We start from the raw sequence: 125,384 nt of genomic DNA on the forward strand, positions 1-125,384 counted from the left end.
CCTGTTGAATTTGATATGTTAATTCAACTATCTCTTCAAGAGACATACCTGACATAGATGATGATTCTTGAGACTCATACTGCTGAAAATTCATTGGCCCTGTTGTATAATCATAACTGGAGTTATCCCACCATCCTTGATCATACCCGTTTGGATTAGCGTTATACCACGTTTGAGACCAGGGTGAAAAATCTCCATAATTATTGAATGGGACACTCAGATTATCTTGATATTCGGGGCACATACCGGTTGAATGATCCCTGGCATAACAAATTTCACAGGTTGCAGCAGCCATTCTTTTTTTAATAGAGTTTATTGCCTCTAAGTATGCAAACTTAGAAAAACAATCAATCTCATTGCCTTCCCCGAAAACAAAATCCAGTATATCACCAAAATACGGAGTGTTAGAAGCCATAAACTATATAATAAAAAATAAGAGAAATAAATTAAAAATGAAAACAAGGTGAACTCAAAAAGAAACAAATTAATCTGACACCAGTCCCCGGCAACGGCGCCAAAAATTGACAGGTGCCGAACCTGTGCAATAATAAATATCTGCTCAAACAAAATATAATTTCTGTATATAGCGGTAAACAGGGTCGAATCCACAGGGATTGGGGAAAATTTAATTTCTTCTCAAGTTTCAGATATGGGGGGTTTTTGAAAATGAGAGTAACTAAATTAATTGGAATGAATTAAAATAAAATAAAATAACTACAACTCAAATAACTAATTATCACAATAAAAATAATAATGAACGAACTCTAGCCAAGAGACAACTTCGGAGATGGTTCACTTAATTCGATCACAGATGCAAGGATTATTCCAATTACAATCTGATAAATTAGTTATAGTTGTCATACACGCGATAAACAACCAACTCTTCCTCAATTTGTCGATAGCCAAGGTACGACCGTTGACTATTTCTCTAATCAGGAAATAACCCTAGGTACGACCATAGAAGTTCAATTCCCTAATTGCATGAATAATTAGAAGAGCCTAATTCTAACCAATCAACACGCTACGAGGGTCTCTTTAAGTTAGCCTGTCTATCTCCCTGACACAAACCCAATCATGCCAGTTGCCACCAGTTTAGGATAATTAAACAATTACGGATTTAACTACCCTAATTGGCTTCAGGTTATTGAATTAATCTAGAATCCGGGCCCTGGATAATCGAATAACAAAACAACCATATGAACATAAAGCAGAAGATAGACAAATACCAGTGAATAATGGAAATAAATAAAAACTAATTCGATCTCACAAATTTAGTAGAACCAAATCCTCCGTTGTTCTTGACTAGACAAACTTAGCCACGCCTCATGAGAAAATCTTCAAGTAATTTCATTGAGGTCCAGGCCATCAAAAGAGCCAAGAAAGAAAAAGAAAACTAAAACTATGCTAAAAACTAAGCTAAAACTCGCCCTTCAGCCTTTCTTACTATTGTCCTTATATAGCCAAAAGGATACATGACACAAGGCTTTCCTTTATCCCGTGGTCCCCGCACGAATTGAGAGTCCAATTCCAATTTTACAAGCCTTATACGTTTCTTTCTCATTTTAAAGTCCAAAAGGAATGATGACTCCAAATGCTCTTATCCCGTGGTCCCCGCCGAGATTGAGAGTCAAACAAACTCATAAGAAAAGCCTGCCGAATTACTCCTTGTTTCCTAATGTTCCTAGGACTCCTTGTACCAGCCTTCTCTTCATCAGCTCAAAAGGGAAGCCGTTTGTTTGATCTCTTGTGGGACACGTTGAGGGAGCTTCGCAGGAGACTCCCACTTGTGAAGTAATTTGCTTCAAAAAGTCCCTGCTTTTTGTAGTTTTCTGCTCCATTCCCTGGAATTAAGTCCAGATACCAAATATAAGTAAATATCAACAATTAACACAATATTTGATACGAACAAAAGGGGAAATTAATAATAAAATTGCAAACAAATAATGCCCTATCAGTCCGATTATAAACACTTGAAAAGTATTTACGCGAATTCCTTTCAATTATTCACCTCTAAAGAGGCAACTTATTCTTGATGTTGGTGAAAACAATCGAAAGAGCCAAGAAGTAATTTGCGGTTCAAATGGAGTCGCATGTCTTACGTGATTGGCTTGAACCATGAGTGCGAATCTACTCACAATCTAGTTCGAGCAAGTTAAGGTGCGGTCTAATTTATGGATTTTGTACCTTTGGCTTTTTGTGTTTGATTCATTTTTTTAAAAAGGGAAAGAAAATGATAGGCAGAGAAAGGGAATGATAGGTCAAAAGTGGACAAAAATGGAGGAAATAAAATCTCTCTTTCATTGATTTACTTTTACTGGTTAAATAACGTACGTAATTCTTTCATTTATTTTGTTTGTTTTTCCTTTTTACATGATTGAAATCACTCTCTATTTTTCTTTTTTCTCGTTAAGAAGATGAAAATCTGATTAGTAACTTTAAGAATCACTTCTAGAAATCTTTAGGCATCACACCTAAAATTAGAATGTATCACACAATTCCAAAAAAAGACATTGAGTCTGCAAAAAAAATTTATTAATGATAAATTTATTAACGAATATATATATATATATATGCATATCTAAAATATATAAAAGGGGGAACGTCCATTTGCTACAGTCCATCCATGGGCCGGTTTCGGTGGTAATTCTCATGAGTTCGTGGGTTATTTTGGTCTTTCCACCGTATATGCCTTGCAATAGGTTGTTGCTTGTTTTCTCCATAAAAGGGGGAACGCCCATTTGCTACAGTCCATCCATGGGCCAGTTTCGGTAATAATTCTCATGAGTTCGTGGGGTATTTTGGTCTTTCCACCGCATATGCCTTGCAATAGGTTGTTGCTTGTTTTCTCCTTCTATTGCTTCTGTTATTACAATCACAGATCAGAAATCAGAAATCGGAAATTATATATTATAATTATAATGGCCAACAAAGATATTGCACTTTAATGACCCTGTACCGTGCAGTCTTCAATGTTTCCATCTTCCCAACTTTCTGCTCCATCCATGCAATCCACATATATAAAAATGGAATCTATTTACTCTATTGCCCTTGTCTAATGTTAAGTTGACTATTTCTCTTGTAATATTTATCTTTATAATATAACTGTAGTGTGCGTATATAGGTCTTTGCCCTTATGATACATTTGTGCACGTGTGTATTTCACGTACCCTCCCCTCAACTGTTTAACTTTGTACAACAATCTGAATTGGTGATTCCTTGCGCACTCTTTCATGTTGCTCATTAATTACTGATAGTGACGGTCTATCAAGTAGTCATTTTTAGTCACTTATATTTATCCTTTTTCACCCCACTATATACGTTTTCTCCACTTTTTATTACCAATTATCCGGTAATTTTCCTATCCCACAGTTGTCATCATGCCCTTTGAATTTTTTCCTCTCATGCTTTTTTCCTCCCGTTTATACATGTTTACTTCCACGTGTTCTTTTTTTACCACTCCTGTTTGCACTTCGTTTCTTTTTCCTTCTCTGAAAGCCACCCAGTCAGTAGCCGTCTCTGTGTTCCTTGCTGTTCATCTTCGTTTTTGCTCCTCCACTCACCATGACTTCCATCTTGGTGCTGTTCTTTTGTTCTTTACTATATGTTTTATAGTTCCGCTAGATGTTTATCTTCATCATCTTACCCATGGTTCCAGCAAAGAATATTCTATCTATTGCATATTTGTCTAGGTGTTAGCCATTTACTTCTGCCTTTTGCATATCATCTTTTTTTTCCTTATAATTCTTTGTATTTTTTGCTCAGGTCATCGAACAACAACGTTTTGCTAACTGTTAAAAGTCAGTAAGAGAAACCAATTTCTTTCCATTACTTTTTGCTGATCACTCAAAGTTGCGAAGCCGAACCAGTTCTTTGCGCCGGTAACTGGTATGCACACGACTCTTACCCATAACTCTTCCATGATACGTTTGCTTTTTCTGCCCAGTTCCGTTCTTAAGAATCATGCGAACGTCTTTTACTTATTATTTTTTTGCTATGCATGTAATCATTATCTAATGTATATAATGTTTTGGTAACTTACACGTGAAAACGATATAATCATCCTTCTGTTTCATATTTTTTATTATCCAGTTATAGCAACTATTATTTTTATTCATTTTATAGCTTTCCTATAGTTTGTTTGTGACCATGCCGCGAAAATGAAAATATACTTCGTATGAAGAAATGTGTCTACACAAGAATCATCGTCGTAGGGAAGCTAAGGCGTCTATGCTTGACCCAATGGTTCACACTAAAAATCCAGCTAAACTTGAAAGCAACAATATTGTATCCTCGACTCCAGTATCTCTACTTTCTGAGAATCAACTGTCTGATGCTTCAGAAAACATAAGCCTATCGCTTCCTATGCTATCCGAACATGTCCTCAAAACATCTGACATACCTTCAGCAAGTAAGACACTTCGTTTAGTCGTCCATATATACTCCATCTAACAAAGCATTCAGTACACCAATTTTCTTTAAAAAATATATATTGATGTCTTGTCTAAGAATCTTTGTCCATCAATAATGCAGCCTGTTCATCTTCTAACAACCATGTCTGCTGTGATGTTATAAATGGACCGACTAATGGAGGTATTTATACCTTTATCACTGCTATAACTTCTCCCACTATTGAATATTTGTTTCGTGCAAATTTTCCTAAATACATTCGTCCATCTTTTACATTTTACATCCAGTTCAACAACAAATAGTCTTTCCTAGCTCTCAAATGACCAGCAACATGCCAAAACAAAATGCTGGTATATATGAAAACTCTATCTATTGCCTAAGATACTCAATAAATGTATCTATATCTACAACATGTAATTGAACAGTCTCCCATTCTTAGGTCATCAGCAAAAGGTCAAAAAAAAAAACAATGGATTGATAGGATTCCTACTCAACCCTCTGTTTTACCTGTTGTCCAAGATTGTGTTTTTTGTGGTGCTAAACGTTTCTACCATGAGCCACCTGGTTTTTGCTGTGCTTCCGGTGAAATTCGATTAGTTGAGACAGAGATGCCAGCTCAGTTAGCAAAACTGTACACTGCTAATACTCCTGAAGCAATCGAATTTCACCAATGTATTAGAAGCTATAACAATATGTTCGCATTCACGTCTCTGGGAGTTCATTCTGATAAAGAGTTGAATAAGAGAGACAGAGGAATCTATGCATTCAGAGTACAGTGCCAAATGTACCATTTTCTCAATCCCCTGGTTCCAATGGACGGCCACAAACCATCAAATGTATAGTTATACTATTTTGATACTGAGCATGAAATTGCGAATCAGATGGCCATTTCTAATAAATTTCAAGAAACTATTCTAGAATAGCTGCAGCAAATTCTGGATCACAATCCATACGCAGCATTTTTTCGCAGTTTAAGAAGCTTTGAAGACATTTATAACCATAAAGTTTTCTTAAACTTGCACCCTTCTCTAGACCAGTGTGTGTATAATACTCCAACAGTCTCTCAAGTGGCTGCCATATGGACAGAAAATGACCTTAATATAGAAGATTCCTCTCAGCATATACAGGTCTATCCAAGGAGTGGTAGACCACAAATCATTAAACACTATTTTGGATGTTATGACACGTTACAGTATCCCTTAATTTTTGCAAGAGGTGAGACTGGATGGCATGAAGGTATACAAAGAATTTTTAAAAATCAACAGTCTGTACAAGATTCCATGACATGTCAGGGCCATGATATCCATATAGGCCATTATTCTTCTGCAGAGGAAATAATTTCAGCTGAGAATGCAGGTAATTAATAAAATATGATATGTCTTATGTATAGTCCTTACTACTATCTTTTTCTCATCCACATAGTCTATCATACCTTTTGCCAACTTCATTGTCTTGCACCAATTTTGCAGAAAAAAAGGAGCACTGTCTCTTGTCGTGACTACTATTGCTACAAGTTTCAAATGCGCCAAATTGACAAATCCTTAATACTGCACTGTGGGAGACTCTTCCAGCAATTCTGTATCGATACATATGTCAAGATAGAATTAGCAAGCTGGGTTTTAATCGAAATAGGCAACGACAGATCAGAACAGATGTTTACTAAGGAATTTTAGACAGCATTTCAAATGGAGAAACCTCTATATCAAACGTTGGTAAACGAATATATTTGCCTGCTTCTTTTATTGGAGGTCCTCGAGATATGAAACTAAGATACATGGATGCCATGACGCTGGTTCAAAAGTATGGAAAACCTGACATATTCTTAACAATGACCTGTAATCCAGCTTGGCCTGAGATCAAGAAGCATCTGTCTGATGGCGAAGAAGCACACAACAGACCTGATGTAACATCAAGAGTATTTCGTGCCAAACTAGAGATGCTCAAAAATGATATTATCAAAAAAGGGCTTTTTGGCAAAGTAGCAGATACATGTATGTTATAGAATTCCAGAAAAGAGGCCTCCCACACGCACATTTTTTGATAATCCTTGCAAATAGATGCAAATTAAACTCACCTGAAGCTTATGATCGAGTTACATCTACAGAATTACCGGATCCAGATCCTTTCCCTTACCTCCATTCTGTTATGGTTGCTCATATATTGCATGGACCATGTGGAACAGCTAATAAAAACAGCCCATGTATGAAGCAAAATGGAAAATGCAGATTTGCCTATCCAAAGGAGTTTGCTGAATTCACGAGACATAATAAGGATTCGTATCCTCTTTACATGCGCCGTCATGATGGAAACACTGTCACAGCTCGTCACTTCCAGATTGACAATCGTTGGGTTGTTCCCTACAATCCATACTTACTTGCCAAGTATGATTACCACAACAATGTTGAAGTTTGTTCCACAATTGAAGCTGTTAAATATATTTACAAATATATCTACAAAGGACACTCAAAGATCCTGTATCAGCTCAATGCAGCAGAGAATGATGGAGCAATTGACGAAATAAAAAACTTTCAATCTGGACGTTGGATATGTGCACCAGAAGCAACATGGCGAATATTTGTTTTCGACCTCAGTAACTTGAATCCATCTGTCATGGCACTACAGATACATTTAGAAGGAGAACAGTCAATGGTTTTCAATGAGGATGATATTCTGGAGAGACTTGCAGTGGATGAACGAATGTCACGAACTATGCTAACAGAATTTTTTCGGATGAACAGTTTAGATGCACGTGCACAAGCCTTAAAATGTCTTTATAAAGAATTTTCTCAGCATTTTGTATGGAATGCAACTCACAAAATATGGGAACCGAGACAAAAAAGAAGCACAATTGGAAGACTAACTGCAGTGCATCCAACTCAAGGTAAAAAGTACTACTTACGGATGTTACTAATGCATGTCAAATGGCCTATGTCTTATGAAAGTCTAAAACACATTGGTTCAAGAACAGCTTCAACTTTCAGAGAAGCTGCAGAAATTCTAGGCTTATTAAAGACTGATGATAGGGCAGAACAATGTTTACTTGAAGCTGTATCATTCCAGATGCCTTCTACTCTCCGTCACTTGTTCGCTCTCATTATGGTCCATGTACTACCTCCTAATCCAATGTTGCTATGGCAGAAATTTGAACCATACCTGTCTGAAAATATTTCTAGAGACAAGTCTTTATCACCTGAGCAGACAAAACTAAAAGTTCTCCAGCTTATTGACTCTCACCTGCAATATATGGGCAAACATCTTGCTGATTTCAACATAGCTGTCCCTGACACTGATGCCTTTTCCATTCAAAGAGACACACAAGAAATAGGGGCCGAGCTCGACATCAAAGTTTTTGCTGAAGACATAGCATCAGTTGCTCTTCTTAATGATCATCAACAATCTGCTTATAATAAAATCATCAATAGAATTGACAACAACATAGCAGGAGCTTTTTTTATAGATGGGTCAGGAGGAACAGGCAAAACATTCTTATCAAAGACTTTATTAACAACTGTGAGGTCTAAAGGCCAAATTGCATTAGCCACAGCATCATGCGGCGTTGCTGCTTCCATTCTTCCAGGAAGACGTACAGCTCACTCTCGATTTAAGATTCCAATTCATGAGGACAATGACAGTGGCTGTAATGTTAACAAACAAAGTAGCAGTGCAAGATTGATCAAGCAAGCCAAACTCATCATCTGGGACGAAGCAACAATGGCCAAAAAATATGCTATTGAGTGCTTTGAGAAGCTACTAAGGGATATAATGAACTCAGATACAGTATTTGGTGGCAAGGTTATCGTATTTGGTGGTGACTTCCGCCAGACATTACCTATTGTCATCAAAGGGTACAAAGAAGATTACATTTCTGCCAGCTTGGTAAAATCTTATGTTTGAAACCATCTTGAAAAACTCCGCCTGGTTGAAAACATGCATGCACATTTAGATAAACCATTTTCAGATTTTCTTTTGAGTCTTGGTAATGGAACTTTGCCTTGCTTTGATGACTCCAGAATAACATTGCGACACTATCTTACAATACCTTTTGTTGATGATCAATCTTCACTTTCTGTTCTAATCACCAGTGTCTTTCCTGACCTCATAGCATTTGGTACACACTCATTGCATATACTTAACAGAGCTATACTAACTACTAAAAATGAATTTGTGCACGAGATAAACAACCTCCTGATCACAAAGTTTCCTGGTACAGAACACAAATATGTAAGTTATGATGAAACTATAGACCAATCCAAACAAGCAGAACACAAGGACTTTTTACATTCATTAGAACCTCCAAGCCTGCCACCACATGAACTCATTCTAAAAGTCAATAGTCCTATTGTATTACTTAGAAACTTGAACCCAAAAGAAGGTTTATGTTACGGAACACGACTAATTTGTCTTGGTTTTGCTCCCAATGTTATCCATGCACTCATTGCTGTCAGAAATCATATTGAAAAACAAGTCTTTATCCCAAAAATCTCATTACAATGTTCTGACAGTAACATTTACATAGTACCCTTCAAGAAAACACAACTTTCAGTTAGACTTTGTTTTGCCATGACTATTAATAAAGCACAAGGACAAACACTCGACTTCGTCGGCTTGTACTTAAAGGAGCCAGTATTTGGTCATGGTCAGTTGTATGTTGCTTTATCTAGAGCTAAAACAGCAAATGATGTTAGAGTTTTAGTTAAGCCCTCTCCAGATGAGCAGACTGACATAGTTTCTACAAGAAATATAGTATACAATGAAGTCCTATCAATTGCTGGTGTTATCTAAGCACTGTCTCTCTTTAGCTTCTATCATTAACATCTAACTTCAGCTTTATTCACTTGCTCCTTATAATACACAAATATGATTATCCTCTCTTAAATTATGTGTTTTATATTAACATTTTAGATCCCATTTCATTCACAGTAGCATTTTCTTTTCTCAATAATATTGTTACTGCCACGCTCTTCCTTGTAGTCATGGATAGCAGATGTATTTTAATAATAGACTTCCAGGAGAAACAGCGCCAATGGTTTGCCAAACTTTATGTAATAGAGGTGACAAGAATCTTTGACCCAACTCCAAGAACAAAGGCATACCGATGGCTCTTATTTGCAGATGATCAGGTACATATATATCTATAACATATACAATAAACCAATACTTAACTTTCCTATAACTTATACAACAACATTATGTTCCATTATCTATCTATAATCCTGTAACCTACAATTTATATTTCACAGAATGACACGGTTCAGGGCATCATTTATCAACAATACCTGGCTTTCATTGGCGAAATATTCAAGCACCAGGCATCATACTACTTCGGTGGTGCATATATTAGCAAAATTCAAGATTCCCGCCACCAAATGGGTACAACACCTCTTCAGCTAACCTTTGACAAAAGGTCCTTCATACAACCAGTTGCAAGTCCTTTACCAATGTCATTGCCAATGTATTTTTCACTCACTTCATTCTGGGACCTAGACCAATATCAAGGCAAAGATAACCAAAGACTCAGTACACAACACACTCCTCCTTAAATTTATTTTATATAAATCATTAGTTTATGTCATGTTTCCACTTTTATTAATACTAACCATTCAACAGATATCATGTGTATTGTCATTCAAGCATTACCTCAAAGAATGATTGGTGGAGCCAAGCCATCAGTTATCCAAGAGTTCATTGTTGTCAATGAAGAGTAAGCAAAACGAGATTTTGTACACTTTATCTTACCTATTCATCAATAGCAAATGATTTAAACTTTCATTGTATTTCTCTAACTTTCATAGACAGCATCCACTTATCCTCACACTCTGGGAACCTTTTGTTGATAATGAAGGAGCTCAACTTCTTCAAATTGCACATACCTACCCAATTGTTGTCATTCTCAGACCTATAGTAACCACCTTTTATGGTATATTTTGTAGAACAGAACCATTTCTATCTATATTACAAAGCCTACAAACCAAAAATTCTAACACAGCTTTGATATTGTTACAGGTATCTCTCTGAGGACCAAAGGAAGTACAAATATACTCCTTGATCCTTCATTTCCACAGATCACTTGGCAGGATGGTATGCACGCTTTCACATTCAAACTTGCTTCTCTATTACTTACATTTCTATATAACCATGACTCAATAATACAAATCAGTAAATACACTGCTATTATTACCACTGCTTGCTACAGGATTGAAGAAAACAAGAACTACATTGACAATATAAAAGCACAAAAACTATACGAAAAAGCAAACCAAAAGATCAAGCCACCGCCTGAAAAAGATATTTGACAGATCTCACAAATTCTTGGTGCATACATTCTGGTAAGCTAATACACTAACTTAACTCCAGACATCAAGTTTGCTTTATATTTAAATGGTACCATTATAGATATGTATCAAACTCATTTTAAATTATATATGACCAGCCAAAAGATTTCTGGATAAAAGGAACAATCCAGATTACAAATTCTCGGCAACACTTCTATATTGCTAGCTGTGCCGACTGTGGTTGCACCACCAATGCACCTATGGAATTTGAATTCTCATGCCACAATTGTAACAAGAGTCAAACAAAACCTATCCCCAAGTAAGTCATTATCCCATTCATAGCAAAAAAGACCTCTTATTTATCATATTAACATATATATATATATATATCTACATCTATATATACATATATCTATCTATCCGTCTAAAAATGTTTCTGTAAACACACAAATCTACAATTATCCATTTTCATATATTAACATATCATTTTCCTATTATACATCTCCGTCTACATTAGTATATTACTTCTCATCCCTAACACACTCGAAAATTCTCTTACATAGGGCCAGACTATTTGTCCAAATATCTGATGATTCAGCTCATTTGGATGCATTTGTCCAAAACAATTACGCTGAGAACATAATTGGGCTCACAGCAAGACAAATCTATGACCAAATATCATCTGTGAGAATCACTAAGTTACACAAGCAAATTTTTACAGTACTTCAGAAATATATACAATAATCCAAAAAACTCTCTTTTCTTATTCTCCTCAACAGGGACAAGCAATTCCAATTCAAATAATCAATGATAGACTTTTTTCAGAACCTGTCTACTGCCAAATAAGGACCAGCTCCAACCGTTCCACTCCACAGGGATTGCCAAGCTTCTTCCTCTCCTCATATGCTGCTGTCTCCCAACAACCTCTCGCTGCAATTGAAGCTAACCCACATGAAGAATCATCCATCGGCATTGTCACAAGTCCATCCATCACATATTTGACATCTGAAAAACAATCTGCTTAAACTCCAAGCAACAAGACAGAACCAACACCAACTTCAGAGCTGAGAGATTCTGAAATCACTACCACAGACACCACATGCACACCAACATCTTCTGCTAAACGCAAGCTACAACTGGAACCTAAAAAAGATAGCAAACAGCCAAAACAAGGTTAACAATGTAATGCCATCTAAAAAATAGCTCTTTTGAACCAACGTTGCATAATCTCTGTTAATACCTTTAGACCATATCTTTTGGTACAATCTGTTCCAGCTCTTTTGTATCTCTAACTGCAACTTTTCTAAGCATCGTTAAGAATCTAATGTCGTATAAAAATGACTCCTTTAAACCAACAGTGCACAATCTCTGTTAATACCACAGCATATCTTTTGGTACAATATGTTCTAGATTTCTTCACCTCTCTGCCTACAAGTTCTGCGAACATATATAGATCCATGACCTATTATACCAACAGCTCTGTCTATTCACCTATTATAGGTGAATACATATCTGAATTTTGTAGTTATTCAAGTATAATGACAGTGGTACCAAGGATATATTCTTTCTACGTTGGTGTTTTTTAATATCAAAGCTGTATATTCAGCTTTTGCAGTGGCAAGAAATACAATAGTGTGGCTTGGTTTGATATCATGTTCCTCGGTAAAGACATTCCAGTTGTCTGTGATATATTTCCCTTCTATGGTCATTGAAATTGTTTTGCAGCCTGTAGTGAGCTTAAGAACTGGTGTCCGTTCTGGATTTATTCCTTGTCTCAAGAGTTTGGGGATTTTTTGCAAAAAAATTGGGAAATAGTCTTAATGTATATGATGTGTTTTATGTTGTGAAAGATTCTATATTATGAATGTAGTAAAAAATGGCAAAGTTACCAATTGAAGTCTGTCGTTGGTGGAGTATACATGGTAAAAAGCTATGTTTTTTGTCAATATTTTGGTGAAAGTTTGGGCTTAATGATGAGAAATAGGTTCTATGTAGTGCTCGACGTTCAGCTGGGTCTGAAATGGATGGATGGATAAAATTGTTAGCAAACATTTAATTATGAAAACAGTTCATAGTTTTATAGACAAAGATGGTCTTACCTCCGTTCACAGGAGATGGATTCGTGTTTGTTGTTGAGAAAGGAGTTGTCCATGGTAAATAATCTTGGAATTGGTGTTCATTAAATATTATTGTGTCAAAAATGTTTTGTCTATCAAATAAAAATAAAATTAGATAATAGTTTTGTATATTATTATCCATTAGATATGCTTTCCACCCAACTGTAAAATCTCATCCCTGTAGTTGGATTTGCCATTCCCTATGTCCATGCTTCAGAAATATTGTTGTTTGAATTTGTTGTTGACTGGCGTTAAAGAACGACGTTGGAATTTTCTGTAAATATCATAAAGTCATATACTTATGTCAAACATTTCTCACAAAAAAAATTATGAATATGGGTTGAATGAGTACCGTATTCAACGTGCTGTTCTGCCGTATTACAAAGCATAATTTTAGAGCTGGGTCTTGAATCTGATGTCTTGTCGACGAAGCGGTATCTGTGGATGATCAGGTTTTCAGTAAGTATAATAGAATTTTTTCTATTTAGTGTAGTCTTATATATAGATTGTTATTGAAAGAGTAAGAACTTAGACAAGAACATACCTGATAGAATGGCGTCCATACTACCGTAGGAAAACTTTGATGAACGAACAATGTAAGGGTTAAAGCTCGTTTTATAGTTGTACTTCCTCATTTTTTTGGCATATTTGTTTTCAATATTTTTGAATAGTAAAATGACCTTCTCATCAATATTTTAGTTGTTCTCTTTGGGAATTTGTTCATATATATTTGATATTTTGTCTATTGAATATTTTTATTGTTATTTCTTTGATTTTTGTCACTATATTACAAATGATGCAATCATCAACGGTACATATGGCACATAATGCACAGCTACATATAATTGCTTTTTTCTGCTTAGAAATGAAATAATTGAGTTACTGGTGTGATGTTTTGTTTGATATGGTACTTAGTCATTGGTCACGTGAATATCTATCATGTTGTTTTTGAATATATATACACTATTTCTTCTTTATCTTTTCTATTAGGTATACCATGTTTTTGTTTCTTGCTTCTTGTCTCTACATATTCGTTCTTATCTATATATTACCTGGGTATATATATAATGTTTAATTTATTTCTTGATTTTTGTTGATTTAATTATACACTTACTGAGCAATTATCGACTAAATGATTACAAATTTACTAATTAAATTGTTTAATGGTCAATTACTAACAAAAAATAGTTTGATAGCCAAAATATAATCTGATCAATAGTTTAGTGGCCACTAAGATTTTGTACCTTAATATTTATTTATTTGTAAATAACTAACGATCAATATGTACAGTGATTTAATAGTATGGTCTTTGATTGATTTCTTGCAGCTTTCTGTAAGCCATTTGTTTTCATCCTTTGTTTGTTAAACACCCCCAACACATAACAAAATTTACCACTCCCAACAGCCCCATCACACAATAAAATCCAACACCCCCAACACAGGCTAGCGCAGGGCCCAAAAACTAGTGTGTGTGTGTGTGTATATATATATATATATACATGCATAGAATCAGAAACTTTGGAAACCCGGGCCCCTTTTCTTGTGGATAAAACATAAAGGACCATTATATGCCACTTATTAGAGACAAAAACTGCACTGCATTTCGCCCATACTGCATTGGTTCTTAGAAAAGTTACTTCTGTGACCTGTTTTAACTCTTCCTCTCAACTTTAGGTTAGGGTCCTCTAATATAAAAATGAGGGAAGGGGTTGTGGCAGCTTCGAAATTCTCAAATATGTGGGCAGTAGTAATGGAATGACAATATTTCAAAAGAAAGAAATCAATGTCAATCAGCATCATACATCATAAAGTAGCATCACTATTTATAGAAATACATATAATAATTCACAAGCCAACGAGACCCGCGAGAGGAATTGTTTATGCCATCATGAACCACGACCAAAACAAGAGCGTCACACAAAAATCTTTAAAATAAACCCAAAAAAAATTTTGGCAAAAATCTACAGAATTTTGCCCTCCCAATCTAAAATCTTGCTAAAAACAGACGTTAAGAAGGGTCTGTTTGTTTTTGATGGAAAACATCTTCCGAGAAAGTAATTGCCTTAATTTCCAGGGTTTGGTTCCATTTTAACCCGGGGGAAGTCACTTCCCTTGTAAAATATATATTTTACTTCGGCGGATGTAAAACGACTTCAATCATAAGCTTATTGAAGTTATTTTCCAGCCACCACCCCCTCTCTTTGGCCCTTGTTTGCTACCTCTATCTTGTCCCCAGCACATTACGCATTAGTTGTCTCCTCCACAGCTCTATTCAACCCGCATTCTTCTTCCCTTGCACATTAGCCTGCATCATCATGAGCCAAAGTCATGGAAGACTAGTGCAAAGGAATTAGGTCTATAGAAACAACGTGGATTGGACAAAAAGAGAAGATTTCTAGTAGAAAAGAGAGAATACAACTCTAAAACTTTTACAAACGGGTACAGATGTTTTCAAATTGATTATACATGAGAGAGCTTGACAGTTTCGCTGATCAAATAGAATTTCCATCTTTTGCTTTGACAATAGGAATCAATGATGAAATCTATTAGGTCTTTATGAACAAATTTTGGCTATAAAACTATTCTTGTAACACCTGCTTTTTATGTTCTTGCTATTATTTACCTTGGATCACATTTCATTTGACGGTGGAAATGGTGTTTGAGGTGGTGGAAGAGGTTTTTGTGGTGGTTGTGATGCATTGATAGCAGGCACTGAAGAGTAGTGTAGTGGTCATATATTGTAATGGCTATATTACTACTGAAAATTTATTTTCAAAACAGTGACCAAACACAAGAAAATTAGGAGAAAAACAAAATATTTTCTGAAAATGACTTCTACTGAAATTATTTTCCCAAAGAAAACCTTTTTATGTCGAATCAAACAGACCCGAATTTGTTTTCCTGTCTAATCGGCATAAAAGCTGCCCGTTTTACTTGTTGAAGGGCAGAACCAATGATGGAGCCAAGGGGGGCAGAGGGGGGCCACGGCCCCCCATAAGTTTTGAAAATTTTAATTCATAAGATGTAAATATATCTATAAGACAAAGTTGGCCCCCCCTAATTTTTTACAATTTTAGTTTATATTATGAGAGTTTATATATATATATATATATATATATATCTGTGTGTGTGTGTATATGAATTAGCCAACTTTGATTTAATTTTTTCTTCAAAAAAGTTATTTATTTTTTTATTGTGCTAATTATTTAACATTCAAAAAATTAAACATATAATTTGATAATTCATAGTAAATTAGCCCAATTTGATATATTATAATAAAAGACTCAATTCATAATTATCAATGGGTTAAAACAAAAATAATTACTTTATTGGTTCATATACAAATATACAACTTAGCCTAATTGATAAAAAATTTAAAATTAGTGATCTATACTCTTGTTGACCCATATACAAATGTACAAATAATTACTTGAAGCCTTTGTGAAGACAAGAAATTGAGTGATCTATCCTGTTGTCGACAGATTGATTATATTTGTTCTCACTCTTCCTATATCAACTGCAACTATAGAACGGACATTTTCAATTATGAATATAATCAAAACGAAGATCCAAAACAAGATAAAAGATAATTTCTTGAATGATTATCTACCAATGTACATAAAAAAAAGAATTTGTTCAAAAATTTAGTATTGATTCAATTATAGACGAATTTAGTTCTATGAAAGAACGTAAAACTCAATTTACTTTTAAAAAAAGAGGTTGAAATTCAAGGTATGCTAACATAATTTTTATCTTTTATTAATTGAAAATAGTTATATTCATATTGCACAGTTATATTTTTGTTTTTGCACAAGTGACATATTGGAGCATTTTCTCATAATGTACAATTTGGGTAGTTTGTGATCTTATAAGATATTTAATCAAAGGTTATTTCTTATCCTAATTTTTGTTATGACTATGCTGCATATTTATGAAATAGACATACTTTTATAATTAAAATTAATATTTGATATATTAAGATGTTATATATTTAAATAGATAAAAATTATTTTGAATATAACATATTAAGATAATTTTGTTCAGAAAAATTTGCCGCCCCCCCCCCAAGGAAAAAATATTGGCTCCGTTCTATAGTCTATAGAATGGACATTTTCAATTATGAAGATAATCAAAACAAAACTCCAAAACAAGATAAAGGATAATTTCTTGAATGATTGCCTAACAATGTACATAAAAAAAAGGAAGTTGTTTGAAAATTTAACATTGATTCAGTTATACATGAATTTAGTTCTATAAAAGAACGTAAATCTCAATTTATTTTTAATAAAAGAGGATGAAATTTCAAGGTATGCTAACATAACTTTTATCTTTTTTTAATTGAAAATAGTTATATTTATATTGCATAGTTATATATTTGTTTTTCCACAAGTGACATATTGGAGCATCTTCTCATAATGTGCTACTTAGGTGGTTTGTGATATTATAAGATATTTAATCAAAGGTTATTTCTTGTCTTAATTTTAGTTATGACTATGTTACATATTTATGAAATAGACATACCTTTATAATTAAAATTAATATTTGATATTTTAAGATGTCATATATTTAAATAAATGAAAATTATTTTAAACATAACATATTAAGGTAATTTTGTGCGAAAAATTTTCGGCCCCCCTAAGGAAAAAATCCTGGCTCCGTCACTGGGTAGAACGAAAATGTCAGGTTTAATTCTTTCTCCATTATGGGGGAAAAGTAAAAGAAAGAATGCAAGGGACATTAATTCTATCAAAATTTTGTAAAAAAATTACTAATTAAAAGAGATCAAGTTAAATCTGTCCCTAGATCTATGTACAAGAAGCTTACCTCAGCATTATATATTAGATTAATTTTTTCAATATTGATAGTATAAATACATTATTTTACCAGTTGTTTAGATGCATGACACTTCATTGCTTCTAAATTGAAATCTTACTTTATATAACACAATGTATAAAAAAATATGCATATCGTCGACGTAGGAAAAATTAATTCGCAATTATAATGTTTGCTGCCAAATTTCCAATGATGCTAAACGAGTAATGATAACAATTAAGCTTCTCTAAACTTAAAGTCCCAGATGGCAAAACTTTTTAGTAACTATTCAAGTTTTTATTAGATTATGTAAAACTGGCTAGAATAATCCTAACGTATGCAACTACAAGGAAATAGCACAAAGTCACCAATAAAGGTATTTAGCCTCGTTTCCAGCTTGCCACAAGTATCCCTTTCCAACGGACAACTTTGTCCCCAACACCCGCAACAATCTTCAACAAAATACAACCTTTTCCGCAACTTTCCACGCATAAGTGGTCAATGCTAATCTTCCAATCTGATCTGCCCCACAAAATTATGTTCGACTTTCTTCTGAGCTCTATTGTTTCACCAATGCCAATTCTGCATACCATTTGCAAGAACCTCACCAGAAACTTCTTGCCAAGATGCCTTGGTAACAAACTGAGTGAGGAAACTTCTTACCAGTTTGGCACTTGAGTTTTTTGTCAAGTTTGTCTGCTACAAGTTTTTAAAAACTTTAGTTACAGTAATCTCAAAAAAATTGTCAAAATTTTTAAACTATACACTTGAAAATATTCAAAAACTAGTTTTGTACCCATTCGTTGAACGGGAATCGTCGAAAAATAATAAACTTTAGTCAATTTATAAAAATATCGATATAAAATACATATTTAATGTATAATCTATTATAACTTGTCTTAAGTATATTACTATGTGCGCATTATAATGTAAAGTATTCTTATAATATAAATTTGAACATCTAATTTAGTGGATAATAATTCAAAAATAGAAAAAAAACATTCAACAATACCATAACATTCAAAAAACTTGAAAATAAATAAATAGTGCAGTAAATAGTATCAAATAATATTCTACTATTCAAAAACTTGTTTTTATTTTTTTCTGTTTGAACATTCTCCTCGATTTGTCAGTGCAAATCAGCATTTATTTATTTTCTATTATCACTGCATGATAGCAAAGTAGGATAACTAAGTATAAAAAAAATAAATGATTTATCGCATTCAAGTTTGTATATAACAATACGTAAAGATTATAATTAAGTAAATGGTCAGAGTCTTTTAATTAACTAATGAATTTGCAGATGTATCTAATAGAGATATTTATGTCTCTTGTATTTATATCGCATTGCTTTCCAGTGCCTTTTGTTTTTGGTTGTTTTTCTTGAAGGCAAATTAACAAATATCGTAGTATATGATCACAAAAATCAATTAACAAACATGTTAGAAAAAATCCTACAAAAATAATGATGAAAGTACTTGTTTAAATCATATGTCTTCATATAAAACAAATAGAAAATAAAACAAAAAAAAAACAAAATTCAAGATATGTTACTAAACTCTTACAATTGAACATGAATTTGATGCTTAAAATCAATATATTAGAGGCTATATGTAGTGTAGACATAGGAAATAAGAATTGATAAGAATACAACGAGATATTGATAAGAACATTAAAAGTATATTTATCTTAATTTAAGTTACTTAAAGTACGTAACTTTAGGTAGGAAATAAGAATCCTATAATATTAAAAATTCTTATAAAAAATAAAACCATAATCGTCCAAATAACTTTGGATAGGAAATAAGACCTTATGTGACCTGTACTATATATGTATATAAACCTGTACGTAATAAATTTACAAATGCATTATCAAGATAGATTTTACCGACCTTAAAAGACCACCTCTACTATATCGAGTCCTTTAAGTGCATGGACTTCTATGATGTGGGTCCACACACGAAATACTCCCCACCATCTCAGCAGAGATGTATTGTGATTAAGGAATTATTAGTAGAAATATATTAAAAAAAAGACGGGCAGAGGACACTACGGACAGAGACCTTTCTCTTGGATTGGAGGACACTACGGACGGAGAATCGAGTAGGGGCCTTCGGGGTGCAAAACTTCAACAAATATCTAATGTTTTATCTCATCTTTCTTTAGCTATGATAATGGGATTTTATTTCTTTGGTTGATGACACTCCATTTTCTTTATGGACTTTTTTAGAATTTTTCAATCAGATGAAGTGCCATTTCTCTTTGTACATCAATTATGCATGGGGACTGTGAGTCTTGTAAAAACTTTCTCGGGCTAACTTTCTTTAATTTTCATGTCTAGATTGTCTATATGTTGTTCTATATATGGGTAGATTATCTTAAAATAAAAAGAATCTATGATGAAGCTATTAAAAAAAAAGAATAGGACACTATAAAAAAATATATTATCATTTATTCCTATATATCTAATAGAGGAGATTTATGTCTCTTTTATTTATATCGCATTACTTTCCAGTTCCTTTTTTGGGTAGGAAATAAGAATCATAGAATATTAAGAATTTTTATAGGAAATAAGAATTGATATATATCCAAACAAAAAAAGAGCAAGTCACGTAGGAAACTACTTGCCGTCTCGTTAAGTCACATAGGAAAGACAAAATATAAAGGGATAAGTATGAGGATACAACTTTATTATATATATATATATATATATATATGATTTACACACTTCAAAAATTTTTTAAAAACCTTTTACATTAAGTTACAGTAACACCCAAAAAACTACTTGTCAAATGGGGCCACAATCAAACTAATTAAACTCGCTACCAGAATTCACCCAAGGAATTAAGCCAAGGCTTAAGAGTAAAGAGCAAGAAAATTTTATTCTTCTCAAGGAAGCCAAAAGCCGCACTTGTGTATCGAGATGAAAATCGACTTTGAAAATTACAGAGAGATCAGATTAAAAGATGAAAATGAACTTTCAAGGTAGCTTTGGAATAGGGCTGCAAACGAGCCGAATCAAGTCAAGTTTTGACCTTTTCGAGTCGAGTCTTGACTTAATTTCATCGAACTCGAACTCGAGCTCGAGTTCAAGCTCGAAAAAAATAAAAAATAATTATTTTATTTTTTAATTAATAAATAAAATAATATTTTTTCTTAATAAATAATAAAATATTAAGGATATTTATGTAATTTTACTATTAAAAAAATTTAAAAAATATATATATATATATATATATATATATATATATATATACTCGAGCTCACGAGCCTAACGAGTTTAATGTTTTGAACTCAAACTCGAGGTCGACTTTGGCTCGACCAACTCGAGCTCGACTCGAGCTTGAATCAAGCCACTCGCGAGCGTTTGCACCCCTACTTTGGAACTACCCTCCAGCAGTAGGCGTTTTCTAGGCACTAATATCATAATTTAGATGATGAAATTAAAGTGGCTTTATTCCTTGACCAAAAGTACATATATTAGTGAATACTCCGTATAGCTATTGGATATTTCAGAGAAGTTGAACCATTACAAGTTGAGGAAATTAGCTATAACTTGGTATATGGAGGTGAGAATTGAGAACCGTTTGTTGCACATGGAAATCATACCATAAAATTCCCAAACCATATAAAAATCTCACCCTAGCTCCTTCCGCATCAAAGTTGTTTAAAAAAAGAGTTGGTTATGATGGTGCTAATCAGCTTTGCCTTGGAATTTATTTTAAGTTTGGAACTAAACTAATTGACCCCCCAAAGTGAGATGCGCATAGCATAATTTATAAGCCTATAGTATGTTATCATACTCTTTAGTAAAGCTCAAATGTTTAGATGAAGTTTCATCGCGTTTAATTTCACCGTTTGATTTTCTTCTTCCTGTGGTACAAATGCAGCATGCATTAGAGGCCAAGTTATTTTCTGCTCATCATCCTTGAGGTACCAAGTTTAGTTACATATTTTTCGCACATGATGATTGAAGTTGAACTTTTTTAGTGTATCATCTCTTTATTCTAATGGGAACAGGAAAAGGATGAGGTACGAGCGACGAGAGTTGAATTCTCAAAGCAATTAAAGTTGAACTGTGAAAAGAAAAATAAGGTACTGGTAGTCCAGGGCATTTTCAGATCAATGGGCCCTAGGAATGAAGAATAATCATTATTAAAGAAAACATATACAACGAGCACCATATATTATGCAAAATTAGTACATATTGAGCCAACGAGCCCCACGAGAGGCATTATTACCAATAACGTCACTCCAAAAGAAAATGAAATAAGATAAAATATAGGGATTTTGCACTCGCAAACTGCAGTCTTAATACATAATGTTTATTGGGATCTTTTACTTAAGACTAAGCGGCATGCTTGCCTTGTTGGAGGACAGATCGAAGAGTATCGACCAGTTCTTTTGTTGTCAGGTTGACTTCTTTCTCCGCCTGGAAAAGATTACCACGAGGGATCATTAAATAGTAGAAAAATCTATAAGAAGAAAATTGATTAAAAAGATATCGAACTTTAAATTCGTTCCTAGACCTATATATAAGAAGCTCACCTCTGCGATAATTGTAATGTCAAGAGCAAAATTCCCAAATGGGGAAACACAAGTATTCAGTACAGCAAGATTGAGCTTGTCTATCTGAGAGAGAATTTTGATGAGCACCCCTTTATAATTTTTGCAATGTATTCTTAGAAGAACATTCTTGTCGCACACTTTAGCTTCAAATTCAGGCAGTGGCTGCTCATTCGGGCCAGCCACCTCATCTGAAGATCCTTCATCTTCAAGTAAGAGTTGTGATCTCTTCACAAGCACCACAGACTCCATGGTTTGCCTAGCAGCTTTCTCCTCCAGTGTCTTTACTCTCTCCTGAAGATGTTTTAGGTACTCGATGGCATCTCCAAGAATAGAACTTTTATCCATCTGCACCATTATAAGTTCTTCTCAGAAAAAACTTTGTCACGATTTTGATGTGTAAGTTATGTAGTGAAATGTCTATGCATGTGCGAAGTAAAGTCAGTGCGGTTATCATTGTCCGCTATCTATAATGTTTTCTTGATTCGGTAAAGAGCAGAGTGTCAAGTAGAAAGCTAAATATAGGCACGTATTTGGCATATGAATGAAGTTGTAGTCAAATAAAATTTCATGGGGATGCTATTGTGGTAACCGTAATTAGGCTGCATGAACGTGACAATGGCATGAAAAATAACTCTCTCTCAAACCTTAGTTATGGATGAGAAAATAGATGGTACTGCTCACCTTCTTGAGGCCAGGAACTATGGCGGAAAGAGCCATGAATCTCTGGCTGAGCTGCTCGCGTCGCTTTCTTTCTGCTATTATGTGATCATAGGTTTGTGATGGTGGCCTAACACGACCACCAGGTTTCTTTGCTTTTGTTTGGACGGTAGTTTTAGCAGCCTCATCAAGTTTTGCAAATGAACCATGGGATGTCAAAACCTCAGACACTGCATCATCCTCAGGGTTCAAGGTTCCTAGAGTCACTTGATGAGGATTTATTTCTGGCATATTTGGATTCCCAAAAGTGAGAATCATTGGAGAAGAAGAAGCTTGACCAAAATTTGGCATGTTGTGGATGTTCGACGAGTCGTAGCCATTATTAGTCTTGTGCTGTTTGGCTGGGGTTTCGAAACCAACAGGATGAGCTTCCATCACTGAAGGTTCACACAATGCAGGAGTGGAGTTGCAGCTTGGAAAGATATTGGAGAAAGACGGATTCCCTTCTGGAAAAGAAGAGTTTTGGAAGTCGTCGGCAGGCGCAGCAGATAATTCATCGTTCAAGAAGTCCATGATATTAAAGTCATCATTGGACAATGGATCCTCCATTCCCTGTTAATAATAAGATAAGGCAGCATGTCATGTAAGAATCGTTTATTCAATAAATGAAAGCTTCTTCCTCTGATGTGATCTATACTTTGCGAAAGCCACAACTAGAAATAAAATAAAAGGAAAAGCAAATGCAACAGAATTAAACAGAAGACTCTGCAGTTCATTTAACTGACAATCGATTCCGATGGTTTTCATAAATTTTGTTTTCACATGTTTTTGCCTAGTAATGGTCAAGTTAAGCTTGGCTTGTCTTAGTTCAAACAAAAAAGAAGATAAGCCAAAATATTGTGTCAGGTCTCTTTCAGCAAAATTTGGTTTGCCTTTCTGAGAATCCGTTGGGTTGGAATCTAGTATAACCATTTTAAGCTTGACCAAAGAATCTATACGCTACACAACGAATAAAGCAATTTGCCATCTAACATCCACTCTATATTTCTAAGTTGAAATTAAAGCTATGCCATTATGCCAAAATCATACAATATCTTATATTTTTGGGGACAGCTGCCCTTTTCCTGCACCCTGAAGGTCCATCTCTGCATGTATTTATCTATTTGTCGTGTAGTCTCTTTGCTCTTGGATTCAATATTCTCCCTCAGTCATACTATGACCTTTCTACTACACTTCACCATTCGTAGTAAACACGAACAGAAATGACGACGAAAGAAAGAGGAGGAGATATAGTAAATATCTTCACAGGACTGATAATGGAGAAAGAAATATTACCCGAATTCCGCCATATATGTGTTATTCAAACTAGGAAAAAAGTGCAAGCCATTACTACCTAAACTGGTCGATGTCCAACATGAAAACTTATCAAAGATCAAGAAAGGGAAGACATCAATAGTATTACTTCGCATGAATGAAATCTGTTACCAGTTGAGAAAACCACGAGCTCGCTGAATTATCCATCAACAAAGACTACTTGAAAAGATGTCAAATTTCTGCAAAATGGCCATTTACAGAAAACAAAAGGGCAGAACATTTAGACAAGAGCAAACCCCAACCTAAGATAAAGAAATGTTGTCAGAAAAAAGAGCTCCTAGCAAGATGAGGGAACCTCACCTCTTTCAAGTTTCAACACTCCTGCTGCTAAGGGCTTCTTAATCAAGAAAAGAAGTTTTTGGCATCTTATATAGAGGTGGTAAGTAAAGAACAATTATTGGAAGAAGGCATAAAACCGGAGTTTTATATAAGCGCTTCAAAAACAGCCCTTCGCGCTCAAATATAAGGTTGGAGCCTCCTTCAGTGGAGTGCAGAGGGTAAAGAATGGAGCGGAAACGCATAACTCCTGCGTCGTAAACAAATTGAACCCTTAAGGAACAGTTCGGATTTGCAGCCATCGAACAAGTGTTGACAACCGCATCTGTCAATATTTTATATCAATTATGTATTTATTATTTTATTATATAGATATTATATGTATATTAGTGTAAATTTAATATTGAAATTGAAGAATTAAATAAATTTTTGAACTCTCAAATCGAGTTCTCACCCATCAGAGTTTTAAATCGAATCGAACTCGAGTTTAGATTTTGAACTCGTATAGGATTCAAGTTCAAATTCAAATTCGAATCCAAAATTTTAAATTGAACTCAAACTATGAAAAGTTCCATTCAATTCTATTCATTTACAGTCCTGACACCAACCAATATATGAGCTACGTACAATATATGCATGTCACCTATGATTGATTTTAGGGGGTAGTCCGCCCATGTGCTAACTTTGCACCATTGACGAGATAAATTATTTGCTCGATATTGGGTTGGTAGTGGAAGAACTATTCAAGGGATAGATGTTTAAAACTTTAAAATTCTGGGGTGTTGGGACTTCTGTGAGTCGTCTGACCAGCCATGCAAGATATATGACCGTCCAGCTATCTCATTTTAGCTAGTAAGATTATTTAGAGTTTGCATAAACAAGTTGGTAAGATACTTGCATTAACCCCATGCTTCACAAGTATTGAGTTCTTATCCACAGGACCACCTAGCAATGCAACTTTCTTGGATTTGCAGTATTTGTTTGTGCCTAATTCATATAAGCTTCTTTCGGCAATTCCTCAAACAGGGGAGTGCATCTTCTCTCCCGCACCATATTCCCGACAACCCCTTACTAACTGTGCAAAAACTATGAATTATAGTCAGGGACCAGCATAATGTTGCACTTTGAAGCTGGCTTACTTGGGAAGGGTTTATGAACTGGAATCTCAATTTAATGTTGACTTTTTGAAAGAAAAAAAAAAAAGTGAAGTTTGATCTCATAAGTTAATTAAAACAAAGGAAACAAATTTTTTATTAACAAGTCCTCCAAATTATTCAATTAGAGACTTAGTGTTTAGACTTTCCTTTCTTTCTTTCTTTTTTGAAGTTTTTCGCTTATGTTACCAAGCATCTATGTATGCCATGTGATTATTCAACACCCCAAATGAAAAAAGGGCAACTGTGGTTAATCGATTCAAGTATGAAGATATGCGGATATGCAATTTTCTGTGAAAAGTCAGAAAGGAATTAAAAAGAAATGTTTTGTTTCGCACTTAGCTGCAGTTGGGACATAGCCTTTAAAGTTAATCAAGGAAAAACACCACACCTACCTTATTATCGATGCACAACCGCATCAATGGATTTGCTGCCTTAGATGGGAAAATTTTATTAAGGATTTACCCATAACTTTGTTTTCTTCGTTTTGCTTTCGAAGTTTTTGATTTCTGTTACCAAGTAATGATTAACCGGCTCAAGTAAGGAGAAAATGCAGACATGGAAAGGCAAATATAGGGGACTTTTTTTTTTGACACAGATTCAGGTGGGATCCTAATTTACTCAATAATTGAAGCAAAAACATAACAGGCATTATCATTAGAATTAATATCCTTATTATTGATACCCAACTAGCCAATTAATTCATCAACAGATTTGCTCTCCAATAGATTAAGATATGCTCTTCTTGTCGTGTCTTGACTCCAAACATAAATTCTACCTACTTCTCCAATTTAGATGAGTTTTTTTTTTTTTTTTGACCATTTGATTAGGTGATAAAGAGGCTACATACGTAATTCATTTCACTGATACAGTATTTAAAGATAGTTTTCCAATATGAACGGAGTGATCATATCATGCAATCCGGTTTTAAGTACACAAACGTCCATGCATGAGAATCCAGTACCAGTTTTCTTTTCTAGATAAACCTGTTTTTGAGAAAAATATGGTCGTTTTGATGAGTTTAACTTGATGGTACCATCATCTTGATTCTAGATCACAAGTTTGTAAGATTACTGGGGAGGAGGGACTAAATCAATACTCCCACGGACCTGGATTTACGTTTTCCATGCATTATTAACTTGTTTAACCGACATTATAGTACATATTATGTAAAGCGAGAACCAAACTCTCCCGTCAATAACTAGTTTCTTGATTATCTCCCAATGTATTTCCAACTTCATTTTTCCATTCGTTTTCTTGTTCCCTTTTCTTTGCATTTCATCATCTTCCCTTTTGTCCCCTTTTCGGATCTCTGTTTTCCTCAGTATCGCATTATGGGCAAAATGAAGAGGCAGCCTGCAGTTTGGGGTGCACATAAAATCAAACTTCCGTGATATATAGAAGCATAAGTGGAGTATATAGTATACAATAAATTTGCAAAGGTTTCAAATTCCTGCGTGCTTGCTATCGTGTCAGAAAAGCAACCACAAAACTTGATTCATTGGAGCCATGGTATGGTACTTCAAATCTAATCTCATGTCCCTGCCACAATGAAACTGTTGAAAGACCACAGAAATGCTAGCTGCCAAGTGCCAACCCTTATTTAGGTATTGACTTATGAAACGCTTGCCAATTTCTGCCATTTCTTGAATTTGAAGGAAAGTTCTTGGAAAAGCACTCTAGGACGGAACTTGCTCAATCACACTTGCCTAGAATGCTCTTCCCATTAGGCCACGACAATTCAACAAAGAAAATAAAAATGACAATCAAATTTGGAAAATGGATTCTGAATTCTATCTTGTTTGTATTTTTCTGGTAACACTAGTAATAAGGAGCCTTTCGAGCCAAAGAAAAGGTTATTTTAAAAGTCTAAATAGGATGGCGCCTGGGTCTTGAAGAATAAATCTCTATATCTGCAGCGGCCGTAGATTTTTCTTTCTTTTTTTTTTTTAAACCAGAATAGACACTATCGGTTGCTTTCACACTTTATAGGTCAAGTCTTCTCTCTTACTCATGAATCATGATGAATATCTTAGGGTATATTTGATAAAATTAAAGTCTGGAAATTGAAATTTGAAATCTAAAATATGAAATCTGAATCCATTAAATTATTGAATTGTTAAATATTAAGTCAAATATATTTGAGTGTATATCACATTCAATGATACACATTCAGATAAGTGAGTAGTTTATCACTTATTTTTTAGAAAAAATTTTATCTAGAAAATTCTGTATCACTTAATTAATTCAAATGTTCAATTTTTTATTATCAAACGTTTCTGAACATATTAAAAATCTGAATTCATTAAATTTAAATGTTATCAAACAGGGCCTTAATAACGTTTTCAACAAGCCACAAATGTACAAAATCACTAATTTTAGTGCTTATTTTTTCTTTATCAGAGAGACAAATAAGGAATTTTTTTTATTTACCACTTTCAATCTTATATTGACACATTTTCTGCGGTAATGATCATTACCATTTAGATTAAGGCTTATATAACGTGTCTTTAGATTGGAATGGATTTCAAACTGCGCCTAGTGTAGTCTTCTCTCTTTATTGGATCGCTTTTGGAAAAATTAGACTTGAATTGTCGAAGATGCTTTTCAAAAAAAAAAAAAAAATCTCCGAGATGGAAACAACTCTTGTAGAAAAACTTGTGAGGAGGTTACATCGCAAAGGCCATTATCACATTATCTTCTCACCATGACTTGACTTGCACTTAATATGCCTTCAAGATTATTCCAAAATCGGGACGCACAAGGCTTCGCGAGTTCCCTCCTTTCTTTTACTTCAACTTCTCTGCTTTTCCTCCTCTTTTCATAAGACCTTCCTTTTACTTCAACTTCTCTGCTTTTCCTCCTCTTTTCATAAGACCTTCCTTTTCAAGGGTCCCATATATTTCATTTTATTTTATTTTTTTTAATAAAATCTCTCCTAAGTTTCTTAGCTAGAGTTCTCTCTAAAGTTTCCTAATAAGAAATTTCTATTTCTCTTTGAGTTGATAGTGAGAATTTTCAATTTTTTTCTTCTTTTATTGTTAGATTCAAATTTATTTTAGATTTGACTTTTTTGGGTTTTCGACCTCTCTCGATAGGCTTCATTATCATTATTGGAGTTGAAAACTGTCGATTAGTAGATTTGGCGATTGCAACATATAAAGAAGAAAGCTCTCAACATGTCTCATCATCATTATTAGAGTTGAATCCTTTGATTAGCAAATTTGATGATTGCAATGTGCACAGAAGGGAGCTGCAATGATTTATCTTATTAGAGAACAATTTAAAATTTTTTACATTTTTCAAATCTATTGCATCCGTTAAATTGCAGATGCAATCCAGTATATGTTTAATATGCCATTAAAGCAACGATATAAATGAAATCATGCTGGACAATTTCCAGCAATTCGTCAATGAAATTTGGTCTTTATCAAAAAAAAAAAAAAAAAAAAAAAAGAGATTCCTAATACATGATAGAGGAGAGAAATCGTTGTGACTAATATAGGGCAATGTGGTACAGGAAAACGATAACTTGTTTCCTACTGATAATGACTTTAAATTCAAGAATGGTCAATTCAGTCAAACCATGTGCATGGAAAGGCAGTCTGCAGTCTGCACTCTCAACCAAAAAAAAAAAAAAAAAAAAGGTTCATAAATTATCAAGGACTAGAAGTGTGGTTATACTTTACATCGCAGAGACTTGAGGTCATAAAGTGGCTTTGTTTGTATTGCATTTTTTAGAATTTTTTGTAAAAAAATTACTGTAGTTATTTGATATATGTGAGAAAAAAACATAATAGAGAAATGTGATCATGAAAAATGACGCAATTTTCCGGTGGAAAATGGCTGTCCAAATGGGGCTTTCTAGAAGTTTTGGAAGTTACAAGTATTAAACTCTCTCAATCGGTATGTTTGATCGCACAAGGCTTAAAAATTTATGTATCTAAATAATAGAGGTGGAGAATCCTAAAATTTAAGAATAAAGAGATAGAATATATAGCAATAGATTTGAGAGAATTGGTCTGACCTCCATATTGGTTTGCCCTACTTGTTAGTACATGCTTACGATGGTGATAAAGAAGCCGGTCTTTATGCTTGCGTCCAATTAAGTGTGCGCCAGCCAGATTCTGAATACGAAACTTCTCGGATTTGTAAAGTATACCTTTGGGTGCACTGAAGAAAAATATAAAACTCTACCGATTAGTACTTTTCACCGCTTGATATTTTAAAATGATTTTTCTAACAGATGCCCACCGGACATTTGTTAATACACTTATACTTTTTCTATTTAATTTTACCTACTCTCTCCTGTATTTTTTTGGGGATGTTTTTGTTAGATGAAATTTTTAATAACTGACTACACTAACTCTAAAAATAATAATAATATTTTCAAAATACGCACCTCAAAACACTTTAAAATTACACACTCATTCCTCTCCTCTATCACCACCTCCTAACCATTTCCACTTTCATCGCTATCGCCGCAGGCCAATCCACCGCCACCGAAACCATCAGATACTCATGTCCACTTCTTTCTTTTTTTTTTCCTTTCTCTATAAAAATTTTTTTTTCAAATTTTACAATAAAATTTTATACAAGCACCTAAAAAACACATCATCTAAATGGCCTTTAATTCTTGGTGCAAATCATCTATGCCCGGATTCTAAAACACTTCCTTGAGCTTCGATGCATGGAAACAATCACGTCCGGCCAGTATGTAATCACTAGTAACGCCATATAAAGCGTGCGTGACAAATTCCTTGTTTCTTAATAGAGAAACGGATCCATCTGCCCTGTGGCGCTCCTCGTGTGGTCGTTATAAGCATCTGACCTTCCGAAACTTTTCTTGTTTCTATTCCCAGCCAGGGAGCCTCCTGCATCCAGCCACTAGCAGCGAGTAGCGACTTTCCGCACATAATCGTCTCCGAGTTTCAATGATGAAAACGATAAGATCTGGGGAGAATTTCAGAAACTTCCCTCGAGGGTTTCTAATAATTTCACTTAGCAATCTTTAGATTTTTAATATTACACTTATCTTTTATTGACCCTATAAAATGATCATAATAACCTTAATATATTAATGTTTTTTATGCAATTAAAAAATAGGCTTCTAATCTTGTGCATAGGAATGCACCGCACAATTAAACATTTAATGGAAACAAAAACAAGATTCACTCATAGAATAATTAATTATGTCATAACATAATTCTAACATATTAAAAATTAATTTTAACTTTGTTTGAAGGATCTGAAGATAAATAAAAGAGGATGTAAGCTAAAGGTTTGGATTGCTAAAAAAGGACAAGGCATGTGTTGGTACTTTAACATTTGAGGGATAGGATGTTACATTAATACAGTTGGTGAAATTCTTTGAGCTTAGCAGTACTGTTTTTTTTTCTTTTGTAACTTAGATTGATCTTTTAGAATTTAGGACAGTTGATGAAATTCTTTGAGCTTAGCAGTACTGTTTTTTTTTTTCTTTTGTAACTTAGATTGATCGTTTAGAATTTAGGGACTGGTGGTGGTGGTGGTAGTGGTCATGGTGATAATGGTACTAATTTGAGATGAAGGTTTAAAATAATAGAGATGATGGTTGAAAGTGGGTTTGAGATTTTATGCATAGTTCATATCTTTTTTGAAGAATTTTATAAGAAGGTAAAATGAACTTAAAAAAATTCATGAGGGCATTTTGGGTTATTCATTTAAAATTTTGATCATTGAATAGTTTTTGTTACCAAAATAATAAACTTAAGAGAGGTATACATAATTTTTGGAACTTTAAAAGAACTAAGGCTTTGTTTGAAACTTAAGAGAGGTATTTTAATCACTTTTTTATCTTACATATATCAAATTGTTATAATATATTTTTCTATAAAAATTCTTAAAAATAGCATTTCAAATAGGGCTTAAGTGAAATTGTTAAAAACCTCAAGGTTTCCGAAAGTATCCCTAAGATTTGTTTGTATTCATTTTTTCAACAAGAACCTACCACTCCATTCCCTCACGATCATGAAATTCCTTGCACGTAATCTTATACATTACGTCAGGCGAAAGAGTTGCAATCAAAATCATATCGTACTTTTTGTGTCAGAGAAGTAATAATTACGTTTACGTTGAAAGGGGTTTGATTTGTCTAAGTTAAATTATTTGAATTTCGTGCAAAGAGGAACTTACTCTATTGAGCTCCTCATTTTTTTTTTGTTTTGTCAAAAAAAGGACCTAGTCCCACTTCAAACTCCAACCCTTTTTTAGATTGTTAGATTCTTTTCTCATTTTTGTTACAGAGTCGAACTCTGGTGGATGTTCTAACTAGAAACTACACCACCTTACTCTATTAAGCTCCTCGCTATTGCTTTTCTCTCTAATTATATAAATTTTTTCTAATCAAATACTTGGACAATCGTATTGCTTAATTGATTTTCGATATATTACTTAATTGATTTTCGACATTCTAGTAAATCAATCAAATTCCGGTATTTACAGTTTTTGTATCCAATTTACTTTTGTAGGAGCTTTAGATTAGACAAAATATTTATATTCATTCTTTAAAAAGCCATTAGCAACAAAATCATATAAACCTTTCTGTCTAATAACCCAAAATGCACTCGTGAAATTATGGAATTCATTTTACTTTCTTATAAAATTCTTTAAAAAATATGAAACATGCACAAAATCTCATATTTTCACATTTCAAACCTCATCTCTACTATTTAAACCTTTCATATTTTCACATTTCAAATTAGTACCATTATCACCATGGTCACTGCCACCATCAGCCTCTAAATTTTAAAACCTCAATTTAAGTTAAAAAGAAAAAAAATATATCAGCACTGTTAATTTCAAAAAATTTCACCAATTGCATTAATATAGCATCATGCCTCGCAAATATTGGAGTACCAACACCAACTCCGTTCTTATTAAACCTACAGCTTACATCTTTTTTTATTCATTTCCGAATCCTCCAAGCAAAACTAAATTTAATTTGTAATATATTAAAATTGTATCCAACACATAATTGATTATTCCATGAGTGAATCTTGTTTTTGTTTACATTAAATTTCTAATTTTGTGATGCATTCATATGTATAAGATTAGGAGCGAATCGTTTAATTGCATGAAAAATATTAAAATATTAAGATTATTATGATCATTTTATAAGATTAAGGGAGATAGTAATATTAAAAATCTCAAAAGCACTAGATAAATTTGTTAGAAACCTCAAGGGAGGTTTCTGAAATTATCTCCCGAGTTATCGTACCATTGAGAAATCCACCTGCATAGTGAACCGCTTTTGTTGTCAGGTACGCCTTCAAGACTTGGTACTTCGTTCCTTATTTGAACATATTGAGCTGGATATATATGGTCGATTGCTAGATAAAGCAATTCTGCAACATTATCATCAACAAGCAGCTAATTCTTCTTTCTCTGCTTTTTTTTCCCTTTAAGAGATCATGGGATTCTATTTTCATTGAATGTGCTTACTAAGTCAATCCAAACAAGTATATGATTTTTTTTAATCTCATACCCCTTCCTGCATTCTTCTCACCTCCAAATATTATGTTTAGAATTCAAACCATAAACTGCCATATTTAGAAAGCGCACCCTACATCCCTTGTATCCTTCTCCCCTTCAACTGCCGTGTTTAGAAAGGACTCAGCCGCTCGAGAACAAGCATATAATATTTTTCTAGTGTAAATGAGAAAATTCGAATTCAAAATCTTGCGTTTACACTTCTTCTCCGGTACTATCCAACCCACCGCACAACTATATGGTGCTGATTGTTGCGTCTATGTAATTATTTTTGTGGGGAAATGTATTTGATCTCTTTTAATTATTGGATCTGCCGGTTTGGTTACTAAAAGTTGGTAGATTGGAGTTTTTGCAATGGGCCAATCATCATTATAGTCAAAAGTTATAAACTAATTAAATTTCGCCATTTCACGTTGTCTAATCGATAAACTAAAAATAAAATTAAGGGCAAATTTTACTTTATCCCTTGTGGTTTAACATTTTTTATATAATCCCCTTATAGTTTCAAAAGCTATATATAACCACCTTATAATTTGGATTAAAGTGTCAAAGTGACAAGAATGACCATTCATAACGGAACCATCTAAAATGTCAAAAATACCCTTATGTAAAGTTAAAAATTATTTATTAACCAAGGGGGTTATGTGTATATTTTGAAAATCATAAGGGATTATATGATAAAATATTAAACTATAAGAGGGTTATATGGTAAAATATAAAAATTATACAGGGTTAATGTGTCATGTATTTATAAAAATAATTTCGATATTTTTAGAAGTTCAAACCATGAGGGGGTTATGTATAGCTTTTGAAACCATAGGGAATTATGTAAAAAATACTAAATCACAGGGGGTAAAATGTAATTTGCCCTAAAATTAACTTAAAAATCCAAAGATTGACAAACTTGAAAACCATTTATTAGAACTTCAAACCAAAAAAAAAAAAAAAAATCAGCTAGGCCTTTGAACACCCCTCCCTAATTTTTGTGTTGCACTGGCTTCATCTCAAATTTTAGGGATAATTTCAGAAACCTCCCCTGAGGTTTCTGACATTTACACTGACCTCCCCTGTAGTTTGAACAATTACACTGACCTCCCCTGAGGTTACTAATCCTTTACAAATTCAGTCCAAATGATTAAAATATTATTTTAGAGAGTGAAATTAGAATTTTGTACCTGATTTGTCCTTTGTGCCACATGTTCAATGAATGGCAAAGTAGTACAAATTAATTAATAATTAATAAACTTTAACGAGCGTAGTTTATAGGCAAATACGTATTGCCTATTTAAAGGACCAGCTCTTTACATGTATTTTACTTTCAAACATTTACTTTATCACAAATATTTATTCTCAAATACAGATTTGTATTTACTCTCAAATATTTAATTTTTGTTAAACACAAAACCTACCAGTTTTTCTTCCGTAGAAATATTAATATAACACTTTTTCAATTTTAGTTATAAATATTTATGTATTTAACATAAATTAAATGATTCAGGATAAAATATCCATAAAGAGCCAATACTTTACTCATGTAATGGATGAAAGTCATAAAAAATTAATAGTTTATAAGGCCATTTATTTTTTAAAAAATATTTAATTTATATTAAATAGATAACCTACTGATTTTTTTTTGCAAGAATATTACTTTAACACTTTTTAATTTTTAATTACAAATGTTAATATATTTATCATAAATTAAATATTTGAAAACAAAATATCTGTAAAGAGCCGATACTTTAAATAGGATATGCGTATTTGCCTATAAACTACACTATTTAAAATAAGGAGTATAGTTTATTGATTTAAGTTAAGGAGTGTAGTTTATTGATTTAAGTAAGGAGTGTAGTTTATAGGCAAACACGCATAACTTATTTAAAATACCGGCTCTTTACAGGTATTTTATTTTTAAATATTTAATTTATAATAAATATATCAATATTTGTAATTAAAAATTAAAAGGTGTTACAATAATATTCTTGTAAAAAGAAAATCGATAGGTTATCTATTTAATATAAATTAAAATTAAAAAAAAGAAATGGCCTATAAAATGTTAATTTTTTATGGCTTTCATCTATTACATGAGTAAAGTATTAGCTCTTTATGAGTATTTTATTCTGAATCATTTAATTTATGTTAAATACATAAATATTTATAATTGAAATTGAAAAAATGTTATATTAATATTTCTACGGAAGAAAAACTAGTAGGTTTTGTATTTAACAAAAATTAAATATTTGAGAGTAAATACAAATCTGTATTTGAGAATAAATATTTATGATAAAGTAAATGTTTGAAAATAAAATTCATGTAAAGAGCTGGTACTTTAAATAGGCAATACGTATTTGCCTATAAACTACGCTCGTTAAAATTTATTAATTGTTAATTAATTTGTAATACTTTGCCATTCATTGGACATGTGGCACAAAGGACAAATCAGGTACAAAATTCTAATTTCACTCTCTAAAATAATATTTTAATCATTTAGACTGAATTTGTAAAGGATTAGTAACCTCAGGGGAGGTCAGTGTAATTGTTCAAACCACAGGGGAGGTAAGTATAAATGTCAGAAACCTCAGGGGAGCCTCAGGGGAGGTTTCTGAAATTATCCCCAAATTTTATAAGAAATGGCTTGTTGGAACTTGGAACTCTCCTTCCCAAAGTTGGCTTTATGTCCACTCTCAAGTACAATTCCTACCCACATCAAAAAAGGAAAAGTACATGATGGACTGGTCAATCCTATAATCATCTGTTCAGTGCTTTGTAGTTGTGGTCCTTAAATCTGAAAGGCTTTGCAGATTGGAATATAACAGGTTAGCAAGGAGACCCTTCCAGCAGGCATTTTAGAATGCCCCCATAGAACTTGGGGTGTCTTTGAATAAGGATTTTTTTTTCTTTCTTTTAATCCCTTAAAAGTAATACTGCTTATTATGAAAATTTTCTTTCTTTCTCACCATAGATCGGAAGTTTGAAACCCTACCCTTGCAGAGGGAGGATGTGTAGTACGACACTCTTCTGATCAAGACGATCTCTTTCTTCTAACCCCTCATACAACTTCCTTCCTATTAGATTAGAATAAAATAGATTATACATGTTACGGTATAAAAGAAAAGATATACATACAGTTCGAGATCATCATCCAATAATTGTGGATCGGTACATGTAGGATATTGATCAATTTGTTATAGCTTGATATCATCATTCAATAATTGTGGATCGGTGCACATAGGCTACTGATCAATTTATTGTAAATGTTAATGATTACCTCCTTAATAATAATGAAGTCTTTTTTTTTTTTGGTCAACCAATAATTTCTAGACTACTCCACTTATGAAGATTGAAGTATCGTTAGATCAGACGGATTTACTACACATTTATTTGAATTTGAAGAAATCATATATTACTGAAAAATAATGAGACCCCGCAAAGAGAATTAAAGGGACCGTTAGTTAACAATAACGAAGTATCATTCTTGTTTTTATCGACAAAAAAGTTCATTTCTCGATCAATTAATAAGTGACTCTGGACCGAAACTTTAAAGGCACAGAAAGGTTCATTTGGTCGATCAATTAAGTGAATGTGGACCGAAACTTTAAAGGCAAGTTGGACGTGTCATGTATTGCTTCCAGAATCAATAGATGAGGTTCTGCAGTTGATGCCGAATCACTGTTGGTCGGAATGACCAAATACCTGGCGGATTTCGAGCAACCCGTGGAATCTAAAGAAACTATTGGTCAGTTTTCCGAAACAACATGTATGATAAGATAAAGCCCACTAGATGATTTGGAGTATCAAAGCACTACGGACGACTTTTGGTTCGGTAACTCGTTGAAAAGTAGTGCACCAATGAAGTTTTTAACAAAAATATTTATTAAATATTTATTGGATAATGTGTAATTTAAAATTTTTTTAAATATATTTCTGTTTGGATTATTTAGTTTTTTAAAAACTATAAAAATTTTTAAAAAGTACTCTAAAAAGTAGTGTAATTTTTTTTTATGTTTAAAAAATATCCCAAAATATATTTTAAAAACTCTATTACTCTTAAATATCCCAAAATATACTTTAAAAACTCTGCTACAGTAAAAAATTTTTTTAAAAACACCCCAAAAAAATAATTAATCCAAACGGACCGATTATAGGATAAAATGATTAAATCTAATATTTTATTTTAAAAATTCAAAAGCTATTATAAAAACACTAAATTTGAGCTTGTGTTAAAAGTGCTTTTAGTTTTAGCACCAAAACTTCAACTTCTAATTTTATGGAGCGACGTTCACCAAAGGTATCAAAAGTACTTTTAGCATTAAAAAGTACTCTTTTATAATAAAAAAAAACACCACAATCTCATATGAGACCTAAATTTGAAATTGATCAGTTTATTTTACCCTTCCTTTTCAGTGTTTCTTCCCTCGGCAGGAAAAAGAAAAAGAATAATAATGCAAAACCTTCATGCCCTCTTGTAGGATTGTAAACGTGGTACCCCAGAGTGGAAGTAAGTTTTTGTCCAGTTCTTTTCCGTCCGACAACGTGACAATGCGAGACTATTTTTTGTCATTCTTAGCCGTAGGGCCGTCAATCTTGAATCTTTGTTGGACAGTTCACAGCCTCGCGCCTTTTTTCTTCACAAGCTATATAGCTCCTTGCAAGCTAATTGTACGTGTTTTTTGTTTTTTTAACCCAATCCGCAACTGAAAAATCTTTGAAACTTTTGCAATTTGCAGTCTCAATCAACTTTTTCCCCCGACAATGGATATGCTTCTCTCGTCAAAGGATATGTTTGTCCAACGTGTTTTGACGAGGTAGTTCTTCTTATTTTCTAGCTAGGTAACAAAAAATCCAGGAAGAAAAGAGGCTAACCAATTCCAATATCAATGCAAGTCACCTAACCTACCCTAACGGCAGCTAATAGTGGTTCATATGAATTAGTAATAGGAGCGAATTAGTAATAGTGGTTCATATTAACGAATTAGTAATAGTGGTTCATATTAATAGTGGTTCATATGAATTAGTAATAGGAGCGAATTAGTAATAGTGCTTTTAAATATATTAATTAGAGACATAGTTTAATAATTGCTTATTGTATTGGATAATGTGTAATTTGAAAATTTTTAAAAGTGTTTACCTCTTTATTTGGTTCATAATACAGGATAAAATGATTAAATTTGATACTTTATTTTTTAAATCATAAAAGTTATTCTAAAAGCATCAAATTTGAGTTTTTGCTAAAAGTGCTTTTAACACTAAAAGCTCTGCTCATAAATTTATGGGATGATATTCACCAAACACTTTAAAAGTATTTTTAGCACCTAAAAGTGCTTTTTTTTTTTTTTTTTTTATCAAAAGTACCGCAATCCCAAACGAGGCCTAAGATATTAGCACTTTTGAAAAAAAAATCTCCAAAACTTCTTAAACTTCATCAAATGCAAAAGAAAGGAAAGAGTGTCTGAGATTTCTGGAGGAGTGCTAATATGATTTCGCTAAACTTGATAGGTAACTCCCCTCGTTTTTATTTAACTGCAATGAGTTATTAATTAGGAAAAGTTAAATTGTGAATCGACTACTAGAATCTCAAATCAAATTATATTAAGGCCTAATTTCAAGGATTTTGAAGAGGAAGAACGAAGTCGTGTAAAGCTAAGTCAGAAGGGAAAATCAAAGATGGAGTTAATAAGTTTTCTTTACAAATAAATCGGTTGATTAAATTTAGTTAAGTTGTCATTATAATCAACTTATTTACCCTTTTGTGTACTAAAATTTTATTTGACTTTTTTAAAAGCTTTTGTTTAGCTTTATCTAGCTAGCATTTCCTCCACATTTCTTCAAAAACTTGGAGAAACAATTACGTGGCCCCTTTATTTTCCCCCTAGCCTCCCATTTCACTTCTTTATTCCTTCTCTTTCTTTCCATCCGACAGGAAGGTCAAAATTCCTCCAAATTAAAAAAAGAAAAGTAGAAACGGCCCAATGGGTTTAAAAAAAACTTTAGGCCCAAAGAATTGTTCTAGCAGTAGCACATATTGGGTATGGGAAATAACACAAAATCTCGTCTCAAAAACCTTTGAATTTTACCCATTCCATCAACCTAGAGCCTAATATTTGCAAACAGGCTTAAGTCCAGCATATATAATGGGCCGTCCATTTCCCAGTTCGGCATTACCCAATACAAATTTCACTATCCTTTTTCTTTTTCCAATGAAATTTCCCGAGCACGCCTGTATTTTCCAACTGAAGCAAAAATGGCGAGCATCTTGCAAGTGCCAGTTACGTCGTCGTTTCCCTGCTTCTCGTCTTCATCATCGTCCCTAAAACGACGTATCCTCAGCAGAACAGTCTCCGCAACCAGTAGTGCTAAAATTCCAGTACCTCCAATAAACCCTAAGGACCCTTTTCTATCGAAGCTTGCTTCGGTTGCCGCCTCGTCGCCGGAAGTACTCCTCAATCGGCCTCCGAACTCCGACACGCCGCCGTATTTGGATATATTCGACTCGCCGAAGCTCATGGCCACCCCCGCCACGGTCCGAGCTATTTTTCTTCATCACTGGACTTTCTGTTTTTAATTTTGCAATGCAATTGAAGATAAAGTATTGCTAATTATTAAGTATATTATGATTGTTTCCTATACATATATACATATATATATCTATATATATATATATGTGTGTGTGTGTGTGTGTGTCAGTTTTCCACAAGATAACAGTTTTTCCAGAAAATATATATATATATATATATATATATATATATATATATATATCTGGAAAAACTGTTACCTATATATATTTTTTAAATTTTGAAGAGAATTGGTGCAACGTTTTTCAGGTGGAGAGGTCTGTTTCATATAATGAACACCGGCCGAGGCGGCCACCGCCAGACTTGCCATCGTTGTTGCTGCATGGTAGGATAGTGTACATTGGGATGCCGGTAAAGAGCCCTAAATCTTTAACTACTTTACTGCCAATATTTGATAAAATATGGCTTCAGCGATCAGCAATGCAGTAAAGTTGTTGCTTTTGTCTGTTAAACGCTGGTGGGCTCCTGCCTGGTGGTTTAGTTATCATATGTTGCTTAAAAAAATACTCAAAAGTGAAGGAAATGCTTAGGTTTGTGCTAATGGATTGGAATTTGCTGCGACACTTTTTTGGTGAATGTGACATTCTTGAAAACCTTAATATGGTCAAATATAACAAATTGGAGAGTTGGCGACTCAATGTAGGCCTACACAGTGGTGATTTAAATGCAGTTTGGATCTTTATGGGAAGACAATTTGTTTACCTGCGTTGTTTTGTTGATATCAAACAACAAGATAAGGTGATAGCAAAAAATAAATAAATAAATAAAAGCATCAGTGTTACAAAGGCCAACACACAAAACTGTATTGAATAGATATTGCTACAAATATTCATACTTCTTAGGTTGAAGAAGATGATGGCAGAAGTGAAGTTGTGTATCAGCTACAAAATTCAAAAGCTTTTGAAAGTGGTCAGGAGCAAACTTGAGTTTCTGAGGATTTTGATAAACAAGTGTATGGGTTTTCAATGTCAACTATCCATGAATTTGATTGCATTCATGGAAAATTTTAATCTAGCTGGCTAAATTTGTATAGGATGGATAACGTATTGTGGTAGAAGGGGTTTTTTGGTTGTCGTGACCTTGGTATCAGGGAACAGAAGGTGTGTGTGATGTGCTGATTTTGATTTCCAAGTTGTGTTTTCTAGTGTTAGAAGATCTCTCTTTTTATAGCATATCAGTTCTGGATCAAACTTTGACTTCCAAAGTTTTGTTGGTAAACTCGATCTTTTGAAGCCAATGCGGTAAATTGTTTGAAGGTGGCTTGGCTTATAGCTGGTACCTGGGAAGATGTTTTTCTAGCTTCTTGATTTCATAAGCGAAGGGGCTGCCTTGATTCAAGAATGGGATCGAGAGGGCAGCCTGCACCTTATGCCTTTCTGGCACATTTCAATGGCATTGGTATGATAATTGTTTTAAAGGACAGGATTAAACAGCATAAAGTACCAGCCTTTTCAGATTGCTTAACGTTATCCGATATAATTTTAGGCTATAATTTCCTGCTGTTGGGTAAAATTTCTTACTGCCAATAGGAATTTCTGGCAACTTTTTCCATGTCTTTTTGAGGAGAGAAGTGGATAGACATTTGCGTAAGAATGCAGGAGGCAAAATAGGTGTATTTTCGAAGTAAAATCAAGGATAGGTTGCACCTCATTTTCAAACAGACTAGTCTTTGAAATTTACTTACATAGGAGCACATCTTGTGGTTAATGCTTGGTAGATCATTTCATTCTCGACAGTTAAGTAGTTCATGAATGAGAGGACAATAGATGCCATCACATGGAAAGGAATTTAGTTGCTTTCCAGTTCCATAAACTTCTTGTACTATGCCAGTATTGTAATGGCAAGGGAAATAGACTATCAAAGGCATTCATACATATATAGGATGCTGTTTGTTGGTCATCCACAAAATTCATAAATTAAAAGCACAAGCTCACTTTCTGCTCTTTCTGAACATAAAAACTAATAGATCGATTGTCTGGGATGCTACCTGTGGCCATGTGGTACTTTCATTCTTGTAAACTAACTCGTTTTGGTAAGTTTTTGGTATTATTGCCTTGCTGCATGAATTATTCCCCAAAGACTTGTCTAGTGCTGATTTGTTTTACCAGTTATGTTGTATGATGTGATAATCAAACCTGTTTCTTTTACCAGTTGGTGCCAGCGGTCACTGAGCTTGTAGTTGCAGAATTAATGTATTTACAGTGGATGGATCCAAAAGAGCCAATTTTTCTGTACATAAATTCTACTGGAACTACTCGTGATGATGGTGAAACGGTGAGCCTTTGTGTTGCAGATTAGTTCTCTTTGAGTACTTAGCTGTTGTTGCGGAACTTGCTGTTAGTTGGCTGTCTTGTAATGTTATTCATACATGCATCTTAACCTCAAATGCAGTTAGTTGTTTGTCAAGTTTGATCTTGAGTGCAAATTGGGCCTTCTGAAAAAGGTGAAAAGCTACAAGGAAATTACAGATGCAATATACTGAAAGAGATGCCTAGAAATTAAAAAAAATAAAACACATAGGAGTTTAGACATGTTTAAATAACCAGTTGTAGATTGAGATGAGATTTGAAGACAAAGTGGACCAGTAATGGACCGAGAACTTACAATGCAATTGAAGAATTGACTACACAGAAAGCAAGAATGCAAGTTATGTTGCTGAATGGATAGTAAGAGATATACTTCTCGTTAATAACCTGAATATGGTTTGTTACTAATTGCCATCCTGTGTGCGTCTGTCTTGTCCTTGGAAACTTTTTGGCACTTTCTATTTATTGCTAAATGTATGCCTTGGGTGCTGTCTGCGAACTTACTTTTATACCAGTCAACACTGTAGGGACCAGTTTTCTCAAGGGTTAGTCTTTTTATATTAATCTCTTTACTTACATACTGATTTTTGCGTACTTCTCTGAGTCTAGTATACTATTAATTTTCAATTAAGCTATTTTTATGAAACCTTCTGTGTCTTAGGTCGGCATGGAAACGGAGGGTTTTGCAATCTATGATGCATTGATGCAGTTGAAGAATGAGGTGAGCTTCTCCTATAGGTTATATTTTATGTTAATAAAGATGTGACATCTGGCATTTTATTGGAGCATTTAGGCTAATTTAATGTCTATCCTTCTTAGAATTTAAATTTTATAGCTTGCATAAAGTAGATGAGAGTTAAATTCATTAGCCAAACCTTGCATGTTGTTGACTTTTCAATCTATCTAGATTGAAACAGTAAGCCTAGTCCAGTTTTTAAAAAGCAGTTTAGTTATGTTGTCAGATACGAATTAGGTGAAAAATCTTTTCCCTGTTCAAGCTTAATGAGGCTATGACTAGATTATGCCTATTGTTGACTTCTGATATCTTTGTTTCGTCCTTGGTCAAGTTTTTTTCTGTGCATGAATGGAGAGGTATCTGTATTGGATAACAAATTGAGATATGGTGTCTCTATCCAGTGCTGCTAAAATACACGTTTGCTTAATATTTCTCCAATTATAATACAATGCGCAGCTTTGGATTGAATGAAGTCATTCTGTGGATTTTGATTGAATAACTAAACATACTGAGTGATCTACATTGAGGCAATTTCCTCAAATGGTTACTGTTGCTACTGGAGAGTAGTATTGAATGCTTTGACAGTTTCTTGTTATTTTCTATCCTCTTATTATAATGTGAAATTCAGATACATACTGTGGCTGTTGGAGCTGCTATAGGTCAGGCATGTCTCTTGCTTGCTGCAGGAACCAAGGGGAAAAGGTTTATGATGCCGCATGCAAAAGGTATGCTGCGTTAATCAAATCTGGTTTCATGTGCAATATTTCATGTCCTCTGACTCGATGCATTTAGAAATTTGACATGAATTTTGGTTTCTGCTCCAGCTATGATTCAGCAGCCTCGTGCGCCATCATCTGGGTTAATGCCAGCCAGTGATGTTTTTATACGTGCAAAGGAGGTTAGTTCAAGCTTTTGGTGGCATTTTTTGCTTTAAATCCTGCTGAGATAGATTTTATGGTGGATACTCATGTGAAGTAGCTTGAGGGTTCCTTGAAATGAGTATGAACAGATGTACAGCTTGAAAAATGAGGACTGTCCTCATGCATTATCATGGTTTAGAGTTTCACTTTGTCATCTACCCGGTAAAAAGCTACTCAATGCAAATTTGTGCCTAATCCTCGCATCATCTTCTTATAGGAGCTTATTTCATCTTCTTCTCAAACATGACAAGCTAAGCACTTGTTGTTTGGTGCTATTAGAATTCTGGCACACTATTAACATTTAGGGAATGTTTGTCCTAACTTTATTTTTATTGCAGGTAATAATTAACAGAGACACCCTTGTTGAACTTTTAGCTAAGCATACTGGAAATGTGAGTATCCAACATCAGATTTATCTCTCTCCGGCTTTGATTTAGTAGCAAGCAGTTCATGCAGATTAATTGTTGAAATCTTATATTAACAGTCAATAGAGGCAGTTGCTGATGTGATGAGAAGGCCATTTTACATGGACTCAACCAGAGCTAAAGAATTTGGCGTCATTGACAAGGTCATTTGTTGATCTGAGTCACCCCTACGATTTTATATTCTTGGGATTCAGACTCATTTGATTTTTATACAATTTGATATGGGGAAAACCTTGAATTACGCTAGTATTAATCAACAGCAACTTGTGGTTCAGATACTCTGGCGTGGTCAGGAACAAATTATGGCAGATGTTGCCGCTCCAGAGGACTGGGACAAGAATGCTGGAATTAAAGCCTTTGATGCAATTTAACATTTTCTCCAGGTAATTACATGCAGTATAAATTTTTCTCTTAAATACAGGAGTATTGGAATACTGAACTTGATTAGAGGCTCTGGTGACTGGAGCTTGCAGCTCCTTTGATTCATGCGGGTGCTGCAACATCCTTTGTTGACCATAAAGTTGAAAACGTTCGTCTTAATTCTGGCTTGAATTTCAAATGGACTTTATCCATCATTGATATAGATGAATACAAATCATTTAGAGAAAGCAAAAACTTTCAAATGAACTTTAAGATGATTTGACAGAGTTTAATGCACATTTAGGATTGTGGTGGGTTATCAAAAAGCACTTCGCTTAGTAGAGTGTTGAGTAGAAGTACTTATTAAGTGCTCGATTGTATTGTTTCGGTGCATAAGTGCTGCTTGTATTTGGTTTGTATCTATCTCTTTATTCAATTAGGAGTTTATGATCAAATGCCCAGATTTTTTGTTTTCTTAAGCACAAAAGTTATTCTAAATATACCCATGTTGAACTTCTGCTGAAAGTGTTTTTCAGACCAAAAACTCTACTTCTAAATTTATGAAATAACACTTACCAAGCACTTGAAGGCTTAGTTTGGGAGTTTCGGATAGAGAAGAAAAGAAGGGAAAACTGAAGTTATAAGAGAAGAGGAGAGAAGAGAAGAGAAGGGATTATTATGTTGTTTGGGAGTTTTGAGAATTAATGGAATGATTATGGATATGAAAGTCATTAAATATTTGTTCAAGACTTTTTTAAGGATAAAATAGGCATTTCAAAAAAATTTGAGAAGCATCCTCAAAGTTTCTCTCATTTTCCTTCAAATTTGGGAGGAAAAGTTTTGCCTACTGTTCATCTTTCTGAATCCTCCCATTTCCTTTCTTTTCTTTCTTACTAAAAACTAACAAACAAAGGAAAACTATAAATTTTCTCTTCTTTCCCTTTCTTTTCTGTCCAAATCCTCAACTGCTAAATGAAGCGTAAAAGTGCTTCTACCGCCCAAAAGCAGTTTAAGCAAAAGCACTGCAATCCCAGCAAGCTCTGAATGCTGCAGTCATTTTATGGGAAATTACAACGCCCTTGGGCAGAATTTTATGGTCCTTTAATCTTTCCCTTCTATCCCTTAGTGATAATAGTGGTTCACATTTTAAATGCTTAATACAATTTTAGGGTCCAAAATACTTATTTCACTGTCCAACGGTGAAATTAGTTATAGATCCTATATCTTTGAGCTGTCTATTTAACTGCGCTACCCCACTAGTCATCTTTTTACATTAGTATTCTGATGTCAAGCAAATTCAAGATGTTTTATCTTCAACGTAGAGAGTTAATGTGGGAGTTTTTGAAGTGTACATTGTTAAGGAATCTAAATTCACAAGTTCCATGTATCCAGTGCCCGCACCACCAACCCACCCCCCCACCCCCTGTAAAAAAAAAAATCTCTTCCAAAACCAAAAAAATCATACATGCTGCACATTGTGCATGGCAGTGTTGATCCTCTGTATAGGTCAAATGAATTATGATTGCTTTTGTTTAGGATTGGTGATTTGAGAGAACCTGTTGTCTGGCTGAAAGCACATCTATTCCACTAGCGAGATGAAAAGCTTGTGTCACCTGAAGGATTTAAATCGGACGAAGGAACTGTCTGCTGAAAGCAAGGATTCAAAGCGAATGCGTTAGCTGGTTCAAGTTTGTTCGCGTACACAAATTTCAAGTATTAGTGGATAGTGGATCATGGGTAAATTTAACAGTATCATACGTTTCTGAGGCTTACAGTAATGTTTTTAGCCTATGGATAACAGTATAGACTTCCCAAGCTCTACAGGCTTTTGGCTGAAATGTACCGCTGATTTTTCTTATCAACTTTTGTGTATCATAAAATGTCATAATCTCACATTAGGTTGCTGCTTTATCTAGTGTAATTCATTATTGATACTTGTACACAAGCTTGCCTTGAACTTTACCCTTTGTTGGCTGCAAAAGTATGAATTTGTGCAGAGGAATTGCAATTCTTTTGTCCAAAATCCTCAGTTGTTCAAGCAACAAACACTTTGTCCTCAGACAGAATGGCCCCTATTCATGGCTTCCGATTTCATTTATGATGGAAGGAAATGTGATTCTACTTTTCACCTTCAAATTCTGGGTACTCTATTGCACATTGCTGGGGGAACCGCATTTTGAAATAGCAGAAATTAAAATTAGAGCCTTCAAGTGCATAAGCCAGAAGGGATTGGATGATTAGATTAACAGCACCAAGTATCTAGTTTCTATTTATATTTCTTCATTAAAACTTTGGATTAATCTTCAATACATAGATAGTATATGCACTTTCATTATTAGATACATAATACATAATTCAAATTTTACATATGTATTGTATGTTATAGTATATACATTGTCGATTTATTCAAAAGTTCAACTCTTATTATTAAAAGCAAATAATTAGCCGATGACTTAAATTGATTTAGGGAAAACAAAGTGAAAATCTAGAACAGTGAAATGAGAACCTGCTCATGTAATCTTTGTACTGATTTTTAAGCAATGATCTATTGATCGAGATATAGACTGTTGAATAAAAACAATTTCTGACCGGATTTTTTTTTTGATTCATCTGACCGGATTTATTTATTGACTATAAAAACAAAACTACTGGGATAAATTGAATATAGATTTTTTGAATATCAAATCCCATCATGAGAAGACCTTGATGAAGCATTAATGATCATATCCGTTTTCCCGAGTCAAAATATGAATAGCGCTACAAATTTCGGCCACCATTACCACCACCGTCACGCCGCCTTCATCATAGGAGGAGCGAGCTGTGCCGCGGCCGCGTTGCGTTGAACGGTTGAAGAATGACACGGACACGGCTAACAGCTTCCCGTCACTCTTATCATCTTTGATGATGGGCAAGCCGCCATTTCTGTCGATTAAATTCGCCGTGGTTCTCTCCTTTTCTCTGGCCGCCACCGCCTCGTCCACGTCACTCTTCTTCCCCAGACCCAAGCCCCAAAAGCATTCTACCGTCTCTATACCCAAAGCCAACACCAAAGACTTGCTGGCTCTTCTGGGCTCTCCCCAACAGGCTGCTTCTGTCAATGCCGAAGAAGCTCAGAAACTGAAATCTTGTTTCAAGTTCCTAGTACCGTTTTCGCCTCCCGCTAGACCCGGCATTAACGACCCTTTTCGACGTTCGCTCAATTTTCGTAAATCTTTGAGCAGTGATCATAGCGGAAGAGGAGTGAGAGACTGGGAACGCGATAATGAGCTAATATGGTGGCCGCCAGCCCCGGTTATGGAGCTTGCTCGTCTTGCTGTTGACTCTGGTGGCGATCCCGGTGCTATTCATAGAGCTCTTGATCCTACTCCTATCAAGGTGAAGTTTTTAACCTCCGATTTCTTTTCTGAAGGTTTTTTCCCTCTTTTATTTGTCTGAAATGCGTATTATCACCCATGTAAATTAGCAATATGTTTTCAGAGTCTAGTTTTTAGCTAAATAAAGCTGCTTTCAATTAGTAATAATGGAAGAGCATTAGAATTAGTAAAATTGTTGAAAACAGAGTATCTTTCATGGTTGTTTGCTACGACATTGATATTTTATTAATTTGAAATTACAAATGATATTGTTAGTTATATTCTGTAGTGCCAGAATAGGGAAAGCCATTTCTTAAAAATTCTTTTAAAGAGGATTTCTTGGAAATTGATTTCTTCTTTCTGCGTTCTCTCTTCCTTTTCTTCTCAAAGTATTATCGGTTCTCTTTCCACTCCTCACTCTCCTTCTCCATCAATTTACAATACGCGTGCAACTTTCAAGTGATTATCTCCGTAATATATCCCTCTGCCTTTGAATTGTTGTAACATCCGAATATGGTGCCGAACAAATTATTGTTTGGACCAGTTGATGAGGAGACCTGGGTATGTTACAAAAGCAACAATTTTTATGTACATTTGGGGGAAGTTCTCTCCTGGAAGCTTCGGATGCCACTTGGACGCAACTCCTGCACCCAAATGCAGGGGTTCATGTATTTTACATTGCCTCCTTGCATTTTAGTGCAGTTATTGTCCATCCAGGCTGAAGTCACATTGCGGAATTTGCTGCATGGATATACAAGAACAAAAATGTTGCCTGAGTTACACCATAAACACATTATTCCAATGCCAATGCATTCAAACCATCAATTGGCCCCCCTAATTTGTGGTTGGGGCTTGGATTTGGGAACATAGTGGTAGGTTCCCAGATGCCTTGGATGCAATTGCATCCCTAGTTCTTGAACTAGCCAATCAAAGTTAAAATTATGTGGTTTTCTACAGAGTTAAGTTCTTCGAGGATCAGTTTTTGGTAAGAGACCAAACAAGAAAAATCCATTGAATTTGGTTTCAAAATTACGTCCTGTCTCAGCTCTGTAATGTGTCCCTTATTGGGTCTGAATGTAAGCATTATTGTTTGGCTTTGAGCATAATTGGTGGATGCAATGTCTTACTTATTCCAACTTACAGGTACCAGATGTTGAAGGATCAAAAGAAGATAAATGTGAGCTCACAAGAACTCCTTATGGTTGGCGCTTTATAAATGAGGTAATAATTTGTTTATTAGGGGATGGGAAAGTATTTCGCAACACATTGCCATAACTTCAATTTGTTTTGCATTAAAAGCCCAAGTAATGGTTAGGTTACCATTTGCAATTTGGGAGGTTAATTGTTCAATAAACAGAGATAGGAATTTCTCTGCTCAAAGAGGCAAGGCTTGGCAGGCCCTGCATCTTAGAGAAACAGAATGGGAAAGTATTGTTATCTTGAGTTTGTATTGTCATGTTTTTGTCTTGTTCTCTTGATTGATTTTTTTTGTTTAATTTCCATTATGTAGGAGTTGAATTCATACCTAAAATTTTTATTTGAAATGATTGTTGCTCGGGGTCCGAACGTAGGACTGAATGTCTCATTAAACCGCTATGACTTCTTTCACGGCCACCTTTTTATTGCTGTGGACTCTGGAAGACTTGGGATTTTGTAAGTTAACAAACATCTACTTTTGAGTCAACTTCAGCCAGGCCATTTACAACTAAAATTGTTTTGACAATTTCTTACAATGGAAAGAAACATTATGTGAAAAAGTTTTCATTGTGATACAAGATGAAATTTCTACTGATGGTAAGCTAAATGGTTTGTAGACTCGTTTTCTTATCTCAGAGAAAGGTCAAACGGTGATCCACTGAGAATTTTCTTACTGTTTATAAAATGATGAGTGATAATCATGTACAATAATTAGATGAATTCTTTAGGTTGTTTCTTAACACAACACTAGTTCATTGTCTATTTTGGAAAGTAAATCTCATAAAGTCACAAGGTGCTTATGATATTGGTGCTCATCATTTTTAAAGGTTCCATGCCAAAGAATACCCTGCCTACGAGAAAGAGGTGTTTCCTTACAACATGGGTTATTGCCAGATTGGTAAGTTGATCTGGAGTAATGTCATACATACTTAGAAAATGCATTTTCTTTGTTTTCTGTTATTTCCAGTTCTGTGAGATTATTTTTCTTTCTTGATAGATTTGATTTGAAAGAATATTCTGCATAATTTTAGTTAGTTATCTTGTAACAATCTCCAATTTTCTTGGATGGAATGCTTAATAAGTGCTAATATGGAATGTGGACCATGACAAACAATATGGTAAACAGTTTTGGAATCCAAAAAGCATCTAATGGTTCTACCAGGTCCCTTTCTAGGTGGACAGTTCTGCCCCCGTCTGAATATGAAACTTTTTTCCCAATCAGACTTGGATATGCAATTTGGAACCCAAGGGCTTAGTTGGTTTCCTCCATGAGTAACTGAATTATGAAAAAATGAATTGCGAAAGCAAAATAATTGTCTGTTATATCACCTTTCATTGTTTGCGACTACTTACTAAATCGACATTGCAAAATTGCAATTGCTTGTATCAAATTGAACTCATGGCTCAAAGAAATTGTGAAAGTACCATCTTCTGCAGTTTTTTTCTACAATAATTGTCTTTGGTTATTATTGTCAGGTTCTAATGTTACTTATGACGATTCAATGAATTTGCGTAACATCCTGTGGCTAGCCCCTTTGCCAAGTAATTCCACAAAAACGTGGTTGGCGCCTGGTATTTCTTCTCATTTTACCTTAGTGGACAAAGTTTAACGTTGTATCAACAGTTTCTGCTTCAAGTTCAAAAGTTATATGCTGGTATGCTTGTCCTGTTTTTGCTGCTTCAATTATTAGATCTTCCAGCTGTGGGGTGCTTATGATTTTGCATTCCCTAAAACTGGTTTCCATGTATGTGACTGGATGAGACATATAATGTAGTGTATGTTTGATTGCATTTCGAAATATTTGACTTTCATAGACTGGTTTTGTCAACTTTGAAAGAAGTTAGCATATGAAGCCTAGAGAAAGCTACATATGGGTTAAGTTTTCAAAGCTGTTATGTAAGCTGTAAGATTCAAACCACCTCAAGTTGAAAGGAAAACTACCGTCTGCTTTCTTTCATTTCTTCCCTTCTTTTCTATCACTAAATTTGGTGGAGCTTTCAACAAATGCACTTTGATAGTCGAGTGACCAATGACTGCAAACGAAATCTTACATCAAAGAGTGACATTGTCATCTCAACATTCATAAGAGAGAAAACTCGTTTCCAAGGTGGACATATAAGGACCACCATAAAACAAAAAGAATGGAGACAATAATTGCTGGGCTTATTACATACAACTGGCTTATATTGCTCTTTGACTGGAGCATGGCCTTCACCCCTACTGCTTTCCCTAACTAGTGAGATATTTCTCTGAATTTGGTTTTCTTATTTTCGAGTACCAGGAACAAAATCTCATCAAAATGTATATGGCATTATATAGCAAAGTCACCAGTTTTCTTATTTTTCTTTTCAAGTACCAGGAACAAAATCTTATAAAAAAGGACATGGCATTGTATAGCAAAGTCGCTAGTTTATGTGTTGGACATTTTCTTGAATCCTTACATAAAATAGTTTTTCGAGTTCCGATGGACGATCATTGACTATTACATTTTATCCGAAAGTTTTACTAATATTTTGCTTGGTTGCTATTCCCAGGAGTCCTTGTGGTATTAGATGCCCATCCAGAAGGAATCATTTATCAGGACCTCATTCCTGAATATGTTAAGTTTGCAAGGACTCTATATGAAGGTTCTAACTCCTTTTTCTAGACTTATTAAACCTCATTGTTTAGAAGAGTTAATAAGAAGTCTAATGTGATTAATATTTGTCTGTCAGAGGATTTTGGGGAAGTTGTAGTTGATGTTAACTACCTAAATGTGGGAGCTGAAGTGCCAAAATATCAACTCTTCATGTGCTGACACCTTCTGAAGGTAGAAAGCTCCTTTCCTTGGTGTCATGTCAAATTTGTTGGCAGAGAACTGATGAATCGTTGTGTGCATTTGTAAATGTGACTGATCTTCATGCTATATCTCCATCTTCCACCGCAGTATTAAATTCTGCATACCAAAGAAAATGATCAAGCTTCCTGTTTGCAAGTTCAATTGCTTCAGAATGTGATGGACTAGCAACCTCCCACCCCATTTCACTGGATGACTATCTACGCATATCTTTCTGTTGTTTCTGATAATGAAACAAAATTATACGCCTTCCATGCGTCCAGATCATGGCTGGTGAATGTGTTACTGTCCTTCAAAGTCTCTGTCATTTATGATGAGGGTGCAGCAAGCGTTTCTTGCCTCTTCTTGTTAAAATGAGAACAAATCCAAATCCATTGATGATTAGTTCTCTCTCATTGGACATTGCATGAAAGAATAGGCGTACTTGAATCCAATTGTTCATGTCTGATGTCTCCATAACAGTTCCACTTTTTCTGGATGGTGTATTTTGAACGTCTGTAGTGTGAATTGTACAATTTAAAGTGCAAAGTTTTTCTCTTCTCCCTCCCTTGAAACTTCAGTATGATGCATCTCTTTACCTAGAGTGCATTTCTAATCCAGAGAATTGGTTACCGGTTTAAGCAATGCAAGTATAATACATTAATACAGTATCCTTGTCTTTGTTTTCTGCGTGAAGTATGAAGTAAGATAATCCCAATATGCCATGCATGAAAAGCAATCCAACAATTATCTGAACCCTTAATCAGTTGCATTAAATTTGGTTGGATTGAAACGCGTTAAGTGTGTTAAGAGTCCCAGATTTATGCCAACAAGTTCAACAGAAAAGATCAAAGGAAGAGATGTTTTTGGCTGTTGAGCGGGTATGTTGAATGCATGAAATGATGACAGTGACTTCAACTGTGTACTGTGATTTGAGCGTTTAAATCATGCATGGCGCGTATCAAATTACCCAGAATCATTCGGTTAATTACTCTGATTACTGTTGAAAAAAGAATAAATCGGGACAATATTGTTCTGACATCGGACAGGTATCAAACTATGATGGTCGCCTGTTGGGCTGATTAAACCTTGCAACAAAGAAATATCTACTTGTATATAAGAAAGAAAGAAGGTTTAATGCTTTTCTTTACTTTTGCCAAGTGGCTTCTCAATTATTTGACAAGTAAGGCCAAATATTTCTTGCAAAGTATTGAAGCCTTCTCTTAATATTTCTTTCAAATTGATCGAAGCCTTCTCTTTATTTTGGCATTAGTGCTTTTCTTTTCTTTAGCCATGTGGAAAAGTCAAATATTCCTTCCAAATTGTACAAAACCTGTCCTTTCTTTTGGCATTGAACTCTTTCTTTCTCAAATTGCCGATGAAGCCTTTTCTTCCTTTCTCTCTACCAGACAGCTATTTTGACCAGACGGCTATTCTGATCAAAAATTCGGCGCACCTATTCTAAGCAAATCCAATTCCAAACGGCTATTCTACCAAAACCCAATCGGAAACGTTGGGATTTTTATGTGATTTGGGAGATGGGTTTTGTGAGTTCCTTCTTTCAGAAATTGCCGTTGAAGCCAGTAGGTCAACTGCCACTCCAGACACCTGATTTCATGTTGCAGAAATTGCTACTCACTCACATGGTGTTTGTACTTCAAAGGAGGAAAATTAGGAGCAGGTGAACTGTTTTGCCTACACTTGCCGTAGTTTCCTCTTTCTCTAATATCAAATTAACCCATTTCATGTTGCAAGAATTGATTTCATGTTAACCCATTTCTCTTTCTATTGATTTCATGTTGCAAGAATTGTGGGGCAGTCACATGATAATTATACTTCAAATGAGGGAAATTGGGAACTTTTTGTTAGATTAGGTATGACATTCTATTCTCATTAGTTTTCCATTCAGCCTTACGATTATGATGAGAAATATCTTTTCAGATGTGATTTTTCCCTTGTTCCAGTTATGATAAAAAAAAATAGGTTTCCTATTCATTTAGCCTGTAAATTTTCCAGTGAATTATGAAATCAAAAAATAAAATAGAGGTATTTATCAGTGCATGGTGCTGGCTCCTCTGTCTTATGAACTGCAAGAAGAAGTGTCTTGATCTTTACACCTTCTTTGGAGTCTCTTTGGTGAGAAAAAGTCTTTCCCTTTTTTTTGTGAAATTTTTCCCGTATGAGTAATACACGAATTAATAAATTCTAATATACACATATGCTTCAATTGATAGGTTCTTTCTGCTATGATTCATATCATCAGTCAAGGAATCCTTTAATTTGAAGGTCAGCTTGTTGTCTTTCTTGAATCTATGAGCAGTTTTTCTTCATTTATTTGACTATATTTTCAAAAGTGAAATTTTAGTGTTCCCTTTTCTTTGTAGTAGTTTTTCTTCAGTTTCTGCTTCATTTATTTTAAGTTTGCTGGTGCTATTTGTTTTGTGTGATCCTTTATGAAACAAATAGTTTTTATTTAAGTAGGTAATTGTGTTAATATTTTCTCAATCCAATTGTGTTGCTGCAATCCATTCACCTGAAAAAACAAGTAAAAATGAAGATATGAACCCAGCTCCCAGTTCAATAATCCTTATTTTGAAATTTGGTGAATTCTTGAATATATATTATTAGTGGCATACCTACAAAAAAGAAAGATCCATTTGCTAATATGAGTATGGCCAACTGAACTGTCCTATTGGTTTGCTTATGATCAATGTTCTATCAAACAGCCAAATTGCTATATATACTAGAAAAAAGATTATAACAATGGACAACAATAACATATTTTGTGAGCCAAAATCATTAGCACAATATATTTTGTGAGACAAACTTTTGCTTGTGCTGATTTTGGGGCTGTGACTGCTATGCTAAAGTTATTATTACATGACAAGTTTATTTTTAACTAATTTCAATCTCCTGCTATTGGTGCTTTTGTCTTTAATTACAATATACATATCTAAAATATGTGACCTGTTGTTGTTCTAAATAAGGAATAAGAGTGATTATCTATTTTTTAGATAACTTTAAGGCCAATGCAGAGAGGTTGTTATTGGCAAAGCTTGTTTAGTCATCTAAGTGATTATTGGTTAAACAACTTAAGACTTTGTACCTCTTGTTTCTAATTGATTATCTAGTGTGTGCCTTGTTTGCTATTTCATTTAGTCTAGACTTGTCTAGGGCAATGAAACACTTGATGGTTACCTCTTAAGGATATTGTATACAGAGCATCCTTCGGCTGTTATTCATTATAGCCCTTTTAGGCAAAACTCGTTCACTCCTTTATATGACTATCAGTTAAGCAACTTAGGTTATTGTGCCTGTTTTATCCCAAGTTGCATGTAATATGCTTGTTGTTTTGTCTAATCTAGACACAACCTTAGGAGAATGAAAAACCTGATGATTACTTTTTAAAAACGGAGATTTGAATGGTGGTACTTGTTGTAGTCTAGCCAAAAGCTGGGCTCCAAAGGCATCAAATGTAATAAACATTTCTAAAGGAAAATAAAGGTTATTAACTTGGTATTCGGATCAGTTGTGGTTTTAGGTGTCCGCTAATATCCTATTAAAATTACTTTGTTTTGTTTATAGTGCATCATTGCTCTTGCTGTGTTTGCCTCTAAAGTTCGAATTATGTATGCACCTATTTTGTTGCTTTTCTTTGCCCTTTTTTGTTCATGTTCTTTCCCTGATATTTCTTTTTCCTTGTGTTTTGTTACTTGGATAATCTACACTTCATCTTAGACGTAGAGCTTTGTACGCACAGAGCAAATAAATCTTTTTGGTAAATATAGGAGAAAATTTGAGTATCACAACAATTAAAATTTGCTATGAAAAGAAATTCCGTTTATAAAGTTAGTCCTGTATTCATCATGATTTGGACAAAGATTTTGAACCAATACTATGTGTCCGAAAAAAAAAGACATAATAAGTACACTACATTGATGTTAGCTGCATACTTGATTGGTAATTTATAATTTTAAGAATGTTATTTCACAAACATTACTGTTAATCTTATCTTATATGAAAATATATGACAACAGATTATATGGGGCCTAGGTTGTGCTTAGCACAGCCGATAACCTCCTAGTCTTACATATATAGAAAGACTTGAGATTTTTACTCACAGGTTTAGCCACGTAGCGGAATGAAGGGGGGAGAAAAATTTTCTCCCGTTTATGCCCTGAGAATATTGTTTAGTTCTCCGAATAGTGTATCACTGGTGAGGTCATTTTTGTCTTGTTACATAAAATTACTATCTTGCCCAGAGAAAAATAACTAGCCCCAAAATAGTAACTAACTGTTGAGGGCTATTTTTGACTTTTTATTAATAATCTTTTGCTTTATTTCTCAGTCTTTTCCCATCTCTTGCCCTCTTTTTTTAGACCAAAGAAAGCGGTAGTTGGCATTAGCTCTGTTGTTCTCCACTTTTTCTTTGTCTCCGTTATGAAAGATAAGAAATCAAAAAGCCAAACAAAATTATGGAAATGCACCGATGTGGCTGGAAAGCAAAACACTCCCTTTGCATTTTATTTTACAACTTTAGCCTATCATCTTTTGTTTTCTTCTTCATCTCTCTCTCTCTCTCTCTCTCTCTCTCTCTCTCTCTCTCTCTCTCTCTTTTTGTTTCCCGTTTCTTAATTTTCCTTTCAGCTTTCTTTTCTCCCACAAAGAATCAATTATGGCTGCCCATCCATATCCCAACTGTGGGATTGTTCCACAAAAGATGATAATCCTCTTTTCCTTTTCATTGTTTCCGTTTCTTGGACTATTCTTCTCTTCGGTGGAAAAAGAGAAGTAGAGAAGCAGCTGAATAGCTTTTAGAAACAGTGGCCAAGAAATGGGTTGTCCGCCTGCTTCCTCCAACAATTGGTCAACAATTTCAGGATTGGCTTAGCTAAATTACGGCTGCTCATCGGATTTTTTCGTTAGTCCTTATCTATTCCTTTTTATTCCCCAGTCATTCTTTTCCTCTTGCTTTGTCTCTTTTTTTTTTTTCTGTTTTTCGTTCTTTACTTTCCCCCTCCTGTTGTTTACAGATCACTCAGTCAATAATTTCATGATTTTCTTCTCTAAATTATGGCAATCCATCCAAGTTTTTTTACATCTGTACTCTTTATTATTATACCCAACCATGAGAATGTGGTTTGTCCTTTTGTATTCATTTTCATTTCTTGCCCGGTTGAGAACTTACCCAGACTCAAATATATATATATATATATCTCTGACAACTTATCAAGTTTGCATCTTTATCTGCTCTATTCATAATGGCTAATACTATTGCTAGAGATATAGGTTTGTCCTTCTGTTTTCCTGATATTGTTGACCAATTGCCAAATTATCAAGAATGAAGGAAAGCTTGTGCCTTTATATTAGAAACAGAAGTACTGGTCACAAAAAACTACACCCTTCTTCTACTTTGTTCTCTGCAACCTTTCGTGCTGAAAATAACTACTACTTTTCTTTGTCTAATTTATTCCCCTGCCAGTATTTAAGAGATTGGATAATCTGTCTACTTTTTATTTTAGTTACCAAATTTCTTCAAGAATCAAGAGGTTAATTGCAGTTTGAAACAATTGGTGCAGAAAAACTTCTGATTTAGCTTCCACGGATTTCTAGCAAGTAGTTGCTTCAATTTCAGGTCACTCTCTTTAGTCCTTCAATTTCTTGCTTTTTCTTTTCCTGTTAAGAATATGGTACAAGTAATTACCAATTAAGGGTTGTCACCATTTATTGAATACAGATAATCAAGCTAAAACAAGTTAAATTCTCAACCTAAAGTTTAAACTAAAGTTCCAACCTTATGTAAAAGCATAGAAATCAGGTTTTGCCCCACATTAAAGGTATTATGCATAGAAATCAGGTAGGCAATAGAAGAAACAAAACTTAAAATAGATAATCCTAATATTGAGTTTCTAGGATTTGTTGTAGCTAGCTTAGAAGTGTAGAATATTAATTCCTCAAAGCTATTTGTAAAGGCAACGTTCTTGGTTCCACAGAACTATCAAATGTTAAAACCACAATATGTTGGCTGTTTTATGCATTCACATAATTTGAATGTAGTGAGTGATGCATAATCTCTTCTATGAATACTATTACACCCAATTAAAGATTACAGAATCTGTGACAGTTTCTCTAAATCCGAGTATCTATAAAGCTGGAACATTAAAAAAATGAGGTTTTCTTGATGAAATATGTTTGCTCACTAACTTTGAACCATACACCCTCGTATTTGCACTAAAAAATGCACAAACCTAATGAAGTCAGATTGTTTGGTAAGAAACGATACTATGTTCTTTTGTAGCTTAAATGACTGTAGTTTTTAGATTGTAAGTTCATTTGGTTTCACTTATTAACTGAATATGGCTGAAAATAATTGCACCTTTGCAATCTTTCCTACTAAAACTAATTACTCCTTTCTTTTTGTTTTATTTTTTCCTCTGTCAGTATTAATATTATTAGATAGTTTGCATAGTTTTGCGTTGACTGATAGCATTCTTCTACATCCAATTTACATTTCCAACTCCGTTCACCAGTTCAGCATATTTGGGGTTGATGGATTCATGCTAAGGAATTGCTTTACTTCAAGGTCATTTCTTCTGTTCCTTGACTGCATAGATTTAGTTATCATATTATGCATGGTGCATTGATGGAGAACAAAACAGTACTCAGGCCTAATATTGCTTTCATTTTCTTACGACTACTTTCATTGAGATGAAAAGATAAAGGAATGCAAGTAAAAGTTTTAGTTTAGTAGATGAGTGGTTTAATGAATGCTACAATACTCAGGTTTCACTAAAAGGGAGCCCACATATCTCTCACAAAATAGTACAATCTCAAGAGCTATCAACAAATTTCCCCCTTTCTCTCTTTATGGGGACAACCATTCTACTAAAAGCAATTTGTGTTCTTTGTTCTCTGTTTTATAGATGGCTAGCTGCCATGGAAGCAATCATTCTACTGAAAGTAATTTTTACATTTTCTTCTCTGTTGTACAACTGTTCCTTTTCTTTCATGTAAAAAATAACATTATAAGCAGAAGGTGAATATATGTAATCCCCAGAAACTGGTATCTTCATTGTAAAGGTGTATGAATTTTGTGCTTTTTAAATGGAAAGGATATTATGTAATTTCATTTAAGAAGTAAGGTTCTACCTTTGCTTCTTTATTCTTACTCTTGTTGATTAAACATTTACAAATGCAACATAGTATAGGATCTTTTGAACATTTACAGATGCAACATAGACTACGTAGTATAGGATATTTTGATTTTCATTAGAGAGATGCTACTGCTAGAAAGCAATAATTTACGCACTTAATATTTTCCACATCTTGCCAGTAAACGTATTTGGCATGCTATGTTTACAACTTGATGACCAATGATGCAAGCAATCCACAAAAGTTTTTTAATTATACCACAAAATCACTGAACTTAATAAAATTTTCTACAATAATCTCTAATATCAGATTTCTTTTCAGCTAAAACTTTAATCTTCTAGCCTAAAAATCCTTTTAAAAAATTTTTAAACTTAAAAAAAAAAAAGAATAGCAAATAATAACAGTATTTAGGTTGGTATTTCAATTAATAAAAATAAAAAAATAATGTTCATATCTAATATTGTTAGGACCAACATTTCTTCAATTTTAATAGGTAGGCATGAGCTATGGTAAACACCTTATTACATTAGATACATCTACATAAGAATTGTCACTACTTACAATTTAGGTGCTCTAAATTATATTTTCTACACAATAGGTTGGGAATTGGTTGTGCTATTGGATTTAGATGAATAATTATTTAATCTGATGAGAATTTTGAACCTTTTCAAATGGGTAATTTATTTCTAATTTAGAATAAGAATTAGATACAATTGTGCCCAAGTTTAAAAATAAGAGTGGCAAAGAATTTTTCAATATTTGTTACACAATAGATTGGGCATCGGCTATGCAAGGCACAGCCAGAACCATTCTAGTATATATATATATATATATATACATATTTAAAAAAATGCTGGCAGCCCGCAGCATCATGAAATAGTAAAAAAAAAAGGTGTTTGTCTGCTACAAGTCTTTTAAAAATTTTAACTACAGTAACCTCAAAAAAAATTTTAAAATTTTTAAACTATACATTTCAAAATATTCAAAAATCTACACATTTCAAAAATTTTTTAAAAACTTCTATAGTAAGTTACAGTAAAATTTTAGACAAACTCCCAAAGAACTCACATTCCAAACAGGTTTCACCAAAACTTTATTCTTGCCTATATAAACAGGCGGTGAGCATTTTTAATGGAGTAAATAAAGTCATTTATGAGTATTTTTGTTAACAAAAAGTGCAAAAGTGTAGTTTATCTCCTATAGATTTTTTGTGAAATTTTTTGGGCTGTACAATAACTTGTTTAATTCTGCCATGATAACTTGTTTTCTTTTACTTGGCTTGCTGCAAGTTTCTGATCACTTGACCAAGCCAGAGCCAGAAAAAGGCAGGCAAGCTAAATTACAATTTTTCTTATCAATTTCTCTACTACTTCTACCATGATCAAATAATGTAGAAAATAGGAATTGGCGTTTAAGCAAATTAGTTTCTAATATCTTTTCTCTTTAAAATGTTCTGATTCATTTGACCAGGTTAGAGTCAGATAAAATACAATACCAGGCATTCACCAAGCTATAGGTTCTTTTTTGTTTGATCATTTTTCTGTTTACTTTTACGATCATATTTTCATTTGTTGGAAGTAGAAGGGTGAACATAACGGTGTATCACATGGGATTTTTAAAATATTCATGAAAATATCTAAAAGTCACATATGGAAGTGTATAAAATATAAGAATAAAGGGATTGAATAACATAAATTTAGAAAAATTAACATGATTAAGGTCATGTTTGATAATCCAACTCAATATTTAAAATTAATGGGTTCAAATTTTAATATGTTTATATGTGTTTGATAGTGAAAAATAGAACGTTATTAGTTAAGTAGATTTGAATTATTTAGGCAAAATTTACTTAAAATAATGGGTAATAAGCTATTCACTTATTACCTAATACAGAGTACCCACGAATGTTAAAATTTTAGTACTTAATAATTCGGTAATTTAGCATATTCAGGTTTGAGTTTTTATCAAACTCTCGTTTTTATAATTTTTTAAAAGTCTAAAAAGTTGTTAGCTAAAAAGAAATCTTGTTTAAGAGTTGCAACAATGAGATCAACTTCTAAAACATGCAATTACAATGAGCACATTTATTCAACAAAAGCTTTTTTAAATATCTTTTTAATTGTATCACATACACAGACTAAAATTGAATAATTATATCTCAATAATCAATTTATCACTATTTAACACCAAATTAGATAAAGATTAGATTTATACCTGTAATCTATCTAATAATATTTAAACATGATCATTTGGTGTTTGATTAACTTTTACAATTACTCTTGAAAATTCTACAGAAACCAAACTAGAATGGTCTAGTGGACCGGGCCAGGGTTGGTTTTGTCTTTCAGCCCATTTTAATGAGTAAAACCAGCCAGCAAAATCCAGTGGGTCCTCTGTCCACATTACATCAACACGTGTCCCACTGGCCCACAAAGATATTTTTATTAGGGATAATTGCAGAAACCTCCCCTGAGATTTCTGACATTTGCACTGACCACCCCTATGGTTTAAAACATTACACTGACCTCCCCTGAGGTTACTAATCTTTTACAAATTCAGTCCAAACGATTAAAATATTGTTTTAGGGAGTGAAATTAGAATTTTTTACCAAATTTGTCCTTTGTACTACATGCCCAATGAATGACAAAGTATTATAAATTAATTAACAATTAATAAACTTTAAGGAGAATAATTTATAGGTAAATACATATTATCTATTTAAAGTACCGCCTTTTTATGGGTATTTTACTTTCAAACATTTAATTTAATACAAATATTTACGCTCAAATACAGATTTGTATTTACTTTCAAATATTTAATTTTTGTTAAATACAAAAACTACCAATCTCTCTCCCGTAAAAATATTAATATAACACATTTTTAATTTTAGTTACAAATATTTATCTATTTAATATAAATTAAATGATTCAAAATAAAATGCCATAAAGAGCCAAACTTTACTCATGTAATGGATGAAAGTCATAAAGAATTAATACTTTATGGGCCATTTCTTTCTTTTTTAAAAAAAATATTTAATTTATATTAAATAAATAACCAACCGATTTCCTTTTTGCAATAATATTACTGTAACACTTTTTGAATTTTACTTACAAACATTGATATATTTATCATAAATTAAATGTTTGAAAGTAAAATACCCGTAAAAAACCAGTATTTTAACTGAATAATGCATGTTTGCCCATAAAGAGTCGATAACTATTTAAAGTATCGGTTCTTTACGGGTATTTCACTTTCAAATATTTAATTTAATACAAATATTTACACTCAAATACAGATTTGTATTTACTTTCAAATATTTAATTTTTGTTAAATACAAAACCTACCAATCTCTCTTTCGTAAAAATATTAATATAACACTTTTTCAATTTTAGTTACAAATATTTATATATTTAACATAAATTAAATGAATAAAATGCACATAAAGAACGAATACTTTACTCATGTAATGGATGAAAGTCATAAAAAATTAATACTTTATTGGTCATTTCTTTTAAAAAAAATTTAATTTTTATTAAATAAATAACCTACCGATTTTCTTTTTGCAAGAATATTACTGTAACACTTTTTAAATTTTACTTACAAATATTGATATATTTATCATAAATTAAATGTTTGAAAGTAAAATACCTGTAAAAAGCCGGTATTTTAAATGAGTAATGCAAGTTTGCCCCATAAATTATACTCCTTAAAGTTTATTAATTGTTAATTGATTTATGGTACTCTATCATTCATTGAACATGTAGCACAAAGGGCAAATCTGGTACAAAATTCTAATTACACTCTCTAAAATAATATTTTAATCGTTTGGACTAAATTTGCAAAGGATTAGTAACCTCAGGAGAGATCAGTGTAATTTTTCAAACTACAGAGGAGATCATTATAAATATTAGAAACCTCAGGGGAGGCTTCTGCAATTATCCATCAGGGATCAATACGAATGTCATAGAATTTTGTATTGACATCTCTTGTGGCTTAAAAAATTACACTAACCTCCCCTGTGATTTAAAAAATTACACTTACTTCATGGAGGTTTCTGCAATTATCCCTAATAATAAAACAATCACATTATCCACTTAGACGTGCGCAATGAGCACCCTGCGGACGTTAGCAACAAGTCAACAACCCTACCTTACTATATATAGTGAGTCCCTTTCTTCTCCACTGCTACACTCGCGCTGCCGCCCACTCCTGTTTTTCAATAATGGGAAAAAAGTAGTTTTTATTCCATTGCACAAATTTAAAAAAAAATTAAGATTAAGAATTTTCGTGTGTGAGTGCGTGAGAGAGAGAGAGAGAGAGAGAGAGTTGAGGATGGTTGTGGAGCGGTGGGTTGAAACGGCCGTCGGCGATGTGTTGAAGGACGGCGCTCGGATGCTACAGATTAAGTTGAAAAACCGGTTCAGAGTCGCCGTCGATCACCATCGGAGAATGGCGGGGTTCTACTCCACCGACGGCGATGGATACTTCTCGTCGACAATGCAGCGGTTGATTCAGCGATTCAGCGAGTTCCGTAGGGATTCTCTGCCTTCGTCCACTATGTTCTACCGCAAACGAGGTTAATCTCTTATAATAGTACTCTTTTCCTTCCTTTTTCCTTTTTTTTTTTTTTTTAAGTATACGCTGTTTTGACGTTATAAATAATATCTACATCTTTTTGTGCATTTTCTGGTTAGTTTTTAATTTAATGCTATTGAGTTTTGTTATGGATGGTGGTGAGGTGGACTTTTTCTTACATTAGGAGTTCCAGGAGTTGATTAAGATCGAGCTGCTTATAATTTGTATTCATGATCGCTAATGAAGTTTGGGACTTGGCTGTCGTAAAATTGGTGATTGTTTTTTGAAGTCTGAATTTTATGGAATGTAAGTTGTTGAAGCGTGCATTTTTGACTCATTGAAATATGGATATTAATTGAGGATTTGGTTGAATTTTTTGCATGGCAGTATCCCTTTTGGAGAAATGTGTTGATAGCTTATAAGTGGACAAAAATAAGTTAGAAGGATGAGAAATCATACTCCATAGATACCCAGGAAGAAACGCGAAAGTTCATGTTGAAGTCTAGCTATTTACACTAATCTGGGATAAAGACTTGATCAGGGAGTAAACTAGCCCAAGACTTGAAATTTAACAGGATGGGAAAAGGCCAAATTGTTTCGGCTTAATGAACCGGAATCTTCGTGCAAATTTAATATGGATGCTCACTAACTCCTAGTGTCATTAAATGATTTATTCTTCTCATCATTATCTGTAAATGCTCTGAACAGGACAACTTATTCAATTAGATCAAGATTGTAGGTAATGATTAAACTTTAAGTATTGAAATTCAGATCTTCAATTTTATTGAAGTTTTCCTGAAGTTTTCTTTTCTCTACTTTCTTTGTAAGAACCTGTATGTGGAAAAAGTCCTAGGTTTTCCCTTAGTATTGGAAAACAAAGCTTAAACTTTCCAGTATGAATTAAACCTTGATGCATATTTCTTGTGCTTCCACTTTCGTCAAATAGGATTCGGAATTTATGGTTGACACTCTGGATTTGATTCGTGACTAGTTATTTATTGCAACATAACAATATAAGAATGACATGGAGGAAGTATCTTGATGTAATTTCATGTTATGGAATTGAGAAATGATGAACTTGGAATCTTCAGTTCTAGTGAGCAATTAATTTTTCAGACCTATTGTTTCTCAATTTTTTTTAGGGGGTGAAAGGGGTAGCAGAAAGATCTAGTATGGCAGAGTCGACATTGTGATCCTAACTTGTTTCTCTAATTGCTTTGGAAAATAACCATACAGATTCTACAATAATTGGGATTGAAGTTCTGTTCATTTATCTGAAAGAGATGTCAATTCGTGTTTTTTTTTCTTTAAACAATGTCCTTTTCATCCCGAAGAGGAAATGATATAAAAAAAACTTGGTTAACTTTATTGATTTGTAACTCATATGTGTGTGAAACGGCAAGCCATTTTACCAAATAGTTGTATGAGTTGCTTGATTTCAAAGATATTTGATGAAAGCAACTTGTAAAATGAACTACATTTCACTTGAGTCTTGCTAAATAGTAAAATGAAAAACAGACAAGTAGCATTCTCACTATACCTGCAAAGGACATTATGCTTTATATTTCTGGGAGCTGATGCTCATTTCTGGGTGAAGATGACAATACCCTGAGATTTAAAAGTAGTTAGATTTAAAAGTAACTACTTTTGAAAATTTTCCTTTTTTTTTTGAGATTTTATTTGCATTTTTACAGTCATTGGATCAAATATTGGTGGATCATATTAAAAGTCAGTACTGAAATAATTTTATCATTGAGCTGTATACCTCTGGCCTTCTGCAAAGCAAATTTATTTTATCATCTCCAGACCTAGTTGATTAAACAAACTGAGACAAAAATATTGGAGATAGACTTAATTATTCCAGGAAATCAACTCTGTCTTCAAAGGGAATTGTTTCCTTCTGTCTGTCTATTTTTTATCTTAAGGGTTAAATTGTAGATAGAGTCGTTCTGCGCTGTATGGAATCATCTTCTTTTAGAGCTGATTTTCCACATAAGATGATTTGCTTATGTACAGAGAGGAGTTTTTGCTTCTCAATTCTACTACTCTTCCCTCTATCCTCATCTTTTTGTACATGTACTCCGTGTCTCCTTAAGAAACTATTTCTAAGAAGAGGGGATGTGGTAGAGTACGTAGGGATGGGAAGCAGGCATGAATCATAGCTGGCAGTTTATCAACTAACTCCACTAGCTAATGTGATCTGAAAGTTATTTAGAGACTTTGAGAAAGTTTTTTCTAGTTGTATTAGTTGGATTTATAATATGTGAACTTTATAATTGCAGTTAGTAAAGACATTGATCTCGAAGCAGATTCAGTCCTGACCCGAGTGCTTCAGGCTGTGGCTGTTCCTGTTTTTGGAAATGTTTGTCATGTTTTCATGCATGGCCTGAATCGAGTGCAGGTATGAAAATTTTTTCTGGTGATACAATTTAATATTCTCTCTCTCTGTGTTTTTGGCATGTTACAAACAATTAAATGACTTGCATCACAGATATATGGTGCAGAAAAACTTCACCAGGCTGTATTAGGTAGACCAGAAAATAAGCCCTTAGTTACAGTAAGTACACCAATTCATAGTTGTATTTTAGTAATATCAATTGGTTTACATTTTCCCTTGCCCATAAAAATAATCATCTGATTGCGCTAAGCTGTTTAAATCATTTGTAGGTTAGCAACCATGTTGCTGCCGTAGATGACCCCTTTGTTCTTGCTGCCTTACTTCCTCGAAATGTTCTGTTAGATGCTCATAACTTGAGGTGGACACTTTGTGCAACTGATCGATGCTTTCGTAACCCTTTGACATCTGCATTCTTTAAATATGTGAAAGTGCTTCCAGTTTCTCGTGGTGATGGTATTTATCAGAAGGTACTTCATTGTTTGAACTTACAACTTTTTTAAAGATATTATGTATACATGGTATCATATTTTCATCTCCACTTTTCAGACTTCATTTCTTTAAGGTGTAAAACTATGTGCTTAGTGAGCTTGTGCTAAGGAAGCAGATATTTTGTTTAATTATCCAAACTCTGTGTAGCTGTCAAGTTTTCAGATGCTTTAATTTGGGCTCAATTGAGGGTGCTCTCGTTTTTAAACTGTGGCTGATATTAAAGCTGGTGCAGCTTCTCCTAAGGACCTTTAATTCTTTGTAATTTTCATTTGCCTGTTCTGGTCTCAAGATGCTAATTTTGTCAACTAATCTGTAATAAAAATAGGTTAATTTAAAATTATTTCGGCATTCTTTTAATGCCTCGCTTTCAATTCGAACTTGTGAAAATAGTTTTCTCTTCCCCCTGTATTCGACCATTTGTCACTTCATAGGTCAAGCAATTGAACATGGTGAACATTTGTCAGTTGTGTAGCTTGTAGCGTACATGCAACTGTTTTTACTTCACGGCTTAATAGCTTGAATGTCATCTATCTCTGCAAATTTCTCTACAATCTGATCATTTCAAAGTTGGCTTAATTTCTTCTTCATAACTTGATTCAGGGAATGGATGTTGCTATATCCAAATTGAATCGTGGTGAGTGGGTTCACATATTCCCCGAAGGCAGCCGTTCTCGAGATGGAGGGAAAACCATAGGTCCTATTAAGAGAGGTGTCGGCAGGTGAGAAATGTCTTAAGCAATCTTGTTCGTGAATGAAATTCATCCCCTTTTAAAAGGTTAAAGAATTGTGGTTTATTCCTATATGCTTTTTGGTACATGGTTTGCTGATTCAAGCCTAGTGACTTTCCCCCCGCCCCCAACACAAAAAAAACCATTGTTTTCCTGTTGGAGGGTGGCCTCGGGGGGGGGGGGGGGGCTGGGCTAAGTTACTGAGGGAAATTGGCAAAACAATTGTTCTTTTATTTAGATGTTGCTTCTTGATTATGGCATGAGATTGACTGAGCAAGGTGGACAAGATTGTATTGCAACATGATGTCTGTCTTTTCTTTAATGTCTCAATTATTGTGACATTGTGAGGATTTGAAATTGTGCAAATTATCTAAATGACTTTTGATATGATAGTGATAACTTCTTACAGTACCATATTTGTCCCCGTTTCTGCAAACGAGATGAGCTGTGAAACTATTCACATAAGCTTTTATAGCTTGAATAAGCTGTCAAAAAAAGTCTCTATGCTGCAATTGGTTCTACTTGCTTTTGCAGTAAGAACTAAAAGCTGTTACCAGGCTAGAAAATGCATCAGGTGATATGTCTTGTATATATTTTTCAATCTGGCCTGTAAGTAGATATGTGTTATGATCTGTTTAGAACTAAGTACTGCAGCTCAGAGTGAACCAAGAGCTCAATAACTTGAGAGGAACGCAATCTAGTTTAGACACCATGACAAAGTATTTTGAGTAGGTTCTTTTTTATACGCATCTGTTACGGTTATTATGCTTGATGGAGGGGATGGGTGTCTAGTTATCTGATATGGTAGTTTATAGTTGACATTGCATTTGTTTTGCTTAATGTTGCACCCTGGATTTTTCATGCTTTGTGCCAAATTTATCCTATTGACTGGATCATGTCTGCACTTTGACAATAACTGTAACAGGTTGATCTTAGATGCTGACAATGTACCAATAGTTCTCCCATTTGTGCACACTGGCATGCAAGATATAATGCCAATAGGAGCCAAGCTTCCCAGGATTGGTAAGACGGTAAGTACTTTTTTGTTTCACCAAGTGGTGCTATTTATTTTGGAAAGTTGTGATAGTTTCAAAGCATCATCTTGAGCTTTCTGTTTTCGGATGGTCAATTTTGGAACACTCATCCGATAAGCTATCTTTCTGTGATCTGGCCTGATCGATCGATCATAAACTACAGGTTACTGTACTTATCGGTGACCCCATTCAATTTGATGATATACTCAATTTGGAAGAAAACCAGAATATGTCCAGAGGGAAGCTGTATGATGCCGTGATTGCTAGAATACGCGATCGACTGCAGAGGTTAAAAGCTCAAGTTGAAAGATTAGTAGTGATTGAACAATCACTTCAACTTCAGAATTACCCTACAAAGGTCACCGAACAATCAGCTGGAATTTTGCGCCAGGTTGATTGGGGTTCGCCTGGCAAGGAAACTTATACACGACTTGAAGACTATCTATCCCCGAGGAAAAATTTAACAACTGAAAAAGTAGAAGTAGACCAAACCCAGTTACAAGAAAGAAGTTTACAGAGTCGGAATTCTAGAATGTGTTTGCTCTGGGAAGGTGGAATTGGCTCTAGGAATCAGTGTTACATGGAATCCACCGAGTTAATGGGTTTTGCAGCTAGAGGTTTATTAATGAATAATACTCCTCGGGTTAATGACTGCTTTGTTGATATTCAAGGAGTTAATCCATTGAAGGCTTTGAATGACTTCAGGAAATCAATGTATGAAAGCTACTATAGTCCAGTTTTTGCTGACAACTGTGTAATTTAAGGTTAAAATAGATTTTTTTTTTTTTTTTAAAACCAATTTTCTGTTTTCTTATCTTGTCCTACCCAATTGGAGTCATTAGCACCTGGAGTAGATTGATTTCGGGGAAACAACCAATAAACCTTTATTAAAGATATGGTCTGTCTAACTGGTACTGTTTTGGCATTCGTTAAAATACATTTTATGTGTTAAATTTTTAAAAATATAAGATTAATTTTAAAAAAAGTATACAAATATAAAAAGAATAATTAGAAAAAGTGTATAATGTAAAAGAAAGTAATAATTGTTAATATATATATATATATATATATATATATATATATATAATTTAGGTATGATAAGGAGCGCTTAGGCACTATTAGAAAGATCCTTCAAGCTGTATCTGAAATTTGAACCTTTACCCTGTGAGTAGGAGCACATGACATGACTAAAAGGCACAAAGCAGGGGTCTCATTTGCATCTTCTGTATGATCATCGGGAATCAAACTATTTGGATATGAAGTTATATGCCAAAATTTTTTTGATTGTATCATGATGCACTTCTTAATTGTTGTTTTATATTTTAATCACTTTTTAAAAATCTCACATACATTATTTATTGTTCCGAAAATCATTTTCAAATAACTCTTGTGCAAACATGCAGTATTTGTCATTTCTAAATTCTAGTTCTCATAGTGGACGATTTCAAATGGTCTCCACACCAACCATTTGAGTCCAAAGAAGTGTGATTAGTTAAAGCAGAAATGGTGCTTGAGAATTAGCCAAAATAACCGAAATAATAATAATAATAATTCAATTTCTGCCGGCCCCAACGGCGTATCGGAGCATTGTATTCCGGTTTTGTCTGTTAATTTTTGCTACGCGAAATATCTAAACTTGACAGTTATTAATCGAGTTGATTTGGAATAAAAATAAATCAAAAAACGCAATGATATTAATCTGAAAATTATCTTATCAATATATTTCCTCTTTGTAAGATTTGAAATTTCCAATGTATTATCATCAGGGTGATTAACAAGATTATATTTAATTGTTAATATTTGCTAGAATTCAATTTTTTTTTTTAAAACGAATGAGTTTCGATACATGATATGTAACTTATATTTAAACCGGAAATAAAGTGCAGGGTAAAAAGAATGAATTCAGAAAAAAAAAATTAATTCACAAAATTAAAATTACTGTGATACTTACCTATTTACAGCAAAAGTGGAGATAAAAAAAAAAAAATCACATTTCCATTTAAAATGAGAAACAAAACGGAAACCGTAACCCCACGGCACGGTACAGATCATCACAAAATATTAGAATCTGGTAATAAATTCGGGATCTGCACACACAGTGGAAGGTGTGACTGTGTGTGAAAATTTACTACCCGGAAAAAAAAAAAAGAAACAAAAATGTCAGACGACGATGAAGAAACGAGTACGCAGCCGGAAGAGCTGAGTCACAAGCAAAAACTAGAAATTGCAAAATGGTTCCTCATCAATTCTCCCCCTGGCGAAATCCAATACGTAGCCAAAGGTATGTTTATTTATTTTGGGTACAATAATCTAATCGCCTAACAACTTTGTGATTTTTTTTTTTGGGGGAATTTTTGTTGACAATTATCATGTTTGGGGGGGGGCCGCCGGCTGCAGATGTTAAAGCGGTTTTGAAAGATGAAAATGTATATGAAGCAGCGGCAGCGGAGGCATTTCCTCTGTACAACAAATCTCACATGATTTGCCTACAACTTCCTGACCGAAGTGGCGATGTAATTTTCGCTTCCTTCCTTTTCCAATGCCGTTTTCTATTTTGTTTTGAATTTTTTTTCCGGCCAGTATTGTGTTGGATTTCTAGGCTGAATCATTTTTTGGACTGCTGAAATAAATGCTTCTATAATTTATGCACAGTTATTGGCATGCGAGTTTAATAATTCTCTTTCTATTGAAGCCCTGCAAGTTTATAAGAATTTTACCTTTAAATGCATACTTCTTAATTTGCCATTGCATTTGTAAGTTTTCTTAATTTAACTTGAACCTCTCCAAGAAACTGACAATCCGCATTTAATTAATTCTTACCGGGCAGCTGGTGGATAAACCCCACTTATAAACATAAGGTTATAGCCTTCTTTAGGAAGAGATAGTCAGTGCATCCTGTGTACCCTGTCTTGATGGAGCAGCAACCCGATTATGAGTAAAGAGATAGGTTTTATATATCCGCTGCCTGATAATTTTTAGCCGAGTTTTAGGAGCTTTATCGGTCAGTATACTTGGAGGAGGAGGAGCTTAATTGGTTAGCTAAACACTGGACTTCCAGTTCTCACGTTGATCAGTTCAAAAGGCTGGTTTTTGCTGCTATGGCACGTGAATTGTGCAGAGCTAGGGATGGAGGTGTTTTTTAGTGTAGGCATGTTTCTGCTGGTAGTGTATTTCTGCTATCGTGGAGAGCGTGGTTTATGTTGTGCTTGCCTGGGGGAACTTTCCTACAACTAGAGAGACATTTGCATGGGCAGTTGATCTTGTTAGAAGTTTTTGTTTATTTAGGTTCCTTAATTTTTGAAATGTATGGTGTTAGGTTCATGTGATTAGTACTCCTGTATATAAAAATCAAATTTTTTTTCCTTTAGGAAGGATTTATTGTTGCTAAAATTTGGAATTGCTTGTAGTGTTGTACATGAAGTATTGAGTGTTTTAATTTTCCTTTGATGTTATATGTACAGGTGATGGTGACATCGTTTAGTGAGATTACTGAAGATGAATATCTTGATCCTAGGACTGCGCAAGTGGCTGTGGTTAACCATGTTAAGCAAGTAATTTGCTCTTTATCATCCAGTTCATTATGGATTTGAATTATTCTCTGCTCTTCCTTTGGATTAATTTATGGTTTGTTTTCTTTTCGTGATGAAATGCATAATGATCAAGAAGCACCACTAGAGGATGAAAGAGTTGGTCTAGTAGCAAACACTTGTGCTTTTTACCAGTCAAATTTGCTATTTCCATACACGTAGTATAAAGTTTTTTTTTTTCCATTTATCAGCCCAACTGGTATTGACTTTTTGAAAAAAAAAAATTTTGGCTATATGTGCCCGTGATTTTGCCCCATCAAGCTGAAAAAGCAAGCAATAAAGTTAAGATGCTGACGAGGTGGAAGCAAGGGTACCTGTTTGGTTTGTCTTGAACTAATGGGAAGGTCCAATAGAATATGCTTTCTGAGGCTTTTTATATTGTTTAGAGATGCAATGTAGCCTTGATGTCAATAAGGGAATTCTATTACAGCTATTCACTCGTCCCCCCTCAGCTACAAGACTGAGTAAATTGCTCTTCATTTCCTCATTCCAGGGATCATTAAGTGGGATTGCATTAGGCTTTGTAGGTTTTGCTAAGTGAACTCTGTCGATTGAAAAACTTAGTGTGTTAGAGCCCTAATTTTGCTAATTTGGTAAGGTGTCTGTTTATTTTGTACTGCCTTGAGTCTTGGAGTCTGTAAATGAGATACCTGAATATGTCTTGACAATGAACTTAGGCTTTTCTACTGCTGTTTCCTTTCAGCAGGTGTACCTTAGTTTTTCACTTTTTTGAGAAATGAGCTTATTGGCTTGTGGATTCTTATATATGACAAAGTGCACTGCTTATTCAGTCTTGCACAGAAGTTAGACCGGCAAGTGATGAAGAACTTCCATCTGCATATGTAGAGGAATATCGGTATGTTTTTGGATCTCTTTTTGGTAAAAAAACTTCATGCTAATTTTTTTCTAAGAGCATGTTACATTGGTTTAGGTGCTTGTAAGTGCTTCTATATAGGACAGTTTACCACCTCAAATGTTCTTGAAGTTTATTTAGGAGGGTTGAACTTATTATTTGGCTATCATCTGCAGGATTGAAGTAGTTGGTTCGTTTTTTAAAATACCCTAGAGGCTTGGAAAAACTTTTGCGTTACATATGTTTAATAGAAACACAAATGAGGGTTCTCTGTAATGATTAAGCAGGCATATAAGTACGAGGACTAATTGCTTAAAGTTTGTTTGTGTTTACCTAAGTGAGTAATAGCATATGGAGGATGTGAGGGACATATAGCATTCTCAAACATTGATTTATTTGGAGGTTAACATTTCATTATATGTTGAGCAACAGTGAAAGCTGCATTATAGTTACCTAGTAGCATAAATGTTCTTCTATTGGTCTATTCTCCGAAGACCCTAACTCTTGAGCATCTGTGTTAATTGTGGTGCATTTTGTCAGTGTACACACTGTTTTGGTTATATGACTGCAATGAGCCAATTATTTTCAGCTCAGTCACAGAATTTTGATATTACTTCATGAAGTGCTGTTCTTTTTCTAAGTTACTGCTTTCCACGATTTCTAACATGTTCCTTTTGATGGTGTTACTTTTCAGGTGCGCGGTGGATGCAGAAATTAGCAAGTATGTTGGCGAAGCTTATCCGAAAGGTGTATGCTCAGTCTACTCTTCCAAAGGAAAGCATGTGGAAGAACCTGGATCTAATTTTGAGCTTGTTGTGGTGATTTTAGCTTCTAGACATAGTCCTCAAAATTTCTGGTATGCCAAGGCTGATTTCTCGGAATTAAGTAAGGAACTTTGAAATGGTTAAGGAAACTACCAATTAGAAGCTAATGCTTGTCTTTTGCTAGACAAAAACCAAAAATAGCTGTGTCATTCCAAATTTGAACTTGAGACTCCATCAAGGCATTTTAGTTTACTTTCCTATGTATTTTATGTGTTGCATAGTCTCGTCATTGTGGGGTATCCCAAACCTTTAATTTGCTATTTCTTATGAAATCTTGCAAGTGAGGCTACACTTTTGTGGTATTACTTCAAGAAAAAATTTAATTACGCTTTCCTATGCCATGGAATGATGGAAGTTTGGAAAGAAATTAATTACTGGTGAATTGCAATCTTTTCTGCATGTTTTATCATGAGTTGCTCCAAAGTTTCAAAGAAAAGTATCACTACTTTTATTTGCATTTGAGCTTGGCAAAAGGAAGGTTCTGCAAAATTGTTTCAATGTCCTATATAGGCTTGAACATCTGCTATCATATGTGCATAATTATTGTGGTAAAAGATATCTATAATTTCTGAAATTATTGTGGTAAAAGATATCAAAATTGTTTCAATGGAGTTGATTCTCTCTCTCTCTCGTCCCTCACCTCCCCCTCCAACAAAAAAAAAAACCTTAAACTGTCTGTGCATGGAATTCCAAGATAAAACAGTGGGAGGGGAATGCATAAATACAGAAAGTCTTGATCATCTTCAAGCCTCACTTTTCTGTTAAGAACTTGATGTCTGTGCCGGGTTTTCCATATAATATGCACCTTGAGTGCTACAAGCATCCTATATGGTCGAATGCATTTGGGAAGGAATTTATAACTTGATATTGGTGTATGATTTCAGTCTGAAAGTGGAGAGTTTTGTTACCCTACTTTCAGTCTAAAAATGGACAATTGTACAATAAATTGTGTGAAAGACAAGGCCATGGTTGCCAACACTCTTTATTGATGACAACATTGTGAAAATTTAAGAACTTATAAAATGAAATCTTGATGCTGAGACCTAGGAGTTGTTGCATTCACCAGATATGGTTAGCTATAATTAAGAGGAGTAAGATACAGCATTCTTCTATTTATGTTTTGCTGCTTAAATAGTTGTCTCGTTGTGTAATGGTGCAGCAATGGAAGTTGGCGGTCAATATGGAATGTTGTGTTTGAGGATGAGCTACAAATTGTGGAACTGAGAGGCAGAATGGAGGTGTGATTTGTTATTTTGTATTATGAGTGTCCAGTAAGATTTCTTTTGTTGAAGTTTTCTCCTTGTTTTACCTTGTACTGTTTACTATCCAAGATTAAGTATACTCATGCTGAGAAAGACGTGTGTAATGTGGTAACATTTTATGTTTTCCTGTTAAGGTAGGGGCCCACTATTTTGAAGAGGGAAATGTCCAATTAGATGCAAAACATGAATGCAAGGATTCAACTGCATTTCAGGTCAAGAGTATGCTAATGTTTGTCCTGAAATTTCTTTATTATATCTAGTATAATTGTTGCATGTTTTAAATCTTCTTCTCTGTACATTTTGTTCTGGAATGGAATTATGTTTCTTTCTTTAGTTCACAAATCATGAACACTTCTATAGCTTATTCGGTGTTGCAGAATGGTACCTGAGATATAGATTCATAAGCAAAGTTTGGATGTCTAACATGATCACGTGTCTTGGATAGCTTTCTGTGACACTTAAAAGAATATGGGATAATAACTTCAGCAACCTTCTAAACTTTCTGGTAAAGTAAAATTCATTCGAGTGGTTTAGACTCGACATTTTTGGTGAATCGAAATCTTTTTAGGGGTTCAGAATTCTGGACTCTCTCTCAAATGAATTATGCGCTAATATGGGTTGTAAAAGATCTGATTCCAACAGTTATCTTCAATCATTATACTGGATATAGCTGCCTATTTCTTTTACGTATGACAAATGCTTTTTTTTTTTTTTTTAACGAGTTGCAATAACACTTCTGGAAGAAGAACTTTGGAGTCTGATAGGGCACTATAACAAGATATTATATACGTGTTGTGGAGGATTCTGAAGGTTAAGAGCAACTGTTGGTGTGATACTTTTATGTGTTTATTTATCTATTTAATCATGTATTTAGTTTATGTAGGGGAGCGTTGAGACTTTGGGTTTGGCTTATGGGGCTTTGAAAGTTCTGAATGATTGAAAAAACAGATTATTTGAATCTCTATCTGACATGTATGTTACATATCTTCAGTCGCCTGATGATTGTGCTGCTTCTGTGATGAATATAATTCGCCATCATGAGACGGAGTACCTAAATTCTCTTCAGGTTTGGTACTCCTCCAAATCTTAATTTCTGATTTTTTTTCGTAGTGTTTGCACTTGGTAGTTTATGACTGACATTTGTTTATTGACAGAAATCTTATTTGAATCTGCCTGATACAACTTTCAAGGTAAATCTAGGCTCTCATTTGGTCTGGGATCATCTTCATGAAATGAAGTTTCTGGTGGATCTGGTTTCTCTTTATGCCTATTATGTGAATTTTATTCTATGCTCAGTAGTGTAGTGACATTTTGATAACTTGCTCTGCTGGTATTTGTTGTAAGCCTTAAGAGGACCTGTGTCTGTCAATTGTTCTGCCTGTCAGTTCTTGCACCACTATGTTTCTAACCATTTATATGTGATGCTTTTGAGATGGAGTGTTGGTCTAATTCTACCAGCAAGTGTAGGGGTTATATATGCTAGTAATATGTTTCACCCTCAATTCGCATGCTGATTTATAGATGTTCACAAGGTTTCTTCTGCTTTCCTTTGCCTGCTGCTGCAGGACCTTCGAAGAAAGCTTCCAGTTACTCGGACACTATTCCCGTGGCACAACACTATGCAGTTCAGCTTGACCAGAGATATATCAAAAGAACTTGGCATTGGAAAATAGGATACGGTATAATCAGCATCTATTTTTGAGATTTCATCCAGCAGTGTTTTTGCTCTGCGTATGTAGATCCAAAAATTTTCGTCCGAGACTGCATACAACATTCTTTGTTCCGTTTTTACAACCTTCTAAAAATTTGAGATTATTGTGAGGATTTAAGGAAAGGGTGCGGGGGCAGAAATGCTGAAGAGCTAAATACAGTTATAGTTCCTTGAGCTGCAATGCAAATGCTGGAACCAGTCTGTTCTTCTTCCTGCAAAATCATCTTTGTCACATGGTGCTCGTAAATTTTTCTGCTTGTGTCTGATCGTACCTAATTCCAAATGATGATGGGCATCTTGTTGCCTCGAGTTTGTTTATGTTTTTTCTTCTGTGATGTGATGGAAGTGAAAATGGAACCATCTCTCATTTCTAGTTCTTTTTTTTCTCACGGATGTGGTGAGAAAAGAGAGGGCTAAGAAAGAAAGTGAAATCTTTCTGGCATTTGGGAATTTAGCCAGGAAAGAAATTGAAAGAAAAGGAGGGAGGGATTCCACACTCCCTCCTTTCACACTACAAAAATCGTCAGGCCAAAATTGGGGTGGAAAGCGTGAGTTAAGTAAATGTTTTAATATATCAATTTTACCCTTTCAAAGATTATAATATAGTAAATGTTTTTCTATGTTACGTGAATTTCAAGCTTCAAGGGCGCTTATGTAAAATTAAATCTTTTCCTTTCAGTGCCAATTACTCCCAAATGGAGGAAATACTTTTCATTATCTTTCTCTCCAAAAACTCCCAAACAACATGAAGAGATAAAACAACGTCTTCTTGTATTTTATTTTCTTTTCTAACTTAGACTTTCTCTTCTCTTCTTTTCTTTCCCGAACTCCCATACTAGCTCTAACGTGCTTATCCCTTTTTTTTTCCTTTTTACTAATTAATTTATTATATTTTCCCATTATTATAGTCATAAATAAAATTCATCATTGAATGAAAAAAGAAGTTTTATTGAACGTTAAATTAAACATTGTTAAATATTTAAATTTAAACTATCAATTTTAATGAGAGATACAAGTCAAGAAAATTGGGATCATAGAATTTTTTATCTTTTAATGGAATCATCTCCTTTCTCTACTGTTCTCTTAAGAGGAGCGTGATAAAAAAAAAAAAAAAAAAAAAAAAAAAAAAAAAAAGGAAAGTGCGACATGGTATTTTGTGAGAAAAATCACACCTGTAATTGAGAAATTCGTCGGAAAGCCGAAAAAGATGCATTGCTATTTGCTACAAGATTCCATTGCCGGGATTCGGGCGGGGATTGGCTAAAAAGTGAAGATTCAAAGAATGTTAAAAACATTCCGTTACCGGGAATCGAACCCGGGTCTCCTGGGTGAAAGCCAGACATCCTAACCGCTGGACGATAACGGATTTTTTTGTTGAGTGCTGCGAGCAATAAGCATTTTATCTATAATCACTCGTTATTATCCATGGGTTCACTGGCATTTTTATTGGCAAAATACCAAATCCAGGTTGGGATGTCTCAATTCTCAAATGTGAATTGGGAAACAGAATAGATAAGATAATAGGAAACAAACCGCCTCTAATTATATGTTTCACCAAGAAAAAAAAGCTTGATTTACTTGTATTACCAATTCTAATATACATAGTTAATTGTTCTTGAAAGTAAAATAAAATTATAGGTAAAAATTTGCCTTTTCTCTTATTAATGTCTTTCATTATTTTGTAAAATTATTTTAGAAAGTGGATAAACTCACATTGTACCCAATCCCTATGTAAACCTTAAAATAATTGCTCCAAAAAAAAAAAACTTAAAACAATTATGTAGACAAAATCAAGCTTGAAGAATATGGTTAAATCCCCATTGTTAAAGAAAAAAAAAAATCTCCGTCAATACTAATTTTCTTATTCCTTTTGTAAAATACACTATTAAATTTTGAGTAGAAGAACATTTTTGTAGATCAAATCAACTTTTAATTTAACCATTTTCATAATAAACCCTTATGCTGAACACGGGCGAGTCCACTTAAGAATTTTATTGGGAGTTTAACAGCAAGACAGAAACATTGGAGGCAAAGTTGCGAAAAAGGAAAACTACGGGGGTTAGATTTGCAAATAAAATATTCTACATTTCTACTGCCGCCTACCAAATCACAAAACCCTTCTCCAGCCTCGTTTAAAAAGTTTTAAAGTCCACTCCGGCAACCAACGAGCTCTGTCCGATCCCTTCGTCTCGTGGGGATCAATTCAAGTAATTCTTCTCTCCTTTTCTTCTATCTCTTTCGTCTTTGATTTCTTTTATTTGTTCAAGATTCCAACATGATTTCCCAAAACTTCTTTTGTTTTTCGTATGCTTACTATACCAGAGGCTTTGACTCAATGTGCTAGCGTAGTTTAAATTTATGAGCTACCCAGAAACTGTGTATTCATGTTTGTTCAAGTAGTGGAACTTAATTCGGCTTTGATTTTGTTGATTCTTAATTGGGTTTCTTTTTTTTTTCCCCCCTTTGCAGGTAAATTGTGGTTGTTGTAGGGTTTTTGGCATCGGAAGCAATGGTAAGTTCGGGCATTAGCTTTTAAAATTAGCGTCAAACGACTGCCCCTGGTGTTTCATTGTTCTTTTAGCTGATTTGGGTTTTTCTTGTTGTGACTGTTTTTCGTTGTTTCAGCTGCCACTTTCTCTGCTTAAGACTGCTCAAGGGCATCCCATGGTAACAATTTCATACACGTTATTCTTCTTTCTTTTTTTATATTTCATAATTGTTATGCAAGTTTATTTGTAGTGTTGTTGTTTTACGGGGTATTTTGATATAATAAGTTTGTGTGGAGAGTTCAACTATGGGTGTGTTTGTGGTGTGCTTTTCAGATGTTTTCTTGGTAGATTGGTGTTTTCAGAAGAAGTGCTGCAGTCATTCTTAGATTTGTTGTTTTTGTCGAGTGCTTTTTTTATTTTTCTTGATAGGTGAGTATCCTAGGGATTAGGGTTGTGAGTTGCTTAGTGTGCTTAGACTCGTTTTTATGCATTATCAATGTGAGAGTTCATTTTGAAAAGTTCAAACATCTCAGAGATCCAAGCATAGGCTTGTTTTCTGTGTGCTTTTTTTAGAGTTTGTTGATGAATGTTTTTGGAATTAAGGTTGTAATTTCTTTATTATAGTAATAATGATTGTTTTTATACATAAACAGTATGAGCTACACTCATGCAGTAAGTACAACAGGAGAAGTAAGTCAAAAGCAGTTGTCTCAGAGTGGGAAAGCATAATTAAGAGCTCAATGACACCTAGAAGGTTCTAGTTTGTTTCTGTGTTCTCTGACACAATTTTAGAGGAGCAGCCAGGAAAATTGCTGTAATTTTTTTTGGCTTGAATATATATTTAGACGATCTGAAGAGCTGATCAATGGCACCTTGTTATTGTTTGCGCTGTTTATCTCAAGATGAATGTTGAGATGGTACATGCTCTTGTTTAGTGGATTTGCTTGCTCATGTAAAATTTGTTTTCTTATTACAGTTGGTGGAGCTAAAAAATGGGGAAACGTATAATGGACACCTTGTCAATTGTGACACTTGGATGAATATCCATCTTCGTGAAGTCATCTGCACATCAAAGGTGAATTTTTGCTACCATGACTTGTTTATCATCTCTCTGATTGTTATGCATTGGTGTTTCATGTATTACGGGTGTAGCTTAATGAAAAGTAAATGCAGGATGGAGACAGATTTTGGAGAATGCCAGAATGTTATATTCGTGGTAATACAATCAAGTATCTACGAGTTCCAGATGAGGTATGTTCACTTCATAGTCATAAATATGCAGATTTGTTGTTTGCTTCAGTTCTCTTCCTTCTCTGCTTTGACATCTATATGCTTCTGCTTCTTTCTGGTTTGTGCTTGGTATCTGCTAACACTAATAAAAGCCAGGATTTTCTTTTAAGCGTACGTGCTATCTGTATTTTGCCACGCTTAGTTAAAACTTGATACCTAAATGTCATCCATCATAGATGAGGCCCTGTCATCACTTCTTTTCTTTATGTTAATGGTCCAATTGGGAAGACATCCACCTAGTGCTAGCTTGGTTTTGGCTGCAATGGTTGATCATTGAGCACATTGACTTTGGCAGACGTAAAATGCTCCTCCAAATGGAATGTTTTACATTCGTTGAATGGCTTTTGATTTTGCACACTGATTTTGGAGGACCAATTGCTAACTTGTTTAATTGGAATGTTTTACCTACTCAGATACAACTGTTTTGTATATAGGTTTGTCCATTAAATTAGCTTTAGAGTGAAGCTTTCTGCTGTTTGGTAAGCCCTTAAAATATTGTCATGAGAGTATTCTGGGAACTAGAATTTTTCTTCTTCCTGCAACGAAAATCAAAAAGTATAGTTGTACTTTTAGGCGTCAGATGTACACACACACTCTCTCTCTCTCTCCCCCTCTCTGGAGTGATGCAGCTTAGCCAAATCAGACATTGATGTGCTCCTTAAAGTGTTTCTTTTAAAGTCTTTAACAATGGTAATATCTGGAGGCATTTTATTGTTATGCTTCCATGCAGTTGTTTAAACTTTAATTGGGGCACAAAAAGTGGAAGTGCATCTATGTGATGACAAAAGTACAGAGATGGGTTCCTTGCTGACCAGAGCTTCTTTATGATCTTTTTCCTCGTCTCTCTCCAATCAACCCTGCCTTTATTTATTGAACTATTTGTTATAAGATCCTAGGTAGTTGTTTAGCTCAACCATGAGTGAAGATCACATCCTTAAAAACATGATTTATACAACCCCTTGAAGGAACTTTATCCCACTGTCAATTTCATCTACAGTTGATAGGGGCAGTAAAGGGTTGAAGAATGTGGCTAATCTGTTTTTCCTTTTTGTAGATTTTTATATGAACCTTGGTATGCTTTGAATCCTTTGATGACTCTTCAAAGATTGGTGATATGTCGACTGTGCTTTCTTTTAAAACTGGATCTTGTTTGGAACTAGGGAATTATAAAAACTAGGAAGTCAAGGTAATGCATCATTGGGCTAGTCCCTTTGTATCCTGCAGTTGGCTCAGATTTGGTTTGGATCATTAGAATGATTCTTATTTCTTGCATATCCAGCTACTCTAGTCCAAGATAGCGTTATTCTTCCTCTATGCTGTATGGAATTGTTGTCACTTGACATGTTTGGTAAAGACTTTTATGTCAGAGACCTCTGATTCCATAGGACAGAGCATTTTAAATGGTTATTTGCTATCTTTGTAATTGGACTGAAAACCTTTGTTTGGTAGTATGCCTGCAAAACAACTGACTGATTATCAATTTGCATAACCTGTTGGGTGGGACTTTATGGCTATACATTACATTGTTGGGTTCCATTGGAAATACATGTCAATTTTTCCTTGCCTTGCACGATATATTGGATTGATGAATTTTGATTTTCTCAGGATACTGATTATTTGTGTATCTTTTGCCTTTGTCGTGTCATTCAATTATGTCAATGTGCTTAACTCTTTTAAAGTGCTGAAAATTGTACCTTTTTCAAATTTTTTTTCCAGGTGATTGATAAGGTTCAAGAAGAAACAAAAAGCCGTTCAGGTATTAATTATAGTATTGATTTACTTCTGTATATGATTGAGCCCAAAGAAGGATGTCTTCTCTGTGGATGCCTTCTCTAAATCATCTGAAATTCACAATAAAATTTGTTTTCTACTTCATTCATTGGATGGCGTACTAGTAATTGTAGGTTCCTCGTGGTATAGAAACTTGTATGTCTGGGTTCTTTGATGTAGACAGAAATTTCCCTTTGTTACTTCAACATCAGTCTTGTATTCTAAGTAATACATTTCAAAGTGGCAATCAACCAGGAGGAAGTAGCAAATCAGATAAGTACAAACAATCTTGTTGCAATAATTACAGCCTGTCCAAAGACATTTTGCCGTGTATATTACGATGTGTTTGAGATTGAAAGAGTACATTACAGATGTTGGATTGTTCCAAAAGCACAGTAATGCTTGTATAGAATTCATTTTATTGAGGGCAAAAATATCAAGGATAGAAGGAAAGAAAGTAATGGAAAATAGCATTTGAGCGAATGATATATTGTTGTTACCAAGCTATTGTTAAATCTCCAACTTCATTAATGTAATTGAACAGACTAAAGAACAAGAGATTTACTATGTGTTTCATTACTTTTTGGAGATGCATTCCAGTATTTCTGATGAATTGAACAGATTAAAGTACAAGAGATGTACTGTATGTTTCATTACTTTTTGGATTCCAATATTTCTGATCAATGTAAAAAAAAAAAAGAAGGTAAATAGCTTTTTCTCTGTGTACTGAATGTGGAATTTGGCACATTAAATTAGTTTATGGTCAAAAATGGTTTCTAATCCTGACCACTTTTACATACTTTTTCAGATAGAAAGCCACCAGGCGTTGGGCGTGGAAGAGGAAGAGGTAGAGATGACAGTGCTGCTGGGAGACAGGGAAAACCAATTGGGCGTGGCATGGATGATGGAGCTGCCAAAGGTGCAGGCAGGGGCAAGGGAGGACCAGCTGGCAGGTCTGGTGGTGGTAAAGGTATGAATTTGCAGTCTAAGTTGTTGGTTATTAAGAAGCAAGCATCAGAGAGCTGTGTCTTAAGAACTTTCAACATAGCATTTCTCATTTTAAGACTTCTGAATGATCTCAGATACGACTTTTCCTTCACTCCTTACAGTCCAAACAACCTTTGCAAGTTTACACTTGCTTTTTCTCTGCCTCTGTTATGACTTGAATGATGAGGGAACAAAGAGTTGTCTTCTAAATACCTTAAAATTGTTCTCTCATTTTTGTTTGCAAGTCTGTCTAACGGGTGCCCATTGGGTACTCGTTTAAGATATATTTCAGGTGTCATATTTTTGAAAATGTAAGATTAATTAGGGAAAGTAAATAAATACAAGGAAGGGTAGGTAAGATTAAATAGGAAAAGCATATAAATGCAAGGGAAGGTAATAATTGTTAGTATGTGCATGTACATGATAAGCTAGGTGAATTTTAGGTGTGTTGATGAGTGTTCAATAGGCACCTGTTAGAAAAAGTCCTATGTTTGTTTATTGAAAGATTTCCCTGGTTGAATGTTGGTGGCAGGTGGTGGGCGTGGACGTGGCTTGTAGTTCTTTAGCTAGCTGCAGAATCAACTTCCTTGGAGCAGAGTTGCCGATTTTATATGGCATTTTATAGTGTTTGTTAAGGTACAGGATTGAAGAAAAATGACTGCTTTCTTGTAAAAGGACCGAGGTGTAAGGAAACTGTTTCTGTCCAACAATCAAACAAGCAAGCAATGTATTTTATAGTTCCATACATTATTTTGTTGGTACTTCTTTTGGCTGAACGAAATGTAAGTATTATGGAATCGTTATCTTTTCTTTCTATCTCGAGTAATTTTCGGTTTTTGATTGACTTCTAATCCTTATAAGAAATTACATCGTGAGAACTTCTTGACTGCAATCCTATCAATTACTCAGGTATCACATGGTTAGACTGTGGAAGCCTGCAACTTTCCTCTTGCTGGATTCTACAGAATCTGGCTGGTGAGGTTTTTACTTGGTGAGTATTCACCCGTTTGGTTTGGACTCCGGAATAGCAATGGCAATGGGTATAAAATGATCGATGGATGGTAATAGGTTTTGGCGAATCCTTTTCACTTGTTTGGTACCAGGCTGAAATGGGAATCGATGGGATTGGTTTTTTTAATTACAAGAAGTAATTTCATCCTTTTTTTTTCCCTTGTTTCCTAAAATGGCCAGATCCTCGCAGCAAAACCGCCCCAATTTCCAGCCACCAGCCCTACGAGCCAATTGTCCCCAAAACATCAAAGTTTCATCTCAAACTCTTCAAATCCATTTCCATGTAAAAGCAAAAATTCAATTGAATTTGAACAAAGTACTCTGCCTTGGATTTGTATAAAACTAGAAACTAGAAACAAAGGTAACTGTGAATAGGTCTAAAACTTGCTATTTGTTCACTACCGAACCCCTTACATTCTATCTGGATGACTAACTTAAGCATCAGATTTACAACGAGGGAATGTTGCCACGGCGTTTGCACCAGCACAGGAAAGGCCGATCCCTGCCCGCCCGCACAAGTATCATGCCAATTGAGAGCCGATTGAAAAGTGAAAACATCATCCCAAAATCACCTCGTTGAGCAGCAACCTAAATGGGCATATCCAAATAAAACAAACTCCTCTTTCGAGCTGCTCAAGCAAGTAGGTTAGTCTCTTTTAGTAATAGCGGGTCCAGATTCCAATTTGTCCAGGCAAAACGTCAGTTTAGCAGTCGAATCCGACAAATGTCCACTTGCAAAGTTGCAATCAATCTGTTATTGTTTGTAGTTGCAGCTTTTTGTAAATTCTCAAATAGCGATAGCTTAAAAAAAAGAAAAAAAAAAAGCTAAATAACGAGAATTTTGCAATAACATGTTTTTTTTTCATTATTGGGTGGAGATTAGGGGTGTTTCGCGAATCGAGCCGCTCGAATACGAGCTCGACTCGAGTTCGTCAATATCGAGTTCGAGTCGAGCTCGAACTAATTAAGTCGATCTCGAGCTCGAGCTTGAAGTCAAAAACATTAAACTCGTTGGCTCGCGAGCGGCTTGCGAGCTCAATTATATATATATTTTTTATTTTTTATTTTTATTTTAATAGTAAAATTATATATATATTCATAATATTTTATTATTTATTAAAAATTTATTATTTTATTCATTTTTAAAAATAAATAATTATTTTTTATTTTTAAAAAAATAAAATAATTATAAATATTTTTTATTTTTTAAGCTCGAGCTCGAGCTCGACTCGAATTTGACTCGAGCTCGATATTTTGAGCTCGTCGAGCTCGAGCTCGAGCTCAGCTCGATTAGCCAAAGCTTGACTCGAGCTCGACTCGTTTGCACCCCTAGTGGAGATGCTTGAAAAACATGCCGCCGAATTTAGAAAATTTTGGATTGCCATTTTTTGTAGAAAAATGTCCTGTAGTGATTTGATGTATATGAGATAAAAAGGTAATTAAAAATTTTGTTTACAGAAAACGTAGAAATTTATGATTTTTTTCTTTGTGAAAAAAAACTTGCTTGTGAATCCACTTCATTGCAAGCAAATTGCATATTTGAACAATAAGCATATAACTATAAAGGATACGTGTAAAAATGTTCAAGAGTTATATGTTTCTCTTGTTCTAGTCCCTATAGTAGTAATAAATAACAGTAAACAGCGTGTCAACGTTTGAAGAACTTTCAATAATGGCAGATATTGAAGAAGAAAGCAGTCAATCAATTACTCCTACATTAGCTGGCCACCAAAAAAATTTTAAGACTATTTGGATTTAGATCAAAGAATCAAATCTCTTGTCGTGCATTCTAAAAATTCCAAAGTGGACAATTTCAGAGGCCTCACTGTTGGAGTATATACTACCGCTTATATTTCCTCTTCACTCTTCAATTTTTACTTGTCTTGTACGTTATAGGTACCGTCTTGTAATGTTTACTTCCTCAGTAATCAACGAGTTCCCATGAGTCAACTGGAAAGATTTGTGAATCAGTTATACTTTCCAGGACAGATTTGAAGTGCAACAGGAAGTGTTTTCTTAACTTCAATGATTAAACAAAATACTGTAAAAAAATTGGAATGTCCACATCCAATTTTCGATGGTGCTAATGAGTGTTGTTAATAAAATAATGCAAGCAGCTCAACATAAAATAATTGGATTTTCTTATTGTATTTGATCAATTGAAAAGGAGGTGTATTGTCAATTATTACTGGTTTCTTGACGTATAAAGATGTATTATATCTCGCAACAACCAATAGTGGTGACGTGAAAGAATTTCCTAGGTAATACGATTGTGTTGGTGATCTTCCAGCGTCAGAATGTTGAAAAAAAGTCACAAAATGGTTGCCGAACGTATCTGGATACTAATAAACAAAGCCCTCCTTTCAAAGTTTAAATCCCGAAGAAGTAGGCTAGCAAATCAATTAGGTAGTTGCCAAGGGCCGTAAACTGAGTCGAGTCGAGTCGAATTTTGATCTAATCTAGTTGAGTCTCAAATTAATTTTACCAAACTCGAGTTCGAACTCTCAATGTAAAGTTCGGCTTCGAACTCCACCTCGAATTTGAGTCGAATCAAGCTCGAGCTTGAGTTTAAAAAAATAAAAAATAATTATTTAATTTTTAAAAATAAATAAAATAGTAAATTTTTAATAAATAATAAAATATTAGAAATATATATGTAATTTTACTATTAAAATAAAAATAAAAATACATATATATAAAGTTGAACCGGCTCTCAAGCTAACGGGTTGAGTATTTTTTAATTTGAATTCGAACTCGAGCTCGACTCAAGTTTGGTGTTGATTGAGTTCGAGTCGAGCTTTGATTCGAACTGCCCACAATTGATTTGTGATTGGCTCGTGAACAGCTCGATTTGTATGCAACCCTAGTCGCTAACCACAAGGCAACTATAGAATGCATTTCTTGATGGCATTTCTCTAGGATAGAAGTGAATTTCTTTCCCAGTAACCCTCTGCTGCATTTGAGGGATCGATCTTCTAGTATAAATTAACGTAAAAATAGTGTAAATTTTGCTGATTGATAAAGAAATAAATTCCGAAAAAAGGGCTAGTTTATTTTACTTTCAGTGGGTCCAGATTCCATTTTCTCCAAGTAAAAGAACAAAATAGCATTCAAATTTGACAATTATCTACTTGTGATGGGTCAATCTGGTAATAACTAATCATTTTATGGATCAGGTTTTCTGGTTCTTTATTAATCTCTTAAACTCAGTACTTCATCTCTGAAGTGTAAATGGAAACAAACAAAGAAATAAAATAAAGAAATAAAAAAAAAAAGTAAAAAAAGAGGATAAACTATAAAGAAGAAGCATTTTCTTGGAATTGAGAAGAGGGATCTTTAAACAGAAAGTAAACTAAAGCAAGAAAAACTTTCTTAGTATTTTGTAGTGTAAGTTGTGTAGTTCATTTGTTGTTCTTGTACGCTTGCTTGGAATTTAGCTGTGAAACTAGTTATGATTACTTCAATAGGTAAGGACACTCTTTTTTTTTTCAGGAAATACTTGAGGGCACTCTTGAATGGCATTTTTTATTAGGACTGAAATGCCACATTATAGTACTGAAAGCTAACCCAACCAAATGATTCATGAAACAAATGGTTGTATTAGTCAATTTCATAATGCTGGAAAACAGCCAAAGCAGCCAAACTGTTTTCGTGGTACCACCTCATTGTGAAGTATTATTCACATCTTGTGTTGGCTACTAGCATTAGCATTAGGATTAACTGAATCTCTATCTTTCATATCTTCTTCTCTTTTGGTGGTAGTAGACTAGTAGAGTTGAAATACAGTAAATAGAACTTTGGTTTTCTGTAAATTGGCTTCAAATGGCAGACACCAAAGAAGGTATGACTCAAGAACAGCACCATGTCACCATAGAAGCTCCTAAAGCACTGCAAGACAAGGGAGAAGAAGTAAAAGAAGTTGAAGAGAAGCCTCAGAACAAGACAAAGACTAAGCGAGTGGCTTCCTTGGATATTTTCAGAGGCCTCACTGTTGCGGTGCATATTTTTCCCATAATCCCTTTTCTCTCTAAGTCTTGAATTCGGATACTGTATTATTTATGTATGCTAAAGGTATCTGAAACCTTGATATTTTGTTATCAGTGTTGCTAGAAAAATCAGAGTTGTGAAGGAACTTCTTTTATCTGGTTGTTGAATACTTTTGCTTCCCCACTGGAAAGTTTTCGAAACTCTACTGGGAAACTATTAGGATCAATAATTTTCAGGAAAATCTTTGGTGCATTAACAAGTGTTTTCTTATGCTGCTGCATGAGCATACAATACAAATTCTATTACTTTATAAGCAGCAGCTGCTGAACATAGAACCGTTGGGTTTTCTTATTTATTGAAGGAAAGGTATGAGCTGAAAAAATATGAGCATATGATAAAATATAAATAAAGTGGTAATTCTATTCTAATAAGGATTACTTATAATAGGAATTACTTTGACAAGTTGCCTAATTTGAGTGCTAAAATGAAATTACGAACTTGCCTCTGAGTTCAGTATTGAATCTGTAGTTGCCAGTGCATTCCACTCCTATAAACCAACTATTCATAAGTTACTAATGGTTGATATTTTCAAAAACGCAATATCAGAACTATGGTAACCTTACTAGTATCTGCAGTGTAATTCCTTCTTTATGACTGTTGTGACTGTAAAAGAGTTTCTAAGTGCAAATACCTGTGGACAGTTGATGGTACTGGTTGATGATGCTGGAGGAGAATGGCCGATAATTGGGCATGCACCATGGAATGGTTGCAATCTTGCTGATTTTGTGATGCCATTTTTTCTATTTATTGTCGGAGTGGCAATTGCACTTGCTCTCAAGGTTGATTTTCTGCCTTTGATAGAATGTATGCTTGGCTGAGACCAATATTGCATTGCTTTCTGATTAGTTCTACTGTTTCATATGTAGAGAATACCAAAAAGGTTAATGGCTATTAGAAAGGTAATTTGGAGAACTATCAAACTTCTCTTCTGGGGTCTTCTTTTACAAGGTTTGTTTTACTGTTTTCTTCCCATTTAATGGATGTGTGCTGCTTTGTTGGGGACCATGTCATTTAGTAATATAGTAGCACTTACATTTAAGTGGTAGAAACTCAAGTTCATTTCAGAATCAATATTCAACAAGTAATTCTTGCAAAAGTATTATAGCTTTCTTTTATTGGCCTTTTGTGGTTAATGGTGGCCAAAAAGTATTGAACTCTAGGAAACTTATTTATATGCTATTATAGATATTTGTAGCCTGACCTCCTTTTGAGCCCCACTAAGATATATATATATATGTGTGTGTGTGTGTGTGTGAACCGAGTTGATGCTGGAAGACTGCAGGGGGTGGCTTTGTCAAAATTTAACGTATTTATGTTGCTAAGACAATGATTTTGCATGAAGATGCTCACATGATTTGGAATTGTGTAAAAAGCATTTGAGTTTCAATAGTGATTTGGCGGCCATACTTTCAATGGATTAAGGTTTCCTTCAAGGTGGTAATCTTTCAAAAGTTGACCATATACTGACTCACCCCTTTTAACATTTGAAGGTGGTTACTCTCATGCACCAGATAAACTTACATATGGTGTCGATATGAAAAGAATAAGGTGGTGTGGCATTCTCCAGGTGATCCGAATTACATTTTTCTTATTTGTTGAAGTTTGACAAGTTTTTTTCTTAGTTCAACAAACTGTACACTGAGCCAATTTTGGTTTGCACTTCTAGAGAATTGCTCTTGCTTATCTGGTAGTGGCATTGTTTGAAATCTCAACAAGAAATGCTCAAGTTAAGGATCTTTCACATCAATGGTTCTCTATATTCAAGATGTATATTTGGCATTGGTTTGTACTCCACTCTTCTTCTGATCTTGTACAATCAATCATATTGTAAAGTATTCTGATTCTGGTATATTCTTCAGGGTGTTAGGAGCATCTGTTTTAATTATTTACCTGGCTGTGTTATACGGAACTCGCGTTCCTGATTGGCACTTCATCGTCCACAATGAAGATAGCACACTTTTGGGCAAGATGTTAACTGTATGTTCTTTGCTTCTGCCATATAAAGAATACTAGCTTCTGCTACTCTAGATACAGTTACCGGGGTCCACTGTTTTACAGTTGTAGATGTCATTGATGTTGTGTTTACTATTGCTGGAGATTCAGAAGCAGGGAAAAATAAGCTTTAGCTACTTAGTCGATGTTGGCCATTCATTCTAAGGACATTTAAGAAAATCTGAATTGTCTATGACCAGCTTCATATCCCCTAATTATAATACTTCACAAGATGAAAATAATTCATTCATTCAATGCAATCTAAGCATATCAAGCAAGTGTAATTGTTGCATTTCTCAACAAAGATCAATGTGCTTCTTAATCATTCTTGTGGTTGTCAAGTGGTGTTTGTTTCCCACTCGCTTCTCTCTCTGAGCACCTTCAGTCGAAAAGGTAAAGATGATTTGGTACTTGTATATGCATTCTAATTGGTTGATTGTGCAGGTAACCTGCAATGTCAGAGGAAAATTGGATCCTCCTTGTAATGCAGTGGGTTATGTTGACAGAAAAGTGCTTGGTATTAATCACATGTATCAACATCCAGCTTGGAAGAGATCCAAGGTCTGCAGGGCTGTTTTTGAATGCAAAAGTTCTTATCAATCACTATGTACATTGTTTGCTTCTGCTTTACGGCCCTCGGAAACTTTTCATGGTAATTCTGTTCTGCAGGCTTGCACTTACAGTTCTCCTCATGAGGGACCTTTTCGGGATGATGCTCCAGCATGGTGCGTAGCACCTTTTGAACCAGAAGGAATTCTGAGGTATGTATCATTAGTTCATTTCAATTTGAGAACTGCCACTAGTTTTAGTTGAAATATTGGCCTGGTCCTAGTTAACATGTTCCAACAGCTAACTAAATGTATAGCTAAGCCAAAATAGACGATGCTCAATGCGCCTCTATCTTTTTATTATCTATGTTCAGGATACAGTTTGGAAATTCTAAACAAGTCTTTTGACTGCAGCTCAATTTCTGCAATCCTCTCTACAATCATTGGAGTTCATTTTGGACATGTTCTTATACATACGAAGGTTTGATAGATATATATATCTTATGTTTGGGACAACTGTTATTCACTGAATGTCACTAAAAGTCCTTAGTTCCTGAATTTCAGGATCACTCATCCAGACTTTGGCACTGGACTGTCATGGGTTCAGCTCTTTTGATTTTTGGAATTACTCTTCATTTTACACATGGTGAGCCCTGCTAGTCTCTCTTTCCCTATGAACAAATCAAGCAGCAAATCGTATTTCAAATCCTCGGACTTGGTTTTATTTGACACTAGGACCATATCAGCTTTACACATTACGCAGCATCTGTAGAGCATGAGATGAAAAAATTACATCTCTCGTTCGTCTGGTCATATACATCAGTTTACTCACTGATTTGGTTGGATGCAGCTATTCCCTTAAATAAGCAACTGTATACTCTCAGCTATGTTTGTGTGACGGCAGGAGCAGCAGCTCTGGTGTTCTCAGCATTCTATATCCTGGTATGCTACTCGCAGAATAATCTTATGGCCTGCATAGATTCTAGTCACACTGGTTCCTTAGTGAAAGCTACAAAACTATGCTTTCTTGATTGTGCACCTACCTGGTTTGACTTGGCACATAATGAGTTTATCTTCCTCTAGTGCTGACCCTAAAATGTGAGTAACTTGCCCTTGGCATTTCAAATGACATACTTTACTGAAACTACATGTCTTGTTTGAGACTTGTACCTCAACAGCTAAGGGTGCTTTTGATAAAATTGAAGTCTGAAGTCTAAAGTCTGAATCTATTAAATTATTGAATTATTAAGTATTAAATCTATTACATTTAAGTGCATATCATATTCAGTGATAAGTGAATAGTTCATCACTTTATTTTGAGAGCAAGTTTTGCCTAGGAATTTAGTGCCACTTAATTAATTTAGATGTTCAATTTTTGGTAATCAAACAGTCTGAATATATTAAGATCTGAATCCATTAAATTAAGTACCGAAATTTTATGTTTTCAAGCATAGGCATTGGTTGCACTCAGTATAAAATGAGTCTGACTTCCTGTGCTAGATAGACATACTCTTAAACTGAACTTAGATGAGAATTGCAGAAACATGGAAAAAAATGATTACCATGCCACCAGTGAACACACTGTCAAGTTTGCAAGAGAAATTATCATTTCAAATAAGATAATTAGAGCAGGCTTCAGGTAACAAAGGAGGTCATCTTTACATGCAATGGAGAATCAAATGAAGCAAAACAAAATTTCGAAGTTTTGGATCTAGCGCCATTCTCTTGCACAAATCAAAACAAAAACTGGTAATATCAAAGTTTCCTAAAGGCATACAATGACACAAATTCCATTTGCCCTTGTTATCTGCATGGATGAATCTTCGAGCCCTCGTGGATACTAACTTAACAATGAATAGTATCATTGGGGGGTATCTGAAATGAGCAAACTCATACTTTTGCTTACTCAATCTTGATCTAATCAAGTATTTCTCACTCCATTCCAGGTTGACATTTGGAAATTGAGGTATCTGTTTCTGCCACTTGAATGGATTGGTATGAATGCCATGCTTGTGTATGTCATGGCAGCTGCAGACATTTTCGCAGGATTCATTAACGGGTGGTATTACGACAACCCTCATAACACACTGGTACTGCACTCCTTTTAGCTGCCAAATATTCAGCCTTAATATGTTTGTTTTTCACTGCTCAATTATAGCAATACTAAAACAAGCATTGCAAAATATAATAGCTGCTCTTCATTGTCATTGTTATCACAAGCCTGTCTGTCCCCTTTAAGTTCTTGCAAGCTCTATGCTACTTGATGAGTTTCTGACTATCAAAACATTCTCTATAGGTGCATTGGATTCAGAAGCACATATTCATTGACGTTTGGCATTCAACAAAAGTAGGGATTCTACTTTATGTCATCTTTGCAGAGATACTGTTCTGGGCTATTGTTGCTGGCATTTTCCACCGTTTGGGAATTTACTGGAAGCTTTAGTTTCTGTGCTTGATGCATTTTGGTCCTTTTCTAGCTTTGTTAATTATAGCACCATATTTCATCATAACTGATACCTTCTGCTACCTGTATAAGGTTTTATGAGCTGATTTGTTGTTGAACTCGACATTTTCAATAGGTCTCCAAATCAGAAAAATGGGGCTTAAGACGCTCACTTGGGCTGTAGTGCAATAACTTTTGCTCATTCCGTTCTATTGATTTAGGTTAAGGTCTAATCCATTCGTAAGAATATGCAAAGATTTTACCAAACAACTACCAAAGTGCAGCCATGGGTCCAACAAAAAATTTATTGAGTGTTGTTGGACTAGGGGCCGAGGAGCTTGATACCCCTTAAATAAAGTTTTGAATTCAAATCTTGTGAACGGAGAAAATAAAAGAGTCATGCCGTAAATGGCGATCCGATACCATTCGAATTAGCTGGGGTCCAATGCAGTCACTAGACATCAAGAAATTTACACTAAAAAAAAAAACAGAGTTCCAACCAAAAATTAATTTCATAGGAATGAGGAATCCATATAATATTGTCTTCAAGAACATGTTGGGCTCTTATCAGTTTTTTTTTTTTCCATTAATTGTGGTAGGACAAAATTACATTAGCATATAGGAAGCAAAGTGTGCAAGAACGTCCACTGCAAAACTGATTGGTATCTTTTATTCGCGCAAAGTATATGAATTTGGCAAATAAACGTTTTTCATTTTTGTTGACTTGTTTTGCGTTGGGGGGGGGGGGAGAAGAGAGAGGAAGAAGACAAAGAAAAAACTTGATTGTATATATTACCTTAAAAGAAATTACTAAAAGCTATCACAATATCTGACTTTGTCTTCAATGTTCCTAAATTTTCAAATAGGTGCAAGGTAATGCCAGGCTATCAGATTTAGATTAAGGAGAATAAAGAGTAAAACGGAGCTTCCTTGTTTGGATTGAAGTTTTTCAAAGAAAATTTTTGGGAAAATGGCCTGTTTCATCCTCACATTTCACAAAAATATTCTTTTCGTCCCTCACTTTTAAAATGAAACAATTTCGTCCTTGACATTTAAAAATTAAAGCTATTACATCCTTGAACTCAATTTTCAATCTGAATCAAATCACCTATTAACTTGATTACAAATTTTGAAGGTATAATTGGTAGATTACTTGGTTAACTCAACTTGAATTCCTACATTGTCATTGTATACACTGATGATTTTATATACCTGCCATATCATTTCAATTTAAATTTAAACACGAAATTTTGTATTTATGATACACATCTAGACTCGTAAGCGAATATATTAATGGTGCATGAAAAAATTTTCCCAAAAGAAAAACTCTACTATTCCAAGACAAATAATGGCCTTTATGTTATAATATTTATTTTTGTGGTTTGATAAATGTCATCCGAATATGATGAAATTGACCGAGTGACCTATCAATTCTATCTCCGAAATTTATTACTGGGTTATTGGATGGTTTGATTCAGATTGAAAATTAGGCTCAGGGATGTAATAGCTTTAATTTTTAAATGTCAGGGATGAAATTGCTTCATTTTAAAAGTGAGAGACAAAAAGAATATTTTTGTGAAATGTGAGGGATGAAGCATGTCATTTTCCCAAAATTTTTTATACTTTTCGTGATCATATTTTTCAATCACCTTTTTATCTCACATACATCAAATTGTTACAGTATATTTTTCTACAAAAAATCCAAAAAATAGCAATCCCAACAACCTATTTTTCCAAGAAAACTATTATCTTACTTATAGATACAACTAATATCCTGTGATTGCATTCTATTTTATATCTCTAGCTTATTTATAGTTTGTATACAATTTGAATTATTTCAAGTCAAATGACAAACATGTATAATAAGCTAAACACACAAAAAAAAAAAAGTGCGCAACATACTATTTTGAGGTAAATGAATATCTTTCCTTATTTCAATTAGGTCTTTTTCACAATTTTTTGTTTGTTGTGCTATGTGGTCATTTCTGTGCATCGCCTTTTTCTTTTTTCTTTTTTTTTTGAATTGCTTTGATTATAAGTAGTTCATTTATTTTAACAATTCTAAAAAAATCTAATTCAAACGTGCTACATTGGTCCTCCTAAACTATTGTATACTTTAAAATAAAAAACAAAGGTTGTTGGGGGGGGGGAGTTTCGTAACGGGTATCTATTGAGCACTCGTTAAGACACATAAATTTCACCTAAATTATTATGTATACATATATTAATAATTATGAATCTCCCATACATTTAAACATTTTTTATAATTAATCTCGTCTTTAAAAAATTAACACCTGAGATATATTTCAACGAGTGCTTCATAGGTTACACAAACCAAAAGGAAAAAAAAAAAAGGGAAAAAAGGGTTCTATTCACCTTTTGTAGGCAACCAATTCCCAAATGGGCTAGTCTAGAGAACAACTCCGTTAATTTGTTACGCATCCTGATTCTACACTTCATTTTGGGCTCGGAATCCAATATCTCCACTATGGGCTTTCCTAGTTGTGATCCAATTCAACCACCGAACACTCCATTCGTCGGAGAAAAGTTTCGTCTCCCCTTTCATTTTCTTGAAGAAGAAGTTTTTCTCATTTATTCTCGTGAAAGGTCGGAGCTCGCAAGTCTCTTTACTCTCTCAGAACAGATCCCTTTCTCTCTCACACACAACACACACGATAGACACACACACAATCTGGGGACGGTGAATTGATCGGAGAACATTATGGCGGCGCCGATGGTAGAAGACAGCAACTTCGAAGACGACCAGCTCAACTCCATGTCCACTGACGACATTGTTAGGGCTTCTCGCCTTCTCGATAACGAGATTCGGATCCTCAAGGTTTTTTTTTTTTTTGCATAAATTATTAGTAATATGATTTTGGACTTCGTTTGTTTGCTATGAGAAGTTGATTTTTTTGGGGAAAATGATAAAATTAAATTATTGATGTTGATCGTGCAATTTTGGTGAAATTCAGGAAGAGTTGCAGAGGACGAATCTAGAATTGGATTCCTTCAAGGAGAAGATTAAGGAGAATCAAGAGAAAATTAAGCTCAATAAGCAGCTTCCTTACTTGGTCGGCAATATAGTAGAGGTGATTTTTATTTTAGGGTTTTTTAGTTTCAATGTTTCGTTTCTGACCTTTTATGCTGTAAATTTCACTTATAATTTTAGACCAAAAGGAAAGTTTTTTTTTTAAGGTTTTTGTGCATGTTGAGAGAAACTTTGCGTATAAGTTTATTCGATGAGCATTTCCATCGTTCATGCTTTTGGCCATGGTTTTTTCATTTTGAACTTCTGAAACTTATTGGGATAAACAAAATTAAAAGAGAACGCTAATTGTATGAAGGTTTCTGTGGTTCAGGATGCTAATTTGATAAAAGAAAACCTAAACTTTATCCAGATTTCCCCTGAGACATTCAGAGGAGAAAGAAGATAGGAGAAGAATTAAGTACCGCATAAAATTTACTGTGAGATTTATAACTATTTTTCTGTATCCAAAATCTTTTAATCGTCTTCTATTAGCTTAAAGTTTTGGGTTGTTGGTGGAATCAGCATCAGCCTACACACCTATTACTGGCGCTTTTGATGTGGAGGGCCCTTTAAATGTATGCATTATTGCTTTTCTAGTTACTTCTTGCTTTTCTTTAACTTGAAACTTTTTGGCTTGAGCCTTGTTCTCTATTTTTACCCCCCTCAGTGAATGCATTGGGTTTCATTTGACTTGGATGGGGAAAACAAAATTAGGACCATAAGTGAATTTCGTTCTGGACTTTGTTGTGTTTCAATTTCTCTGGCAGTTATCTTCCATTATACTTTTGCTGGAGAGTCCATGCTGAGGTTCTAGGTGAAGGAGCAGGTGTTTTTCAAAGGATTTATTTTTCATCATGTGATTCCATGTTCTCATCAAAAGCCTCCTTTGGGGTCAGCATATCATATAATGTATGTTATTTATTTTTCTGGTGATTGCTATATTAGCTAATATGATTTTGCACTTTTCAGATTTTGGAAATGAACCCAGAGGAAGAGGCTGAGGAAGATGGTGCAAATATTGACCTTGACTCTCAAAGGAAGGGCAAATGCGTTGTATTGAAAACTTCCACTCGCCAAGTAAGTTGCCTTATAGAAAGCTTTAATGATTGTTTATGAGCTCAAGCTTCTAGAATCATGTCCTAGTTCATCATAAAGTCCATACATTTTTTGGTTTTTCTAAACATTTTGTATTTTGATTGTAGACAATTTTCCTTCCTGTTGTTGGCCTTGTTGACCCTGATAAATTAAAGCCTGGGGATTTGGTTGGAGTAAATAAAGATAGTTACTTGATCTTGGACACACTACCGTCTGAGTATGATTCTCGAGTCAAGGCGATGGAAGTTGATGAAAAACCAACTGAAGATTATAATGACATTGGTGGTCTGGAGAAACAGGTAAAGTTCTTACTTTTTGGAATGCTTTCTGTTGTGGCATTCTTGGATTTACTTATTTAGTTGGCCATGCTTATGGAATTGTGTTCGTTGTCATAGATCCAAGAACTTGTTGAAGCCATTGTTTTGCCTATGACCCACAAAGAGCGGTTTCAGAAGTTGGGGATTCGTCCACCAAAAGGGGTCCTTTTGTACGGACCTCCTGGAACAGGGAAGACATTAATGGCTCGTGCATGTGCCGCCCAAACAAATGCTACTTTCCTTAAGCTGGCTGGACCCCAGCTTGTACAGGTGATTATGATCACCATAGATATCCTGGATAATTTGTCAAGTGGTCCTCTAATTGTCATTTTTGGTCTCTTCTAAGTCTGTTTATTGGAACTTCCTGTGGCTTCTTCTGGGATACTCTATGGTGTAATTTCTAATGAAGCATGTCACATATTCACTCGTTTGTCTGCTAGTAGGAGTTTAGGTCGGATGCTCTGCTTGGAGTTTCTAGCAAAACTTATCTTTTTGCTTTCAAACTTAGGATACTCTTTCCATTCAATGTGCCTTTTTTTCAAATTTTTTTTTTCGGTTAATGAGCATTAGCGAATGCCAGAGAATTAGTTACAAATTTGACTTTTAAGGGGCAAATAGAAGTCTCATCTTTATTTTTGAAGAATTACTAGTGTTTTCACTAATCAAAACAGAGGACTTAATTGCTGCACCTTATCATGGATTTTGGAGCACCATAAGAATTCAATAATTTGCATAATCTTTGAATTTTAGGCCTTTTTGGAGGAAGTATTCAGATTTCTCTTTGGTGCTTTTGTTGCTAGATGGTTTTAACTTTTCCCTTCTATCCATATTCTTAATATGAGATTTAATTTATTCTTAAAAGAGAGGGCTGTGGTTAGCTTAGTTTTCCAGGTGACAAATGATTCTGCAATGTGGTGCATGAGGGCTGTAATTTGGTGTTCTTTAATAAAGTTGACAGGCAATTTGTATATAATATAACTAAATATACTTTGATGCAGATGTTCATTGGAGATGGAGCAAAGCTTGTCCGCGATGCTTTCCAGCTTGCAAAGGAAAAATCTCCTTGTATAATCTTTATTGATGAGATTGATGCCATTGGTACAAAGCGTTTTGATAGGTAAGCAAATCGCTCGGGGTACTGCTTGATTTTATTCAGCCTGGGGTTTTTTGTGCTTAATGGATTCTCATGGTTTATAAGACGTGATTTATTAAAAATTGGAAAGAAAAAAAGAGTAAAGCATTGCATAGCCCTATACAGATTGTAGCAGGTATCCATCCTTATCTGATCAAGTTATGCTTTTGTTTTGCAGTGAAGTCAGTGGGGATAGGGAGGTCCAGAGAACTATGTTAGAACTGCTTAATCAGCTTGATGGTTTTAGCAGCGATGATCGGATAAAGGTTTCTTTTTTTATTTTTTTTCACACCCCTTTTCTTTGTTCTCGTTGTGTTGGCATATGATTTTTTGCGGTTAACTTGGGATAGGTTTCGACACACAGGCAGTAGATGTTCTTCCTAGTATAGTGCTATTTTGGTGCTTTTGCAATGATATTAGATTTTAGTCATTTATGTTACTTTGATACTTGTCCAAGCTCAACTAGTGGGCTTCTACGAAATTATGTCTAATTTCTGACAGTTTTGTGCTGGTGTATCTTGGTTAAATTGTTCTTATTTTTCTTTTGCTTTGGTAAAACATCTGCAGGTGATAGCGGCGACAAATCGAGCTGACATTCTAGACCCTGCCTTGATGAGATCAGGTCGACTTGATCGCAAAATCGAGTTCCCCCATCCGTCTGAGGAGGCCAGGGCTCGGATCTTGCAGGTACATCTCTTAACTTAGATTATCCTTTTCTTACTGCTTAATCATCATGCTTTAGTATTGTCCATACCTTTCTGGGGTTTACTTTTCATTTTTAATTATTTTATCTTGGTGTGGTGGTATTGCAGATACACTCCAGAAAGATGAATGTTCACCCTGATGTGAACTTTGAGGAGCTGGCTCGTTCAACAGATGATTTCAATGGGGCACAACTGAAAGCTGTCTGCGTAGAAGCAGGCATGCTAGCACTGCGGCGCGATGCCACTGAGGTCTGTCTCTCTCTCCGCATTGTTTTTTTCTTAATATTTTTTTCCTGTTTCCGACTTCTTGGTTAGACACGACTTGTGAAAGGTATTTGCACATTTAGATACCAAAAGCAGGGATAGGGGTAGAAGATGGGGATTCAAAATAGTCGTCTTTTTTAAAGAGTATTTTGGGGATTACGTATGCTGCTGGGATTAATATGAGAAATTGGTTAAGATGCTGCACATGGAAGTTGGAATGTTTTTTCATGGAGGGGTTTTCAGACATCTGAGCTCATTTTTTAAAACAACTCTCTTCTTTTTCCAGGTGAACCATGAAGACTTTAATGAAGGTATCATCCAAGTTCAAGCAAAGAAGAAAGCCAGCTTAAATTACTATGCATAGAGATCATGTGGGTTCAGTGATTTCAAGCATGTGGACGGCGAACGTATGCTCACGTCATAACTCCATTTACTTGGCTGTGCTGTCATTCTCGTACCCACACTCATCTTTTTTTCCCCTGGGAAAATCAAAAGAGAGAGAAAAGTGGAGGAAAGAAAGAGTGTTCTAAAACTAAATCAGGAAAACAAGTTTCAGGCGGTAGATCTTTTTCTTGTACCGACACTAAGCCGTACTGGTTGACATTTTGATTTGTATGTATTTGAATGCACAATGCAGTGGAGTATTTGGGTCGCAGGTGTAACTTCTTCTTTGCTTGTCCCTCCAAGGTTTTAAAGCGGCTTTTAATATCATTCTACGCCTACGTGAAAGCATTACTGGATTGGACTTTCTTTGGTTGTGAATGTGCACTATAGGATGTTTTAGCAACTAGCGCGAAGACTAGTTGCCTTCAGGTGGTTTAGTTCCTCTTTTTATCTTTTTCGTCAGTTTCATGTGATCATGTAGATGCATTCTTTTCTATAATTACTGGCAAAAGATAGGAAGCGGGTGCTACCAGCGTCGCACAGTTACTGTGAAATTCAAATTGCCGCTGGGAACGAATGTGAGTAGGTGCTACCAGCGTCCGATAGATGTAGAAGATCATCAAGCTTAAAAGAGGACATCATGAAGCAGAATTACGTGCCGTTATTGTTGACGGTATACTGGTTCTGCATAATCTGCTGTAATGGGCATGGCAACAACGGAATGCTACTCTGATTAGCAGCAGCAGCAGCTAGTGAAATGTCAAGTTCCATGTTGACTTGCAACATTTACCATGTTGCTGCTGTTTCTTGTGGCTTAATTCCAAAGCAAGTCTTTAAGAAGTGAAAACTAAGAAAAAAGAGAGAGAAAGTTCTCTTCTTCATATTTCTGAACTACACAATGTACAAATATATATATATATATATATACACAAGTGTAATCTATTTTAGATTCTAAAATCATGCTAACCTAAATCACTCTATCGCCTAATTTTATAATCAAAACAAAGCAAATCTAATCTTTTCTAATATTTATAATAGCAAATCTTTCTATAATCACATATTTTCAACACTCCGCCTCAAGATGGAGCATAGATGTTAATCATGCCCATATTGCCACAAATATAATTAATTCTCGGATCATTTAGAGATTTAGTGAAAATATCAGCTAACTGCTTTCCAGTTCTCACATGACTGGTTGAAATCAAGTTTTGCTGAATTTTTTCACGAACAAAATGGTAATCAATTTCGATATGCTTTGTTCTCTCATGAAAAACTGGATTTGATGCTATATGAAGGGCAGCTTGATTGTCACACCATAACTTCATTGGAAGTGAATTATTGATTCCCACCTCACACAATAATTGGTGTATCCATATAAGCTCACAAGTGGATTGTGCCATAGACCGGTATTCAGACTCTGCACTAGAGCGAGATACTACATTTTATTTCTTACTTTTTCACGATACCAAATTACCTCCAACGAAAACACAATATCCAGTTGTAGATCTTCGATCAATTTTAGAACCTGCCCAATCCGCATCTGAGAAGCATTCAACATGAGAATGGCCATGATTACCATATAGTATACCACATCCCGGAGTTCCTTTAACATAACATAAGATTTGCTCTAAAACTACCCAATGGGTGGTTCTTGGTGAGAACATAAATTGACTCACAACACTAACTGGATATACAATGTCACGACGAGTCACAGTAAGATAATTCAATTTTTCGACTAACCTCCGGTACATTTCAGGATCTGAGAATAACTCTCCATCATCTGCTATAAGTTGCATGTTGGGAATTATTGGTGCACTACATGGCTTAGCACCAAATTTTCCTGTTGCTTTCAAAAAATCAAGGACATACTTCCTTTAGCATAAGAAGATACCTTGTTTACACCTTATAACCTCAATACCTAAAAAGTATTTCAATATACCCAAATCTTTTATTTGAAAGTGCGATTAAAGAAAATTTTTAAGGGCTGCCATACCTGTATTGTTACTACCAGTAATAACAATATCATCAACATAAACCACTATTAGGATAATACCAACTTCAGATTGTTGATAAAAGACAGAATGATCAGAATTATACTTCTTCATGCCAAACTTTTGAACCACCTTACTGAATCTCCCAAACCAAGCACGAGAACTCTGTTTTAAACCATATAATGACTTCCGGAGTCTACAAACCTTACTAAACTCCCCCTAAGCAACAAATTCAGGTGGTTGCTCCATATAAACTTTCTCTTGTAAATCCCCATGAAGGAATGCATTCTTAACTCGAATCTATAGATAGAGAAGATGGTGGAGGATGTGAGTCTATGTGTTGAGAACGACGAGAATATACTTGAGTGATCGGTGGTCTGATAGGAACAATTGTTGTAACAGTATAGACTAGAATATTATCTTCCTCCTCCTGACTACTATAGACATTAGACTCAAAAAAAATGGATATGTCTCAAAAAATGTAATATCAGCAGAAACTAAATAACGATCTAAACTTGGAGAATAACATCTATACCCTTTTTGAAAATGTAAATAACCCAAAAACACACACTTGAGAGATTTGGGATCTAATTTAAACACTTGAAGACGGGTATCACGAACAAAACAAGTACACCCAAATATACGTGGTTCAATGGAGAATAAAGATTGGGTTGGAAACAAAATTGAATAAGGAATCTCACTAGCAAGCACAGAAGATGGCATGCGATTAATTAAAAAAGCTGTTGAAACAGCATCTGCCCAAAATTGCTTAGGAACCTTCATATGAAATAGAAGGGCTCTAACAACTTCTAATAAGTGCCTATTTTTCCTTTCAGCAATACCATTTTGTGGTAGTGAGTCAAAACATGAATATTAGTGAAGGATTTCATTTTCTGACATATACGAATTAAAGAGTTTAGAAAAGTATTCTTTTGCATTATTACTTCACAAAATATGGACAGACACATTGAATTGTATTTTTATTTTAGTACAAAAGAAACAAAAGATACTAAATAAATTTGAACGACTTCTCATTAAATATAATTAGAGCTGTTAATCGAGTCGAGTATTTGGCTGCCGAGCTCGACTCGAGTTTAATTCGAGCCGAGCTCGACTCGAGCTCGTTAAGAAAACGAGCTTTAAAATGTGTTCGAACTCGGCTCGTTAAATGTACATGTGGCTCGAGCTCGAGCTCGAGCTCGACTCGTTTATCACAAACGAGTCGAGCTTCATGAGCTCGAGCTCGAGCTCGTGCAAATTAACATTAATAAAAACCTATAATTTTTAATTCATATAATTTTGATTTCTAAAATGACAAATATGCCCTTCATTAACGAGCTCTAACGAGCTACTTGAGTATCAAACGAGCCGAGCTTACTCGGCTCGTTAACTAAACGAGCATGTTTCGAGCTCGAGCTCGACTCGTTAACCAAAATTAACGAGCCGAGCTCGAGCCTTAACGAGCCGAGCTCTAACGAGCTTTCGAGCTACTTGATTGGCTTAACAGCTCTAAATATAATCAAATAACACGAAAGTAGTCATCAACAAAAGTGACAAAATACTTAAAACCAAATTTAGATACTATTGGACAAGGGTCCCAAATATCAGAGTGCACTAATTCAAAAGGGGATGTAACCCGTTTATTGACTCTAGGCAAGTAAGGCAAACGATGATACTTGGCAGATTGACATGACTCACAATCTAAATGGGATAAATTCTGAAAACTTGGATACAACTTTTTCAAGGTAGGTAGAGATGGATGACCCAAATGACAGTAAATTTCAAGAGAAGTCAAGGTAGAAAAACATGCAACAGGTTTCGGCACTTTCGATGAAGGGGGTTCAAGTATATACAGGTCGCCATACTCACGTCATTTACCAATAATCTTCCCCGTCATAAGATCCTGAAAAATACAATATTCAGGAAAGAATGAGACAGAACACTTGAGAGCTTTTGTAATTTTACTGGCTAACAGTAAATTAAAAGAAAAATTAGATAATCATAAGACTGAATATAAGGGGATAGATGATATAGAAATTGCTATACTAGAACCCATAACTGAAGCACATGACCCATCAGTCAAAGTAACATTTGGATGATCTTTGTTAGGATTAAAAGAGGAGAAGATACCTTTATTTCCGGTCATATGATCTGTTGCACCGGAATCGATGATCCATTTGTTAGAAAATGACACAAGGCATATAGTAAGTTTACATGAATGATCAATAGAAGGAGGAATGGTACTAGAAGATGGGTTAGCAGATTTTTGTGAGGCCTGGAACTTAGTAAAGCGGGCAAACTCATCAGCAGAGATGAGTATGGATTTGTTAGAAGGCACATAATTGTTTTCCTGGGTTGCGAAATTTGCAAATGGGGGCTGCTGTTGAGATCTACCATGAAGGTCCCAACACGTACGTATGGTATGGCCTGGTTTCTTACAGTGATAACAGACTCATTGATTTGAGTTGTATTGTCCATGACCAACAACCCCACCAGTCCCATTTTTGCCATTGTTTCTATCATTATTTCCTCGACCAACTCCATTTCGACTCACGAGAGCGCCAGTAACATTGGAAGTAGACAAAGATTTCTCGGTTCTCAACACTCGTGTGAAAGTGTCATGGAGGGAAACAATCTCTGGGTTAGAGAGTTTGTGTTCGAGAAGCATCAAACTCAACTGGTAATCCTGCAAGAAAACTCATTACATCCATTTGTTCCCGTTGAGACTGTTGAGTTTTTACATCAGTACTAAAAGTAAGGAGAGAATTCAATTCCTTATACACACGTTTAAAATCCATAAAATATTCTGTAAGGAATCTCTGCTATTTTTTCGGATGGTAAAATTCCTTGCAAACATCATATGTATGATTTAAATTACCCTTACCAGAATACAAAAAGGCCAAATAATCCATAATATTTTTAACAAACTCACAATGATTGATGAGACTGACTATCTCATTATCAATAGAGTTTCGGATCTGCAAAAATAATTTTGCATCTTTCCTTAGCTAAACCTTCTTTTCTTCCCCATCAACGGATGGGTTATCAGTGAATTGATCATCTCTATCAATGCTGCACAGATATATCCGAATAGTTTTACTCCAATCCAAAAAAAAATTTCCACTCAGTTTGTGTTCAGTAATCTTTGATGTTGTAACAATAACATCAGAAATTACTGTTTTCATTTCTCTACTACTAACTTTCATATCTGCCATTATAATTCACACAAAAAAAATTTTAAAAGTTATTCAATAGGGTCACGTCAAAAAACAAATTGATAACAGAGTCTAAAGCTCTGATACCATGAAAACTAAAAAAAAAAGGAGGAAAAATACTCTTCTTCATATTTTTGGATTACACAATATACAAATATATATATACACAAGTATAACCTAATTTAGATCCTAAAATCATGCTAATCTAAATCAATCTATTGCTTAATTAATATTTGATGCTATAATCAAAACAAATCTAATCTAATCTTTCCTAATATTTACAATAGCAAATCTTTCTATAATCACATCTCTTCAACAGGAAGAAACGAAATTGAGTGATACATGGTTTTTATGGTTACTTAGCATGGCACCTACTTCTGTTTCTTCTTGATTGTCGATCAAATTACAGCGTCCCTGCCTGCTTTTATTTGGTTGCGCAATGGCTCTTTATCGAGGTTTAGCATTTTGCAGTTGCACCTTCGGTCTTGTTTAAATGAAAGACCGAATGCATCCAACCATGGATGGAGGAACAAAATTACACAACCACAGGCAGCTGGATGGAGCACAAATATGCCCTGTATGTAACTTACTTGGTATCGATTGTGCCTTTCCAGTCAAAACCTTATAAGGTCCCTCCAAGAATGACTATGCTCCATCAGGACGCACTTAATCGCACCAAACATCAGCTACTGTAATAAATAGACCTGAACCCTCCACCTTTTAGAAGAGCTAGAATTTTACTGCCAGCTGAACATGGTATGAGGAAAAGTTTTGATTTTGCATACAGGGAACAATCCCCAAGCTTGGTTTATGCAGGATGCTAATCTGAGAAGGCATCCACTTCATGCAACTCACTGAACCAAAAATAACAACTCAAAACTACACTGATGCAAGTTGTTGGCAAAGTCATTAGGAACTCCTATTATTCTCAAAATCCTCTGTTAAAACATATAAGCATGTAAGAAAATGTAGCTATCAAAATTTAAAACGCCAAGGCAAGGCGTGTTCTACTGCCAAATACTAGCACAACTTGAACGTAATAAAGACCACTACACAAAACAGCTTCCTGATTATTGCACGCTTTATTTCTAGCATTTGACCTCCTTCAGCCCAGGTGCAAGGTAAAGAAAAGTTGGATCGGTGGCACCTTCTTTGTAGTATGCAAACACGATTGAGCCATCATCATGCATGCTCTCACCAACAAAGCTGCAGAACACATAAAACGATCAAACAATCAATGAATGTTTTCATCCAAAACAACACAGCGGCATTCATCTATATACTGCTTCAATTTCAAATGTGGAAGTAGACAGAGAATCCTGTTTCATCAAATAGGGTCGACACAGAGACAGGGAAAAGATTGAGTGGACTTACAACTGAAGGTCGCTCAGCTTTGACAGGAGGTATTTAGTTGCTCCTTCAATGTTCTTTTTGAAAGCATCCAGCTTCTCAGGCTCCAACTTTGGACTTAAATTCTTGATATATTTCTTGATGTATGCAACAAACTGCTTTTTGTCGAAAGCGGGTTGCTCCTACAAAGAGGCAAGAGTCTCTTCATTGAATAACAAGAAAGAATAAAAGAGGAGGTCCAATTTGGAGTAGTTTTGCAGCAAAAGTATACCAACCTGAAGTCTGAAAGTATCAACAATATCAACAACCTTGACAGCTTGGTCGTCAACTCCTTCATCTTCTTCTCCACCTTCAGCAGAAGGATTGGCCCCAATATTCACCTCCACAGCACCTTGAACGACCCACTGATTGAACATTCCAATAATTAATGTCAAATTTGACTTGTCACAAATAAATTTTTCATGCTAATATGTGAAGCATGGCCTAAAATGTCTCTTTCCCTCCTGATACAGAACAATTCTACAAAACAAAAAATAGTTGAAATAAAAAAAAAAGGGACGAAAGCCTTTACCTTCCCTTCTACTTCCCACAGCATTCCATTCTCAATTTCCTTATAGGGGAATGAGTCGGATAGAAGCTCATCGCCTGGAAATAATAAAAAATTTCATAGTATTACTTTCTTGAAGCAATAAATAAAGACTAAAAGGAGGAGTTGATGCAGTTGACAGCTAAAAAAGGACCAGTACCCGAGCACACAGGAAAGAGATTGCCACAAATCACAGCTTAAAAAAAGCTATCCGTGAGAAATAGTATAAAGTTTCAATCTTTATATTAGAAGGAAAACATAATTGCAAGAAACTCTGCAAGAATGCTACGATGAATCTGGTAGCCACAGAAGCAATTGCTAAGCTTATGTAAAAGGTATACCAATTAGCCATCTTTAAATATTTTTAGATCCCAATTAATCAGTATCAACAAACTTTTACTGACAATTTGGCAATTACTGGTTGTGTACACCATACAACTCAACATGCTCTGAGATTAGAAGACTCCCCAGCAACACAGGCAGTGCACTTGTGCTTTCTTAAATAATAGTAGCAATTAATAAGTCAATTGCTCCTAAATTTAAATTAAACATGCTTGATATCATTTTCCGACCAAGTTTCCCTTGAAGGGTTAGCTAGAATTCCTTAGTTTTGTGCTCCTAAAATAATCTTCAGGGTAAACTCTAATCATTCTGGTATCAACGAAGGACAGAAGTAAAGACTCTGCACCGATGCTATTCTCTTCCTTGAATTGAAATTCATAACCGAAGAAACACGCAGGTAGATCAGCCCCAACGTTAAACACATAATTGGTATCCAATTATAGAAACCAAATAAATAACAAGTTTACATCCAATAATACAATCTAAAGGGTTTTTCTTCTTCTTTTCTTTTTCATGGTTTTCACATGTATGAACTCATGCAAGAAGACAACGAAAAAAAAAGTACAAAAGAATTAAATTAAACTCTTAAGCAAACAAAACATAGGAACTGTTACAAGAAAAAGCAACTTTGGTTGTATCATGCAACAAAGTTTTCACACAGAAAAGGTTAAGAAAAGAAGTGTACCAGAAAGAAGATCCTGGTAAACCAACATGTTTGCAGACTTGAAGTTTCCTTGGTTGTCAGATTTTTTTCTTTCTGCTGGCACTATGGAAGACGTACTATGCTATAATTGTACAGTAAGAGGTAACGAAAGAAAAGGTAGTCCTCCTAATAAAGCCGGGTGGTGAGCTTTTATAGTGGAGAATTTGACGGTGTCCCTTCAGGAATAGGAAAATCCTAATTAATAAAACCACTTCATATTAGGAATTACTTTAAAATTTAAATAATCTTTTTATTTGCTTTTAGGAAAAGAAAATCCTAATTTCAGAAACCTCCCCTAAGGTTTCTGACAATTTTATTGAGCTCCCTTGAGATTTGAAAATTTACACATACCTCCCTTGCCATTTAAAATGATAATTTTACCCTTAAACATTTTAATGAAATTCCCTTATTTGGTATGTTTATATTTAGAATGAGTTTTAAAATTATTTTTTCATTCTTTTTCCTTCTTATTCCCTTTTTTTAATTATTTACCAATAAAACTGTAGAACTATTACTATTGCTTGTAGTTTCTATTATACCCAAACATAGGACTAGTGTTTTTTCGAATGAATTAATTTTATATGTAATTCAATACTTTTGCTGATTTTTGTTTTCTATTTTTTGGTACTAAAATTAACAATAGATAAAAAAAAATGGCCCAAAATCACTATCAAATTATGATAATCCCACTACCCGAAAAATTCATAAACTCTAAATAAATTATTTCAACATTTTCTTTTCTATCTTATAAATCTAAATCTATAAAAAGTGGCATCAAAAGTACCCTATCATAATGAAAAAATAATTATTATAGTTATTTATCAAATAGCAGATATGGACATGAAAATTTTGACACCTTTTCCTTATAATTATACTAGATAATCTTATAATTATATAGGAACATAAATTAAAACTCATTACACAAGGGCATTTTTGAGTATTTATTTAAAAAATTGATCAAGCCAATATTATTTTAAAATTTTGTTACTAAAACTGTCAAACTAAAGGAGGTAAGTATAATTTTTCAAACTTTAGGAGCTCAGTGAAGTTATCAGAAACCACCTCACGGGAGGTTTCTGAAATTATCCCAAAGAAACTTGCAAATTAATGGGATTTTGAGAATTAGATTCTCCTCCTCTTTTGACTGATGGCCGACATGGGCCTTTCTTCTCCGGCCGGTTGTTTTCTTGGCTAGTAGTGCAATTTGTACACTTCTATTCTACGTTACTACAAGTGGGATGCAAGTGATATACAGTTGTGTATGTATGTTGTATGTGTCTGCTGGGCGGTGCATTGAATTTGGATTGCAATCATTTACTTCTGACTTTGGATCAAACCCAATAAAGATATTATTATCAATTTCCGGAAAAAAATATTATTTAAAAAAAAAACTGGTTCAAAATGAAAAAACGAGATAATAAGTGAAACCATAAAAAGGGAAGAGAATCTCTGCTTTGAGTACGGTTACATGGTAAATCTTGCACTATTAACTTGGTGGTATTGTAGTATTATCATAGGCTTGTGAATTTTCTCATTAGTTAGTTGAAATATCAAATTTACCTTTTTGGTTAGAATAAATTGGTTTTAAATTAGTTAAACTGAAGTGATGAGAGTTGGATATTACTCACAGACACTTAAAGAATGATAACTTCAATCTTGGAGTGATCATTTGTTGGGTAAACCCATAAGTTTGGTTTACTAAGGGTATCATTTGTTGGGCTTATTTCTTTCTAACTATTTAGACACCATCTTTGGAGTGATTTTTTTGTTCCAATTTGTATGTGATTGATTGTTGAGCAATGACTGTGTTTTATTTTGATGCGCTAAACTTTTGGTTTAATAAAAGTTAATTTAGAGAGTTTTTAAACCATTTAGATGCATGTAATTTGGGGTTGTTTGGCAAATGAATTTTGCCAAGTTTTTATAAGTTTTTAAATAATTTTAACTACATTAACATTAAAAAACTCCTCAAAGTTTTTAAAATACACATCTCAAAATACCAAAAACACACAAAAAAAATTTTTTTTTCCTTCTTTCCTTTTTTCTTCTTCCTTCACCCACCACAGCCTTCGCCATCAGCCAACACCAACTGGCACCTCTGTTGATGTTAGCACCGGTTTTCTTTCTTTTTTTCTCTTTTCCCTTTTCTCCTTCCTTTTCCTTTCTCCCTCCCTCTCCTCCTCCTGTCCCCTCTTCGCTACCGCTCCTCCTCCTGTCCCCTCTTTTCTTCTCCCTATCCCTTCCCCTTGTACAATTTGGTCGCGTGACCAGATCGCTAGTCATAGTGATTAGATATTTAGATCACGTGGAAATGGGAGGGGAAATGTGGCAGATGGAGGGGGAAGAGGTGGTGGAGGAGAGGGGAAGAGAAGAAGGGAGGGGAGAAGGTTGGGAGAGGAGGGAAAAAGAAGAAAAAGAGGGGGAGAGAGAACAAAATATATTTAAAAAAAAACTCCATCTGTTGTCAATGCTGGACGTCGACAAAGGTTTTGGCGACCGGCGATAGAGAGGGAGTAAGATCAATGGTGGGGTGAGGGAGATGAAGATAAGAGGAAAAAAAAGGAAAAAGAAAAAGAAAAAAATTTACACACCCTAAAAAGTTTTGGATTAATGTTTCCTACACTGACAGCGTATACACTGTCAATATTGAATAAATGACAATTATACAAAATTTGAATTTGAAATTTAACTTTTGCACACATGTCATGAATCCAACGATGATAGTGTATACACTGTCAGTGTATATAAGATTTACTTAAAAGTTTTTCTACAATTTTTACTGTAAGCTACAATAAAATTTTAAATAAATATCCAAAAACCTCAATCAACTACCTCTAGAGTAGTTGGTCACTAGGGAGAGGTTTAAAACTCTCCTTGAGTGTAAGTCAATGAATCAAATCTCTTAGTTTGCATTTTTCTTTAGGATTTCTTGAAAAAATTCAACAGCGAAAAATCCAAAAAACTCATTTGGTTTTCATGAAGAATTGACTAATTCCACAATGCACCCCCAAACTTGTACATTTTTCCACTTTGCGCCCTAAATTTTGATTTTAGACAATTTGCACTTTAAACTCTTAATTTTGAATATTTTGCACCCCAAACTCTCAAGTTTGTCCAATTTAAGTCTAATCGATGACTATATTTGCAAAATTAATGAGATAAAGAGCGGTGAAAATCAATGACAATATACTATTTTATTCTAACAATGATCTCTTAACTTTTTTCACTAATTTTAATACATTATCATTGATTTATGAAGTCCAAATTATTTATATTATTAATGAAATTTATGAGATAAAAAATGACACAAATTAACAATAATATATTGTTTTATTTTTGTTATGATACATTAGCACCTTTTGAGAACTTTCAACATATTATCATCGATTTGTTCGGTTCTCTATATTATTTATTTTACTAAAGTTATTATTGGTTGAATTTAAATAAAACAAATTTAAGAGTTTAGGGTGCAAAATATTCAAAATTAAAGTTTAGGATGCAAAGTGAGAAAGTATACAATTTCAGGAGTGCAAAATATAATTAGTCCTAAAGAATTTGATAGGGTTAATTATCACGTTTAACAAGTGACTTATGGTGCGTCTAAAAACTGAATTTGAAATCGAAGTTTGAATTTATTAAATCACTAAATGGTTAAGTACTAAGGTTCCGTTTGATAAAACTGAATCTAAATTCTAAAATCTGAATATTAAAACAATTAAGTTGCTGAATTTTAAGCACTGAAAAGAAATATATGAATGTCTGAATCTTAATACTGAACCTATTTATACTGTTTGATAAACATTTAAAATTGAATGCTTAATAAGCTAAATTGTATATTTTTGCCCTTCTATCTTTTCATCCAAAAAAGAAATAAAATTTATGATTTAATTAACTTAAAATTGTTAGGTATAAAACTGGCAATATTTATTTTTAAATCAAATTAATATAAAAGATGAGATATATTATGAAAAACATTACAATCCAATAATTCATATAACATCTAATATTTTGAATAGAAAATTTAGAATTAGATAAGGATTTTAATTAGATAAGAATTTTAAATAGAGAATATTATGTTGTTTAATTGGATAAGGATTTTAAATAGAGGATATCAGGTTGTTTAATTAAATAAGAATTTTGAATGTAATTAACAAACAATGGTAGATTTAATAGATAAGATAAGGTCATTGAAATAAATTTGTTGAATTAAGTGTTCAGTTACGATTCTTGTGTTGAAAAAAATACACACAAATTCAGAACCACTTAACAAGTTGAGCAAATAAATTTTTATTTATCAAACGTCCATAACTTCTGAATGTCTAAAAAAGTTCAGTTTCAACAATCATATATATATATATATATAATAAAGTCGTATCCTCATATTTATCCCTTTGCATTTTCTCTTTCCTACGTGGCTTAATGAGACGGCAAGTAGTTTCCTACGTGGCTTGCTACTTTTTTGTTTGGATGTATATCAATTCTTATTTCCTATAAGAATTCTTAATATTATATGATTCTTATTTCCTACCCAAAAAAGGAACTAAAAAGTAATTCGATATAAATAAAAGAGACATAAATCTTCTCTATTAGATATATAGGAATAAATCATAATATATATTTTTTATAGTGTCCTTTTTTTTAATTTTTTTTACAGCTTCATCATACATTTTTTTTATTTTAAGATAATCTACCCATATATAGAACAACGTACAAACAATCTAGACATGAAAATTAAAGAAAGTTAGCCCAAGAAATTTTTTACAAAACTTACAGTCCCTATGCATAATTGATGTACAAAGAGAAATGGCACTTCATCTGATTGAAAATTTCTGGAAAAGTCCATAAAGAAAATGTTAACCTTTTTATCATTTTAATTGTTACAATATCTAGATAAATATAACTTTTAGAATAGGTGTATTTATACAGGTATATGTTAAAAGTCTTGGTAAGTGATGCAACTGGTAGTGCTTGGTTTGGTATTTTTGATCAAGAGGCTGAAAGAATAATAGAACACAAACTTTCTTTTATTTTTGACGAATTTAACAAGGTAAACTTATATCTAATTTTTAATAAGGATTAATTTTTCCTACACTGATAGTGTATACACTATCAACATTGGATGAATGACAACGATGCAAAATTTGAATTTGAAATTCAATTTTTGCACACATGTCATGAATCCAACGATGATAGTGTATATACTGTCAGTGTAGGAAATATTTACTCTTTTAATAATAATAGACAATCCGACACTTATTTTAGCCGTTGAATATTCTAACAAAAAAAAAAATCTATTATGCATTTCATTTTCAGGAAGGGTTTAGCAGTGAAATCGTATCATCAATTATAAATAAGATTACGTGGAAATCTTTTGTGTTCCAAATCATCTTGAACAATTACAATCTGGAACAAGATAATAACAGATTTACAGTGACTAGATGGTTCCACTGTGATTTCGGGAGGAAAACGCATTTCATGCTTTTACAGGTAATGTGCAATAAATTTTTCTTATATTTCACATATTATATCTCATATAATATTTTTGTCTTTAATTTTGATAAATCATTATCAGATTGGTGGAACCGACAACCAATACCAACCTGAAACATTTTCTTCCCATATCCCAATTAGTATAACAGATGATTCTAATCAACAACATTTCAATACACTTCATATGAATCATTCATCAGAGGGTTCAATAAAAATCACAGAGGAAAGGAATTCTCATAAAAAGATTTGCATGAGAAAGTAGATTTAATATACTATTTTACTTTCTTAAATTATAATCTTTACATATTGTTATACATAATTTTGAATGCGATAAATCATTTTTTTCCAATACTTAGTTATCCTGCTTTGCTATCATGCAGCGATAATGGAAAATTAATAAATGCTGATTTGCACGGACAGATCGAGGAGAATGTTCAAACAAAAGAAAAACAAAAACAAATTTATGAAGAATAGAATATTATTTGACACTATTCACTGCACTTTTTATTTATTTTCAAGTTTTTAATATTATGGTATTGTTAAATGATATTTTTTCTATTTTTGAATTATTATTCACTGAATTAGATGTTCAAATTTATATTATAAGAATACTTTGTATTATAATGCGCACATAATAATATATTTAAGATAAGTTATAATAGATTATACATTAAATTTTTATTTTATATCGACATTTTTATAAAATTAACTAAATAGTTTATTATTTTTCGATGATTCCCGTTCAACGAACGGGTACAAAACTAGTTTTTTATATTATCAAACAAACTCCAAATATAATATATATGAGTGTATATCATATAAAGTGATAAGTGAATAGTTTATCATTTATTTTTTTAAAATAGTTTTATTTAGAAAATTTAGTTCAACTAGGTCATGTTTGATAACCCAATTTAGTACTTAAATTTAATGGATTCAGATCTTAACATGTTCAGACACACGTTTGGTAATCAAAAATTAAACATCTGAATTAATTAAGTGACACTGAATTTCCTAGGTAAAGCTTGCTCTAAAAAATAAGTAATAAGTTATTCGCTTATCACTGAATGTGATATATGTGACAGCCCCACCTCCCCCTAAGGCGAACCAAAGGGTTCGGCGGACCGCCTGCCTAACTCTCGCCGGGACTACGGATCCGGAACGAGCGTAAACCCTACCAACCGCTCAAAAGAACTTCGAAAAGATAACATTCACTGTCCGAAACCCAAACAGGCACAACAACTTTAGATAACCCTAGAAAAGAACATTTCCAAACCAAATCAACTTAGAAACATGGTTAAACACTTTTTATATACACATGGTTGCAAATTTACAATTCAAAAGGGAATTGTTTGGTTAAAATACATTTAAGGTTTTCCATACATTGAGGAGCTACACAAAAGAAGATTCAAACTAGCTCAACTCATGTTTCAACATATCAGAGTCTCCAAAATGTGGTTTCCTATAAGGAAAACAAGGATAACGGAATGGAGTGAGTTAGAAGCTCAATGAGGTACCAAAATAATCACAGTCAAGAACCAAGGAACTTCACGCTCAATTAATCACATAGGTGTATCAAATAAGGAGAGGAACCAAACAACTTAGATAAAAGGATACAGATGACTCTCAGGAGCCAAATTTCCCGTTGCAGTACTTGATCCGACTACGTTGACTCTCCGTCAACTTTCAAATAAGGAAACCAGTCCAGTAGAACACCACTTTATCGCCAAATCCTGTTCACCAATCACACCCCTTACCAGGCCCGAACTACAAATAGAAACAGAAATGGTAATACTCGAGTATACCGGAATCAAGAGTCTCAATACTCAAAGATTCTATAAAAACAGGCATCCACAGATTGTCAATTTCCTCGACCAAGCCCTTGCATGGCTCGATTTAATTAACTCCCCATGAGGTTGAACTCAGGTTTAACAAGGAGGCCGTTGGACACATTTCCAAACGACATTATAACAAGTGCAAGTAATAGGCTCAAGTTCATAACAAATACAAGTAATAGTTCTCAATTGGTACAACACAGGCAAGAGAACGAGTGTGATAAAGTACACCCTCGTTTCAATCAAATTAAACAGGATTCATAGTCATTCATGTCATAAATTTCAAGTACAGATAACTCAAATAGCAACAATGCAAGGGAGTGGTACACTCACCAGTTCAAATAAGGATACTTCAAAAGTTTCCTTCCCAAGTGTGGCTTTAATCGTCGGCACCTCCTAGAACAATCAAGACAAGCACTTAAGACTCGACTCCAAGACCTAGTATGGAATTCGCAATTGAGATTCGGTTACGAGCCATATGCCTAGTCAAAAGAGCCATTAATGCAAAGCAAAGAGGTGACCTCGGAGTGAAAAGGTAACAATTAATTTTAAAGGCATGAACAACCTCAAAACCCTACCTACAATGACTGACCAACTCCAAATGTGAAGTAGAAAATGAAAGGAAAATCAATACTAGGAAAATAGGATTTTCCAGTTTCGCGCAACCCTATATGAAAAATCATATCTCAAGTTTTGTAAGTCCAAAATTAGTAAAAGTTATACCGTTGGAAAATACATTCAAAAGGCTATAACTTTTCAGAGAATACCCTCATAAGATTCGGAACGCAAGTCAGTCAAATTCAAGTCTCAAGTTGCTGCTTTATCCAGTGAAAGACAGAACAGGTACCATATTTCAGTCAACTTTGAAAAATCACCAGAAATTGTACAGACAGAAACAGGGTCTGAAATTTATACGGTTTATAGCCCTATGAATCTAGTTTAAAACGCAACAAACGGAACTTAATCCCGACATTTCTACATCAAGATATAGCACATTTTCCGAAACTGTGCAGAAGCTCCACAAAAATTTTGACAGCATTTCCCTTGTCTTTCTTTACTTTCCATTCAAACCTCAACACCCACAAATCACAAGCTATCAAACACCTTAAATTAGAGCCACAACAAGGCTCGAATACGAGTCGATTTCGAGTCATAAACCGAATCCACATATCACTAGAGTAAAATAATATGGAACGTATAAGTACAAAATCAAACTAGAACATATGCGAAAACGAAGCTTGGGTTGGTAAACAAAAGGCAGATTTGCTGTTGCTTAGCGGAATTAACACAACTAAAGCTATCCTTATCGGATTGAGGTGTAATTTACACCGTTTTGAAGCTAAGAGAAAGGGTTACAATGTTGATGAAGATCACTTAGTCCAAATTCCAGTGTAACCTAGTCAAATTCCCAATTCTCAGAACCAAGTTCCAACTAATCTGCTAATTAACCGTACTATATTTAAATGGCCATATCTCAGGCTACAAAAGTCTATTTAAGGCGTTCTTAGAGGCGTTGAAAAGCTAAAACAAAGACCTACAACTTTCATGAAGACCACTCAGTCTAGTTCTCACGTTAACTAGGTCAAATTTACCAAAATAATTCCAGATTTTCCAGTTCAAAATTCACTGCGGAAATCAACTAGCAGTCCTGCTTTATTCACTCATATCTCATCACACATAACTCCAATTCAGGTAATTCCAAAGCCATTTGAAATCTAAGATACAAGGCTATAATTCTTAAGAAGACATCATCAACCAATTCGATAACATTCCTGGTCAAACTAACCAATTACATAAGCTGATTATCAGTTTCGGACAGAAACAGGGCAGCAGGGGTATTTCGGTCTTTTCATAGATTACGTTGCTGCGATTGAGCTGAAAATTTACAGGCAGCTAGTTAACACCATTTGCTACAACTTTCATGTTTTAACCTAAGCCTGATTCGGCATCTAACATGTTCAAATAAAATCGGACAGAAACAGGGTCATTCAAATCCCTAACCTGGAATTTCCATAATACTACTTCCAACCATGAAATATGCTCATAAACTACCAAAACTACAACTTTATACCACTAATTAGCAATTAATTGAAGTAAAGAAGAGGTTCTTGGCAAAATACCTTATCTTCCTATAAAAGATGGTAGCTTAGACTTTGTCCTCCAAAAATAACTCCACAAACACCTTGGAAACTACCTGAAAAGTAAGTTTTATGGAGTAGTTTGGAAATTAATCGGTTGAAACTCAAGATTTGGACAAGAAATTGAAGTGGAAGATGAAGAACTCTTTTGGTTTCTCTCTCACTAATTTCAGCCAAAGGAGACAAGAAAATGAATGAATTTTGGTCAATTTTTGGTATTTATTTGGTAAAGGTGATAAGATGGTCTTATGGTCAAAATGTAAGAATTAATCAACAAGTGACACTTGTCACTTCAATTAATACATGGTTATCCTTTTGTCTCTCCACTCTCATCCATATAATAACCTCTAATTATCTCTTAGCACCTGGTAAAATAAACCCGGTATCCAAAACTTAATCTAACTGGCCAAATTTTTCCGAACTTTCCGCACTAGTGGGTCCCACGTCCGGTATATGCTCTTAATTTCTCAAAAACCAACCGATACTAGAAAAATCATCTAAAAACTATATTTAATCATAAAAATTATTTAGAAAATTTTTCTAATAAAGAAAATGCATAAAAGGCATACAATTAAATAAAATTAAGTCTAGAAAATCAAAAAATTTACGGGTTCTCACAATATATACTCAAATGTATTATATTTAATACTTAACAACTCAATAATTTAATGGATTCAAACTTTAAATTTTAAATTTCAGATTTCAGTATTATTAAATGTTCTCTAAATTAATTCAGATGTTCTATATTTTATTATCAAACACATCTAAATATGTTAAGATTTAAACCCATTAATTTTACGTGCTTAATTGGATTACCAAACAAAACCTTACTTTGTCAACCCAAGTACCTAACCCATGAGCAAGCAGGTTTAGTAGACTTATCTAAGAAGTAAAGAGCTTTTCTTAAAGCTCTAGCATCTAGTGGTTATTAAATATCATAAATTTACTTATCTAAGAAGTAAAATATCATAATTTTATTAAATCTGCACTAGCATCTAGTGGTATACATAGATACAGACAGATGTTAAATACATAAGAATGAATGCTAGAAATTAATAAAAAATAAAAATTACACCTTGAAATTTTAGATACATTCAAAGATAAAACAGTATAGGTCCGAGCCATTTATGTATTTTTCAACCACCTACGCCACATATGCTAATTAACTGCTTCAGACGCCGTTATTATGGTGAGATCTAATGAAATAAACCTAAAAAATCTCATATCTGATAACTAATCTGTAAAAAACTCAAATCTAACAAAAGTAATTAAAAACTAAAAACTCTCATTAAAAATCTCTCTGGGATAGAAGAAAATTTTCATTAGAAAACTTTAAAAGAGAAGAAACTCTCACTATATAGCTTTATGAGAGAAGAAACTCTTATTAGATAATCTTAAGAGATACTCACTACACAAAAAGGAAAGCAAAGATAATCATGAAGGAGGAGACGAATGGAGATTGATCACCCTCTACCATTCTATGAAGAGGATTAGTTGCTAGAGGTATCTATCCTACAGTATATCTTTTAGATTCAACATCAACCATGCTTCAACCTTGGAGAATGAAGCTTTGCTTGCAAGGAAAAATAAATTTTTTTTTCTAAGGAGGAGGATAATTCAGATTTAGGAGGAGTGATGTTCAGCAGTTATGAGCTTGGTATGAGGGTTTGGTGCCAACTAGCTGCCAATTGACATCCTTAATTCTATGAATTTAACCAACTACAATGCATCACCATCATCAACCACTAGAGTCCAACAAGAATGAAACTTGTTAATGGTAGCTATATGTCTTGTCGTTCTGGGCTGCCCCCCAGCAGATCATTACTTTTTCATCTGGGCTGCCTCCCAGCAGGGCTCATCATTGATGTTTGGTACACCTATTTCACAATGCGGCAAAAGCCAAAATCCATAACAAGGCAGTGTAAATTTTTATTTGAAATTTTAGATATTCATTTCAATTTTCAAATCAACTTTCTATAGACTGATTATCATCATTAAATGCATGATAAGTAATTCAAATTTAAATTCAAAATTCAAATTTTATATACATGTCACGCATTTAACCATGATAATATATCCGCTTTCAGTATATAAGTTTTAACTCATTCATTAATGTGGCTACAACAAAGATCTAAATATTCGGTATAGTGATATGTTCTACTTAACCCTATATCTATGAAATATTTTATTCTCGAACAGTGAAAATATATATATATATATATATATATTGACCAGAACCATGATTATCATCCATTCTGTTGCAGATTAACCTAGATTTTTCTATTGTTACTCATATAACATTCTTGTTTCGAAATTTTGTCATGTAAAACACACTCTTTAAAGTTGGACTCAATTAACTCAATATGAATTGAACTTGATTAATTCAATATGAGTTGATTTCAAATAATAATTAAGAGAAAAAAAAACCTTGTCACAGGTAATAGGTGACTAGTAGAAACTCAACCTTAATTAAACAACCTTTACATGTTTTTACATTAGCAGATATATATTATATTACATAATATGAATTCAAATTTGAAATTCAAATCACGCATACATATTATAAATTCATAGTTGTTAATATAAAAAAAATCACAATATTGCCAGTGATTAAAAGTTAATCTAATATTTACCAATTGAGACTATGAAGAGGCATATGGTCCACAGCTGCAGGTGTTAAAAGATTTGAAAGTATGGCACCCTTTACATGTACCTCATATGTGGCAAACAATGGACAATGATGAATATGAGAATGTGATTAGATTGTAAGGTTTATAATGACAAAAGTAGATGACACTTTTTTCTGTGTGGCAGGAGAAGACATAAAAGGAGAGAATATTCGAAGGTTGGAGCCATACATATTCGTTGGCTCGGAGCATAATTTGACGAAAAGCAAAGAATTCCCTACTATGACGCAATAGGTATTGAATCTCTTGGAGTAGGTTTTTCTTTCAAGGAAGTCAAACTAAAGCACCGGCCGACCCAGCCATGCTTTTATATTTTTAATTTGAGAAAATCGTTCAAAACACTTTTTATTATGTGATGTATGTGAGATAATAAGTTGATTGAAAATATAAAAAGGTGAGTTGAAAATGTGTTTATGATGCAAGCGAAATATTATTTGAAATAATATGTGTATCCAAACAAACCCATTTGTTCTTTATTTTTTAAAGAGTAACTTCTACGTTTCTTATAAAATTAAGTCGATAAAATTCAGATTCAACTTTTATTTTCAATCACTTTTTATCCTGAATCTATCACGTAACCATATATGGTCAGTTTTTTGAGGTAAAAAAGTTGTAGTATTTCAATTTAGAATTAATCTTTCCTATACTGATAACGTTGGATGAATGATAACTATGTAAAACTTAAATTTAAAATTCAATTTTTGCACATATGTCATGGATCTAACGGTGATAATGTATACACTGTCAGTGGTTATAAAATTTACTTTTTCATTAATAGATTAAAAAAAATGGCTCGATTCATTTTTATTTCTATATTTAAAAAAATAAGATATGACTGGAATTACATTCTTTTTTTTTTAAGTGAATTTGACCCGATTCATATTCATTTTTAAAGTACGATGCAGATAGGTGGTTTTGAATCTCAAGAGTAGATTTTCCTTTCAAGGAAGTCAAACTAAAACACCCAGCCCACCAAGCCTGGCTGTTCTATTTTTAATTTCCCGAGGGATACTTTGTACTTCGTCTTGTTTTTGCTCTTCACGCAGAGCATATGATTTATGACCAATATTTCCAGCTCCAACCAAATTCTTGCTAGTCGAAATGAGTTAGTGTTCAAAATTAATATTTTAGGACAAATTCCACTTTGAACCCTTGAACTTATATCACCTTTTACTTTGCACTCTAAACTTCAATTTTGAATACTTTACACCATAAACTCTTGATTTTAAACATTTTGCGTCATAAACTCTCAAGCTTATCGTATTTAAGTCCAATCAATGATAACTTTAGTAAAATTAACAACATAGAGGACCCAACAAATCAAATACTGATGTGTCAAAAGCAATCGAAAAATGCCAAAGTATCACAACAAAAATAAAACAATACATTTTGTCATTCATTTATACTATCTTTTTATCTTGTTAATTTTACTAATAATATTAGTAATTGAGACCTTATAAATCAATGACATTGTACTAAAAGTGGTCAAAAAGTTAAAAAATTGTAGTTAAAATAAAACGGTACATTGTCACTAATTTTCACCGTTCTTTATCTCATTAATTTTGAGAATGTAGTCATTGATTGGACTTAATTAAATTGGACAAAATTAAAAGTTTAGAGTGTAAAATGTTCAAAATTAAGAGTTTAGGGTGCAAAGTATCCAAAATTGAAGTCCGGAAAAGTAATATAAATTCAGGGATGAAAGTAGAATTAATCCATTATTACGTTGCTACAAAGAGGCCTGGCTATGGAGACATCTTCATCCACAGTTCTATTCAGTTCAGAGACATAAATATTACTCTGGTCATCTCACCATAGATATCTATCCAGGAATATGATAAAGCTGATTTTATCAATATATATATATATATATATATATGATAAAGCTGGTTATGCATTAAAAGTTTAGATAAACGGTCAAACCAACTTCAACCAACTTGGCCTGCAAGTTGTTAATGAAGGAATTTAAAGTAGAAAATGACAAGAGCTGGCAAGGATTTGGACCAAATGCACATCCCATTTCCCAAAGGACGAGATAAAGGTTTTAGGGTCTGTTTGGTTGGAAGTAAAATATTTTCCTTGGAAAAATATTTTCCGTGGAAGTAATTTTCCATGAAAATCATTTCCCTTTCATCATTTTCAGGTGTTTGGTTAGCTTATTGAAAATATTTTCTTACTTCATTTTTCTGGTGCTTGTTTAACTTTTGAAATATTTTCACTTTTATCTCTATCTTTACTTTCTACACATTATAACTACATACTTCTTCCCATGCAAAATAAGAAAATTTATCTCATTGTTTAACTTTAAAAAATCTTAGAGAAATGTATATATGAATAAAAAATATCTCCTTAAGCAATAAACAAATTGCTGGTCATTTAATGTCAAATATCAATCACATGCAATGCTTATTGTGACATATATCTTGCACTCTCACTGCTGAAAGTTTCTCTAGAAAAGAAAGTCCCTATTATACATAATTAATTACTAGCATAGGATGAGCAAGATAGGGTTTTTTTTAATTTTGAATATACTAGGGGGAGGGTTGGGTTGGGTGGTACGGGGGAGGGAGTGTAAGGAAGAGGTCTTGGATTCGAGTCATCCTGTTTACACTAAAAAAAAAAAAGGAACATACTACAAGATGTTTTCAGTAAGTTTGGAACATACTACAGGTGGGATGCATGTATTTCGGAAAACAACTTCAATAAGTTTGGAAGTAAGATGAGTGAAAATATTTTACATAGGAAAATGTTTTCAGTAACTTTTGTGCAACCAAACACAGGAAATTAGGAAAATATTTTCCTGGAAAATATTTTCACCCGAAACAAACGGACCCTTAATGAGCCTAGTTTTCTACTCCAATATTGGTGAAAGAAAATTTGATTTTGAACTATGTCAAGATAATCTACGAAGGTCGCTGTGTCTAATCATGGAATCATGAAACGTCCACTATTTTAATTAGATACAAGAAAGACAAGTGACAAATATCTGAATCGACAACTAGTCCAGAGGAGAATCCAACGAGCAAAAGATTTGGTGCGCCTCTTGCTTTTGTCTCTGAATTACGAGGATTGACACATTGACAAACAATTTTCTTGGTTGGCCTAATTATGAGTATTTGGCATTTTACTTACAAGCATTTTTGGTCCTTCATTTTCTCCTTCACCTTCTAAAATAATTAACCTGCATGGTATGGATAGCTCGGCCACTTCGGCCGATATTGAGCCTTCGTAGAGACTTGTCTTGGCATAGCTTACTTATATGGGGTCATCAGAAGCTTCAGCCCACCCCCTCATACTCGTATTAATCGATGATTGATATGATTGATGTGACAGTCAATCACCTTATTATTCAATTTTACTACTGACACTGCCAGCTATCGCGTCTTATCCTATCGTACGAGATCAGATTACCTGTAGACTTCATCATTTTGCTTTCTAAGTCATCTGGTATAAATATTGATTCTTTACCCACTCAAAAGGTATGTGCTCTAACTCACCCAATATAACTCCCAACAATTACTGACTTAAATATCAAAATGACTCCACGGGTATTAACTAGCATGGTAAAATTTTAAAGGGTATTGAGTAATTGCGGTAGAGCTTGAGTAAATACGGAATTATGACTTTGAGCTTCTTTAAAAAGGAAAAGTATTATGTGTGTATGGATACAATTAATAGTCAATCACGTAGTACGCCTTTGACCGCGTGTGTTGGTTAGGACAACATATTATGTGCACGTGTTCAGGTGCATTTGACACGTGCGTCAATGGCTTCGACGCATTGACTGGCCCTTGATAACGTCAACAAAATACAAATCTAATTTTCTGACAAGAGTTCTTTTTTTTTTTCTTTCTTTCTTTTCAAAAAAAAAAAGTTATTTTTTTCCCCCTCCTTTTATGCAATTCTCTAAAAATCGTTAGTTGGATGAGTACTTCAAAATGTGCATTTTTTTGTTTTTACCTAGTGTTGTCTAAAATCTAAATTACGTGAAGTTCATAGAAGTAATAAACAAATTGTGCGAATTTACTGTTCTTTAACAGAATTTGATATTTTTTAAGTACAAATAATATCCTTGAAAGTCCAATTTGGCTCAACAACTTAAAAGGCCAGTATTGTTTGCATTTTTCATAAATCTAACCCTTGTTATATTTTTTCAAAGGAAACATTAGCTATTTTTTTTTTTTAGTATAAGTGGGATGGTTCGAATTTAAAATCTGTCATTTACACTCCCTTCCACCGAACCATCCAACCTGTTTTTCTCCATATTAACTGTTATTTGAATTGACATATGTAAAAAATATTTAATTTTTTTCTACATTGACAGTATATGCAATAGTAAGTACAAATGTTTAATAACTAATTACAATTTGAATTTAAACTTGAAATTTTATATATGTGATATGCAAACACCCCGCTAGTACGTAAAGTTTGCTCGTATACACATATACGACAGATTAAACCTTTAAACAATGTCTCGAAGATTCATCCTTTAAACCTTGTCTCTCATATACATTAATCACCTGGATCTACGAATGCCACTCGTTAAATGCGTGTATTATTTCTAGGTAAATTGCAGCCTTCATCCTAGGTTTAAGGCCTTTATCCGACGTCTTTAACTTTCAACTCCTACAACTTAATTATATGTAAAAGTTCATTATTAAAAAAAATTATATGTAAAAGTTTCATCCTACTCATTTTTCACGTAGATTATTACATTTATGAGTTACGTCTCATACGACTGTTTTTGCCAATTGCCCGTTAAAATTCTATGCTAGCATTCCACTTTCGCCAAATCGATAATAAATGTTTTGTGGTGAATTTACAAATTAAACAAAATTAGTAAAAAAGATCTGTTATATCAAAGTTTATAATACAGTAATATGCAGGACACGTAATATATGCATGTGAGAGTTTTCCTAAATGGGAATCTTATATGGTAATATTCAGATCTTAAACAATAAAATAAGACGATTATTTTACTGATTTTGTTCTACCATTATCTTTTCTTAATATCATACTAGCTGGCAATTATTTGTTTTTTGACTATATAATGCCGTGTGATACCGTTATTAGAAGTACAAGTC

General features: G+C 34.1%; 11 protein-coding genes, 2 long non-coding RNA genes and 2 other non-coding genes across 18 annotated transcripts; 11 read left to right on the plus strand and 4 right to left on the minus strand.

Annotated features, from left to right (window-relative positions):
* The first annotated feature begins 4,182 nt into the window (after positions 1 to 4,182).
* On the plus strand, positions 4,183 to 8,301 carry LOC113724617 (uncharacterized). The gene is made up of 6 exons (XM_027247501.1): positions 4,183 to 4,408; positions 4,531 to 4,590; positions 4,927 to 5,177; positions 5,700 to 5,763; positions 6,252 to 6,398; positions 6,488 to 8,301. The coding sequence occupies exons 1-6, from the start codon at positions 4,183 to 4,185 to the stop codon at positions 8,299 to 8,301; spliced, it is 2,562 nt and encodes an 853-aa protein (XP_027103302.1).
* Positions 8,302 to 8,334: 33 nt separating this feature from the next.
* LOC113724618 (uncharacterized) lies at positions 8,335 to 9,189 on the plus strand. Its single transcript, XM_027247503.1, has one exon. It carries the CDS (start codon positions 8,335 to 8,337, stop codon positions 9,187 to 9,189), a length of 855 nt encoding a protein of 284 aa, XP_027103304.1.
* Positions 9,190 to 21,706: 12,517 nt separating this feature from the next.
* LOC140035416 (transcription factor NAI1-like) lies at positions 21,707 to 23,653 on the minus strand. Its single transcript, XM_072076315.1, has 3 exons — positions 22,858 to 23,653; positions 22,156 to 22,521; positions 21,707 to 22,039 (listed from the first exon to the last, which is right to left on the minus strand). Exons 1-3 carry the CDS (start codon positions 23,440 to 23,442, stop codon positions 21,956 to 21,958), a joined length of 1,035 nt encoding a protein of 344 aa, XP_071932416.1. The 5' UTR covers positions 23,443 to 23,653; the 3' UTR covers positions 21,707 to 21,955.
* Positions 23,654 to 39,342: 15,689 nt separating this feature from the next.
* Positions 39,343 to 46,506, plus strand: LOC113727674 (ATP-dependent Clp protease proteolytic subunit-related protein 3, chloroplastic-like). Its single transcript, XM_027251958.2, has 10 exons — positions 39,343 to 39,684; positions 39,986 to 40,087; positions 41,888 to 42,010; positions 42,704 to 42,763; positions 43,407 to 43,503; positions 43,603 to 43,676; positions 44,037 to 44,090; positions 44,183 to 44,266; positions 44,399 to 44,506; positions 46,020 to 46,506. The coding sequence occupies exons 1-9, from the start codon at positions 39,406 to 39,408 to the stop codon at positions 44,492 to 44,494; spliced, it is 969 nt and encodes a 322-aa protein (XP_027107759.1). The 5' UTR covers positions 39,343 to 39,405; the 3' UTR covers positions 44,495 to 44,506; positions 46,020 to 46,506.
* Positions 46,507 to 47,167: 661 nt separating this feature from the next.
* Positions 47,168 to 52,410, plus strand: LOC113727675 (uncharacterized). Of its 2 annotated transcripts, XM_027251959.2 has the most exons (8): positions 47,168 to 47,858; positions 48,980 to 49,057; positions 49,347 to 49,489; positions 49,861 to 49,931; positions 50,510 to 50,605; positions 51,569 to 51,661; positions 51,749 to 51,843; positions 51,961 to 52,410. In XM_027251959.2, the coding sequence occupies exons 1-7, from the start codon at positions 47,385 to 47,387 to the stop codon at positions 51,829 to 51,831; spliced, it is 1,038 nt and encodes a 345-aa protein (XP_027107760.1). In that variant the 5' UTR covers positions 47,168 to 47,384; the 3' UTR covers positions 51,832 to 51,843; positions 51,961 to 52,410. The 2 variants fall into 2 exon arrangements, 1 of the variants encoding a protein (XP_027107760.1); XR_011839605.1 differs by lacking the exon at positions 51,961 to 52,410 and having other exon boundaries at positions 50,510 to 50,688; positions 51,749 to 51,810.
* A 1,731-nt stretch (positions 52,411 to 54,141) lies between these two features.
* Positions 54,142 to 59,017, plus strand: LOC113727676 (uncharacterized). Of its 2 annotated transcripts, XR_011839607.1 has the most exons (3): positions 54,142 to 56,770; positions 57,429 to 57,484; positions 58,380 to 59,017. It is a non-coding gene; the product is annotated as an uncharacterized lncRNA (long non-coding RNA). The 2 variants fall into 2 exon arrangements; XR_011839606.1 differs by having other exon boundaries at positions 57,429 to 59,017.
* A 3,826-nt stretch (positions 59,018 to 62,843) lies between these two features.
* On the plus strand, positions 62,844 to 69,119 carry LOC113727677 (uncharacterized). The gene is made up of 7 exons (XM_027251961.2): positions 62,844 to 63,577; positions 65,859 to 65,977; positions 66,068 to 66,133; positions 66,244 to 66,441; positions 67,064 to 67,182; positions 68,117 to 68,222; positions 68,389 to 69,119. Exons 1-7 carry the CDS (start codon positions 63,109 to 63,111, stop codon positions 68,986 to 68,988), a joined length of 1,677 nt encoding a protein of 558 aa, XP_027107762.2. The 5' UTR covers positions 62,844 to 63,108; the 3' UTR covers positions 68,989 to 69,119.
* Positions 69,120 to 70,247: 1,128 nt separating this feature from the next.
* On the plus strand, positions 70,248 to 76,780 carry LOC113727678 (F-actin-capping protein subunit alpha-like). 2 transcript variants are annotated; one of them, XR_003457871.2, is made up of 10 exons: positions 70,248 to 70,506; positions 70,623 to 70,738; positions 71,687 to 71,776; positions 72,604 to 72,668; positions 73,360 to 73,521; positions 74,649 to 74,727; positions 74,886 to 74,980; positions 75,743 to 75,817; positions 75,906 to 75,941; positions 76,317 to 76,421. XR_003457871.2 is itself a non-coding variant. In XM_027251962.2 (10 exons), the coding sequence occupies exons 1-10, from the start codon at positions 70,383 to 70,385 to the stop codon at positions 76,422 to 76,424; spliced, it is 933 nt and encodes a 310-aa protein (XP_027107763.1). In that variant the 5' UTR covers positions 70,248 to 70,382; the 3' UTR covers positions 76,425 to 76,780. The 2 variants fall into 2 exon arrangements, 1 of the variants encoding a protein (XP_027107763.1); XM_027251962.2 differs by having other exon boundaries at positions 74,886 to 74,963; positions 76,317 to 76,780.
* Positions 76,781 to 77,756: 976 nt separating this feature from the next.
* Positions 77,757 to 77,828, minus strand: TRNAE-UUC (transfer RNA glutamic acid (anticodon UUC)). Its single transcript has one exon. It is a non-coding gene; the product is annotated as a tRNA-Glu (tRNA).
* A 745-nt stretch (positions 77,829 to 78,573) lies between these two features.
* LOC113727679 (probable U6 snRNA-associated Sm-like protein LSm4) lies at positions 78,574 to 83,812 on the plus strand. Its single transcript, XM_027251963.2, has 8 exons — positions 78,574 to 78,669; positions 78,932 to 78,974; positions 79,088 to 79,129; positions 79,928 to 80,026; positions 80,125 to 80,202; positions 81,958 to 81,997; positions 82,820 to 82,981; positions 83,531 to 83,812. The coding sequence occupies exons 2-8, from the start codon at positions 78,972 to 78,974 to the stop codon at positions 83,554 to 83,556; spliced, it is 450 nt and encodes a 149-aa protein (XP_027107764.1). The 5' UTR covers positions 78,574 to 78,669; positions 78,932 to 78,971; the 3' UTR covers positions 83,557 to 83,812.
* Positions 80,857 to 80,943, plus strand: LOC113728325 (small nucleolar RNA snoR127). The gene has a single exon (XR_003458053.1). It is a non-coding gene; the product is annotated as a small nucleolar RNA snoR127 (small nucleolar RNA).
* A 3,499-nt stretch (positions 83,813 to 87,311) lies between the features above and the next one.
* On the plus strand, positions 87,312 to 93,211 carry LOC113727681 (uncharacterized). The gene is made up of 13 exons (XM_027251965.2): positions 87,312 to 88,005; positions 88,698 to 88,835; positions 88,923 to 89,004; positions 89,547 to 89,623; positions 89,723 to 89,838; positions 89,916 to 90,033; positions 90,493 to 90,609; positions 90,718 to 90,809; positions 91,011 to 91,077; positions 91,161 to 91,242; positions 91,447 to 91,538; positions 92,543 to 92,686; positions 92,893 to 93,211. Exons 1-13 carry the CDS (start codon positions 87,832 to 87,834, stop codon positions 93,037 to 93,039), a joined length of 1,446 nt encoding a protein of 481 aa, XP_027107766.1. The 5' UTR covers positions 87,312 to 87,831; the 3' UTR covers positions 93,040 to 93,211.
* A 2,388-nt stretch (positions 93,212 to 95,599) lies between these two features.
* Positions 95,600 to 100,237, plus strand: LOC113727682 (26S proteasome regulatory subunit 6A homolog). Its single transcript, XM_027251966.2, has 10 exons — positions 95,600 to 95,878; positions 96,015 to 96,131; positions 97,040 to 97,147; positions 97,273 to 97,464; positions 97,561 to 97,752; positions 98,481 to 98,599; positions 98,793 to 98,880; positions 99,182 to 99,301; positions 99,427 to 99,567; positions 99,869 to 100,237. The coding sequence occupies exons 1-10, from the start codon at positions 95,762 to 95,764 to the stop codon at positions 99,944 to 99,946; spliced, it is 1,272 nt and encodes a 423-aa protein (XP_027107767.1). The 5' UTR covers positions 95,600 to 95,761; the 3' UTR covers positions 99,947 to 100,237.
* A 5,829-nt stretch (positions 100,238 to 106,066) lies between these two features.
* Positions 106,067 to 108,295, minus strand: LOC113727683 (translationally-controlled tumor protein homolog). The gene is made up of 5 exons (XM_027251967.2): positions 108,136 to 108,295; positions 107,094 to 107,167; positions 106,798 to 106,926; positions 106,547 to 106,704; positions 106,067 to 106,378 (listed from the first exon to the last, which is right to left on the minus strand). Exons 1-5 carry the CDS (start codon positions 108,161 to 108,163, stop codon positions 106,261 to 106,263), a joined length of 507 nt encoding a protein of 168 aa, XP_027107768.1. The 5' UTR covers positions 108,164 to 108,295; the 3' UTR covers positions 106,067 to 106,260.
* Positions 108,296 to 114,922: 6,627 nt separating this feature from the next.
* On the minus strand, positions 114,923 to 120,404 carry LOC113723773 (uncharacterized). Its single transcript, XR_003457130.2, has 3 exons — positions 120,247 to 120,404; positions 115,809 to 115,871; positions 114,923 to 115,407 (listed from the first exon to the last, which is right to left on the minus strand). It is a non-coding gene; the product is annotated as an uncharacterized lncRNA (long non-coding RNA).
* Between the last annotated feature and the right edge of the window lie 4,980 nt (positions 120,405 to 125,384).

This window comes from Coffea arabica, chromosome 2c (genome assembly GCF_036785885.1).
Source record: "Coffea arabica cultivar ET-39 chromosome 2c, Coffea Arabica ET-39 HiFi, whole genome shotgun sequence".
Classification (NCBI taxonomy): Eukaryota; Viridiplantae; Streptophyta; class Magnoliopsida; order Gentianales; family Rubiaceae; genus Coffea; species Coffea arabica.

What these genes read in the sequence shown, in the direction of transcription:
- LOC113724617 (XM_027247501.1), top strand. Translation starts at nt 4,183, where the DNA reads ATGTGTCTACACAAGAATCATCGTCGTAGGGAAGCTAAGGCGTCTATG. An exon ending in ATCTGACATACCTTCAGCAA is followed by an intron (nt 4,409 to 4,530) that starts GTAAGACACTTC and finishes TCAATAATGCAG; the next exon opens with CCTGTTCATCTTCTAACAAC. An exon ending in AAATGGACCGACTAATGGAG is followed by an intron (nt 4,591 to 4,926) that starts GTATTTATACCT and finishes CTGTTGTCCAAG; the next exon opens with ATTGTGTTTTTTGTGGTGCT.
- LOC113724618 (XM_027247503.1), top strand. Translation starts at nt 8,335, where the DNA reads ATGCATGCACATTTAGATAAACCATTTTCAGATTTTCTTTTGAGTCTT.
- LOC140035416 (XM_072076315.1), bottom strand. Translation starts at nt 23,442, where the DNA reads ATGGAGGATCCATTGTCCAATGATGACTTTAATATCATGGACTTCTTG. An exon ending in TAGTTCCTGGCCTCAAGAAG is followed by an intron (nt 22,522 to 22,857) that starts GTGAGCAGTACC and finishes ATAATGGTGCAG; the next exon opens with ATGGATAAAAGTTCTATTCT. An exon ending in ACATTACAATTATCGCAGAG is followed by an intron (nt 22,040 to 22,155) that starts GTGAGCTTCTTA and finishes AATCTTTTCCAG; the next exon opens with GCGGAGAAAGAAGTCAACCT.
- LOC113727674 (XM_027251958.2), top strand. Translation starts at nt 39,406, where the DNA reads ATGGCGAGCATCTTGCAAGTGCCAGTTACGTCGTCGTTTCCCTGCTTC. An exon ending in TAGTGTACATTGGGATGCCG is followed by an intron (nt 40,088 to 41,887) that starts GTAAAGAGCCCT and finishes TTCTTTTACCAG; the next exon opens with TTGGTGCCAGCGGTCACTGA. An exon ending in TGATGCAGTTGAAGAATGAG is followed by an intron (nt 42,764 to 43,406) that starts GTGAGCTTCTCC and finishes TGTGAAATTCAG; the next exon opens with ATACATACTGTGGCTGTTGG.
- LOC113727675 (XM_027251959.2), top strand. Translation starts at nt 47,385, where the DNA reads ATGATGGGCAAGCCGCCATTTCTGTCGATTAAATTCGCCGTGGTTCTC. An exon ending in TTGATCCTACTCCTATCAAG is followed by an intron (nt 47,859 to 48,979) that starts GTGAAGTTTTTA and finishes TCCAACTTACAG; the next exon opens with GTACCAGATGTTGAAGGATC. An exon ending in GTTGGCGCTTTATAAATGAG is followed by an intron (nt 49,058 to 49,346) that starts GTAATAATTTGT and finishes TCCATTATGTAG; the next exon opens with GAGTTGAATTCATACCTAAA.
- LOC113727677 (XM_027251961.2), top strand. Translation starts at nt 63,109, where the DNA reads ATGAGCACCCTGCGGACGTTAGCAACAAGTCAACAACCCTACCTTACT. An exon ending in ATGGCCTGAATCGAGTGCAG is followed by an intron (nt 65,978 to 66,067) that starts GTATGAAAATTT and finishes CTTGCATCACAG; the next exon opens with ATATATGGTGCAGAAAAACT. An exon ending in GTGATGGTATTTATCAGAAG is followed by an intron (nt 66,442 to 67,063) that starts GTACTTCATTGT and finishes AACTTGATTCAG; the next exon opens with GGAATGGATGTTGCTATATC.
- LOC113727678 (XM_027251962.2), top strand. Translation starts at nt 70,383, where the DNA reads ATGTCAGACGACGATGAAGAAACGAGTACGCAGCCGGAAGAGCTGAGT. An exon ending in TGGTTAACCATGTTAAGCAA is followed by an intron (nt 71,777 to 72,603) that starts GTAATTTGCTCT and finishes CTGCTTATTCAG; the next exon opens with TCTTGCACAGAAGTTAGACC. An exon ending in AACTGAGAGGCAGAATGGAG is followed by an intron (nt 74,728 to 74,885) that starts GTGTGATTTGTT and finishes TTTCCTGTTAAG; the next exon opens with GTAGGGGCCCACTATTTTGA.
- LOC113727679 (XM_027251963.2), top strand. An exon ending in ATCTACGAGTTCCAGATGAG is followed by an intron (nt 80,203 to 81,957) that starts GTATGTTCACTT and finishes TTTTTTTTCCAG; the next exon opens with GTGATTGATAAGGTTCAAGA. An exon ending in CAGGTCTGGTGGTGGTAAAG is followed by an intron (nt 82,982 to 83,530) that starts GTATGAATTTGC and finishes TGTTGGTGGCAG; the next exon opens with GTGGTGGGCGTGGACGTGGC.
- LOC113727681 (XM_027251965.2), top strand. Translation starts at nt 87,832, where the DNA reads ATGGCAGACACCAAAGAAGGTATGACTCAAGAACAGCACCATGTCACC. An exon ending in GAACCAGAAGGAATTCTGAG is followed by an intron (nt 90,810 to 91,010) that starts GTATGTATCATT and finishes TTTTGACTGCAG; the next exon opens with CTCAATTTCTGCAATCCTCT. An exon ending in ACAACCCTCATAACACACTG is followed by an intron (nt 92,687 to 92,892) that starts GTACTGCACTCC and finishes CATTCTCTATAG; the next exon opens with GTGCATTGGATTCAGAAGCA.
- LOC113727682 (XM_027251966.2), top strand. Translation starts at nt 95,762, where the DNA reads ATGGCGGCGCCGATGGTAGAAGACAGCAACTTCGAAGACGACCAGCTC. An exon ending in GCAGCGATGATCGGATAAAG is followed by an intron (nt 98,881 to 99,181) that starts GTTTCTTTTTTT and finishes AAACATCTGCAG; the next exon opens with GTGATAGCGGCGACAAATCG. An exon ending in CCAGGGCTCGGATCTTGCAG is followed by an intron (nt 99,302 to 99,426) that starts GTACATCTCTTA and finishes GTGGTATTGCAG; the next exon opens with ATACACTCCAGAAAGATGAA.
- LOC113727683 (XM_027251967.2), bottom strand. Translation starts at nt 108,163, where the DNA reads ATGTTGGTTTACCAGGATCTTCTTTCTG. An exon ending in TTGATACTTTCAGACTTCAG is followed by an intron (nt 106,705 to 106,797) that starts GTTGGTATACTT and finishes GCCTCTTTGTAG; the next exon opens with GAGCAACCCGCTTTCGACAA. An exon ending in AAGCTGAGCGACCTTCAGTT is followed by an intron (nt 106,379 to 106,546) that starts GTAAGTCCACTC and finishes TGTGTTCTGCAG; the next exon opens with CTTTGTTGGTGAGAGCATGC.